The sequence below is a fragment of the Brienomyrus brachyistius genome, chromosome 17 (genome assembly GCF_023856365.1).
Source record: "Brienomyrus brachyistius isolate T26 chromosome 17, BBRACH_0.4, whole genome shotgun sequence".
Taxonomy (NCBI): domain Eukaryota; kingdom Metazoa; phylum Chordata; class Actinopteri; order Osteoglossiformes; family Mormyridae; genus Brienomyrus; species Brienomyrus brachyistius.
Window position 1 is genome coordinate 9,998,959 of NC_064549.1, and position 106,120 is coordinate 10,105,078.

The 106,120-nt window shown below is 44.6% G+C and overlaps 5 protein-coding genes across 6 annotated transcripts; 3 read left to right on the forward strand and 2 right to left on the reverse strand.

Annotated features, from left to right (window-relative positions):
• Positions 1–15,660: 15,660 nt before the first annotated feature.
• Positions 15,661–22,474, reverse strand: rhoub (ras homolog family member Ub). Its single transcript, XM_048981362.1, has 3 exons — positions 22,030–22,474; positions 19,885–19,943; positions 15,661–17,807 (listed from the first exon to the last, which is right to left on the reverse strand). The coding sequence occupies exons 1-3, from the start codon at positions 22,244–22,246 to the stop codon at positions 17,352–17,354; spliced, it is 732 nt and encodes a 243-aa protein (XP_048837319.1). The 5' UTR covers positions 22,247–22,474; the 3' UTR covers positions 15,661–17,351.
• Positions 22,475–26,640: 4,166 nt separating this feature from the next.
• rtn2a (reticulon 2a) lies at positions 26,641–40,766 on the reverse strand. 2 transcript variants are annotated; one of them, XM_048981885.1, is made up of 10 exons: positions 40,595–40,766; positions 39,349–39,402; positions 37,986–38,528; positions 35,540–35,749; positions 32,371–32,578; positions 31,570–31,708; positions 29,747–29,816; positions 29,186–29,232; positions 27,938–27,996; positions 26,641–27,280 (listed from the first exon to the last, which is right to left on the reverse strand). In XM_048981885.1, exons 1-10 carry the CDS (start codon positions 40,623–40,625, stop codon positions 27,199–27,201), a joined length of 1,443 nt encoding a protein of 480 aa, XP_048837842.1. In that variant the 5' UTR covers positions 40,626–40,766; the 3' UTR covers positions 26,641–27,198. The 2 variants fall into 2 exon arrangements, with proteins under 2 accessions (XP_048837842.1, XP_048837843.1); XM_048981886.1 differs by lacking the exons at positions 35,540–35,749; positions 37,986–38,528; positions 39,349–39,402; positions 40,595–40,766 and adding an exon at positions 34,613–34,736.
• A 3,899-nt stretch (positions 40,767–44,665) lies between these two features.
• ppm1na (protein phosphatase, Mg2+/Mn2+ dependent, 1Na (putative)) lies at positions 44,666–50,245 on the forward strand. The gene is made up of 6 exons (XM_048980938.1): positions 44,666–45,281; positions 46,047–46,618; positions 48,908–49,025; positions 49,171–49,285; positions 49,567–49,630; positions 49,868–50,245. The coding sequence occupies exons 1-6, from the start codon at positions 44,882–44,884 to the stop codon at positions 49,895–49,897; spliced, it is 1,299 nt and encodes a 432-aa protein (XP_048836895.1). The 5' UTR covers positions 44,666–44,881; the 3' UTR covers positions 49,898–50,245.
• Positions 50,246–51,959: 1,714 nt separating this feature from the next.
• si:dkey-202g17.3 (4F2 cell-surface antigen heavy chain) lies at positions 51,960–59,465 on the forward strand. The gene is made up of 8 exons (XM_048981590.1): positions 51,960–52,350; positions 54,338–54,502; positions 55,265–55,362; positions 55,805–55,882; positions 56,071–56,126; positions 56,480–56,675; positions 56,847–56,954; positions 57,596–59,465. The coding sequence occupies exons 1-8, from the start codon at positions 51,960–51,962 to the stop codon at positions 57,962–57,964; spliced, it is 1,461 nt and encodes a 486-aa protein (XP_048837547.1). The 3' UTR covers positions 57,965–59,465.
• Positions 59,466–75,630: 16,165 nt separating this feature from the next.
• Positions 75,631–101,120, forward strand: ptgir (prostaglandin I2 receptor). Its single transcript, XM_048980865.1, has 4 exons — positions 75,631–75,912; positions 76,032–76,086; positions 76,242–77,131; positions 97,857–101,120. The coding sequence occupies exons 3-4, from the start codon at positions 76,310–76,312 to the stop codon at positions 98,133–98,135; spliced, it is 1,101 nt and encodes a 366-aa protein (XP_048836822.1). The 5' UTR covers positions 75,631–75,912; positions 76,032–76,086; positions 76,242–76,309; the 3' UTR covers positions 98,136–101,120.
• The last annotated feature ends 5,000 nt before the right edge of the window (positions 101,121–106,120 follow it).

Below are 106,120 nucleotides of genomic sequence, written 5' to 3' on the forward strand. Positions count from 1 at the left end.
GAGGAGGATAGACGGCTAGAAATCTGTGTGTGTGTATGTGTGTGTCAGGTATATATTATATTGTGGAGACCAAATATCCCCACAGTGTGATAAACCCTAACCCTGTTCTTTTCACCTTAAAGGAACTTTTTTTTACTCACCATAAGGGGAAACTCAATTTTATAAAAATCTGTGACTGCAATCAAAAACCTACAAATGCCGAAGGTCTGGAATTTAAGTTGGTTACTTATGGTTAGAGCAGGATAGGGGTTAAGGCTGTCATGGTTAGGATTAGGCTTATGCCCATAGAAATGAATGGACGGTCCCCACAAAGATATGAATATGTGTGTGTGTGTGTGTGTGCGCGCGCGCGTGTGTGTCTTGGCAGCATTGGCTACTAGTTTTTCGCTTGATATTACGTCATTACAAAGGTAAGCAAACTCACTGGCCGCACAGCACTGTGTGAGCCAAGGACATGAGGTCAATGCCCTCGAGTTTACAGGTTCCAGCCTGAACGACGGCCAGAATGTACTTAAGCAACCCTGCTTAATACCCACGTGAGTGAAACAGTACATGCTGTACATTAATTCAATTAATGAAATGCGGTGTGCCGGTCTCTGCTAAACTAATTTCAGCAAATAATAAAAAAAAAAATCTCCTGGTCCAAATGCCAAATGTGTGTATTTTTCATTTCTTCAAAGTATTTATTTCCTGCCGTTTTGCGTCTTACGTGTTTAGACGTGCCTTTTGATTAATTTAAAACACCAGACGGGCGAGCCGAACGGCACAAGCTCATAACTCGCAGCTGTCTTTTGGACACACACACGCTGTATCCTTTACCCTATTAAATCATACGTCTTAGCGAATAAAATCCAGGCTTTGGCCACAGAGGGAGAAAGACGCAGAGGAGCAGATGCTGGGAGAGGAATCTGTTCGTAATAATGCACATGTGTACTGTAAATAGCAAGGCGAATGAATGGAAAGTCAGTGAGGAACTTGTACTTTAGTAAATCACTTTTATTTAATATGGAGAGGCCTCCACCTCTGGCCTTGTGCATGACAGTTTCCACTGCTAAACTATACCTAATGATTTGACATTACAGTGAAACGGTGGTAATGGTTGAAGTGACTGGTTCTGTAAAGCGTTTGATTGTCTTTTAAAATGCTATACAAATGTATTCTTCATTCATTCGTAGTAGGAGTCAGTGGCACAGTGACTTAATTAATATTACATTGTTTACTTCTTCAGTTATTGGCTTTGGTTTGAAGAAACTTCATTCGCACATGATTTAACATTTTTATACATTTACATAAACCTGATAGGGATCTCAAATTTAAATCCCAGGCCTCACCTCTGGATTTGAAACTCGCAACCTTTAGGAAAGCAGAGGGGATCTTTAACTGCCATGCCACCTGCTGGCCATTATGATGAGCGCTTGCTCTGAGGGGGGGGAGTAACAGGTTGACCCTGTGGCAGATGGCATCACAGGGAGTTAAGGGTGTCGGGTATCCTGAGATCACATCTCTCCCATGCCCAAGGTCCCAGTGCCAGCTGTGTCTGCAGCATTTAGTTAAGGGGCATCAATGCAACATGATCATGCAAGGTACTGGACCAGAACCTGAGGGGGCGAGGTGCCCGCAGAGTACTGCTGTACTGCGTCAAGTCCAGTGGGTCAAATGCATTAACCGGAAGGAGAGATGCAGTAATGGTGTTCTGGGCCACCGTGGTACCACCTGTGTCCATTTCTGACCAGCCTCTGACTGATCGGGCACAGGGCGGGATTTAGCGGGGGCTATAAACAATGACGACTCCGGGGGTCAGGTGACATGCGACCAGACGGCCTCAAAGCGAATCGTTTATTTGGCACAGAGGGATTCCGAAAGTGGAGCAGAGGACATATCGACCGGGACAGAAAAGATGGGGGGGGGGGGGGGGGTCATGTTTACAACGGAGGATCACGTTAGACAGCTGGCAGTGTCCTCAAATGAAGAGACTTTGTTATCAGCTCGGTTGCTGGGCTATTCACCAGCAACAGTGCATACGATTTTCTTACTGTCCATATAATGCGCATTTGATTAATTTTTAATTTATTGTATTCACTTTAGTAACCAAATGGAAAGTATGTCGCGGTACACGTAAACTTTTCATTATCTTTTTGAATGCTATATAATGCTGCGCTATTTATAACTATAAAATGTATTGAATTAATCGTTTTAGCTTATATATTAACTTCAACACTGATTCAATCGAGAGCATTGTCCGTTCCCTTTAAGGGAGGGACTTTGCTGTTCAGAGAGGCTTACAGATGACGTTAACCTCACCCAGGCTGGTTCCCAGCCAGGAACAGATTACCTGTACTTTTACCCAGAACACCCCACTGCAGGAGGGACTTGCAGTGCAGCCGTGGACAAGGAAAGCATCCAGTCTGGACAAAGGTGTGAAAATCCTAGAATTTGTGTTTCTGATAAATCTGATATTACGTTTTTTTGGAACACTATAGCAACATTTTCAGAATGGAGGTTAATACTTTCTCCACTTTGCAGTTACTTCATGAAAAGCCCTCCTTTAAGGAGGAGCTCTCTCTGATCTCTAGGTATGATGTTCTGTCAGGTCTGCAGTAACTCTAACCCTAACTTCTTCATGGCATCCCTCCACAAGGATTGTCAATCCAGTATTCCCAATCCAGTATTCCCAATCCAGTATTCCCACACTTGTTGTGGTCTGGAACCATTAACTTGTTGCAGCTTCTGCACCAGGATCATGCACGTTTAGGAACTTCAGAAATCCACACACAGGGGTGGGAATATGTTGGGATATGATTCATAGGTTGTTACGGAATCATCTGTTGAAGACACGTCTAACTCCCCTGCAGGATAATCTTTCCATACCATGGTTATAGAGCTTGCTTGTGGAGTTGTAATCAAAGTTCTGACAGTGCCATAGACCACTGCTCAAGGCGGAGGTGTGCAGTCTCAGAAACACTGGGGCGAGTGCAGAAGGTCCCGGAATGTGACCCAGTCAAAGCTCAGGAGTAGATTAGAGGGAAAGTGGGACCCAGCCAAGGGTGGCACAGTTGATCTCTGGCCTGGGGACCCGCTCGTACAGTATTGCATAAGGTCTCGTCCCGGTCATAGCAGAATAGTAAAAAAAAAACCGACAGATTACAGTGCCATTGAAACTACTCCCCCCCCTCCAACCCCCATACCATGACGTCTACTGAAATTCAGGCGGGGGGCGGAGATTCTCCGCTGCTGCCCTTTGGAATCAGTGGGAAAATCAGTGGGAAAATCTTTTCCTGGAGGTGGAGAGTCACGGAGAGTCAAGGTGCGAGTCAGCAGGTGTGTTGAGGGTAGGAAGAAAAACTCCAAGAAACCAGGAACCCAAACCACAGTGCTACTGCCTTAGACTATTAGGCTGCAGCCTACAGCTCACATCTTACTTTGTCTTCCCAGTTTTTATAAAATTTTCATTATTTTCCAGTGACTTTCATTGTCCTGTGATCTTACAGTTGAGCGAGGCTGGGTTTTCTGCAGAGGGAAAGTACATTTCACAAGTGTAAGGGAACAATTCCACTCTTGGGCTAGAATTATATGACCTCTTTTTTACAAGGTCAGTTGCTTAACCGCTAAACCACGGCCTGCTATGAGTGTTAACGCGTCCCAGTCTGAAAACAGCCTTCGCCTCAAACATGTTTTTCATTTTCCCCTGCGCCTGACCGGCTCTTTGTGTTCTGACACTTGCATAGCGTCAGGCTGTTATTATAAGTCGCTGCCTGTGGAAGACTCTGTTCTCGCATGGGCCCCCCGGGGGGAGCAGGGGGATGGCAGGCTTCTGGGAGCGTCATCTGTCAGCAGCCCCCACCCCACCCCATATCAAATGATGTCACCCTTCAGTCCCCAGCTCCAGCAGCTTGCTGTAAAAACTGAACCACTTGTTGCCCCGTGGGCTTGAACATCACCTGGCCAGAGGAAAGGCAGAGGTGATTACATGGGACACGTTTAACAATCCATTTCCCAGCTTCCTGAAAACAAAGTGATGAGGCGTCTCCTAGATGACTTTGCCTTAGGCAAGGTCGCGGGGGATCCAGAGTGTATTCTGGAAAGGAATAACCCAGGATGGGGCGCCATCCCATAAGAGGGTCACACTCACGCACCATTCAGACGCATTTTCACACCTACAGACAATTTGGTAACTTCAGGTCACCTTAGCATGTTGTTGGCTGCGAAGGGAAACCGGAGAACCTGGAGGTTGTGTGCAAACTCCACACATGCAGATCTGGGGTGGAGACTCGAGCCCCAGTGCCTAGGTGTGAGGCAACCACTCCAGCATGCTGCCCCTTAACGTGTTTTTTTCCAAATATTCTATTGATTAGAGACAAAATGTACATGGACATACAGTTGGCTAATCCTACTATGAACCCACCAAAGGGGCCGATATGATTATGACATTACAATGGCTGCAAGAAAATGATTGGCTGGTTCCATCATCAGCCTCTGAATTGCTCGGTGCATCACTGTGCCGTCGCCCTCTGCCTCGATTCTCTGGATCCGGCTTTTCGCTGTGTCTCCTCTACACATAGAGAATGAGGGCAGATTTTGTAGCACTTTGGTTATTACTGGTAGGATAATGCATAGCATCAGGTAGCTCAGTGGGAAGCATTCTGTCCCTACAGCCCCAATCAACGCCACCCCCCGCTCGGTGTCAGGCTGGATATTCTCATGGGGGATTCCCCTGGGTTCACCCCTTTCTTCCCACAGTCCAAAAAGTGTGAATTGGTGTCGCTAAATTTACTCCAAGTGTGAGTGCTCAGCGATAGACTGTCACCCCATCCGGGGTGTCCCCCTGCCTAGTCTCCTGCCTTCCCAGGAGAGGTTCCAGGTTCGCTGTGACCCAGCACTGGCTAAGCAGCTGTGGAAACTGTAATAATCACGGTAATAAATATCCAGTCTGAGTATGAAGGCTTTAAAGCCTCTCCCCAGGGACCACTGGCAGGGTTTTCCCCGCTCTGACGCAGGACGACGGCGAGCCGAGACAGCCTGCCACCTGTTTGCCGCAGCCGGGTGACAGCGGGCGGCCGGCGCGTGGGAAAGCGGCTCGCAGTTAGCGTCACCGCTAAAACGGCCAACGGCAAACAGCGAAAGCGGCCATTGTGGTGCCCAATGAGTTTCACAGCCTCTGCGTGTTTTTGCAGCACTTATTACGACCCACCATGCACATTTTTAAAGAAAAATGCGCTCATTCACTCGTGAGACTTGAGTCATGGATGAACCTACATGACCCCTTTTTTTAAAGAACATTTTATCAAAATAATGCTATTCCAGGGCATATCAAAATGCTTCTGTTCTTCTCTAGACTATGTCGATCATACGCGCTAGTTTGTCATTCAAAAATTATCTGCCGGTCTTTTCATTCTCAATTTATCCTGAGTTGATTCAAGGTGTTTGTTCTGGAATGTTCCACATCAGCCACATGGTAAATGTACACAGCTGTTGAGGCCCATATCTAGTTAACAGCGAAAAAGAAAACGTCCGGTTAAACACAAAGGACTTGGAAACGTTCCCCACACTGGGCGTGCCGCTTTAGTTAACGTGTAACCGTCCCGGCAGGTATGTCACAAGCGCGAGACGCGTATCAGGACCCCGGCCGTCTTTGAAATGTGCCTGAGCTAACTTGCGGCCTGTTGCCGTGACGATGGAAGAGAATCCTAGCGACGCACGATGGGGGGAGGGGTCCTCACAGAAAGTACAAATGTCTCCTAATTGGAGGAAACAGAGTGTAAGGTGGGGGTTACACCGTCAAAGCCACTTTGCCGTTAAAATCAGCTGTCGGTGGCACAGAGTCGTCATGCTGATGAAGAGCTGGGTATTTATAGATGGAGTCTGAAGGTGGCGCCATCTGGTATCTAAGCACATATCCGTCATCGACATTGAGCCGGGGGCCTCAAAAACGTCACCATGGTACCTCAAATGAGGCTGACAGACCCTCGGGGGGAGGAGGGGGGCAGTAGAAGGACAATTAGAGGACCTCCCCTGAAATATCACCAGACGATTGCGTCTCACGGTGGGAGTGAGGGGCAGGAGGGGGACCAAGCTCGGCCCGGCCAACAATGGGGCCAAAGTTAAAAACCATCTGTTGCGGGGCAGATCGGAGATCGGCGCTCGCTCAGTGGGTCCCCGTGATGTCAGAGCAGGCACTCGGATTTCAATCCGCCACTAATCCATGACCTGGCGACGATGAAAAAAAAAAAACAAAGTATTTTAAACGCTCGAAGGGAGACACCGTTTACGAGCAAGGCTGGAGCGTGGCGTGGCCTCACCGTGGACACCTGAAACCCGACACGGGCCACAAACAGCCCGGGACAAGTTGCTGTTTTAGGCCTGAAACGCGGTAAACAGTCAAGCGGGGAGGAAACTGACGACGGCAGCTGGGCTTTTACGCTTTTGTTTTGTGACCCTGGGGCGGCTCGACTGCAATGAAAAGCTGCACTGCGCGTTGGGGCCGGGGATAAGGGCACACATGCACACCCCCAAGCATACGCAGTTTATATATTCCTGTCTTTGTGGGGACTCTCCATTCATTTCTATGGGTATAACACTAACCCTAAGAATGATAACCCCCACCCAGCCTTAACCTTACTCACTATTAACCAAACGACATACAAAATTATAACATTTTAGTTTTTTGATTGCATTCACAGGTTTTTTAATTGAGTTTTATATTGGTAGGGACTTGAAAAATGCCCCCACATGCTAAAAAGTAACAAGTTCTGTGGGGACGTTTGGTTTCCACAATGTGGTAAAAACAAACCTACATACGCGTTTGTTTGCATATATTTGAAGGGAGGGTCTATGCATTTCTACTGACGAAATCCTAATCTCAACTACGACCGCCTTAACCCCCACCCAGCCCCCGCCATAACCAGATGTAAGACGTTTGACATTTGTAGTTTTTTCATTGCTGTCACAGATTTTTTATAAAAATGAGTTATAAGTGGTCCCCACGACACCGTCGCCGGGATTTAGGCACTGGCCTGGATGGGAGCCAAGGTCACTCAGGTCATGCATACTGGGAGGTCTGTCTCTAATGAGAGCGATTACAAACCTTGGCAGGGGCCCCCCCCCCCCATCTCGCACCACTTCCTCTCTTCCTCCCTGTCAGTTTTGCTTTAGTCTGACCGGCTTCCCCTGCCACATCTTTTGTTCCCTCGGCCTTCTCTACCTTTACCCCCCCGGGCGTTTTGGTTGTTCGCCTTTGTGCCACCTCCCTTTCTCTGCCCCCCCCACCCCCCCCCCCCCCCCCCCCCCCCTTTTGTCGGGGCCCCTTCATGTCCCAGCCGCTGCGCTTCCTGTTGTTCATTTTACCTGCGTGCAGCTTTTTCAGGTGTGCTCACTGTCTCTAACATTCACAAGCCCAGACAGCCCCCCCCAACCCACTTCCCTCCCCTCTTTGGTCTCTCTATCTCTGCACTGTCCAGTTCCCTTCCCTCCATACCTGCTCCTGCTCTCTCTCTTCTCTCACACCCATTTCTCACTCGCATGACCACCGCACCTCCTCCTCTTCTTTCTCTCCGTCTCCAGTGACTACACTCCCCCCCCCCCCCCCCCCCCGTCCTCCCTTGACCCCCCACCACTCCCCAGCCCATAGGTTCGTAGCCCTGAGAAAGTTCTTCACAAAGAGAACAGGAGAAAAGAAAGATATCCATAAAGGGACCTACCTACCGACAGGGCCACTGCCAGCGAATGTATGTATGACATGGTTCATAGTGTAAGGCTGGCACTGCTGTGATACTGTATTGTGAGGTTTATTTTCCCATCATGCATCTGTGACACTTGTTGCAATTGAGTCCGCGTTTACATATAAAAAAACAAAACACTGAAGAAACAACTCAGGAATAACGGCTTTTAGCTTTGGTAGGTGCTCAAATGCCACCCTACACACCTTACCCTGTCTCCTGCATCCTCACTCGCATTCATGACTATAATGCGACTTGTGAGCGTGTTTCTTAACTCACTCTGTGAATTTTAAGTTTGAAGCCCCTTGGATTGCTTCTTGTTTGCAGTCCTGTGCCAATCCGAATCTGCAGTCAGCTGGATTCAAGGAGGATTCAAGATTTTGCTACATGCAACAGACCAGGAGCAAACTGATAGGTGACTTCACCAAATAAAAATACATTATATCAAATAAAAGAATAAAAATTACAACAACAAAAAAAATCATCAGAAGAATGAAGAAGGAAATTAAGATATGAGAACAACAGTTCTTCAAAGGGAGAGAGGGAGGCATTGACGTCATTTTTGTGAAATAATGAGACTGTGCTGTAATGTGGCTTGACTTAAAAAAAAAAAAAACTTTAGTCAAACAAGAGAATGGGGAAAGTTAGCAGTCGGGAAAGGGGGGGGGCAGGGGGGGACTGATATGGGCCCAGGAGTGTGACAAAGGGAATTTGTTCCTATGTATCTTGTTTGAATGAGCGGCTTTATTCAGCAGTGTGTGTGTGAAGAGGTGGAGGTGGGTATGTGTGGCGGCGAGTGTTTGAATGAAACTCTCACATGTTGAATGAATGAACAGAAAGAGACTGGATCTCCTCGGGGTGGCGGCCCAGTACAGATGGGGCACACACTCCCGGGGGCAGGACGCTCACCCATCTGACATCGGCCACCAGGGTCATTCAACTTTTAATCAATGCCTCTGGCGCTCCCCCCGATCTCAACCAAAATCACACATGTCCAAAGGCACAGTTAGGCTCAGGGAGAATGTAGATACCAGCAAGAGTCTGTTAAGCTGTGTTTACAGAGCATGAGACTATGTCGTTTACAAATGACAGATCATGGAGATTCGCCCGGCTGCTCTTGAGATGTATGAAGACATCGGCGAACGTGCATTGGCTGCCATCGTAAGACAAATATTGACTGGGGAAACAGATCTGCAGCAATGTGTAGTTGGGTTTCTTCCACATGCCGTTCTCGCGTGAGTGCAGACGTGAAGTCTGGGTAGAGTTTTGGGTCAATGGCCGGCAACAGAGCTTACAGAAGAGAATCCTGTTGGTGGCTATGTGGGGAGGGGGGTAGCACGCTGTTGTACCCATTCAGCGGGAAGCTGGGGGGTGGGGGGGTCAAAGGTCAACAGCGCGCTCTCCAGTTTCAAGGCAGCAGGGGGAAAGTGAGCTTTTGGATGGCCCTAATTAAGGGGCTGCCATTTCTGCTGTGGCGTTTTCAAGGCGGATCCGCAGTCACACAAATAGCTTCCGCAATTAAAATGAAGTGGAAGTGATTACCTTCTCCATTAAGGGGTAATAAGTGGCAGGACAGTGGTGGCATGGTTCGCATCACAGTGTCTGCTCGCCATGTTCCCGCGGAGCACCAAACACCCAAACACACGCACACCATTATGGAGGACCGAGAACACAGCCAAGTTCTGGAAAGCCAAGTTCTCACTGATTAATTAGTCACAGAAAGGACGTCCATAACTCAGCTCACCCCGTCTGGGGAAGTCATTACCCCAGAGCTTGGGCTGCGCTCCCAGTGTGTCATTTACCACACGAATAAACACGCAGCCCTCTTTTTAGAAGCGTCCCTGTCGGAAATGGGGAAGTTGGATTCGTGTGCATTTTGTGTATGTATGTGTGTATATGTGGGGGGGGAAGCTTCTGGAACTGGAACTTGACCTGGCATGGAGGGTGGGTGTTGTGGGGGTGGAAGCGGAGATAGCAGGAATGTTTAGCAAGGATGATGTTATGTTGGAGCTCAGCGTGATACGTGATGAAACAAGATTGTCTGAGCATGGCGGCAAAAGGGTTGCCCCCCCCCCTGAAGCTGACGCTAATGAGAAACAGAGAACAGCGAGTGACATGGGACATTAACAAGGACAGAATGGTACGGAGTTAACCTGAAAAGGCCAGCTTGTCAAGTCAAGTGACTTAACTTGGGTTTCACATACATGAAAGGAAACTGCGTTTCTGCCAAACATTGAACAGCTAGAACAAAGAACAGCTGACCAATACACTCAAAAGCACTGAACAGCAACAACAATCATACACAAAGGTACACAACAAAGAATGTGCAATTCAACAGTACTAGTAAACTGGTGCAAGAGAGTCCTGATATAGCCTCTCCCCAGTCATGATGGGCTTCGTTCTGATAACCATTTTAAGGTTAAAATATTGTGAGGCGAAGATGCATTTAGTACAGTACACCTACCCTAACAAACCTAGCTTAAACATGCTTAGAACACATAACAGTACCTGCATCTGGGCAAAATCATTAACCACAAATCCTATTGTATATAAAGTGTTGAATATCTCTTGCAATTTATCGAATTATGTATTGAAAGTGAAAAACATTTCCCAGTGCAAAGTCGAAATATTGTACTGCGTGGAGAGTCTGTATATATAGACAGTTAATCAGTGCCGGGAATGAGGCATTCGTCCTTTTAGGCAGGAAAATGAAAGCGACGTTCACCTGTAATGTGAGAAAGTAGAAGGTTAATGGGGATGGAAAGTAAAGGAAACAGCAAAGGAAGAGAGAGAGAAGCAGAAGTAGAGCGGAGATGGGACGGAGAGTATTGTGCGAGCATAGCCGAGAGAAATCAGGTTGGAAAAAAGGGAAACCACCTTGGCTCAACCAATCAAAACAGGCAGTAGGAGGGCAGGGGTAGGGAGGGAGGACACGCAATCAAAGCCTTTCATTGGGCAAAGAGATGCAAACATTTGGGCAGCCGTAATTGGATGCTTTTGGAGGGGGTGAGCTCATGCAGAACAGCTAAGAATGCTGCTGGCCTTCTGGATGCCCCCAAAAACATAACGTTATCAGCCCCCAGCATTTAAAGCGGCCGATCCACGGATCCACAGATCAAAGTGACGAGAAGCATATTACTGGATGCCTCACCGAAGTAATCAAGATAATCTTTCAAGCACATGGATGGAAAAACAATTAGCCTGAGTGCGTTGCGTTTTGTGTGCGAGTGAACGGACTCAGAGGCATGGGATGGAGCTGATAATGTTGACCAGCCCCCAGCACCTACGTCAACGTCTTCATATCTGGCTGTCAGGCCACCCCCTCGGGGCTGCAACAAGTGGGTCGGTGAGGCCTTATTAAGCATATGGAGGGAGATCAAAGGGGTCTGGAGGGGGGCTGGCAGGCAAGGGGGGGTGGGTCCCAATAAAACAAGTCAGCTACCCAATAAAAATTACGTGTGGCGCTGGAGGGCACGGGCAGGGAAATGTGTGAATGGGGGGGAAATCAGTCCACCGATAGGCTCAGTATTTTCATGCGGCCAATCAGATAGAGCCACTCTGGCAGGATGCCCCCATGAACCAATTACAATTAAATTACTCTGGACGTAAAATCACGGCAGTACATGTGAAGCGAAAACAATTACAGAACAATAATACAGATCTAGACGCTTAAACAAAAGGATCTGAGCCAAAATAGTGCTACAGACATATTGCAAACTCCAATACTACCCCATTATCAATGCACAAAGGGAGCAGATTCAGATGGAGTTCAACTGCCCCCCCCCCCCGTAATCAACGCCTTTGAAAGCAACCCACACACTTCATCACAGGTGTTCTCTGCATCCTGTCAGCGCTCACATCGGACTCAAAGGGTCTTAAAACTGAAAATAAAACATCAACAAACTTTGCCTTCAATCACCGCGGAACAATGATTAACTTCGTGAGGAGGGAAAAAAATCCCTCTGGAAAGTCTTCCAGTTACAGGTTGTTATCAGGCTTTAGTCAGGTGTAAGATATGGAGTCACTGACACTTTGTACTTAACGTAACTGCGTCTCGGACACCAGCTTCCTCTAATCGGCCGATAAGCGCCGTGAGTTTGCTTAGCTAGTCAAATCTGCGGGTGCAAAGATACGATTACAGTGTACCTGTGCTCTTTGGGGTTTCTTTAATGAAGTTAAATGGGTTCATTAAATCAGAGCCCCTCCTTTCTCCACCTCCGCGGACATGACCTGAACGATCGGCATGGCTTAGCACATGCGAGCGGCGAGGCATCACGGGTTCAGACGTTCCTGGAACTCCATGACCACGGGGGTATGTGTGACTGAACGCGACTCATTAGAGGAGGGAAGAATAGCCTGCCGACCGGCTTTGGTCAGGCTTAAACTCAGAACAGTTTGGGCTATTACCTGCTGTTAAAGGGATGTTGCTAGGATACATCGACCTCTAATTGCCATAGTGTGTGTGGGCATGTGAGTTTATGTCCCTGAGTGTTCCCTACCGTGTGCCTTATGTTGCTGGCAGAGGTATTAGTTATTGGATGGATGGATGGATGGATGGATGGATGCAGGCCAGTAAGTTTTCACCATTTTTATAAATATTTTTGAAGTGAAGAACGATTTGTATTTTATTTGCCATATAAACAGTGAGGAAAATGGGTGAAAGTAGCATATTATAATAATATGATGGATAGCTGGCATTGGGCTGATAAAATGTACTTTATGAATCTGACTGCACTACTAGCTAATTAGTATGTGAGCGATACAGTCATCCCCTCACCTCCTGCTATACAGTCAACCCCCCCGCTTCCGTGCCCGTCCCCTGCTCTTTCATCTCCACCAGAGCTGCTTTCCTGCTGCTCAAGTTCAACCTGAGTAGCGTCTGCAGGCCAGATGTGCCCGGGAGACTTCAAAGCCGACGCAGACACCTGCCGACCCGTACACATCAAACGAGGCCTGTTTAGCTCTGGTCAAACTCCGACGTAGAACGTGGATGGTGCTCGTGGGCGTTGGGGTCCCGATTCTACCCAATACATATACAAACACGCTCACACCCAAACTCATATTCGCGTTTGTTTGCATTCTGTGTTTTGAGGAACTTCCCGCTGGCTTTTGCTGTGATGCAGCTGGCCCTCGTTCCAGTGAAAGAAAATTAAATAAATGACAATCGGTACAAAACAAAAAGCTGCAGCTTTACTTAGAACGGGCACTTCTTTTGGACGCCCCACATGTGACCAAAAGGACCACAAAATCCAGCCACTCTCACCGAATCAGACAAAAACAGCCACTGACATTCCGGACAGCTCTTGGGGGGGGGGGGGGGGGCGGCTCATGACAGCTTGACGACGAGCCACTGGGGCAGCGTCTTCCCATAGAGCGAAAGAGTGGCCAATCACGTGTCATAACGAGGCATGGGAGGGGCTTATAACGGCTCATTGAACAATCGTCTCCCTTTCTCACAATCAGCAGTAGACAAGTTGTCAGCTCTATGGATTTCTTACAAAGGATCTGGGAGGCAGGGAGCAAGGCCCAGAAAAGCCATTGAACCAAAGTGTGAAATGACTAAACATCCTTTTCATACACTATGTAACAATCGTTTTTATATAACAGAACAATAACAAAAGACTCAAACACGATCGCCAGCCAGAAACGAACAACACATATACACAGTGAAATGCCAACCTTCTTCGCAGTTTTAAATTAAGCTCAGATGTAAAACAAAGCAAGAGATGATACCTTTGCCAAGATCATGTGTGAATTGGGCTATAGGTTCCTCACCAGTTACTTCATGGTACACCGAGTCATGGTTCTCAAATAAACTTACTCAATACTTAGTATGACATACACATAGGTGCACATAACATATACTCACAAATGTCAGTGAATACCAACCCATTAGTCCCTGTGCTGTTCAGAATTCCACAGCCTCAAACTAACCACCAACCACCCGAAGTGGGCGCTTATTTCACCCAGTGTTCCTGGGCACGGCTACGAAATGAAACTTCCCAAATTACTCGCCGCATGCTTGTGTACAGAGTAATTTATGTACATGAGAAGACAGTGAGTAATGAGATTACATGGCCAGCTCATGCTATTTTACTCTAACTAAGATCAAAATACTTCTGAAATATTCATGCTGTGTATATAACACATAATCTCTGTTTCACGCTGACGGTTTATGTCACGTGAATCAAACTACGGCCAACTGGTGTCATCCGGCCTGTGTTTGCGCAGTGTGTATTGTGAAGCTCACAACTGGGGCTTTTTTGCCCTGATAACTCTCCAGCATTTTTAATCAAATCCGTAACTATTAACAGGAGAGTTTGTCTCAGTTCCGTCCCTTTTTTTAGAAGGAAAAAATGAATTGAGGTCGCATTCATTTCTCTCTACGCAGATCCACGTACAAAATGACACTGACTACTTCTAGCCCTTTTCCGGAGATTTCCGTCATGAGAAATTGTTTAACAAATCTGACAAACGGCTTAGGATGATTTAAAAAACAGATCTCTGTGGGGGTCCTGCGGAAGTCTCCCTGTCTCTAAATACCTCAGGTATTTTGAAAGGAGATCGGTATACGATCTCGGCTGTTTTCCTTCCCTGCCTCGGAAGATCATTTATCTTGTGCTAAGGTCTCAATTATTACTCAGATCGCTCATCGTAGAGCCCTTTATAACCGCATTTCTAGCCAAATTATCAAAGACAACAAAGGAAATTTATAAATGAAGTACTTCCCCGCAAAATGCTTTGACTACAAATAGTTTTCTTATCAGTGAGTCTGATCCATAGCAACGGGCAAGCTTGTTGTGTTTTTGAGTTTGAATTTGGTGTAGGCAGGACAGCACCCTGTCTCAGTCTTAAATTTAGCTGCATAAAGGTAAACACTAGTGTTAAGTCACATTACGCACAGAAACTATTATAATCAAAATCTCCTCTATACTTCTATCTCCATTTCTATTATATATAGTCATTGTAACCCTTATTATTAGGAATACAATAGTCTTCCCCTAAATAGCTATTCAGCGAGCATCCTATTTACACATAGCAAAGTCAAAAATACAATTAAATGCAAATGACAAAGTGCAACAGCCAGTAGTGCAAAAGCACAGTGCAGTTACGAAAAGCGGATTAGGGTTCTGTTTTAAGAAATATTCTGAGTCTAGACCACAGTGTCACCGTGGAGTCCATACATGCGGCATGAGACTAGGTTCAGAGATGAGTCTCTGTCTTCAATGAGCTAATTAGCTGATTGTGGCTTGCTTAAACAAATAACATCCGATAATGTTTGATGTTTTTCAACTTGGAGAAAACAGGGGAGCTTGTTTTGAACAATTTTTATGTTCAGGATTTTATGGCTTGGACTTGGTTGCCCATTGCTTCCCAAATTCTCCCGAGGGTGGTATTACTGCCCGTTACTGTTACAAAGGAAAACAACAAAATCAACATAACCCCTGAGTAGAAGCAGAGTATAAGTGCTAATAAGATTTTTATATTTTGCTATTTTACTTTTTGTATTGCTTCAATTCACTCTCAACATTTACCCACAAGCTCATGTCTTGACCTCAGACAGAGATGAAGAACCATAATTGTAATATATATATCAGTACTATTCATATTTCCCAGTCACAGACGTCTTTTTGAGCCCTTGAAACCTGAGCTGATCAAACCAGATGGTCTCCTGAGGATCTTAGCAGACATCTTCAGCCTCCTGTAGTTTCTCTCCTTGACCTTTCCCTATATAGTTGTTAAGAAAACACCTGAAAACTGAAACTGCATTTGTGTTTTTGAGATTAAGTGCTTGATAAGGCAGATAAAATTAATGTCTTATCTCTCTTTTCATTCAAGGCAGCTACGTGAAGCTCACACACTCAGCAGTGGTTCATCCAGAGATATGCGGTCTGTCCACTGTAATGTGTATAAAAAGCTCAGTGTTGTCCCAGGAACAGGAAAGGGATACTGGAGAAGGATTTCACATTTATTTAGAGATCATCATGTCATTCATGTTCTCATCCAGAAAAACGAAATGCGAGGTTTACAAAATGGTGACAAACTCGCTTGTTTTTGATCACACTCTTGAGTTTGAAAACGAGAACAATGGAAGATATTTGTCATCATTATTAAACAAATCTACATTTAATTACCCTGATAGTGATAATGTAGTAAAGAGATCATTGCATGAAATGAAGGATTCAACAAAAACAAATTCCTTGTCAATCTCATCTATTTTTCCATTGATTTGATCAGTGGTTACAGTTTATTGCCTGACAAACATGTGATTAAAACACAAAGAGACATCGCGGCTTCTTAAAAATGAGAAGCAATACATTTTCTATATTATTTTTATAGTCACCCTGGTAGGGCTTTGTTCTTTGCAGGTTATAAAGCATCTGGTATCAGAACGTGACTGTGTTCCAGAAGGGTCCAGCGCTGGTTCGAACAGTAAACTCATTTTCAAAGGGGTAAAGACAGCTGGAAAGCAGTGGTGGTAAAGATCAGTACTGGTCTAGGAGGTAGGACATAACAGTAAGAGGGCGGAGCATGATAATCAAGGGGCGGCGCATGAATCATTGGTAAACATCAATGCCAAAGGAGACTGATAAACTCTGACATGTTTGTGGGGCCACATTGCGCAAACCAGGGGCTGTTTTTGTGCAGCCACAAAGTTTACAGTCACAAAAGTGCAATAGCATTGGGGCCAGGTTGTGCTCCGAGACAGAAGTTGGTGTTTCAGATCAGTCCGAACTCAGTTGTGGCAATACGGTCAAGTAGCTATTTAATTTAGCAAGATGATACCCAGCAGTCTGAAAATTTAACTGTTCGGGGATTATATCTGTAACAGACCCATACATTACGGTGCAAAGTAAGCACAGACTTAGAAGTTTAGTGTGTGTCCCCTGCAGCTGAGGCTATTGACAGCTGAGGCTACAGATACCAAAAAGGTCAGAGGTCGTGAAGGCCGTGGAAAGCAGCCAATCACACACCTCTATCCTGAGCACACAGCTGCGTAAACCTACACTTTGCTGAGCCGTGGTTCTCCTGGTGGGCTGTAAGTGATCACACCGGTATGGTCACAAATTAACCCATTATTAATCCAATGTACTGTCGTCTAAGGTCACTTTGACATCCTTATAATAAAAATGAAAAAAAAAAAAACAAAACATTCAGTGATAGTTTTTTCCCGAGACAAAAAGGATAGGGGGAAATAAATATGTGATATGCAATAGGAGATGAAAACAAAGGACTACCATATCCAGTCATAAGGGCACAAAACAAACAAACAGACAAACTCAGAACCTTCCTCCCCGGCTCCATAAGGATCTGAGAAGCCTCACCATTGTCCAAAGGAGGTCATGATCTGATCACTGTAGCTTTGAATGTAGTTAGACGTTACACCACATGGTAACCTTCAGTCCCAAGTCCTGTGAGTAGGTTCCACTTGGCAAACACTCACTGGTCAAGCTCTTGGGGGGGGGGGGGGGGGGAGTGCTCAGGAAGAAGTTAGATCATCAGGTTTTGCTTCCATCTGCTATTGGGTTTCATGACCTGAGCACTCGATTTGGGGATGACTCGACCCAAGAGGTTCAGAAGTAGACATGTCATGGTGTGAGTCACTTGCAGCCATTGCTCCAGAGGGCTGGAACCACATCACTGTACACAGACATATTTCTTCCACCAAGACTTGGACAGGGTCTTCATCTTGTCCGCCGTGCTCCTCACCTTCCGCTCCCGCCGGGCACGGCGGTCGGCTTGCCGCAAGCCAGCCGCTATGGCGGCATCGAAAACCTCCTTCAGGTTCTTCTGCGTCAGCGCTGAGCACTCCACGTAGGCTACCGCGCCCACCTTCTCGGCGAGAACACGCGCGTCCTCCTCGGCCACCGGGCACTCACGCCGCTTGGCCAGCTCGATCAGCACCTTGACGTCCTGCCGTAGGTCACACTGCGTGCCCACCAGCAGCACAGGGACCGCGGGGCAGCGGCGCCTGATCTCGGGCACCCACTTCTCCCACACGTTCTGGAAGGAGGCTGGGCTCACCACGCTGAAGCAGAGCAGAAGAGCGTCTGTGCGGGGGTAGCAGAAGTGTCGCAGTTTGTCGAACTCATCCTGGGGAGGGAAATATGCGTGTGAGCCAGAGACAAATGACAGAAAAACTTCTCCAAATGAATGGTGAATGCCCAAGTCCACAGTTCACAGACGATCAATCTGAGGGCAGATAAAATATCCAAACGACCGCTGAGTCCCTCTGCTAAGTGGATTAGATCAATAAAACCTTCCTCTCTAACAAATGAAGACAAGCAGTTTATGGATATGACCCATTTGCAGCAAATCGTAAATCAAGAGGCACGGCAGCAAACCAGCTCCTGTGGCATATGCACAGATGCATTTCCCCTAACATGCCAGTGCAGGTATACAGTAGGGTGTTACTAGTGAACAAAATACGCCCCCCCCGCCCCCACCCAACATTTCCACGAAATGGCGAAATTAGCTTTTATCCCATGCGCTCCACCTCCCCCCCTCCTGCTGGGCTGCTGTTCCTGGGGCACGTCTGACCAAACTGGAGATGCTGACACAGAGTCACACAATTCTGAATACAGGACCTCACTAATCCTTCAGAATCGCAGATTAAGTCGGGCAAGATCTCAAGACAAAATCACCCCCCCCCACCTCTCACATACCGTTAAATCTGCAGAAACCTCCCTGAACCTGGCAAAGAAGGGTTCTCAGCACAGACATGTTTCTAGACTGTGACCGTGGTCTTCACCTCTCCTACGCGCTATTAGTGTGTGATGCACATCCTATCTCGGTGGTGCTGGGGGATGTGTAGGAGCTCGTATCTTCTCGTGTTTGTTGTAGCTTGTCTGACAAAGGAGCGAGCGCTTATCCCTATGTACCGACAAGGCGGAGCCTCGTCGTTGTCATGTTAACGGTGATAAAGGGTCGCGACGACTTGCATTTCGGGCCCAACCACAGCCACGTAGCACGTCTCTCCTGAGACAAAACAACCCCCCTTCCACACCTCCTCCTGGGGGCCCTTCCAGGCTTTTAATCGCGTCGAGTCGCCTTGCCAACTCGACCGGAGCCTTGCACGAACAGCAGTTGCCAAACTGTTCTCCTCCTGAATGAATGCGACGACGCAACCGACAAGGAGAAGGAGCTAGAATTTACACTCGAGGGCACATCTTGCGGTTTCTCATGCGAGACAGCAAGAACTGACTGTTCCCGGGTCTCTTTACTTGTCCCTCCCTTGCCATCGGCGCAAATCCTGCGCCGAGGTCAACTGATCTTGGTACATGGTATCTAAGCAGCTCCCAAGTCTGCTCTCTTCTTTCCCCTTTCTGTTCCAAAGAGCTGTGGCAATTGATAGTGCTTGTCTCTACTCCAAAAAAACAAAAAAAATTGTGGCGCCTGCAAGCAACACTTAGTGATGTCAGAGCCCTAAGGCATGCAGGAACTGCTCAGATGCAAGACAATCCAGGAGGGCCCGGCATCAGCCTGAGAATGTTATGATTCAAGCAGTTTTAAGAAGCGTCCTCCATACTCAGTGGATTATTACAGCAGGTTCATAGAGACACATACATCTGTGACAATTAATAGGGCCTTAAGTCGTTAAAGAACATTATCAGCGTGAAAACATTTCAGATAAGGAAATGTGGGATCTCATTTAACTTTTGTCTCTGACCAAAATCTGTTCTCATTACCCATAACGAAGGAGTAGATAGTAGGCTTTACCCCATCCCAGATGTTTAGCATTAATTTAGCTCTAAATGTATCTTCAAAGATTTAATCACAAGGATATTAGAGATACATGCACATACAGAGCACGCAAATCTCATCTCATTGCCTGCACTTACAGCTTTTTGCAGTATTGTTGTGCACTTAATAAACTTCAATTTGTAAAAACATGGTTCTAGATAAGAGACATGATAGTGAAGACAACTACAATCTTCAGGAGTATGGCATCAAAAACACCCAGTGTCCATCTCCAGTAGTCTTTTTCACAAAGCAGGATTTCTTACTTAGCTGGATAACTTGTTGGATTTAAGGTAGTCTGGGCTAAATGTAAGTGAACAAAGATAAATTGTATTCAGCCCAGACTACCTTAAATCCGACAAGTTACACGGCCACGCAAGACATCATGCTTTGTGAAACAGGCCCCCAGTCGGCTTTTCCCGGCACCCACCTGGCCAGCGGTGTCACAGAGCTGCAGCCTCACTGGGTTCCCATCCACCTGCACCACGGCTGTAAGAGAGAGAGGGGGGGGGGTCATAATGTCAGAACCAGACAGCTCAGGGGTTGTCAGTCTACCCACTTTCCCCAATACCAGCCATGACCGTCTGCAAACACAATGGCCTATAGTTTCCCCAAGGTCAGACCAGGCTTGCGGGTTCTAAATCCACTTTGCCGTACAGCACGCGAACGGATGTCATTGCGGCCAGAAACCGAGTCAGCCCGCTCAGGAATGAAGGCCGTTGACGCAACCGGGCTAGTCCCACTAAAACCCAAATCCCTCAATGACCCCTATATAGCAAGGAGCGCATAAATGGTGCCCTTGTCCCCTCCCTGCATGTTCTCCTTCTCTCCCTCTCTTTGTACAAGGCCACAGTCATCCGCAGTGGGGGCTTCTGCCTCCACCTCTTTCTGCCAGAGGTGTTTATAAGGATGGTCAGGATGTAACTCACACAGTAGGAGGAAGGGGAAAAAAATCTGCCCATGTCCCTCCTACAGTCTGCCAGGCCCCTCAGTCTCAGCTGAGGCCATAGGAAAGCAGACTAGGGTATACAGAAGGAACGCGAGAGGAACCAATCGCGACTCCCTCTCGCACCTGGCGGTGGGGGAAAAAAAAGAAAAAGATTTGCTTTCAAAATGCAGAAATGCAAATCCTTCTGTCTGGCCTGGTCTCACACACGCAGAGCCATGACATCACGGGGCTGAGCGCAGCCCACTGTGTAATAGATATTCTGTCACGGTCCCCGAAAAAAGAATCCATCGGAAATGATTCCCCGACAGATGCTGCGATTCAGCGCCCTGTCGGCTTATCGCAAAAAAAAAAAAAAAAAAAAAAAAAAAGTTCAAAACCCTTATCGATTCTTTTTGGTAAAAAAAAGTCTGTTTCTCATTTAGGATTCAAGAATCTACTTTGTGGGAAAATACCGGATGATTGTGACCCCAGCCAGAGATAAGGAGACCACAGGCGGTTGTGCACGCGGTCACCCAGATCAAAATCACCAGCGTGTCTACTTCCAGGGGAACTTTCAACCTGATTTAAAGAGGAGAAAAAAAATATTCTGCGAGGACTGATCATTTGTGTCTCACCCCCACCCACCCCCAACCTACTATATTATTGTACATCAACATTTTAATCAGCGTTATAATCAATAAAGGACCGCCGGGAATTCCAAAGTGAAACAGTTTCTCCTTGTTGGAAACATCTATCTAGGACGATATTCCAGAAAAAAAACACCTAAGAGGAAAACTCGGAAAGGACATCTGCATTCTGACTTGGCAACATGGACAGCAGGCTTTACAGTTGGCCTGTTTCCCGGCCGTGACTCTGCAGCTGTACAGAGAGACAGCGGAAGACCACAGTACGGCGGGTGGCCCCCGGATCAAAGGGCTGCGCGAGATGCAATTGTCCTCTGGGCTGTTATTTACATTATTACTTTGTCCTGCAGCTGCTTTTAACAGGAAAGTAGGTGACACACACAAACAGGTGGACAATGCACTTAACTACCCTGTCGCGGGGTGGGGGGTGGGGAGGGACTCCAACGCCCCTAAGAGGACCCGTACCTGTAAACTCTCTCAAAAATCGAGTCTCTCAACCATTACGTCTTATCTGCAGCCACATTACCTTCCCTGACATCGCTTTTCATGATTCAGTCAAATTCTTCCCAATATTTAACAAGCTAAAAAATACATTAATATATTAAATGTATAAAAATATTAATATAAAAGGTATTATTATTATTTTTAGTTTTATGTTATGCCACAGGTATTACACAACTTTTATGAAGAATTTTGCAGATGTCACCTGTATTGCGCCGCGTGTACAGAACTTTGACCTCAGTATGCAATACAAACTGTAACATCTCAACATAGGTCAGTACTCCACAATCAGGATATATATTTTTTAAAAAGTAAGCAAGTATCTAAGTTTACCCGCAGACTTTACCTAAATTCCCTATTAATAAGCGCTCAAGTTTTGATAAGGCGATAAAGTATAAATAAATAAATAAATAAATAAATAAATAAATAAATAAATAAATAAATAAATAGAAAATTCAACTAAGCAATAAAATGACTGATTCTTGGTCGGAGGAGAAATTACCTGAGAAGTCATCGAAAGCCGTGGGCACGTACTTGGTGGGGTAGCCGTTGGTGGTGTAGCTGACCACCAGGCTGGTCTTACCCACCGCGCCGTCGCCCAGCAGCACACACTTCAGCAGCCGCTCGCTGGCTTCCGCGGGACGGGCCGCTTTGGGTTTGTGCGGCGGCACCGGAGGTGCCATCAATTTGCTGTAATCCACCGAGTTCGGAGACGGCATTGCTGATTTTTCACGCCCTTTTCCTCACCCGAGAAAAAAAAAATATATTTTTTACCATCAAAAAATCTATTAGGCGATAAAACTGCTTTATCGTCCCTCTTTAATTACATGCGAATTGTTTCAATACAGCTTATAATATAAACCATGCAAAAAAATTAAAGCTGTTATTTTCACTGTCTAACTTCCAAGGTTTAGTAGTCAGTCCTCCAGGTTCTCAAACTGGTTTTTGCCAAGGTTTTGCTATTTAAACCCTGGCTTGATTTGCCTATTCCCTCCCCTTCTGCCTCCTTGTTTGATTCGAAGCGTGCGCACACCGGCCCGGCTTAAGTTCAAATGTTCGAAATATCATTGATAAAAAACTATGAATTATATATTCCGAGAGCCTTAAGAGACTGTTAAGTCCACTCATGCGCTGCTAAACCTTTAACCATCTGAAATAATATATATGCGCGTACTACATAAAAACATCGTGGCTATGTGTAACCTATTAAGTAATATATAGTATATTGTTTTGAAGGAATTTTTTTGTCACTCAGAATTTGATGCCTGAAAACATTTTTCAAAAATAGCACCACAAAAGGTCAATTTAAAATTAATATATTAGATCTAACATTTAATTTATGTTATAAAAACGAAACTTTGTTTTAAATAACCAATTAAACACACTAATAGATCGGGGCAAATGCGAATATCACTGGCAAACGCAGGTAAAAAAGAATGAAAAACTATCATCCGTAATTAACCCACTATTTTAAGGAATCGCTGCCTAGCGATACTGGGTAAATATAATCCCCCGTAAAAGGCGAGATTCTTTAGAAAATAATAGATGGGACCTTTCCAAGAATACCGCAAGCCTTAAGGTCAGTGAAAAAAATATATATAAATAACCCTAGTAACAATAATCTAAAATATCTGTTTAAAATTATTGACACATTAATAAAACATAAACTAGAAAGTACGAACTGGTCCAGTTGACGTAGGCTTAATCTATATATAAAATAATACAGTAGTTATTTTAAAATCATGACCGGACTTGCCTGCCACCCTGCAAGGGGCTGTTTCTTACCCCGTCTTGTTTGTTCTTGCGTTCACTGCGCGTTTTGTATAGACGTTTTCTCAGGCAACTCTAACGCTGTTGTTTATAATTATGAAACAAAAGTTTTGCCATTCAAGTAATCACAAATGGAGGACTGGCGACTGCATTAGTTATTCATCTGCACGCTTTATTTGATATTGTTCATTCACTTGTCTACTTTACTACAAACAAGAGTAGCCGTTAATAAGAGTATGATGTATTGGCATTGCAACCGAGATGGTTCATATCCCACAAGGGACACGGCAGTTGTACCTTGAAACGTATTAATCTGTTTTTATATTTATAGTTTATCGATGTTATATTTTTAAGCAAACCACAAGTCCTGGTGTTTTCATTATGGATTTGTTTTCCTCGCTATTTACTTACCTACAGCAAAAGCACGAAGATCAAAATCAGATTTCAACGATTTTACTGAACAGCCCATTTTGATTCAATAATAGTAAATTGTCTAGCTGTACAATTTGAAAAGTAAATACACGTGAATGTAAAACAATATTTAAAAATATTATGACACTTGACACCAGCATTGATTTTCGTAAAACCTAATATAGAAATGTGAGTAATACGTCATTTTTGGCAGGCAGAGTTTGCCGGAGTTTTGTCAGCCATGTTATGCACTGTCAACGAGCGCCATCTTTCGGTGAAATTTAATGCAGCTATACCACCTCTGCACGAAATATTAAATGTGTCCCCGGGCAAGAGTTGTTTATTTAAGTTAGATATGCTCGGTACTGGGAGAGAATTGCTAGGATCAGTCCTTGTCCTGTCCTGTCCTGTCCTGTCCTGTCTGTCATTTACCTGCTTGGCCAGCAGGTGGCGCTGGTCATCCCTTTTCTAGCGTTTGAAAATTTCACCTGTTTCTTGTGTAATCCCAGTTACCTGTGTGTAATGCTCTTGCCCTTGTTCCAAAGTTGGTCATTGCGGAGTTCGTTTGTGTTACCCGTCAGCAGTTCAGTGTTGTACGTGGCTTGCTTGCGTTTCCCATGTACGATGAGCCCTTGTTGTCCATTTTACTTCATGATCTGTTTCATTAATGTACCTGTTGGTTGTAAGCTGCAATGTTTACGTCCCTTCACCATAAGAAGGCTGAAATACACTAATTAGAAATTAAAATGGCATACACAAGCACCCAGGTGAGCTCCTCTTAATATTGCTTAGTGTAATCCATGTGTTATCAGCCATTCCTGCTAAAACAACAATGGATGGTGCATCACAAAAAGATGTTTTCATCCATAGAATTTTTCATCTCTTTATTGCAAGAATCAATTATATTATTTGTATGTAATTACAAAATGAAATCCTAAACAGATTATCCATAAATTCATCACAGTACAGCAAGGTTTCTTAGATCATACTTGTTTTTTTTTCAGTCAAGTCAAAGTCTCTTATATGTTCACGTACCTTTCGTCGATCACCATTGATAGGGCTACAGTAGATAATTTCCGCACCACTAGGGGTGCTTACATTTTGGGCATAATTTTTACAAAATACTTTCGGTTATAATCGAAATTTTCGTCTCGTTAGTCTACATCCTGGTAGTCGCACTTTTCTTAAAGAACCTTAGTGCGGTGGGATGTTTTAAGTTTATATCGGAACCACAGTTCTGTTCTGATCAAGGAGGAATTCAGTCGCTCCCAGCCTCAGGTAAAAGTGACTGTATCTGGATGAGATACCACTGTCGCTGGATATCTGAGCGCACGAGGAAAGTGCAAGGACACTGTCGCGTGGCAAAAACTGGAGTGACCCTTCTTTTTCTACTGACCCATTCATTTCGCAAAGGCACACACAAAAGTGCCTTTTTGCACAAATGTACATGCATACATACATCTGAGCATACACACGGAACCAGATTTTTTTTAAAAGTTTTCTATAAAGCAAATGAAAAAGATACGAACATTAAGGCAAGCGAAAAATCAACCGACCTCTAAATGACATTCTCCAGCATAGCTCCAGTAAACTTTCATCGTGTATTACCAGTTCGTAATGTAATACATGCACAAGACAGACCACTGGACGCACGCGCCCGTTAAAGAGGTTCCAGGAGACTCCGTTCCTTTGGGTGTAGCTCTGTGGTGAGTCTTTAGTCTACCTAAAGACTAACTAAATACATTTGATACAATTTTAAATATTATTTGATTTATGTATGCTTTATTTATCAATTGCTTTTTATATATTTCTAAGAATTTTAAGTGCCAGATATTTATGCAGTGTTTGGGAAATATTAAAATGAGATTTAGCATTCATTATCACTAAATTTTAATAACAACTTTATATACTTGTCCATTGCAGTCTTAAAATATTCAAAAGGTACTTCTAACATTATAGTAGACTATCATATATAAATTCCTAAAACCACTGTTCGATTAGTCTTGAAGCTACTTACTGACGAGTATCTATAATGTTCTGCACCCACTAACTACACTCCCTGGACATATATTTGTGCAGCTCTTAAAACTTTGCTACTGATTCTTTTGTTCCTCACACTGAACGTCCCCACGTCAGCCTGACAATAGTTAATAAATGCACTTTGACGATGGGCTAGAGTCTAATCCTGAAATGGGGTAAGATTAGCACTCGTGGGTTTGGGCCTCCCTGATAAGTAGAGCTGTGAAGTCGGCTTTGAACTCGACATATTTTCATACAGTCGAAGCTAAAGTTGAAAAGATCCAGATCAATGGAGCCGCGGGATCGCCGCAGCTTATGGACCCAGGCTGTGTGTCACCTCGTGATTGAGAGCCACGGTCGAGTGGTAGTGACATCATTTTACCACTAGGGGGTAGTGTTTAAGCTGGCCAGCTGCTGGCTGCATAAGCAAGCGGTAGAGGGCGAGCTCTCTACCTTAGAGGCACGATGGGTGACACTGCACACAGCCAGATCTGATAAAAGAAGCAGCACTCAACTAAAAAAAAAAAAAAAACACCAAGAGGAAGAATAAGGGGTGTTGCTATGACTGAGTTTTCCATATTTTGCGTGATGAACCCATCCAATTGGAATCTGAACAATAATTGATATGGCCAATAGGACACATACAGAGGGGAATCCAACCAAGTAAATGATGTAAGCTGATATATCTGTGTAATCCCTGTTTGTGTGCTCTGCTATGTCTGCTTCCCGTTCCCACTGATTTCCTCCATAATTCAGTTAAAGTCTGTATTCATGTTCATGAGCCGAGTCTGTTTTCCAACCCCCCGGAAACAAGGCTATGAATCCAAACTCATTTCAGCCAAACCGGGAGTGTGAGTCATTCCAAGATCCTCACACGCCTGACTGTCTCCAGGAAAAGGAAGTGGAAACGTAGTAAAAGGAGACTATTATGTATTTTAATTGCACTCTTGGGTGACAGACTAAGAGAGCAGCAGGTTCCCACTTGACATCAGGCCAACGCACCAAGCTTCACACTGGAATCCATCACCTCTGTGCTCGGAAGCCTGATGGTTCGCCTGCTTATCGGTCCCTCTTCCCGGCCATGAGCCGACTCCAGTCTTGCGTTGGCTCAGGGAGTTTCCCAGCTAACCGCCGAATGATGTCATAATGCTGTGGCTTCTCTGATTGGATGAAGGTCCCTTGCAGGCCTGCCTGTGTTCTGACCTTCCGCCAAGGACTGGAGCTGCCTTTTTCATAGAGCAGCAGTGATTCTTTGTCTCACTGGTTCAGTGAAACTTCTTACTCCCACTGGATCCCACCAGAAACTCCAGGACCAAAGATTCCAACACCCCCCCCCCCCAACCATCTATTTCTATGAGGCTCATCCTTTCCCCCCTCCCTCCCTCCGACATGTACTCCTCCCCCAGGCCATGCGGACACAGGCTGCTGGTTAAGACATCTGAGTGACAGCCTGTGGCTTCACCTCGCCTCCCTATTTTATTTTGGGCTTGGCTCCACCGGGGGTGGGGTCGTGGTCCAACCCAGGACTCCCACCTTGACACAACCTGTGAAAACTGTCAGAGGAGAATACAGAAAATGGAAATACAGCTTTAGTCGTATTATTTAACGTTTCGGTGAAATTATATCAGGGGTCATTCAGAAACTTAGTCAGTTAATTGATTGGAGCAACTGGCTTTATAAAAGGCGTAAGTCAAATGAGTTTTTTTTTGCAATCTGCTACATATTTTTCAAGTAACATACTTTTAATAATGCAATTATGGTAACACTTTACTTAGAGCAGTCATATAACTGCATTATAGATACCCTCATAATGCATTGTAATACATTCATAAAGTATTATAAACACGGCTATAAATAGTTATAAAAAGGTATAATATAGCCATGATTAGTATGTATTATTAAGGTATTTATAGTGCTTTATAGATGAGAGCATTCATAATGCAAAATAAACATGTCTATGATGTAGTATACCTTTCTATAAATAGTTATAGCTGTGTTTATAATACTTTATGAATGTGTTATAATGCATTATGAAGGTATCCTTAATGCCGTTATGCAGTATGACTGCTTTAAGTAAAGTGTTACCAGAATGATTTTTATATTCCAGTCTCCTTGCATGAAAGTAACTATAAGATAGACAAGAGTAATTTTTCAGACTCTTATTATCAGGTTTGTTTCAATATTGTCCCACATACGAGTATTATACTCACATATCTTTGACATTATCTATATTCGCCATGGCCGCTGCCAGAAAATTGTCAATCTGTGCCTGTTGTTATAAAGAGAAGATTGTGTGAGTCACAAATATCAATCCAGTGCAGCTGTGAATTTTTAATCCAATCCAAAACTTAATATTAAATTCCAGTAAGGCCCTTCCCAGTACATGGGCAGGACAGGAAGCCAGTCTTTGACAGGAGGGAGGAAAACAGAGAATATGCTGATGCCAAACATAGAGAACCAGGATGGGCGTCGAACCCACAGGCCATGCGGCGTGAGCCACCCATAAGCCACGGTGTCACCTATTCATTGCCGTTTTCCGTATTCAGCGGCAGTTCTGGTATCTGAAATCCAACCCAGCTGCTCAGATGGGCAGTAGTGCGGGCGCCCCTTGAACAATGCTAGCCTGGGCAACTGCCCATTTCGCCTTTGCCATGACCCGCCCATGCCCGTGATTTAGGTAAGGCTATGGCCAATGCACGTGTCCCATCTCTCAGTAATGTTTTCAGAGTGGTATTTTGTCAGTGGGTAGTAATTGTTAGTGGTCTGTTTGCATGGTGTGTCCAACAGTAACAGCCCGTGCCAACAAAAATTTCTGGCTGTCTTCGTCATGTGACAAAAAAGATTTTGAATAATTTGATAATAGAGCTGGGTTTTTGAAACCCTAACCTATCTCCAAAGGTTACCCAGTGCTTCCGAACCCAGTCCTCCTGGACTCCCAGACAGTCCACATTTTTGCTCCCTCTGAGCCTCCAGCCAATCATAAACTCAGAATGTCTAATATGGGCGTGTTGGGAGCTGGATGGTAACAAAAAAATATGGACCGTCTGGGAGTCCCTGAGGACTGGGTTGGACAATAGTGGGCTAAACATCTACATCCTCTTTCCATTTGGAGTGTGTGGTTTAGTTCAGTCAATGTCTCCCAAGTATTGACTTAGCAGCAGTCCAGGAACTGACTGTGGGGGTTATTTTAGATTTAGTAAACAGTTAATTTTAAAATATCATTTTTTTAATGCTTGAAAAACAACTGCAATATGGGCAAAAGGTGGATTTGTCACTCCTGACCAAAGCAAAGTCATGAAAACATACATAAATAACAGCATAGACCTACTGTGAAACAAAATATGCAATAAGAAACAATATGCAGCACATATGTCACACTCTGACATTTGTTCCGCCCATCAACAGTCATTAATAAGTCATAAACACATGTTTTTGCGCGAGCCTAGGGAGGGTCATACCTTGCGTTGTCTGTAGAACAGCGGGACTGAGAACACAGAGATGACCCCTGAGGTGGCAACAGACGGACAAAAGATGTAGGAGGTGATGCACAGTTTGCCTGTTTATACTTCAGGGAACACAGATTTGAAAATACCCACTCTTCTGATTTTTCCACTGTGTTTTTTTTTTACAAGCACTTCTCACACTGTGAATCTGTAGGTGGCTCGAGTGAGACGAATTTGGGGAAAACAATTGAACAGGCTGTTAAGTTCGCAAGAAAAATAACATGGTGGTGTGCAAAAGGACTCAGGGCCTTTAGTAGGAGAAGAGTATGAGTATTAGTAGAGTATTAGTAGAAAAAAATATAGTAGCGAAATAAGTAAGTTTAAAGGTAACGGTAAATTAAAATAACCTAATTTTGCCACAGTGAGAGTGAGTATAGTGACAGATATAGCCAGAGTGACTCTGTGTGTTTTTTTTATTTTTATCGGGAGTGGAGTGAGAGCGATGTGCGAGGAAAGACGAGGAGAGAGATCATAGCAACAGCTGCCATAGGACACACCCATCAGAAAGGGCCTTACCGATGATCATGATGGTTAGTCCGTTGACGATGGCTCCCACGTACGTCAGCAGGTATGCCAGCACCAGGAACTAATAAAAGCAAAAACACGAACTGCATCACACTGCTACAGTGCTTATGGCTCAGCGTAAAAGGTAACTGGACAGTTTACTCAGATAGAAAGCAGTTTTTTCCCAGTGTAAATCGATTTTAATTGAGAGGAAAATTAACAACAGGGCAGCGCCTATGGACAGGAGTTAAATGTTTAGCTATTTATCTGTGTAGTAAATAAATATTTACTCAGAAAAAAACACTTAACGTCAGAATACATGCGAATGAACAATAACACAAAAAAATAACAAGAACTTCTCTGCTCTAAAAGTCACCGATATCTTGTCGGATGGCTGGATGGACGCCGCTGCAGTTCCCAGATCTTTAATTGGGCACCGTAGCCATTCCATGTATTAGTCAAATTTTACCACCAGCTCACTTAATTAATTAACTTAACCAATTAAATAATTTGATGCAGTATTGATGTTGTGCTAGTAGTCGAGTCAATTTCATGGGAGTTTCGGACAGTTGCTGCAGATACTGGCTTGACGAGAGGTTCTGAACTCGCTTTGAATGACTGTGACTTTTGTACAGTCCTGTATCGCCTCACTGACAGTTTGATAAAAAGTAGTACAGCACTGCAGAGGTTTATTTGGCAATTGCTCAGGTTTCCTCTGTATAGTGTCACAGTCCCCCTGCCTTTCTGCTGAACTCCCTCTCACCCCCTTAAAGGTCTTGTGCCTCTCATGTCACATAACTGTCAGGTCAGAGTTCAGCATCGTAGCTGATATCGAATGACTGGATCAAATACCCAGGCAATAAGAACACTACTGTGGCACATATGTTAGTATGTTACATCATTGAAATGGCACCTCGATGCTACTGAACGGAGCAGCAGATGCATTTTATTGAAAAGATAAGGGTCCTTGTCAGGGGCCCAGGTGTGACCTGATTACTCTACTGAGGGACCCGAACCGACGACCTTCTATACGGAAGTTCAAGTCCCTATCCAGCTAAGCCAGCACACAATCCCCGCTAATCCTACTTAGTGGGGATGATTATCACACATTTAGCCAGCTAGTCATGGAAAGAAATAGAACCTGAAAAAATGTATGTACTTGTTCTCTTTGCACTCTAAATTAGTACTGAGAGAAACAGGAAAAAACGACAAAAGAAGGAGGAGGATTAAAGAAAGGATGTGACAGAGAAATAGCAGAGACACACCGATGGAGAGAGGATGAAAGGACACAAATTGCACTTTGTAATCTCTTGACATTGACAGTCCAGCTTTCGTCAGACCTGGCCTCTTTCCCGACAAGCGCGTGCAATTACTACAATTATCCTTACGAAAGCCATCATTTTCAGCTGGGCTGCAATCAGCGTGACATCTCCATGACCGGGTCGCTTCTCGCTAATGCGCTATGCCGGTTAGCGTGGCCACGAGCCAGATGACGCCAGTGCGGCCAGCCAGCATGCTCAGCCAATCAGTTAATGAGCTACCCCCTGATGAGTGGGCAAGCCCGGAAAGGGGGAGGGGCTAGGCTGAGCTGAGGGGTGGGGCTGTGCATCGGTGCACCGTGTGCCCAACAATGAAAACACGGGCAGACAGAGGGACAGAGACGAGCAGCTACTCAATGAGAAGCACAAAAGACAGTGGAAAGCAGAGCAGAGTAATAAGTACTTACATGGGGATAGGCAAAAAGGCTATGGCTGTCTACGTCACACTAGGCCTTGTTTGACTATTGGCAAATTTCCACACACCGGATTTTTGGCGGATAAATATCAGCGACATACCTTCAAAGAGTTGATCAGGTTGGCGACGAAGAGGAGCCTCTTCATCTCCGCGAACGTGGAGAAGGTCAGGACGATGGTGTGCCGCATGTAATGGTCTGCCTTTTCCCCAGTCAGGCTAATGTCATAGTCCAGATACCACCTGAAGAGAGAGAGACGGTCTGGGAGGAACAGCAGAGAGCCCCCACTCCATGCTGCGGCTCCGTGTTCCATTCCAAACACCCCTCATGTGTTCCACTATACTGACGCATAATGAACCTTTAGCTTTCAACCTGGGGGGGCGGGGGGGTAATTATCCAACATTACATGAAATTCAGTTAAGCAGCTGGACCCAAAAGGGCTGAAAGTTACAGGTAGGCCTGCTTTTTAACCCTTTCAAAAATCTATTTGCTAAGTTAATACCATCCGATATATTTTTGGTGGTAACCAAAGGTTTGGAATTGATGGTGGGTATTAAATGCAAATCATCCCTATGTAGGGTCCATAGGGAAAAATATTCTTAGTCGAGTAATATCCATCCATCCATCCATCCATCCATCCATCCATCCATCCATCCATCCATCCACTATTGCAGGAAACACAGGACTGATGGGATGCCAGTGGTAAAACATACATATTTGTACATACATTTAGTAACAAAGTATTAAGCTGCAGACTTTCCAAAGTATCATAAAAATATCAGAAGAACCAGCATTATGAAGCATACTCAGAGACCCACCCCCCACCACCACCCCCCAGAGCATGTGACCCACATGTGGCTTGCCCGCCCCAGAGTTAGGTGCCCCAAAAAGGTAGCCCACTCACTGGAAGGGGTGCACGCCGTCGCCCCACTGCAGCGCGTGCAGCACGTGGTAGTAGATGCGGACAGAGATGGTGAAGCACATGGTGACCAGGCACAGGGTGGACACCACGGTGATGATGCTGAGCTGGAAGAGGGAGAGCAGGCCCACCACCAGCCCCGTGAAGAGCACGCCTGTGCGCTCCATGTCCTTCCAGTAGATCAGGTCCAGGACTGGTAGGGGGTGGGAGGACATGGGAGAGGACACCAAAAAAGGGATGGGGACAGGGAGAACAAAGATGGAGGGATGTGTTATGAAACAGGAGTGGAGATAATTTATCTGAAATCGGCAGATAAAGTGTAAGTGACCCAGAGAGGCTAACAGTAAAGCAAAAAAATAACAGAGGCAGAATAGGAGAGAGACGTCCTCTGGCAGAGCGAGGCCTTTTAGCACAGAAGCCATTTTTAAAAGGGGAGATATGATTACACTAAAGCTGTCAAAGAGGAATCAGGCGAACGTGGGATATTACCCACAATTCCCATCACCTCATTCCTGCCCAGTAATTACAGCAACCCCTCAGTGGGATGCTTTGTATTGTGGAGGAGCACCTTCTTTGCTTTTAAGCTATTGAAGCACGGGTTGTAGGATATTGTGGCGGGGTCTCTCTGGCCCCCACTCGCCTTGGAAATGTGGAAGGCCCTCGGCCTGCTGGGGGGGCACGATGGGAGCGTTTCAGAATTCCGGCTTGGCTAAATATAGAGAGCGCAGGAAGGGAATAGCTGGTCAGGGTGGGGGGGGCTGGGGGGACTTGGTGAAAGACCCAGAAATTGAATGCAGCCACTAAAAGCACCTGCTGACAGCCCTCAATCCCCACCCCCCCAGTCTGGCTCTCCCACACCCCCCATGCACAGCAGGAGCTGCCACTGGCTCTGGGCAGCCCCCGCTGGGACAGCTGTAACAGTAGATACAGCGGGAGCGGTTATCCTTCTGCCCTCCCCCATCCCATCTCCCCCCCCCCCCCCCGCCCCCATATCAAAGCTTTCCCCACACAATGCAAACGCAGCCTCGGGTTTCACTGTAACATAGATTATTTTTTTGCTGCCGTTCACCTGAAATATTTGCAGATGATATCATTTCAGCTTTCAGCCACGGGCAACTTTACTTATTTCCTGGAAGAACGGAGGACCGAGCGCTCAATGCAAATGAAGGCAATTTGCCTGCATTGGGCTAATTTTCAAGCATAACCATTAGCCCAGTCCTCATATTGCTCACAGCGTATTCGGTCACTGCTGAGTTCTTTTGTGAAGCTGCCGGCTCTCGGACAGAAGGGCAGCGGAGGCCACATTGACGGCGGAGATGTTCCCTTAGCACCTGGTGCCCATAGGCATAACAAAGGATAGACCAACTGCAGCGCTATTCATAAAACATGACACCTGTCCCTCGAACAGATGGATGCAGAGTCCTCCACTCCTCCACATGCAAGAGCTGTCACGCTCAAAGCCAGAACCACGTTATCATCGCGCCAAAAAAAAAATATATATATATCATAGAGTACTGCTTATATACACTACTGATATTTGTTCATCTAGAATGTTTTAATAATTGGATTTAAAACCTTGTAGTGTGATCGACAAGCTATTTTTGGCCCTTCAGCAGTGACTCTCAGGTCTTAAATAATTCTGAATGGGTGAATTTTAAGTACAACGATTGTAGGCAGACACTCAAACACGCAGCCACACGCGATCTGACAGAAGCTGCCCTCCACCCACTGAAAGTCACAGCCTCTTGTTAAAATCACAGCAACTTGTGACCTACAAATCCAAGAGCAGCTTATTAAAAAGAAATGCGAACAGATAGCTCATGTTTGCCAAGTCGAAATAATGGATAGACCCATCTGATCTGACGTGGCATGTTCCAAATTCACGACTCACTCAACTACTGACTAAGTACCGCTGACACCTGTCGTACAACTTCAATAAATATCACCCACAGAGTCATTCTGTTTCTTGCTGAGGATCCAAAAGATCTCATTAATATCGGTGTCTCTGCAAGAAAGATTTGTCGTCCCATCAAGGACTGATTCATGACTCATCCTCAAATGTGTAGAAGAAGATCACTGCTCCACAGGCAGAAGTACACAAACGCTTCTCATTGTCGGCCCTCGCTAAAGCCCCCTTCCTGGCTTAGATGCCAACCAAATGGCCCCCGGACTCCCATCTCTTTGTGGTTCCGGCATTAATCTCGTTTTCCGGGCTTCTCTCCCTCACCTTTGTCCGTCATTTTGGCCGCTTGGTCTTGCTGATCCCTCTTGTTGCAGACCCCTCGACTGGCTAAGGCCCTCGGGGCTGTTTTTGGCCACTCCAGCCCAGTCAGCAGTCCTGCTGGCCTAATTATATCCGGCCAATTGTACACACCCCACCTCACCCCCCCAGGAGTCACCGGACACACACACACACACAGACAAACGCAGACACACGCAGGTTTGTAATTATATATTTGTAGGGACTCTCAATTCATTACTATGGGGAAAACTCTAATCCCAACACAATGACCGTAACCATAAGTAACCTAATTAAATATGAGACTTTTGGCATTTTTACTTTTGATTGCATCCCCAGATCTTTGTGGGGGCCTGAAAAATGGTCCCCACAACATGAAAAAAACTGTATTTTATTACATTGTGGGGGACATTATTTACAGACTCACCTCATATCATCCCTCAAACCTCTCAAATCTCGAAATATCATAGATACCAAAATAACAAATTGCCTATTTAAAAGTGCAGTGCTGTGAGAGCAGTGAGCGATTCAGCAATGAGTCACACTTTTCTGAAAGGTAACAGATACGTGAACTGATGCTCACTGCTTCACTGTAATAAAACTGAAAGAAAGGCCTTGTGTTATAAACTGGCTAATTTGTCCACATCCTCTTGATACTACAGGTATACAAATGCAAATGCCTATGAGCAAATGCCCTTTATTAGCTTGCTGGATATTTTGAGAACTGCAGTTCAAGGAAATTCACAGTGTACTGTTTACAGCCACCACTGATACTGTGAAGTTGTGGGGAGCTAACATTATATGCTATAATAATGTTATTGTTTTACACATTAGGACACAAGTCATTATGAGGAGAACACACAAATTCAGACAGCCTAGAAAGGAATCAAAGAGGTAGATACAGTGGCCTTCTACCTTCTGTCTGCGTCCACTGTGTTGTGTCCTCTGATAGGCTTAACTCTGAGTATAAGCGCTCACTCCCCGGGTCTTCCTGAGTGCTTTGGCCAATAGAAGAAGACGAAGTAGATGATGTCACATCAGTGATCCCACCTCCTGGTTGCTCAGCTACAAGGAGTGTGTCTATGGTTTCCATGGCAGCAGGAGAGCTTTCTCCGGCATGTAAAACTGCAGAGCGGAACACATAGCATAACAAACTCTCAACAAAAGTGCAACATACAGAAACTCTTCATAAAACGTACACAAAAGCGAGTATGTCATTGCTCTGAGCAAGAGCAATATTTAAATGCATGTACTGAACAAACTTTATGGATGAATGTGTTACAATAATTACGTTTTCATTTTAGCTATTTAGGCAAGGGTGTAGATTTGGGTAAGGATGGTACAGATATAACCCTACCAATATTGTGGGAGTACTGTGTGTGTTTAGGGGGGGCGTGGGGCTGATATGGTCCCTACTGAAGTTGAAACCAAACCCATGCCCTTATATTTAGGAATTTAAGAAACTATTATGAATGCTTATTGTGAGTGTGATGATCATTTTAAAAACCAATGAAACAATAAATGTAAACACAGGTCTATGCACCTATATGTTTCAAATCCAAATCAATCTGTACAATGTCCTTGTAAACTTGTCAAAATTTTAACGAGGAATTTCCAATCCCTCCAGAAGCACACGTGTTCCACACAAGGCACAAAGTAACCATTAAGTAATTATTCAGTCATACTATAAATTACTTAAGAACATAGTATTTCTTAAACCCAACAAACCATCAACACAGAGCACTACAGCAATCATCTGAAAGGACATATTTTCCATAAGTTCTTTTTACTGAGAATTGACTGACTTACAAACCCATAATACTTGGTACTCTTGGTGCCAAACAAGCACCACCATTCCGGATTACACCATCTACCTGTCTGCATATCACACTTCATGAACTGCCGAGTCGTGAGCATTCGTGGTTTTCAGCTACAACACAGCTTCACACCTGATTCACAACTACGAGCTCGAAGACTGCTGTGCTCACGCATACAGCTATTTATTAAATGAAGCATTCAGAAGGGTTTCATTTGAATTGCTTTAGCTAACATGCTGTGGCTGCTCACTCTCAGGGGCTCAGTATGTGAATGTACTTAAAGTAAGGAGAAACAGGCTCCGGTACTCCTCTTGTTATTCAGTACTAGGTGCCGGTACTCCCTTTGATATTCAATACCAGATAACGGTACTCCCCTTGTTATTCAGTACTAGGTGCCGGTACTCCCCTTGTTATTCAGTACCAGGCTCCGGTACTCCCCTTGTTATTCAGGACCAGGCGCCGGTACTCCCCTTGTTATTCAGTACCTGGTGCCAGTACTCCCCTTGATATTCAATACCAGGTGCCGGTACTCCCCTTGTTTTTCAGTACCAGGCGCCAGTACTCCCCTTGTTATTCAGTACCAGGCACCGGTACTCCCCTTGTTATTCAGTACCAGGTGCCAGTACTCCCTTTGATGTTCAGTACCAGGTGCCAGTACTCCCCTTGTTATTCAGTACTAGGTGCCAGTAGTCCCTTTGATATTCAGTACTAGGTGCCAGTACTCCCTTGGATATTCAATACCAGGTGCCGGTACTCCCCTTGTTATTCAGTACTAGGTGCTGGTACTCTCTGGGGCAAGGTGACATTTTGTCAGGTAGCTTAGCATTTTTAGCTATAAACCTTACTCACTCTGGTCACTATATCATCTGACATTACTGACATTATCTTTTTCAAGTTAAATCCACGCAAATGCAAAACAAGAGCTCATTCCTTAGTTACAGCCTCACAGAGGTCCGTCATTGGTGTGCGGCAAAGCGTTGCTCCAAACCATGATTAAACGTAGAGATACATCCATCCATCCATCCATTTTCCAAACCACTTATCCTACTGGGTCCAGAGCCTATCCCAGAAGCAATGGGCACGAGGCAGGGAACAACCCAGGATGGGGGGCCAGCCCATCGCAGGGCACACTCACACACCATTCACTCACACATGCTCTCCTACGGGCAATTTAGCAAGTCCAATTAGCCTCAGCATGTTTTTAGACTGTGGGGGGAAACCGGAGTACCCGGAGGAAACCCCACAATGACATGGGGAGAACATGCAAACTCCACACACATGTAACCCAGGCGGAGACTCAAACCTGGGTCCCAGAGGTGTGATGCAACAGTGCTAACCACTGCACCACCATGCCGCCCCCTACATGGAGATACAGTATTATAGAAATGTTGAGTTGCTAATGGAGGCAGTGGAAAATGCTGACTGGCCTAGTCCAAAACTCCTGCTGTGATCTCTCACGAGCAGCGTGGTTCCTGGCAGCAGTATGGTTCTGTACAGTGTGTTTAAGTTCTTTTATAGTGTAACATTGTTCTGAAGCTCCTTACCTTGGAGTCCGTCTGAGAGGTCAAGTTGCTGGGATTGTGAGGACTGTTCCTGCTCCCTGTCCTCTTCTGCAGGCTCCTCATCCTGAAGGTCCATCGGAGGAGGAGGTGAAAGTGGAGGCTGCAGTGTCAGTTCCAGGCTTGAGGACGGGCCAGGCTCCTCCCCAGCTGTGCCCTCTGCCTCATCCTCCATCTCTGCCTCCATCTCCATTTCCTCAGGTAGAAAAGAGTCAGGCATCCATTCCTCTTGAGGTGAATCGAGAGGGGGGAGTGTCTCTGAGGTATCTGCACGCGCCAGGGCCGTCCGGCCTCCCCGGCCCCACGCCCTACGCCGACCCCCCCCCACCGAGTCCCATCGAGAAGCCCCGCCCAAGTCCGGCTCTGAGAAGGCTATGTATGAGAAAGTGAGCTCGAAAGAGTTCTGTCGGGGCGTCCCCCACACCGATGGGCTGCTGGCCCCGCCTTCTTCGTCATCGATACCGTCGTCTTCATCAGACCACTCCCGTGCTGTCTGCAACTCTGGGAAATCCGACTCTTCATTGCCACCTGAAATCAATGAGAAACATGTTACTGTGGCTGTTCATCCATCTGTCCATCCATCCATCCATCCATCCATCCATCCATACATCCATCCATACATCCATACACTTTTCTTCCATACTGAATAGCAAGTACAGGGTACAACGAGGACATGGAGTTATGCAGATATTATAAAATGTTTCATTCATACATGACATATTACATTATTATCTGTCCATCCATCCATCCATCCATCCATCCATTTTTCTTGAGAAAATTTGAATAGAGAAATTGAGAAAAGAACTTTTCAGATATTATAAAACATTTCAAAATATATTACATGTGCTACATCTTAGATTACACTTGTATCATTCTGTCCATCCATCCATCCATCCATCCATCCATCCATCCATCCATTTTCCATAACCACTTATCCATCACGGGGTACACTGAGCCTGGAGCCCATCCCAGGAAGCAGAAGGCAGGAGACATCACACCATCACATCACTGTGATTTAAAATATTCCTGATAGTAACACCTAGACTTATATTAAGCCTTAGGAAAGCAGCAGTATTAACTAAGAAATGGCTTTATTGTTTCAGCAGAAGGCAAAATTACAGATTAAATTGGGGTATTATTTAGTTATTTCAGGAAAAAGAACGAGAGGAAAGAGAAACTGATTAAAATCATAGAACAAGTTTTTTTTTCCACAGAACATTTTTGACTGTCTGCCTGCTTCCAACAGAAAACAGCGCTAATCTCTGTGCTAAAAGCTGGAGTCCTGAGGAAAGGCCAGCTCACTGATTCCCGAAGCTGAAAGACAAAGCCGGAGCGGATGGATCCTCACCATCAGTGCAGGGAGGTGTGGAGTCAGGTGTCGAAGAGACAGAACCAAATTCCTCTGGAACGAGAGTCAGAAGCAGAGAGGATCAGCACCGTCTTCACTCCTCATTCTCTACAGCAGTGCTCCCCCAGCCAGGCCATGTTTTTGCTCCCTCCCAAATCCCTACAAATGTGGGCAGGAAGCTGGGAGGTAGCAAAAACGTGGACTGGATGAGGGGGTCCCAAGGACCGGGTTTAGGAGCACTGCCCTACAGTTCCTATGGCAAGACATAGACTCCAATGCTAACAGAGATGACAGAGATGGTCGCAGAAACAGCATTAGCCGAACGTAGCATTTTGGATCGTAACCCACACAGGCAGATGCTAGTTTTCCTGTGACTGTTCTTAGGTGAGCTCCAGCCTGCATGGAGCAGAGCAGGTAAACAAGTCACTCATTAATCAGCAAGCTGCAATAGTGCGCTGCAGCGTAACAGAACACCATCGCAGCACGGATTCCCAGCTATGCGCTTAAACTGCATGCAAAACATTTTACGAGCCGGGGAACAAGAAACAAAATGGTTGCCTCTCTAAAGCCGCCGAATCAAACTGTAAAAGTATGATAAAATAAGAGAACAGAGTGCATTAATGTATAAACATTATTTATCACTTAGACTCCCCAGATTCTATCGACACCTTCAGTTTTGGTCGCTGGAGGAGGGTCAGTGAACCATTTTGTCATGTGGGACATTAACTGTAATTAACGCCAACTCTGGCTTGGACTCCCAAAACTCTGGACTTCTTGCGGCAGTTGAAGGAGACCCGGAAAGTAATCGACCGGCTAAGTGACCCCCGGAAACGGCACTTGGGCGAACCCCAGAGCTTCTGGACAAGATCCAGCTGACTGTGATGCATTCGGATGGGATGGTTCCGCTGGGGGGTCACAGCAGCGGCGGTGCAGCATCGCAGGAAACCATGCGAGCGACATGTCCACATGCAAGCGTCAACCTCCACCCCCTTCTACGCTCCTCTGATGAGCGAGGGGCTCGTTCTGTCAAATGCACCGGTGCGACAGGCTTTCTGGCGCATCTAGATGGGGAAGGCGGGACCCCAGCACCCTGTCATCCACCCCGATGTGTTTACTGCAAGCCATGCTCCCGTCGAGATGATGGGGGGGGGGGGGAGGAGACGAGTAGACCATCAACAGTAGCACGGATGCACCAAGAGCTACACCAACAGGCAGGAAGATGGCAATAAAGACAAAAGATACGCACTGCAGTGGGAGAATCCCAGCGCCTGGCCCATGCTCCATTAAGACTCTCCGGGGCCCCTTCAGACTGGCGCTTGCCTCGCTGCCGGCCGGTCGCTCCTCTCTGTGGACCTCTCTCCCCCGACTCCCTCTTCTGTCCCCCTCTCTCCTTTCCTTTCTTCTTCCCTAGATGCACTGCCGTCGCCCAGGCTCGCTCTTGCTCGCTCGCTCCCACACCCTCCCTCTCCCTCTCTCTCTCTCCCCCACCCCCCCCAGGTCCCTCCCTCTCTCTATCCCTCCCTCTTGCTCTGTGTATTGTATGCAGGGGAGAGGCGCAGGAGAGAGGGAGGGGGGGGGAGTGTGTTTGTGCCTCTGCGGACATGTGCTCCTCCGCCCTGTACATTCAAGGACGATTGTCGGTGTGTATTGATATGTGACACCTCTTATTCTGGACATATGCGTGTGACGCCTGACAGTTTGTCTGTATATGTGTGCATGCTCTCTGCCTCGTATGAATTTTAATTATGTGACCATTTTACTCCAGTTTCATTGTCCCAGGACTCACCGTAAACAAAGGGAGCCCTGGTTCATTATAGTAAATGCTATTCCAACCTGCTAAGAAATAGGCAAGCAAATCGAATACTACCCAAATACTAAGTAATATTTATCCTAAAATCAATTCCCTTTTAATCAACACAATTCTGAAAAGCTGGGAAAATAACACACATGTGATCATGAGTCAACAGGCAGCTGCACCAGAGTCATAGTGCTTTTCTTATAATTAAAAGTGGTCACATGGTCTGTCAGCTGATCCACATGTCACTACAGAGGCTGACATGGGCCAAAAATGAACCAATGACTGATATCCTGTAAATCAAATGAGCATTACTCCTGATGCAACATCATTCTGATTTAAGGTTTTTTTTTGATCAAACGTTTTGTGAAATCTTGACCAAAAACAGGATAATGGAAAAACTGTATAACAAGGACTCATGAAGGAACTAAATAACAATTATAAACACAATTACAAATGGATTGTATATCCGGTTGATTGTCAATTAACAGTTTGCATTACTTATAAAGTAGGTGTGACAATCAGCACTTATATATGTGAGTTTTCAACATGAGATAACCGAGTCACAAAGAGGTCAAACAGCCGGAACCTGAAATACATATAAGACCACATAAAATAAGATACTCCATTGATCCCATGGGAAAATTTAAAAATAGTCTTTGAAACCATCATGCATAAAGAAATACAGGCAAACTGCAGCAGCAAAGATGCACCACTGGTCGTACGTCAAAGCTCAGCAACCGAGATAGACAAGACAAGTCAGACTTAATAGTGGCTCTGGGTTTCAGTCTTGGAAAAAAGCTGCATGTCGTGACCTACACCGAGCTGGACTTTATGGCTCGGCTGGCATCTGAAAATTGCCTGCATCCAGGCCAAAGCACAATGAGGCGTAACATTGTGGATGGAGCATAAATGCAGCCCCTGATCTGTGGAATAAGGCAATATGGTCTGATGAGATATATATGCAACCTTATTTTCTTACATCTGTGTGGGTTTAACCAAAGGATTCATACTGTGAAGTAATATATTCATTGTGTCACTTTTATGTAATTGTATATTTATTTATTTTATTTTTTAAGATGAGTGAGAGACATGCTGTATTTACACATGTAGACAGACAGGCAGACAGACAGACAGACAGGGCAGCAGCCAGACAGACAGACAGACAGGCAGACAGACAGGGCAGCAGCCAGACAGACAGACAGGCAGACAGACAGAGACAGACAGACAGACAGGGCAGCAGCCAGACAGACAGACAGACAGGCAGGGCAACAGACAGACAGACAGGCAGACAGACAGAGACAGACAGGCAGACAGACAGACAGGGCAGCAGACAGGCAGACAGACAGACAGACAGGCAGGCAGACATACAGGCAGACAGGCAGACATACAGGCAGACAGGCAGACTTACTTTATTGATTCCTTTGTTTGTTGATTGGGTTAATATTCAGAAATGAGCATCTACCAGATCAAATACCCTTGATTCAAAATGAACTAAAAGTTAGCCTACAACATAACACGCCTCTCCATCAAGAAGATAACTCACAGTTTCATGCCATTCAATTATTTTTGATATAAAGTAACAAAGAGTACCAGCCATTCACGTAACACTGTGACAGGTCCGACATCCATCCATCTTCCATAAGTGCCGATGCAGGGTGGTGGGTCTGCAACCTCTTCCAGGACTTAAGTGAACAAGACAAGTGATACGGCGGATGCAAGCTGTCGGTCTATTACAGGGCAAACAAAATCACAAAGACACCCCATAGACACTTAGGTGTAGGTTGGAGTATAGCCCAGTGGGTTAAAGCCCTTGTCTAGAAGGTTGCGGGTTCAAGTAATTGCCCCCTGCTGGGCCATTAAAGCACATTGGCTTACCTTGCCTAGTGCCCAAGCCTTCTGCACGTGTATAGTGCTGTGAACAAAATGTGCTCTTAAGGAAATAAACATTACTGTGATTTGTAATCTGAGTTATATAAACTTCATCCACACCAGTTTTGGAGAATCGATAGAACATGAGTATTTGATCAAATTCATTAGTTTTTATAGTTTTTTGAACTATAAATGAATTGAAATGATGCTTCATTTGCCATTTGCACTCGCAGAAATACAGATACATCAGAATGCATCTATTTAGATTATCCCATCTTGCTCTCTTTTGACACACTTATATATGCAGTCAAAAGTTTGGACACGCCGAGCTGCCTATGACGGAGAGTGATCGTGTCACATGACCTGGTCACCTGACCTAAACACAGTAGAAATGGTTTTGGAGGAGTCTGACCAGAGAATGAAGGCTCAGCATATGTGGGTCCTCCTTCAGGACAGCTGGGAGACCATCCCAGGAGGCCACCTCAGGGAACTGGTGTAGAGGAGACAGTAGGGTCACCCAGTCCCTGGACCATTTGGGGTTAAGGGCCTTTCTCAGGGGCCCAATGGTGAGATCGCACTGCCGACCATGGGATTTGAACCAGCAACCTTCTGAGTCCCAACCCATAGAGCTGCCCCCCAACAAATAATAATTTGTTTAATACTTTTTTGGCCAGTGCATAACCCATATTTTTTATTTCATAGTTTTTATGTCTTTATAATTGTTATAAAATGTAGAGAATAGTACAAACAAATCTTTCTATGGGTAGATGTGTCCAAACTTTTGACTGGTACGGTACAGGTGAGTGCAGAGCTCGGGGTCTAGTCGCAGGGTCAGGGCTTTCATCTGGTGCCCTGGGAGCATTTCTGGATTTAGTTCTCTGGACATCATAAGCTCATGGCTAACTGCTCTGATAAAGTGGTCTACTCTGCTTCTTTGAGATCTAACTGTCAGCACCTAGTGCACAGGCGGTCTGGAGAGGTCGCAGAGAACCGGGAAATACTAGAAAAAGATTTTAAAAAATCAAGCCATTGCGTGATCGGGGAGAGAAACAAAAAAAAAGAGAGAGAGAGACAGAGAGAGAGAGCTCACAGACCTCAGTCAGGGATCAGGAATGGTAAGCAGAAGAATAGACATTGTGGTAGCACTTGATCAGAGAGGGACAGGAAAAGAGTGAAAGAGTTAGGATAACAGTGGTGAGATCGATGCTTTGGCCTGTGCTTACATCAAGAACGCACTCCATGCTGTTTAAAGATGAACCCAATGAGGCAGAATTAGTAGATATTCCCTGTCTTAATAAGGAACTTTGTTTCCTCCCTGTCGCAGCATTGATGATACGTGTATCACGTCGCCCTCTTCTGTTCAGGTGGACCTATAACAATTTGCATGAAATAGTAGCAGTCAGTAGTTACTCCTATATATGTGTTTATTATTCCTAAATGTACTAAAGTTTTAAACACATTCTTTGCTGTGTCATTGAAAGAAATATTTTAATTGCTACTTATTCAGAAGAGAAAGTCAGTGACATGAATGCAGTGGTGCAGTGAGAGCTCAGGTGTATTACGGTTCACTGTGTCCCGGCAGTGCTGAGTAGTGCTGACCAATAGCTGAGTCACCTCTCCTGTCTTATCTAACACAATATATTGCTTTCATGCCAGGTCGCTGGGTGGTTATGGAACAGCAGCCATCGGAGCGCCGTGCATTATCCAGCTCATTAAAGAAGGCGGAGATTAGAAAGAGGGGAGGGGACGCTGTGTAGGGATAAAAGCACAGGAATAGATGGATTAATCGCGGCTTGGAAAGTCATGGACGGTGCCTGAGCGAGGGCGATACTTCGAGGCTGAAGAAAGCGAGACTCTACGGCAGCCATGAGGACGAGTCGCAGGGCGAGCAACGCGGAGGTGCCCTCCTTCCTGCGGCAGATCGTCAAGGAGACAGAGAGGATGGTCGCATTTTTCTTCAAGGGGACCCGGGGGCAAGATGGGGATGAGGAAGAGGAGGAGGAAGATGACGAAGAGTCCGGTGCCTATCTGGAGCGACCTGTCCTGGAGAAGCACCTGGCGGAGGGGAGTGACAGGTGCGGCATCAGCTATGCGGTGGGCAGCATGCAGGGCTGGAGGTCACGCATGGAGGACGCGCACACCTGCATCCCCGAGATGGCCGCAGACATGTCCGGCTGGGGTTACTACGCCGTGTACGACGGGCATGCCGGCAGCACGGTAGCCGAATACTGCTCCAGACACCTGCTGGATCACATACTGGCTACAGGTTAAACCGCCTCTGTTTGCTGCTTTTGGTCTACAGCGAATGCCATACAGACTGCCATACAGTGTATTATATTAAAAATTGGGTGTAATACAGTGGTTCGTAATTCGTTCCTGGTTTGTGAACTCGAGGTACAGCACAGCATGGTATATAGTTACGTATATTATTTATATACTATGGTATATACTATATTATATATATATATTATATACTATTTATATACTACGTATATTATTTCTGCATAGTAATTATTATATTATAGTATAATTATTATTATAGTAGCAATTATGACTGCTAATCGAATCGAATGTTAAAACAAAGTCCCTTCCTTACTGTCAATGGTCAGATACACTGAAACAGCAGAAATTGAAATCAGCTATTTATTTACTCTGTAAAAAATGTCTTAAAATTTGCATTGTGAAAAATGTTGAGTTTTCTATGAAAACCATTTATAAAAATGAGAAGTATGTAGGCCTAGATTACCTGGTAATATTTGTTTGATATTTTTTTATTTGAACAATGTTAGTTGAATTATGCCTAAAACAAGGTGCAATAGTATAGTGACCCAGGGACCAAATCAGCCCCTAAACCACCACCACTCTGAATACTCATGGTACTTGCACTATATTGCCATGGACATGCCCCTACCATCCATAGCCAAATCTACAGCCTTGGCTCAGTGGATGGTTCCGTTACCTCACTCCTCTAAGGTTTGGGTTTTCATCATTCTGATATGCAAATTCTTTATGCAGTGTTCTCCCCCTACAGGCAGAATTAAAGCGGAAGATGACCCAGCGGAGGTTAAAGAAGGGATCCGAGAGGGTTTCCTGAACATCGACAGGCACATGCACGGTCTGGCCCGCAGTGCATGCTGGGATCGCAGCGGTTCCACCGCCGCTGCCGTCATGCTCTCACCGCACCGCATCTACCTCATCAACTGCGGCGACTCGCGGGTGCTGCTGTGCCGCGACGGCCTCGTCTGCTTCTACACCGAGGACCACAAGCCGTGCAACCCGCGCGAGAAGGCGCGCATCCAGAACGCCGGCGGCCGCGTCACCCTGCAGCGTGTCAACGGCTCGCTGGCCGTCTCCCGGGCCCTGGGCGACTTCGACTTCAAAGAGGTGGCCTGGCGGCCTCAGACGGAGCAGCTGGTCTCGCCCGAGCCGGAGGTGTTCCAGCTGGAGCGCTCATCCACAGACGAGTTCCTCGTGGTGGCTTGCGACGGCGTGTGGGATGCCATGGACAATGAGGAACTTTGTGCTTTTGTGCACGACCGGATGCAGGTCACTGATGACCCGTGTGAGGTTTGCGCTCAAGTCATAGACCTCTGCCTCTACAAGGTCAGTGACGGGTTACGACTCTCTACAAACACCCATAATGCCTTGAGAAGGAAATGCATGTCGACATCCATTTGACACTTCCTTGAGTACCTGGTCTCATCTCAAGGCGATATACATTTTCATTTATTTAGCAGACACATTTGTTCAAAGCGTACACTTAATTATTTTGTGGGGAGGCAAGGTCAGACAGTACATAGAGTAACTTGAGGTCTAGGTCAAGGACTCAATGATGAAATCACTCCGCTGACCATGAAAATTGAACCTTCCAATCACAGGGAATAGTTCCCTAATCCACTAAGCCTTACCTCTGCCCAGGGACATCAGAGGGGCAAGGAAGCTCTGGCAGATACAGAAGCCTCTACATATTATAGGGTGGAACGCACCGATAAAGTGCTAATCCAAACCGGGGGGGCAGAGGAAACATCATATCAGGGGGAGCAGAATTAATAATATATCCAAAATATAGTATCCATGTGCAGGAAAAAACATTTTAAAATCACTCCCGTCCCCACAATCCATTTCAGGGATGTTAGTGTGTGACTTCAGGAAGTAGGTACTTGGAGATACTTGCTGTAGGGAACATTGCCCAGAAAAAGCCGAACCCTGCATCCCGTGTGAGATTTGCTGGCATGCTGTTGTGTCCATAAGCCCTTTTAACTAAGTGAAGGTTGATCTTCTGTCCTCTAACTAGTAGGATTAGCAAACAAGTGCAGGCTATGCAGTTGAAGGATTAGGGGAGAATTTGTGACCAAATGCGAGCCAAAGCCGCTTTGATAGGGGTGACTGCTTGCCTTCTTCAGGGAGCGACCCGGTTTATCAGTGAAACGGCCCCTACTTTAGGGAGAATAACCCCCCCCTCCCCCCATCATACCGCCCCATCCATCCTGCATCCTCCAAGCATCCCTAGCCCCTACGATTGGCTTGTTGGTCTTGTTTTTCCCAAGCCAGTCCTCAGGCATCCCCAGGTCATCCACATTTTTGCTCCTTCCTAGAGTAGCTCCAAGCAGGTAGCAAAAATGTGGGCTGTTTAGCAGTGAGGCATCTCGAGGTATGATTCTTGCTTCGGATGTGAGAGGTCCTGGGTTCTAATCCCCAGTGAGCCGTTGTGTCTGCAGTCCCCATCAGGATTACTAAAGTATCTGTCTCTACCCTTCTGCTTTGTACCATTGTTAGTTTACTTACTCAGGTATTACTGTCTGCAAGCTGAAACACAACAATAAAAATGCATGCTAGCATTGTCAAGAGCTTAAGATGATCTCATCCTCCTTCTCAGTCCAGAGCCTGAACATTTAGTACCACGACATACAAGACTAACAGAGTCCTTGCGGGAATCTTAAATTAACCAATTACAAATTGGTCTCTGAACTTGACTGAAGTGCTGTCCAGGCCCACAGCAGCCCCACTCAAATCAAACGAAGCTACGAACTCATGCCAAGCTGTAAATAAACCCGCTGATTGCAGCTGCCTGCCGACTCCATGCGCACATTAGCAGAACAGGAGCCCCTTCCGTCGTGTTTTTTTCAGTCTCACACCTTGTCCTTGGGTAGGTGCCCCTGGTATTTGGCAAAAGCGGAGGTGTGGTCCAGAATGTTCCCTTTGTTCAGTCACCATAACAACATCCGTGCTCCTGGGAAGCTCGAGGACCTGCATAAAACACAGGATTTTCTGGAGGATTTTGGTAGCCAAGGGTCGACAATGACTTGACGGTCCCCAATAATATTAAAATAGCGATTAATCATTCCAGTTATTATTTTCATTTTAATCATCACTACAGTGGAGGTTTTAGACCATTTCAAGTTGGGGGGCCAGACTGGGACCAGTTGTTCTGTTGGGGGGGGGGGGGGGTCAGATGCATTTGACATTAATGTCCTCCAAGTACTGCTTACACTGGATTGGCAGCATTAAGAAGCAAAAGACAATTTTGAAAACCAATAAGTTAAATAAGCCCTGTTTTGCAGTTTCATTTTACCGTTTTTAGAGACATGTAACTCTCTCTGATTTCTTGTTTAGACTGTCTTGCTTCCACAAGCTTGATTATTTTTCCCGTCGTTGACTTCGCTTTTCACCAACTGAAGTGACTCGACTACCCACTGCAACTACTTTAAGATTCCGTCAAGAAAATGTGCTTACATTTGTGTGTCGCCTGTTCCCAGCGCAAAACATTTAAGCACACATATACAATGTAAATAATAATAATAATAATAATAATAATAATATAGCCCCTATAGTAAATTTCCTACAAGAACCTCAAGCGCATAGTAACAAGGATCATGTCTCTCCTCCACACAGGGCAGTTTGGACAATATCAGCATTATCATCATCCGCTTTCCTGGCGCCCCCAAGGTGTCACCGGAGGTACTGCAACGGGAAGCTGCCCTGGAACAGCTTATTGAGAGCAAAGTAGCAGGTAGAGACGGTCGGCACTAGATAAATGGTGAAGATAATAATTATGATATGAGTTGTATTGTGTGTGACCCAATGTTTATTGTGAACCCATGTACAGTGTAGAACATTTGGCTTCCACATAAGGAAACATTGCTCTGGTTCCGCAGACATCTACCAAGAGCTGAGATCAGAAGACCGGGACCCTGACCTGCTGAAGGTGATGAAGCGCCTGACCTCGGAGAACATACCCGGACTACCACCAGGTGGCGGCATAACCAGCAAGTGAGAGAGCACAGGGCGATGAAGGGGGAGGGGGGTGAGAGATTCATAAGATTCATGTTCCACTTGAATGGATGTTCCATTCAATTGAGCAGAGACAGAAAATTAGAATACTAGAAGTGGCAGTGATTAAATGTCAATTATATGTGATGTTAAAATTGTTACATATTACTGAAACAAATCAGTCAAGCGTTCTGCTTATTAACAGCATAACGTGAGGCTCCTTGCCTACACGGCTCCCCGTTTTCTTGCTTGATTCCTTGATCTTTTTTTTTTTTTTGCAGGCGAGACTGCATCATAGTCTCCTATCAGAAACAGGTGCTAAAATGCCAGGCGCAGAAATTCGCGGTAAGGGAACCGAAGTGAAAGTTGCTGCACATATTTCTCTTAACTCTCGTGCAGGTTAATGAGAAATAAACATGTTACGATAAGCAGAAAAGCACTGCTTCTGAATTTAAAACTCATATTTGTAATTATTTGTAACAGCAAAATCGTTATTCTAAAATTGCGTCAGTAAAGTAACTAAATAAAGGTCCCACTCAGAGAATCCTGGAGTGGCAACCGCTGACCCACCTGTCATTCCAGGACATCGGCGGTTCTGAAGACTCGTGCTAGATGCGGTTCCCATGGAAACAAAATCATCAGCCCTGCATCTCCCTAGCAACAGCTCTGACCTTGCTAAAAAGAGGGACCCTAAGTCTCAGAGGATGACCCACCGTCAGCTACAAAGACGGATTTCCTGTATGCGACCTCCTGAACAACGGGTAGCCCTACCAGAGGGGAGCGTCCAAAATGGATGTGCGAGATGTTAAGTGTTAATTGTGCCATCTGAGTATTACAGGTGCTCCAGGAGTCTGACTCTGTAAAGCTCAGTAAGCAGAAAACCATCTCCACATATTAATCTCTCTTAATGTGTCTAAACTGATAAATGCAGGCAGAGCGAAAATAAAAATTTTGCTAACTTTTTGACAAAAACTATATTGAAAATATATGTGTCTGTCATTTACCATACGGTTTTCTGATAATCAATCATACTGAATTTCATAGCGTCAGACCCACAATGTTTTACCAGGGAGCCCTCTAGCTACAACATCCATTCATCCATTTTCCAAACCGCTTATCCTACTGTGTCGCGGGGGGTCTGGAGCCTATCCCGGGGGACAACCGCAAGGAACAACCCAGGACGGGGGGGGGGAGGGGGCAGCTCATCGCAGGGCACACTCACACATACACACCTACGGGCAATTTAGCCACTCCAATTAGCCTCAGCACATCTTTGGACTGTGGGGGTAAACCGGAGTACCCGGAGGAAACCCCACGAGGACATGAGGAAAACGTGCAAACTCCGCTCACACGTGACCCAGGCGGAGACTCGCTACAACATGTTATAAAATAAATCCAGAATTAACACAGCACCTTGACATCTTCAATAATAATGACAATAATTTACTCCTTAGTATAATTTGATATGCAAAAATTAAATAGAACCTTGCATCCGGCATATACTGCCGAAGGCAAGTCAGGTGCACGATCTTCCCAGAAGTCCAAGCGGACTTAGTTGGTCCTTTTCTCGACATGTTTGAATTTTCTTTCATACTCCTATAGTGTATATTACATGTATTAGGTGGGGTGTGCAGTAAAAGAATTACTGTGTGAGTATTAATTGCAGGAAAAAATAAACCAATGAAACCACTGTCGAATTCTGTCACTTCATTCATTCAATAGTAATTAGTTGTTTGGCCATCATACATGAATACCATACCGCATATGACAGTTTTAACGTTAGCGTGCCGCTGATGCCCCATTCCGGTTATGGCTCGCCCGGAACCGCGATCAGGCAGCATGAAGCTGGGCCAGCGCACGGTCCGCAGAATGTCTTAGCGAAGTGTGGCGGCCGCTGACACGTCCGTGCTAACTCTCATGTTTGATATAAAGGGCAAATGCAAGCCCACGGTGATCACAAAAGAGTAAGACAAGGGTGGGATCAGAGAGCGCAAAACAACAGGGAAAACCAGAAGATAAGCCAGATTCTGCAGAAAACCAGGTACTGAGTAATTACCGTAAAGTTTATAGATAAGTGGCCCTAATTCATACCCTGTTTTGTACTACTGGGATTTTTGTGTCTCTATGAATTATTACGTAAGGAATAAAATGTCACGGAATAAAATCAATCTGCGGTAGAAAAATTAGAATAAAGAGTGATCAGAAATTTTAACTAAATGAAAAGATAGTGGACAGTTGCGATCTGTACTTTGCTAGTGGATAAAAACGCGTACCTTTGCATATATTCACTATGTTAAAGAAACAATGCATTGTTTTTCATTCATATGAATGAAATTCATTTAATAAAAATCTAAATTCTGATCATGTAGTGTATGGATACTACGTTCCGTAATAAGAAACACAAAATCATACTGCAATAAAAGTCTGTAAAGAAAGTTAAAATGTATTTACGAGTTTCAGTTTCTGGTTAAATGCTTATTAAAAATCAAATATTGAAATTGACCTGCAGGCAAGTCACTGTTGTGTTTCTAATTGAAACAGATATTAATAACAATCAATCAAATTATGAATGATAATTATTAATTATGAGTAATTAATATCCCTCATGGAGTATTTGATTTTAACACACTTTTACTGCCTTTGGCTCCCTTCTTCCCAGCTTCACTCAGAGAAAATGTCACTGGGGGTAGAAGGTGACCCCAGCTCTGGCAGCATGGCAGCCAGGAGAGTCACAGGTTCGACCCCGTGCGATCCGGGGGGGTCTGAGACGGTCCCCCTCCTAATATCAGGCATCGCATTGAATTCCCGGCTTCACGCGGCACCCATGAATAAAAAGGAGCTGCTGTTGGCGGTGGGGAGCCCTGGATGGAGGAGGCTGCACGCCCTCGTCGGGTCGCTCTTCTGGGTCGGCTGGTTGGCCATGGTAGGCGTGGCCATTGTCGTCATCGCACAGAGCCCCAACCCCGTGGTGCCACGTCTACGCTGGTGGCAGAGGACGCCCTTCTGCCGGCTACAGGTAGCCCTGTTCTTAGACTCTGGGCATACAGGCGCGAGGGCGATTAACGGTGAGTAACTAGCATTGTGTGTTGGGGGGGGGATGAGTATAGCACACACTATATGCCAGACAGCAAACATGGATTTTTTCCCTGCTTTACTCTACTGTCACTGGGGTGCCTCAAAACCCCATTTAAAAAAAAACTCAGATGTCTAAGAAAATGACAAAAACTGGTACCTATCAGCAGAGGCACATTAACGCGGTCAGAGGTGCCTGGGATATTTATGTTGCGGCCCCCCCTGCTAATTTGGTGAGGGCAGGGGTGCTGCGAAAAATCTTGAGCCACATAAAAACATTATATTGGCCCTCCCAACCCAGGCCAATCTAATTAAGCTCCAAATCTTTTAGGGCCCCTCAGGGACCCCTAACTCTACCCCCCTTTACAGCGCTCCTGGGAGATGGAAAAAAATGTTGACCTGATGGGTGGGGGGAGGTGGCAATGGTAAAAACAAGCCCCCTTTATGAGACCCATTTTAGCACAGGCCTACCTGGCAAAAGGACAGAAAGTTCTACGGTGAAAAGGAATTAACTTTAATTCACTGAACAATAGCAGAGAGGTAAGAGAGTTCAGGGAGAACTTTGTACTGGCATCACTCCAGGTCGCTCTTTCGAGACCAACTGCAAAATCCAGGAAGTAACACAGCAGATATAGGCAGCGTTACGTAAAGAGAGGCCACTCGTCACTGGCATATTAATGGACTCTGTACATCAAGAGAATCGCATCACTTCACCAGCTAATAAACTGCTTCTAACAGACAGATTTAGAAGAACCGTAATGACATTTAAGCCTGTGGCTACACAGTATAGAATTGCAAGCAAAATGACAGGCTGGTTACGCCAGTGAAATGTGGTCCAGAAGACTAAAATGAATCCTCCCCATGTGTCTTTGCAAACTGCCATTTCTTACTATGAAACACATCTGATTTAATTTATTGGGATATGGGAAAGTAGGTTACGCCGAGAGTGTCTGAGGAGGCCTGGGGTGGATATCTAGGATATGTGCTATTTGAAACTCCAGGAAACACTCCAGCTAACACAGAAGTGGGGATTTCCTTGCCTGGTGACGTTTTTGCTCTCACACCTTCTCAGACCATGTAATCCCCCAGAATTCCCTCGAAAACACCAAGGATCCCCCTCTCCTGAGTAATAATGGACTATTCCTGTCCGTAATGACATGCACTCGTGCCATGTTCCCCGTAACTACTTAAACCCCCTGGTTACTCTCCTTGTTGTGAGGTCTTGTGTCACTTTTTTGAGTTGCGGTCTGAGTGTTAGTCTTGGTGTTCCCTGGTGTTCCCTCTTGATTTATTCGTAATTTTCTCCTTCTGCGATTATCCCTCATTTTCAGTTTGCACCTGATCTAACTGTGGCCCAGACTTACTTGGGTGATGCTTTGGCGTTTCTTTTGACTTTCGATGTTCAGCACTGTAGCTGTTGCAAATGACAGGTCTACAGGAACCATGGACTGCAATGTATGGCTTTGCTGGAGATGATTATGTTCCACATTTCACACACTATGTTCTCGGTCACCAATGAAATGAACTGCAGTGACACTAAAGGCATTAGTCCTATAATATATATAAGGTTTGTAATCAACTAAAAAGCTAACATGTACATCTGTCGTCAAACCGGTTCGGACTGGTTCTCTAGCTGGCTCTTGTCAGCTGTATGGTTGTAATGTATTACTCGTACATCACTTTGGACAAAAATGTCTGCCAAATTATAAAAAGTAAATGCAGAGTGAAAGGATGGAATAACTTACAAAATTGTTTTATAGAAATTTCCCTTTAAAAAGGTATCACAGTTTGGGTCCTAGTACACATATACAAACCTTGGTTAATTCCTCGTTCAAATGACAGGAAACCTCTGCAAGAATCTTTTTGCACAATACAACATATTACATGCTTGTCACATGAACATAAACACGTGTGCAGTAATCGAAACTGGCTTTTGGATTATTAAGCACCTCGTGCGTAAATGTCGTGCTGTTTTGGCAGAGGTGCGTGACCGCCTGCCTTACCTGCGCAACCTGGGTGTGGGAGCCCTGATACTCGAAGGCCTCTTTCCCAGGGGGCTCCCTGCTCCTGCCATCATGAAGCTCAACGCGTCCCTGGGCACACTTCCCCAGTTCCAGCAACTGCTTGCTGAGGGCCATAAATCAGGTGAGTGATAGATGCTTGGACAGGCATTGCATTTTGGGAATTAAAATAGCCCATTGGGCCACTACCGGCTTAAGGATATAAATAAAAAGTGACAGTATATTCTGTGTACATGTGAGTATGTATATACATTTTACTCTTTCAAATGGTCAGAGTGGCACACTTGAACTCAAAATCCAGACATCAGGTGAACAGGAATAAAACATTCTGGACGGACGTTTTAGGTGTCGGAATGGGGTTGCCAGTGGCTGAACCAAAACCTGGACACATATTTATTTTGTGGGCAACGAGAGGCATGTAACTGATTCATGTTAGGACATTCTGCCCTTGAAGAAAGTAAAATATAAACACCTTTCATTTTTAATACTATACTGAGTTTTATTTACTTGTGGGAGTTGTATTTACACCAAAAATATTCTGAGTACAGAAGGAAAAAAACGATTGGTTCAGAGAGATAACCAATCAGATTGTAGAAGAGGTGGATCTAAGCAACGGGAGAGGCAGGACTAAGACACCTGATTGGTTGGTCCTGCCTTGGATCAACCTCCTCTACAATCAGACTGGTTATCTCTCTGAATCAGTCATTCTTCCTTCTGCCCTCAGAACATTTTTGTGTAAGTGAAACTCCCATCAATGTTTTATTTAATTTCAAAATAACTCATTGTAGTTACAGTCCATGGAAAGTCCCATTAGACAGTGGTGCAAATATGTTTGTGCATTTCAATTTCGAGAGAACCCCATAGTGGTGTCCATCTTCTCACTCAGATATGAGAATCTTGTTGGACCTCTGTGATTTGGACTTTAGAGACTCAAGCACCCTCAACTCAAGTGACCAGACAGAAGAGAGCACAAACCCAGTACTGGTAACTGCAAAATTGTCAGGAGATCTGTAATAAACATTACAATGTTTAGCAATCACTTTTAATACTTTTTCTGCACAAATAAAGTCTAGCTTTTTTTGTTTGAGATTTGAAGGTGGATTGCTGCACAAGCTAGGTTTCCATAAACAGGCCTGAGTGTGGTGTGGGTGTTTTTTTTGTGGTGGGGGGGGGGGGGGAGGCACCAGTAAGACGCAGGGAGAATGGTTCATAATGTTTACAAATGTTTACAATACTTGAATCAGCAACTTGGATTATTGGATGCCTGTTTCTTCTTCAATAAAGTGTTGAAACATAGCGATTCTTGTAGCGAATCTTTGGCAGGGCTCACCGGCAGCTTTTGCCGGCACATGTAGCATGTTTACACGAACCTAGCACAACATATTCCACAATAACCGTGTTAATCGTTCATCGGTTTCGTTCACAGCCTGGCCTGCGGTTTTGGTTGGAACAAGGCGTCGGAGGATTCAGCATCTGTGACACAGACGCAGCGTATTCAGTGCATGTGGGTCTACGGGGGGGAGCAGCACAGCGCCAAGCGTCTGTCACGCATCAGCTGCAGCAGCAAAAACTAGAAACTTCAGTGCCTCCGAAATCAAGTTCGCTTCGAACGTCCAGAAGCAGTATGAGGGTCTTTTCTGTGTAGTTCAGGTTTTCTGTGTGTGTCCCCCCCCCCCCCCCCCCCACACACAGACGCTGTTGGAATGGAGAGGGCTCATGCGGAACTTAAGTCAAGAGGAAAATGAGAGGTACTCGTTCACAATGACCTTTTAATTCGGGAGTGTATTTATTGACTTGGAAGCCCTGCAGTTTAAAATGTGGGCACTTTTGAATGTGTTTAATGAAAACAAATACAGGGTGTGACTGATGCCAAGGAAATGCGAGAAGAGAGAGAGAGAAAAGAAATACCGCCTGAAATCTTTCTTGGTTTGCAGAATCATTTTACATTTACATTTATATCTGGCGGATGTTTGTCCAAAGCAGCGTGCAGGTAAGGAGGACAGAGAGATGGCGTTCAGTAGGTTGGTGCTGCCGCTGTTCCGCTACTTAGAGCATCCTCACCTTCAGCTGTCCACATCCCTCCGTTTTTTGCCACGTTCAGGATTCTTGTGGTGAGCAAGGCAGAAGAGACCAGCCCACGGCACAACGTCTCTGATCCTGTGGGCAACCATTCGCTGGTGGACATGATCACAAGATCCTTCCTTCCCTCGTCGCCTCGGCCGCTTTCCTCGCAGGATGTCGCGGTTGCCATGGAGACGCTCCTGCTAAGACCCCAGCGAGAATGGCCTAGCTGGACGGTGGGGAGATTTAAGAAACTCTTTACTGTTTTGACTCCTGCATGGTCCGCTTCAGAAAAACGATGTCTGCTTTTTAATAGGTGGATATAGGAATTGCGTAAGCAGTTATGGATGAATGGAATAAGCAGGTAATGGGTACGGACTGTCAGTGAGGTCACATTATGGCCGTAGGTCGGGGGGGTGCTGCCTGGAGAGCTGCAAAATGTCCTCATGGTGCTTCTGATGACTCTGCCTGGGACTCCGGTGATCAGCTATGGGATCGACATCAGCCCGTCGCAGGTCTGTGGTTCTGTCACTGTCTGCCTTTTATTTATAGATGTACAGATTTGTGTGTCATTTAATGGACCCACCCACTCAGTTCGAACTGGCCCTATGAGGACAGTGCTGCCAGATTCACACCCTATGAGGAGGATGGGTCTTAGTGTTGGGGGTTTGAGGCCTAAGGAAAGTCTGGTAAAGACAGAAGAACACACAGGCAGGTTCTCGGCTGAGGAATGTCTCCGTTGAGTCCATATCTGGAATTCTTCCTTAGCCTACAGAGTGGTCATATCAACTTCGGGCCCTTGAGCTTGGACCCTTAACCCCAATAGCGCCACGGTTACTGGGCGCTGGCTACTCGGCCACTGGCGCCCCCTATCTGAAGCAAAGTGAATTTGACTGGCGAGTCCGTGCCCCCTCAGATATTCGCACCCTAGGCGGCCGCCTATGTCCTCTATAGGATTGACCGGCCCAGGCTCAGACCACAAAACTTGCTCTCACCAACATATATATCTGTGTCTATGTCTTTCATAGAGAGCAGGATGGGAAATGGAAAAGCCGCCCAGGTTCCCATGGGGATGAATGTAATACTTCTGTTCGAGTTTGTCTTTTATGCTGACGGTGCCCATCTGTGAGTCTCAGACCTTCTCGGCTTCCCACAGGTCCGCAGAAGACCTGCACACACAGACTCAGCACTCTTTCGCTCCCTCAGCCAATTACGCTTCAGAGAGGAGGCTCTGCTCCTTGGGAACCTCACCTTCCTCTCCCTCAGTAACTCATCCCAAACCGGCGCCGGCTCTGCCCCTCCCCCGTCGCCCCCCATCCTGGCTTTCCTGAGCTCGTGGAGCTGCACGCGCATCTTGGTGCTGCTCAACCTGAGCCCGGACATCCAGGGCCTGGATCCCAGCGGGGTCCACAGCCTCCCCGCCGACGGAGTTTTCCTGGTCAGCACAGGACTGGGTCGCCTGGGCTCCTGTGTCCTTGAAAGACTCCAGCTTCAACCTTGGGAGGCAGTGGTAATTAAATTTTAGTTTGGATGCTTCACCTAAGCTGCATCATTCGTTAAAGAAGCATACTTACCCGAGCCTTACATTTTAAAGCTGCGTATTTGCATTTTTCCTGTTTTGCTGAAAGTTTGATTCCTCAAATGACCACAAGAGGGCAGCACTTACCCATGACATATCGTTTATTTGTGCCACTGTGCGATGAGGGTGACAAAAGCAGATTTGTCACATGATTGCATCCAGGCAGATATTTATAAGATACGCTGACTGATGACACATAACTTCTAAATGGATATAACATCATCCCAGCTAAATGCATTGGGGTGCTCTGTGGTTCAAATGCTTAGGATGCTGTTGCTGTGATTAAGTGGTTGTTGGTTCAGATCCCAGCATCAGCAGACCGATTGTTCCATTGGGCCCTTGGGCCAAGCCTTTGGCTGACTCATTGTTCTCAAACATGTACTTTGGATATAAGTGTTCTACTAAACTAAGTAAATGTAAAAAGCAAATATGTAAGACATGGTACCTGAAGTATTGGGGATGGGATCATGCAGACCTACAGATAAATTACTGAAAACTCTGATCCCTAAAACTGTGTGTTATCAGCAGCTTATTTGTTTGCTGTGTAAATGGGACATTTATTGATACATATTTATGTCATTTTCAGTATTAATTCAGTGCATACATATATTTTTACTTAGTACTGTGTCTTTGACTAACTTCAGAGAGCCAGGCAGTTTAACATTTTATCCAAACCTAAGCCCATTGCTATACTTTAATTTTATTTGGCATATAACCTTCCAAATGAGCATGTTCTTTTTTGAAGAAAATCATTTACCTAAATGTTTATTTAATTGTCTGCTGGACATGCAGCAAACAGCTTACATTAAATCTCTTACTCCTTACATCACATAAACTAGCCATCGGCGCTGTTTCTATGAAATAATAAAGCTGGTACTAACCGAAGGTTATTTATTCAAGAATTGCCATTAACTTATTTAGAGTTTTCATTAATTGTCTTTAGACCCAGTGACTTGGGGCTTCTCAGCGTGTTTTGTTAAAGGAACAAAGGAAGGATGAAGGAAAAAAAAGAGGGGAAAATAGGAAAAAAGAGGACAAAACAGCAGTGACTCAAAGGTATTTGATCCACAACAAGATGCTCATCAGCTCTGATATTACGTTTGTTTAGCAGACGTCTTCATCCAAAGCAGGGTGAGACAGTCCCTGGAGGAATTGGGGTTAAGGGTTTTGCTTCAGGACAATGGTGACCCAACTCTGCCTACCCTGGGATCTGAACCAAGGACCATCTGGCCACTGGCACTGCATTCTTTTCTAGGGCCTTGCACATGTCACATCTGGCTGTGAGGCATGTTGGCCGTCCTGCATGTCAATGTTCAGCTACTATCAACTTCTAAGTCGGCTTCCGTTTTATTTGAATTCTTAGGGGTTGTATGTTTGTCTGATACGATAGAAAATCAATCGAAAACAATCAAATCAAAGTTGTTTACTAAATTATATATTGTATGTGGAGATTTTATGAATTTTAGACAGATTAACCAATTAAAAATAAAAACATGCAGTTGTAAATCATATCTGGGCTACTTATTCTCACCTCCATCAGCATTATAACTAGGTCATTTTTATCAGTGTATGTTCAATGCAATTCACTGTATTGTTGTAAAAGTATATTTATGCAATTCATATTTTTAGTCGACGTGAACACTGTAATCGTTACACATTAAGCATATAGATCGATTCCTAACATCGGTCTAATGAAGCCATGGCAACTGATCCAAGATGCAGATCAAATGCTCAAGTACTGATCGACGACAGAGTAATATTCAGTTAATTAAAATTTGCGTAGATGCAGCAAAATGCATCTGGTCCTGACCATCGCCTTTTAAGATGCTACGATGTTAAAATAACCCTGCATCATCCTCTTGTGCCTGGAAATTTCCTAGTCTGTCACAGGTCTACAAAATAACCCTGGAGACGAAATCAAATTCCTACATGTTTCTTATGGCAAATGCACAGCTACGGATTCAGAAACCAGACACATAGATAGTGATCGATAACAAGCCTAATGGGGACTAGGCCATTAAACTTAAATCAAACAACAGAAAAAATAACGACATCACGTCATTCAGCGTGTCTCTCAGCCCCAGAGCTGCAGGTGCCTGTTTATAACATAATTCTTGCCTCTATGCTGCTTGTAATTTGTTTTGGGAAACTGACAGCGAAAATGATTTTAGTCAAGAGATGAATGTGAGTGTACCTCTTTAGTGAAATGGCAAAATCACATGGCAAACAGCCAGAGGATGTGGAACACCTGTCAAACACTGTAAGAGCACCAGACAGTTCCAGTAATTTCTGACAAGTTTGGAAGTCACCCAGGAGCCACATCATCATCACATGCGGTTAAAACACTCATGTCTCTTCAAATACTGTATGATGTTTCGCTCCCTTACTCAGATATTAAGCAACATCCATCCATGTTGCATCACAAAAACACAAGACCAACACAGCCAAGCAAACTATCACTTGTGTTCTGCCATCATCCTACCCCAAGTATCCAGTTTAGGGGCAGGTTGCATAGGCTCCAGGATCATTGCAGTCCTGTTCTTCATAAGTAGCTGTGGAAAATGGATGGATGGACGAACAGATGGATATTGACTATTCAATAATAATAAGAGTATTGTTCAAATATGAAAAAATAACGCTTGAGACATTAGTGCATATAATAGTCAATAAAACAGTCACTGATTCCTTAAGATATTTTCAGATCATGATATCAGAAAAACAGACCACCATAACTGGTGCTGACAGTGTTTATCTAGTCACCATTTTCCTGGGAAGGGATGAAATGAAGACCGCAGGCCCTAAATCCGGAATTGACCAGTAATGGGATGAGGGATTATGTGATGGGATGAGGGATTATGTAATGGGATGAGGGAATACGTAATGGGATGAGGGATTATATGATGGGATGAGGGATTACGTAATGGGATGAGGGATTATGTGAAGAGATGAGGGAGGGTGTGACAGGATGCGAGGGTGATGTCATGAAAACAACAGTGTTATGAAATTTCAAATTATGGGTAAAAATCTGGCTCATTGAACGCATTTTTTTGGACATTGTAAGTCAGGCAGAAACACCCATCGTCTTACAGCAGGACTATAAATCAAAGCTTCTGACTTCGGAGGAATTGTCTACCGAGGGGATCTTTAGCAGCAGTGCTGTAACGCGGAGGCGGGAGATGGGGTGTGCGTGTGTCGGGAAACCACCAAGACAAGACGTTAAGCGATGAACCACAACTCAGCAGTTTCAAGTCCGTTTTGCAACCAGCATCTTGTTGTACATTTCTAATGTGAAATAGATAGGGGAAAGGAAATGGGTTTTTACTGTGTTTATTCAAAGACGGCCGCAATAAGCTTTAGAATGCTGAGTACTTCTTTCATGACCTGCTTTCCACGTCTCACCCCTGCTTGTGCTGGTTTCTCTCTCTCTAGTGATCTGGATTCGGCTATTTGCCCGGTCCTCCCCATATTGACTGCTGCTTATGTTTGGGGCTCATATTTAATCCATGACTTGGATCTTGGTTCTGGAAATGAGCTGAACTACAGCATATGTTCATTAAATGTAATATGTAATATGTAAGATGTAATACAGGCAGAAATTCATGTATTAAATTCGCGGGTTTAAATTTCGCCCAAACTTTTTTTGCTTGTGACCAAACGCGATAATGAGCCGAAGGCAGTCAAAGGAAATGGTGTCTGGGCAGTAGGTGAGTATTTGCTCCAGAAAATAAAAACACAATAATTCAATGAAACCTAAGAATAATGTTTTCCATTTGTCCAAAACTGATATCTTGGACCTTGGATGACCGGGATAGCAAAGGTTCGGATCCCAAAGCCCTTCTTGGTGGTGCACGAAAATTTCTCATTTAATTAACTTAATGAGTTATTTAACTTAATGAGGTATTGATTAGCCGAACAAGCTATGCTGGTGGTCAAGGTTACACATACACATAAACAGGCAAATTAGATGATTGAATTTGGGGGGTTGGACAGCATGGTGCTGTACAGTATGTCCTTCGGTTTGCGCTCATGCAGTTGAAATTCCTTTCGCTCGCCTCCCTTTTGTACAGAAGAATTCATGGTTTTAATCAAAATGTAGCTGCCAAGAACAAAAACAAACAAAAAAATAACTTTTTTTTGGCCATAAATAAAAATATTGGCCATATTTTCCTAGAATATGATTTTCACTGCTTTCACTTTTTTTTAAAAAAAAAAAATGTTTTTGGGGACAGGAAGTTCCTTGCATTGGTTATTAATTAGCTTAATTACTTTTTGTGTCCCATTTACTGCTCTGTTACAGCGGTTCTATTTATATATGAAAAAGAACCAGAACTGTGTCCTAGACAGAAGAATTCTGAGCGGGTCTATTTTTTTTTTCAAAACAAATTTGAGTAAAAGAAAAACAGATGCGGCTGTTTACATCCGTGCCAGATCTGGTCTGGAAGGAAATTTGTGATTAATGAGCTTAGTTTGGGAAAGATGTCAGTTGCCAGATTATCCATAAAGTATATAATGCAATGATGTTATGGGACATATTTTCATCCAAGAACAGCATCAATTCCAGTGAACTGACATCTGTAAACTGCGCCAGTTTACAGTGTGTGTGTGTGTGCTCTGTAAGGGACTGGCTTCCCATTCAAGGTGACTCCCGTTCTTGTGTCTGTCCTGTGCTTCTTGGGACGCCAAACTCACTGCAGCCCTATCATGGAGAAGCGATTATGGAAAATGGGTAGATACACAAGATCAGTCATCACTTTAAATCCACCTGCCTAATACTGCGTTGTGCCACTAAAACAGCTCAGACCCATGGAGGTCTGGACTCTAGAGGTGTCCTGTGGTATCCGGTGCCAAGACATTGGAAGTAGATCCTTTGAGTCCTGTAAGTGCACCTTGAGAGGTGGGGTCTCCAGGGATCTGGATTCTTCCAGCTTATCTCGCAGACGCACGATCGGATTGAGGTCTGGGGAACTGGGAGGCCAAGTCAACACCTTGACTCTTTGTTTCCATGGGCCTCAAACCATCCCCGAACAATTTTTGCAGTGTGTCGTGGCACATTGTCCAGCTGAAAGAGGCCACTGCCTTCAGAGAATACAACTTGGTCCGCAACACATCAGTCTATGACACTGCCCTACTGATGGAAGGCGGGCATTGGACGTGGGACTGCACCCTCATTACTGTTGGTTTTCCACTGCATCTCTCTCCCATCTAGAGTAAATAAACACTTGAATGGGCCCTTTTAGGTACTATGGGAACCGGAGACAGGGGGGACAAGCAGACGGGAAATTTTCAGCCATATTTCAGTTTAATAGCTGAATAATTGTCGGCTGACAACTAAATTTTTTTTTGCCTTCTTTAATTAAACAAAAGAATAATCTGATTAATGAATCTGTCCACTTTCTGAGAGAAAGACTAGCTAGCGCGAGGGTGTCCTCTAACTCTGTCAGCCTTTGTCCTCCCTGCTATGCTGCTATTCTAAAACATGCCCTTGCTTCAAGGCACAAGACTTTGGGTCACTGCTCCCGATCTCATTCACACACAGAATTAAGTTACATTATACAACTATAAATGGAAAACAACTGATTTTGTATTCCTACCTCACCCATCTCACCCAAATCGTCCACCGGGGACTTTAGTTAGGGCTTAAATACATACATGTCAACTGAGCTGCAGTGGATAGAGTAAGACTGGTTATAAAAACATTTATATTCACAATTTATCTGTAATTCATTGTGCATAAATATATTTTATTTGCACCGGGTTAAACAATGACTGCATTTTATTGGCTCTTTATCTTCACTCTGCACAAAAACAATAAAGATGAATCTAATCTAATACTGAAAAAAATATGATGCACGGCAACCTGTCACATTTACATCTCACAGATGGCAAAGTCAGAATCTGTGATACCTACGTAGATATCAGAATAGCTGTTCCTGCGAGGAAGCGGAAGCCAAAGGACATGTTGGGTCTGTGGGAGTGTAGTGAGATCCGGGCTGGTGGGGCAGGGAGGCCCACTATCATGGAGTAAATGAGAGGACTGTCACCTGACTGCACCCTGCCCTGGAACATATCGCTGTCATCCTAGACGTGCTTTAAATTGTTGACCCTTAAGATATTTGCTCTTACGTGACCTAGCCAGACTCGATGGACATGTTTTAGAGGCTTTTAGAGCGGGTGATGCGATTGATACATACCTGATTATCCAAGTTATGGGTATGAAGCTGGACCACCAGGCCATTGAGCTGGTACCAGGTCCTTCAAGGTCCTTCAAGGTCTGTCGATTACATAGTTTCAGGAGAAGGGAGGGGAACCACCCCCCCCGCGCGCATCACTCCTCGTCACCCTCTGCCTCTCACCTCTGAGCGCCTGCCAGGCCCGGATAGTGTGTCACAGTTCTCTGTGGCAGCGAATTTGTGTGACACACACCCCTGTCTTACTGCGGCACGGAACACGTCAGTCAGAATTGTCTCAGTGAACGCAGCTGTGCCACATTAGGCAGTCATGCTTATTCGCGCTGATTTATATTGAGATGAAGCATCTAAACACGATGATCAATTCCGTTCGTTTTACACAGCGTCTCTCACAACACAGCTGGCTGGCACTTAAAAGAAAGTGTGCAAATACAGTAATACGTTTTTTTTTCTGATTTTATAGTGTGTTTTTCCCGAAACCTTTTATCCTTTTCTCAAAAGAGTAAACAGAAAACTCAGTTTTCAAACTACATTCGCAAAACCTTTGACTCATCTTACAAAACCAACAATCCACTCGAAACGACTCTATCCTTGCTTTCAGATGCCACACAAACCCAATCAATACATAGACACTGCTGAGCAGTCATTACACATTAAGCGGAACAATGAAAACAATGGCAGTCAAAGCGGTGGCTGGCATGTAGGGAAACATGTTCGCTGTGGATACGGTCTTTTACGTTGCATCGCAAGCATCAATAAGCATCGATAAACACCACTGCTTTCATCGATGTTAACCCAGAAAGCTCCAGCCGTTCAAGAACTTTATTGTCATTCTGTGACACAACGAAGCTACACACAAAATTATGCCATAATTCTGGATGCTCCACGCCAACAATTGAGTATTTTTTTGGGTGTGACATCCCGAGAGGCGGAATAGAACTATGGGACAAGTAATCAAGCATTCAAGCAACTTCTCTTGAGTTTCAGTAATATTATATCGAAAAATATCTAGGACATGCAGAGAACACACAGCAGTATTCCTTAGAATTTCCGAAAAAATAAACGTTTCACAAATGTCATAAAATAACTAGGGCCCCACACTGAACCACTCCAGGAAGGAAGGGAGAATAAGACGATATTAAAAACACTGCAGCTGCCGCCTACTGATGTATGGACATCAGGACGAGGCAGGACTCCTCTCATCTGCCACAGACCATTCAGCCCATCTGGGACTGAGCGGAATGAGTCTGCTGGAGTTAAACCATTTCAGCATGAAGTCATTGCGTCAAAACACACTAACAATATTTGTGCTGCTGGATTTATTGGTTTCATCTAGTACCCAGGCTTGCTAGCTAAACCTGTGCGCTAGAAACAAGGAATAGAAATAATCATGGCTAAATTTTGCCTTCTTTGCGAGTCTGGTCATAAGACTACATCCACATCACATGCGGTGTTTCCTTGAAGTAGGTAACATGGGAAGGATCACTTGGAGGGCCGTATCCAAGCCTGACTTGACCCCTGGTTGATCTCCACATGACTCCTTCATTGCCTGTAACAGGCGTATACGAGTACATTGGTGGGACTGGTCATCATACACCCTCCAATGCTATCACTCTGATGGACTGTCACTTTGGTTTCATCAGTTATTGTCGTCCTAACGCCGCTTCCTTTTCCCTGTACGATTAAAAAAACACATTAATCGTTTGTCTTACAACTTACCTCTCGTTGCTGCTCTTGTGTTTCTCAATCCAGCTGCCTCTTGTTTGCTCTCTCATGCATTCATGTATAAATGTGCTCTAGTCACGTCATTGACATCAAGTCCATTTGTATGCCTGAGTCCTACCACATGCCCGCACACCTCACCTACACTGATAAACATGCATGAACACACGCTTATACACACCCCTGCAAACGCACACACACAATTTTGTATGTTTGTATATCTATTTTTTTCTTTATTCTTTATTTTTGTTTGCGTTTATGTATTTATCCATTTTTGCGTTTCTTTCAGCTGCTGTTGATCTTTTGCCTTTTTCTCTCTCCTTTACAGATGCAGCCATTGGCTGCCTGTTATGTGCTTCCTACTTCGCTCCTATCTTTCTTAGCTTATCTCTCTCACATTCTCCTCCTTTTCTTTTTTTTTCTCTCTTTTTCCCTCCATCTGTCTCTCCTCTTCGGTCAGCTCAGCCACTGCAATATTTTACATGTGCTAAAAATAAAATTTATAAATAACATAAAAAGAAATCGATCGACATGAGGGGCCTATACAGAGTTTATTGAGCCCCCCATGGTAAAGCAAACACGTTTGGCACAGCAGTGCATTCAGACCATGATTCTGCTTCCTAAAGCTGCCGGACAGGACACAAAAAAATGTTATAAAATTACACACTGAGTGTAACGCAAAGAATGCGCATTCAGTTTGCACAATTGGTAAATGTGTTGCCTACAGGTGTTACAGTTTTTCTGAATATCTAAAACACTATTTCCTCACTCCTGGAACAAAACTGCAAATTGCCAAAACTAATTTTTTGAATCAGTTACTCATTTGGCGAAACTTTAAACAGTGCTCACCTACTTAGGCACAAATCGCAGACCTGAGTCGCCCTTTTCGCAAAACTTTAAACAGATTCTCAATCATCAAAGCACATTTTGCACCATGGTGGACATGGTGATGTTAAGCACAGCCAGTGCACAGTATTAATCACTTAAAGACAATGACTGAAAACTGTTGACACATGTTGCTAAACATGAGTAGAAGCCAAAGAGTGACTTGAACATAGAATACGTGCCGGATGAGAGTGTAAGTGCCACAGGTGAGTTGAATTTCAACGTCAAGGTTCAAACGGTTCCCGCATCACCCAGCAAGGGAGAACATTTCCTGTGATGTAGACAAAGTTCTCTGTTCTGATCCAGCCCTGAGACATGGTGATGAGGCTAAATGAACATTTTTCCTTGACTCTGACTTGGCAGTTGCACAACATTTTACTGTAATATCCCTCTCATCTGGATTTTCTACTTTGTCCTTTACAGTAACTTTTTGGAGGGCCGAATACTTTACATATCAGTTTAGTATAATTGTATACAAATTGTATGCAATTTTTGGTACAGAACGATTTTTTTTTTACTATAGTCTTACTATAGTCTTTTGGTTCCCAAAACAGCTCAGCATGCAAAAGACCACATCTTCAGTAAATATTTCTCTACATGCCAGCAACATGACTGCCCAGTAGCGTTTATGTACCGACCGGCTTGATGTATGACCTGAAAGCAGTGTTTGCTTTTGAGCAAAGATAATATAGTTTTGAGAAGATTGTTTGATTTTGCACGACGAGTCAAAGGTTTTGTGAGTGTAGCTTGAATTTTAGGGGTTGTGCTTAGTGCTTTGAGAAAAGGAGAGGAAATTTTAGGAAATGTGTTTTAGCGATTCAGAAAAGCTGTAAATTAAGCTGTTAGTGTTTTGTGGCATTTCGAAAAAAAAACTATAAAGATATTGTGCAGAGTGTAGAATGCACTTTTGGTAACCTAGTGGTTACAGTACAGTGCAGTTAGTTTTGGCCATGAACATCACAAGACTGGAGGTCAATGGTTTGATTCCATCTGCTGCAACCTTCCTGTGAAGTTTTATATATATCAGTTCCGTGCCTCTTTGCTGAAAATGTCATGTTCCAAATTGAAAAGTACTGGCAGAAGAGTGCTAAGAAAAAAATCTGTAATGTTTGTCCTGTGGGGCTCTGTTATTTCACTGCTTTTCAGCTGTAAACATTTTCTATCTTAGCATCAGCAGAAGATTATACTGTAAGAGAGTTTATCAAGAGCATTTGTCACAGAGGTTAAGCACTGTGTCATGTGTTTTGCACAGTGTGTTTTAGGGATTTGTAAGGTGTGTAAACTGTAGCAAATGTATTTAGAGTCTTGTTCCACTGGCTTAGAAAAAAGACAACTGTGTTTAGAGTGTTGAGAAATGTGTGGCAATATGCAGAAACATGGTGTAAGCACCTGAAACAACTGTATTGCAAAGGGTTCACTGATTATTAAATGCATAGCAATTATTTCACCGAGTTCTACGTTCTTTATCAGTTATTTAGTTTTACAGTACATTTACCTTTTCACTCAGTTTCAGTCTATTTTACTACAGCTCTGGATGTGTTACTTGTTCATCGGCAAATGTTAATGGACCCTGCAGTCAGAGTCACGTATTTTATAACATGCATTGCTGGAAGATGAATATATATCGTTGCTGAAATTCCTAGGAAAAATAAGTGGATCTTTCACATCAGGAAATATGCATACATGCAATTTCTGAGATGAGGCAATGCGCTAACCATTGCGACACCACATCACGCTTCAGGAAACATTTAAAACATTTTCTACTCATAACTAATATTTATATTTGTCAGCATCCTTTACGCCCATCACCCAGAAGGATAAGCGGTTTGGAATATGGATGGATGGAGCATCCTTTATATTTATGACCAGTCCAGTATTTGGCTCTGAAAATATGTTTCCTGAGTTTTACATTCAGATATTGCTCTTTTTCAAATCCACATCCATTTATCTAATATAGCAAGAACATAGTGCATATGTCACGGCGGTGGAGTACTGTCATCTGTCTCCTTGCAGAGATTCACTTTACCAAATTCTATTTTGTACCACACTTAAAATCTGTTTTGGGGAAATGAGTTAGAGAGTGAGAGAGACAGGTGTGATTTGGCAGGAGGTGGTGGCGTACCATGGCTGGATTTAGTTAATCCAATGTTACCGTGGCAAATGACAATCCGTGTTTATGCCTAAACAATGAAACACAGCTTATCGTAATTAGACTTATCACCCAGGGTTAAATACAGTCAGCAAGGTGTGTTCAGCTTTGGGGAGTTAGAAGCAGGCTGGCTGCATAACGTCTGGCAGCCATTGGTGTGTTAGGATCATATTTCTTAGTCTATAAGAGGTTTCCTGTGTAGGGATTTTTGGCAGGGATGCATTAAAGGGGCCTAGTGGCTGTTTGGGCAGAAGGGTTTGCTTTTATTTTCCAAACTCTCCAGATACCCAGCAACAAACTACGATGGGAAGTGAACAGGAAAGTTTTGATTTACATGAGAAATACGATTGAGTGTTTTTTTCAGGACCAAGAGTAAATATGCATTTTCATTCCATTCATCCATCCATTTTCTGTAATCGCTTGTCCTATACAGGGTTGCGGGGTAATATGTGTTTTTGCGTTTTTGCTAGCAAATCCTCACGCTCCTCTAATTTTATGACAAAGGACATGCGCTAAAGACACTTGGTATGCAAAGTAGGGGTGTAACAGTATACAAAAATTACGGTAAATTCCTACCGGACAATGTTCAGTATGAACACGTTTACCGTTACACTCCTAATACAAAGGTTATGTGTGACTTAAAAAAAACATGATGCTAATGAAAATCCAATTGCGGAAAGAGAAAAGGCTTATTCCAAAATAGGCTACAGGCGGTATATCGTACAATAGACTAATGTGACACTAAGAAAACTGAATCTAAGTCCAAATTGTAATCTGTAATCAAATCAAAGGTGAGTTAATGTACCAGCGTGGTGCAGCAGAGTCAGGCTGCATGAACGATACTGTGGGGGTCTGTGCCCTGCAATGGACTAGCATCCCTGTGACCTTCTACAATATAACTGGTTATGGATGAGGAATTGGTTATGAAACAAATGGCAAGTTAAGTTATCAGTCCTTTAAATTTGCTACAAATTAACCATGACACCAAGACTTGAATCCTCGCCAAGTTTAATTCAGGACTATTTAAAAAATAAACATGCAGCTTTGTTTAAAGTATGCTTTTCGCAGTTTTTCATTTTGAGGTTCAGTACTTTTGTAATGTTCGGTGACTCCAGTTATAAGAGTCTCTGGAGAACCACTATTTCTCAAGATTAGACTAAATCTGCAGATGATTAATAAGAGTTTTTCTTTATGTGTTTTTTTTTCCAAAAAAACACTGACGGGAAGGACAGGATAGTTTTTCAACAAGGGCCTACAGTTGCCAGCACCAAACTTTGCCCCCCTAATAATCTGCTATAAAGACAAGAGCTTCTTATTGCATTTGCTTGTCTCCGAGGTGGTGACTTGTTCCCTGAAGAAGATCAGAAGCATGAAGGTGATCGACTTCAATCGACTGCGTTCTGGTTGTTCAATAAAGACGTTTTAAATTACTCTGGAAGAGGCCTTTGGTGGTCTGCAGTTAAGCTGTTAGAAGTCACCCTACAGTGCATATTTTGTTGACTTTTTGTACAACAGAATAGTGCCACAATTTCCCCATCTTTATGTTTTTGTGTGAGCATAACTGTAGATTAAATGCTATTACTCATTTGTCCCAGTGTTGAAGTATTATAAATGTACTAGAATGAGACACTTATTAAAAAAAGAATTATGAAAATGTTGTAGATTAGTTCAAATCCCATGATGAAAGAAGAACTATTTTTGCATATTTGAGCTGGTGTCACGACCTGTCTGGGCTATACTCCCATATGGCCAGTGGGGGGGGGGGGCAGACCGGACAGCTGTCACCTGAATGCATCCTTATAAAAGTAATTTCTACAAACGCCCGCCCATAACTTATTCTTCTAAAATTAAATATCACTCCAGCAGTATTTTCCCAAATACTTCAACAATGTATCATACCTCCTTGGCCGTTTACTGAAAAAGAAGGGTTCATAAATTCTAAACTCCCCATGCCTTGTTCTTGTCAGCTACTCCTATCATAGTTTTTACTGTTATTTTTAATATAAAAAATATAAACACTCCCTTAAATGTCTGCATTCTTTACGCATCGAGCCATTTTTTGGTTTTTAACACTTTAAATGTGCAGGACTAACCCGCAGAGTGCAGAACCCTAGTCAATACACCCGGTCACTGCATATCGCTGTATTACTGTCAGTCGTTTTTAAATGCCTCTAAAGTTTGGACAATATTAATTGTTACTATATTATTGTTTGTACACTAACAATTGCAACATTTATTGCTAAATGGACTGCATTTATATGGCGCTTTTCTACTCCTACGAGTACTCAAGGCGCTTTACATTTTATGCCTCACATTCACCCATCCACACACTCATTCACAAACCGGGGGTGGAGGCTGCCATGCAAGGTGCCAACCTGCACATCGGGAGCAATTCGGGGTTCAGTGTCTTGCTCAAGGACACTTTGATGGGGTCAGGAAGAGCCAGGACTCAAACCAGCAACCCTCCAGTAGCTGAACGATAGCGCTACCTCCTGCGCCACCATCTTCCCCACCAACTTTTTCCCTTGCTCCTTGTACACAAGTGTTTCTCTCACTATCAAAGTGATGTGGCAAACAGGGTGGTTTGATTTGGAAAGACCTGATATCGATTTATTCTCTTGTTTTCCAAATAGAATTATCAAGCGTAGCTGTGATTACAGCAAGTATGAGTGCGCGATTGCACCCAGAAAGCAGCCTGGCTGTTACTTACGTTCCGATTCCGGGCCCCTCTCCGCTTCGGAATCCTGAGTATTCAGACGGTCCTGATTAACATTAAATGAATATTTTATTTATTGCCGTATTCTGTTTCTGTTGTTTCTCACGGAACTTACACATGTGTAATCTCCCAAGATAATAAATCAAATAGCTGCTTTGCTTAGTTTCCTGCAGTTAAATGATTTCATGTTTTGGAATGACCAACATGGACGGTCTGGTATGGTGGATTTTGTTATTAGGGTTAATCTTCGAGTTATTCTTTTTTTTAAATGCTTGCCGTATTTTTCTATTATTATTGTTATTAATATTATAATTGTTGTATTTGTTCTTGCTATCATTATTGTTATTGTTGTTATTATTAATAATTGTCGTATTGTTAAGATTGTTTGCTGTTGTTATTAGGTGCTGCCAAGACAGTTCCTGGCGACAAGACAGACAGCATTCCCCCAAAATGTTCTACTTTCCGTCTGCGTCTTCAGGCTCCTCCATGAGGAGTGAGGATTGAACCCATGCAGGCCACTCGATTCCTCTTTTTGTACCGTTATAGTGAGTTCGATAGGGTGAATAGAACAAGCCCAGTGTTAGCTATATGCTTCACGAGGCTGGCGTCGCGCAACTCAGACATACATTATTTATTCAATAAAAGGCCTACAGATCGATATCTTATTGAACGAGTTTACGTTAAGTAACTTGCTCAAAAGAAAGCTAACCTCATAAAAGTAATTTGTCTGACGTGGTTCCGTTAGGCTGGAAAAAGAAAACGCAATTTAGTGTCAGACTGGCATAAAAATCGCCTGTAATTTCCCACACTTTTTAAGAATAGGTTACATTCCCGCACATGCGCAGTTGTATTACATTTCACTAATCTGGCACTGGGCCAGTCAATAGGAATTAAAAACGCAGTACTAATTAGGAGAGAAAAAAATTAAAATAATCTAACAATTCTGCCGCCAAATCAGAAAAAAATATATTTTTTATGTAGCCCATCTAGCCAAACCGTTCTGCTATTAAAATCACTACCTTACAGCCACGTCTGTAATTTGAGCAATTTACGATCAAAATGCGTCGTAATATCCTTGTTATTTGTGCGCATCTGGTAAATTACAATGCTATAACAAAATTATGTGCAACTGTTAATAACAAAAGTGTATATATTGAAATGTTTGATTTTGATTTAAAAACCGGTTTTCTGCTTATGTGCTTAAACGGTTCTTTAGCAGTTATTTACAGTAGATCTGCTCATGTTAAAATACTTTTCGCACACTTCATTCAGACTAAACATACAAATAAATAACCCTTTAGTGCTGTTCCCGGGTACTTTATCCGGTCCAAACTTTTTTTCCGGTTGGAGTAGAACTTGTGAATCTTGTAAACATACTATTACACTGCCCCCCCCCCCCCCCCCCCCCCCCCCACACACACACACACACACACACAACCACCTGTATTTTCTTTAATGACTACTAAGTATTAAAAATTTACTTAAAAACATAAAAGTATTAAATATTTAATGCTTTCTGTCTTGTTTGACTTGGAGCGAAACGTCAAGTCAAATTCCTTTTAAGTGTCACCTTACTTGGCCTCTAAAACAGATTATAATATTTTGTTCTTAATCTCGATTTGGCATCAGTAAACAAGTTGCGAGAGACTCAACTGTGGCATCTTAGCCACTCCAGTAGGGGGCGAAAAGGCCAAATAAGGTGAGACGGTTGGTAACTTGATCATTATCATTAAATGAATTTAGGATTATTATCACACTATACACCCACAGACTTTCTCTTCCATGCATGGGGTACCTATAACACCAACGGCGACCTAATTCGGCCTCAAGCATTTTTCGCTCTTGTTTAAACTGTCAATTTTCACCCTGCGTTTTTTTATCCTTTGACAATTCCTGAATACTGGTGACAATAAAACAAATAGGTCTGCATGTAACTGTAAAAGCTTCTGGGACAAATAATCCCCATGCAGACGGTCCGACGTTGCTCCTTTTACGCAGCAGCAGAAAATGCATATACTGTATATGTATCGAATTACCATGTTGGCCTGCAGCAATTAACACTTTAAATAAATACTTTAGCTGATCACTTATCGGCAGTGGATCTTCGTTTTTTTTGCATTTGTCTTTGATTTCAATAGCTCTCTTGTTAGGTTAGCGCAATGCTTTGTAACTTGTATAGTTCTTACTGTAATTTCCGGAGGCGAAGGCACAGGACAAGCAAGGCAGGCAACTGCCTGATGCCCCCCAGTGGGGCTGATTACATGGGACAATGCAAGGACACATCTGCTTTATTTGTGTGTTCTGTTTTTCCCACTGTAAAGTGGAAATAACGTAATTGTGTTTATCAAATCTACTACGTAGATGTTGTTAATTTAGTTTTTACGCTAAAATAATGGAAATAAGCGTTACCGTGTTTGGAGAGAGTGTGTTGGAGGGCTCTTAATGTCCATAGAATCAGCTCTGCCAATACTAGCTTGCATTTGTTCCTGGTAACTCACTGGAAGGTCAGCCTAGATGAACATACGCCTACCTCGCTGCTTGAAAGGTGAAGTTTGTGGCGTTTCCGCCTTACTTCTTTCCCTGGACTAAATCTGCGCCACCCCCCTTCAGCGATGCCGCTCTGAGCAACTGGTCGTCTTGCCCTTGCCAGAACGCGCCCATGTATCTAGGTACTGGCCTCGTGCTTTGGAAAAGAGTGTCTTTTCGCGCCTTAACAGTGTTCTGCACTGATTTTCTATTGTCCTACAAACATTTATAACTCTATGAGCACAAACAGTCCTTTAACTAAGAAGGGAGCCGTTTTCCTGTGGTTATTTATGCATCCCCGAACGTTTACTGTAATTCAATTAGCATGTATTTGTTTTTTTATATATATACAAAATATAATTGAATAACATTATAAAGAAATCGAATCATTATAAAGAGTTTTGAAAACAGAATCAATGAAAAGTTTCTCAACTTCCTCAACAAAGAATTGTATTTGTTTGCACGAAATAATGAAGTGTAAAATAGAAGTGAAACGCTCATCACTTAATATCGTATATTCAAAGTCAAAATATAATTTATTGTCAGCTTCAGGTTTATGATGTCTGAGTCGTACATCTTTCTCGTTGGTCAAAGCTCAAATGACCAACAGAATGACAATTCTCAGACACAAACATAATATAAACACGACGTTTTAGCACGAGTATTCTTTCTTACGGCTTTGCCACTCTGAAACATGTTCTCCGTTGATAACACCAAATAAATGCAAAGTCAAGCTTTTCTTTGCAGGAATTGTTTACTTGATCCACTTCAGAGACTTGGTTTAATGCAAGAACGCACGTCCCCTTTACAGTCAATTAACAACGTATATAAGCGCCATAAAAATAACTGCAGTTCATTACATGATGGCAAAATCGCCCTTTCCCACGAAGTACGTCGCGTCTTGTGACTGAAAATGAATGTTTTCAAGCTTTAGTGAAAGTACTGGCGAATTGTGTTTGTAATGATTTATAACTTGACTGTAACAACCTAATTAAATTTACCTAGTAAGTTGTTACTCCACTGAAAAAGAAGCCAATATAGATGAAAATGCCTTTATAATTTGTATTGTAAATATTAATTGATTTTGTTAATAATCACGTAATTTTATTATTTCCCTGCTTATCCATATTTTTGACATGTTGGTCATCCATCGCGCATTGAGAAGAGTAACAATGAAACAGCTAATTCTCCGTAGCGTAGACTCCTTTTGTTACAACATGGAACAGATGCACGCTATAAACAAATTGTGCAAGATCGCATGTTTATATATAATTGTTTTGTCCAAATGTCCACCTTTGAGAGAACAAAAACAGAAAGCAAGCTGAACAATTAACAGCCGCCGAAATAGACGCCCTCCCTTCACACAGCAGTCTTATACAGCGGAGCGCCCGCCCACAGCGCTCCGCACTTCATTTAAAAGCTGGTGCGCTCATTTTTCCGGGAGCGTGTGAAGCCGCGGACAGCGGAGGAGGCAGCGGCGTGAGACCTGGCGGACCTGCTTCGCTGACCGGCCATTTCAAGTTACGACGGTCAGTGGAGACGCGAAGAGACCAAAAGCCATGTGAAAGATAGAAGTTATTTTATGCTGTCATGTGCGTCGGCTTTAATTACGATTGCCCGAAACTGGAGGACTGCACGAAAGTCAGAAGCGTGCTTGGAACAAGTCCATACTTAGCTTTTCTGATCGTTGGAAACTGACCCAAGGCTGGTGAGTATTTTTTTTTTAAGTTTTATGGTGAGGAGTGGTGGACAAGGAAGTATTTCATTCCATGTTAGTTTAACAAGTATGTAACGTGTATGATTCATTTATCTATGTATAATTTTCAGCTTTCCTATAAGAAAAAACTGCCGAGACATCTTCTTCAGGTGTGGACCGTGTGAGGTAGGTCACAGTAACAGTAATGATCATCTACTAAATGGCTACATTTTACGCGATGGTAGCATTTTAATGTCAAAATTATTTGCCTATTCTAGTATTTTCAAAGTTCCTTTCCCTGCAGATGTTCATGTACTTTTTGGGTTACTGTCTCTTTGCAGGAGCGCTCCATTAAATGTGACTGATCAGTCTCTTGGACATTCCCCAATCCCCCACGCCCCTTCGCAAGATGCTGGAGAACAAGACGTGCGAGAACATTACGGAGATCAACCCAGAGGGGACCCCGGTGGTGAGCACGCTGATGTTCGTGGGGGGCGTGGTGGGCAACCTGCTGGCCCTGGGAATCCTGTGCTGGCACCAGCACAAACACCGTGCCAAGACCTCGGTCTTCTGGATCCTGGTGACGGGGCTGGCCGTCACTGATCTGCTGGGGACCTGCTTCCTCAGTCCATTGGTGTTCGCTTGCTACAAGCAGCAGACCTCCCTTCTCGGCCTGACGGGCAACCCCGGACTCTGCCACTTCTTCGGCTTCGTCATGACCTTCTTCATCCTGGCCTCCATGCTCATCCTCTGTGCCATGGCTGTTGAGCGCTGCCTGGCCATCAGCCACCCCTATTTCTACTCGAAGCGCGTCCATCGGAGCTTTGCCAAGGTGGTCCTGCCGCTCATCTACCTCTTCACCTTCGCCTTCTGCTCGTTGCCCTTCCTAGGCTACGGCCAATATAAACAGTTCTGCCCCGGCACGTGGTGCTTCATCAAGATGGAGGCCGGTACCAACGGGGAGGACGAGGGCTACGTCTTGGCCTTCTCGCTGTCCTACGCCTCCCTCATGGCGCTCTTGATCGTCGTGGTCTTCGTCTGCAACGGCTCGGTCATCATGAGCCTCTGCCGCATGCACAGGAACCAGATGTCACGCCGAGGCTCCGTGGTGTCCACGGGACGCAAGAAGAAGATGACGGACTGGTACAGAGAAGGCGAGGAGGAAGTGGACCACCTGGTACTCCTGGCCTCCATGACTGTCATCTTCGTCATCTGTTCTCTGCCCCTTACCGTGAGTGCTTGACCTTTTCTCGCATACCCCCCCTGCCGGTCTCACATCCCACTGTTTATACACGTGCAACTCAAGACGGTTTCCAGCTCCTTGAGACTGACTTGAAAGTGGCCAGATAGTTGTTACTCGCAGTATGGGCTGGGCATTGCCAGAGTATTGTTGGTTCAAGTTCAAGGATGGGCTGGACCGTCTGCTTGCACAAGATGTTTTGGTCTGAAATACTCCACTAATTATTCACCCTGATAATAATATTAAGTCACTTAGGAAATAATCATTCTTCCAGCAAGTAAGCAATACCTTATGTGCACATATTATTACTATATTTGGCTTCAGATACCCAGTTCTTTCGCAATTTTCTGTTCCTCTTTCCCATTTAGTATTAGATAACACAAATATTGGGCGGCACATACTTTTGTACCATATTCTAAATACGGGGGTAGCTTTTGTTCTCAGCTTTTTAATCTTATTTTTATTGCCTAAAGTTCAGCACGGACTGTTTGCTGTCATGAGCTCAGACTTGCTCGTTTTCTCCTAGACCTTGGTGTACGGCTTATAATGCAGAAGTGCTGCTTGGTTTTGCAACCTCAAGCTTGACATTATGTGGGGTGAACGCTCTCGCTTTGGACGGCGGTCATTTCTGACGAATCTCGGAGAGAAGTGGTGGTGGGTTCCTCTGAAGCGAAAGTGCACGTTTACATTGACGAGGTCAGGTGAAATAGTTATGTGTACTTAGTAGATGGTAGATAGGTCACTTGCTTTTTCCAGTAGCTTCTTTTTTGGTGCTTTGTCAAAACCTGGACCAGAAGTAAAACCTGGAGTTCTCTGCTCTCCAGTGTAATGGTAACTCACTTCGGCATGTTGCAGGAAAATGAACTATAAATATGAAGTTTTCACCAGAGTAACATAGCACCAGATTAGATTCTATTCTGGCCTTGGTGCAGCGTGTTAGCCCTCAAGACTGACAGTTGATTGCTCTGGTAGGAGCAGGATCTACTGGAAAATCCTGCTCTGTAAAAGGTGTGTCGTGTGAGCTGTCTTCAATTAGACATTATTGTTATTTTTAATGCGTCCCATTCCAGCAGAACACGCTCGGTAGAACAAACACGGCACTGTGAGGATCTCGGCGGTCTTATTTTCGTAGGCGCTGAGTTGGATGTAGGTTAAGCTTCTATCTGTTATTACGCAATGCCTTTTCACCTTAGAAGTATAACAAGGATCATTGTTATTGCTGTATTAAGTCTCTGTGAATGATGTTCTGTGAAGGCCCCATTATATGATGAGATGGGTGATATTTGTCTGTTTGTAGTTCGATTATATTTAATATGATCCGTGGCCTCTCATTATTCCCTTAAGTAGAGCAGCCTGTAATCAAAGGTGTGCAGGCTGAGACTCTGGCCCCATGAGTTGCTCAGGGGTGGGCGGGGGGATCTGTCTCCTGAGGGTATACAATATTGTATTGCTTCCAGCCCCCTCCCCCAGCCTTTCAGATTAACCTCTGTAAATCTCAAGGGGGAGAGAGACAAAGCAAGGAAAAGTCAAGACTAAAATGATTAGAATGGAGACAATGGGGCACGATGACATGTGAGGGTCAGACTTGGGTTCCTCTAGGTGGACCGAAAAGGGGGGTAATTATGGCACCGGTGAAGCACCTAATTCTTCGTGCGTTCTACGCACGCACACTCAACAAAGTGAACAGCCCCAGTGACAGCGGATCTCGCCGTCACAGGGAACCGTCCACGCGCAACAGACTGCTCACATAACAGAGTCCCCCGCTCCACAATGCAGACTCAAACAAAGGTCTCCTCAGGCAACCTATTTTTAGTTATGCCGGTTCTGTGTTTACTGTGGGCTCTGCCTGCTATAATGTCTGACAGGGACGATGGGTCCATTGCCTGATATGATTCTGCATCCCGAGTGTCACAGGGCTTCCTGTTAATGTTTACTCTTCTATAGTGTCCGTAAACCACTAACAGTCAGAGACTAACTTACCTTTGGGGACAGCGTGTGGCCCTGTAGGTTGGCAGGCTGCACCTGTGGTCAAATCTTAGAAGTGACGAAGTGTTTTCACCTTTGAAACTCCTGATCAAGGCTGTAAATCTTATCCCTTTGGATAAAAGTGTTTGCTAAATAATGCAGATGGCTTATTTTTTTTTTTGTCTCTTCCCTTCTCGCATAAAAGTTTTCCTCAGCGAAGCTGGAAATGTGAAATGCAGTGTAATGCTTGGTTTAATGCCACCCAGTGTTGGGGCCACTGTAATTACCAGTGACAGAACCTTGATGCTTCTCACGAGATCTTGTTTACGTGCCCAATGTTAGCATTATCATCCTCTTCAGCCAGTCGTTAAAGTCCCTTTGGCTTTCTCTTTGAGTGCGCTCCTACTTACACAATGTTTCCCTGCAGGGAATGAACAGTTAGCCGTCTAAGAAAAGCGTTTTTTTAAGAAAAAAGATAGAGTGAAACAAATTTCCAATCTGCTCGAATTTAGCCGCAAATTTAACGATCCATACGTTTTTGGAAATGTCTCGGGTCATTGCAGCACACCCTGCTTATTGATGTATCCCATATCCGGGGGGAAAAAATACGAATGAGCGTAAAAACGATGCAGGATTTTGCAGCAAATTTTGGCCACAGGTCAGCAAGATTTACTGGTTTCTCCCTGCTAGGTCATCGCCCAATGGGCGGGCAAATCCTACCTCGGGCGATGCTGTTAGCGTGTCACGTTATCCACTCTCGACTAAAAATAACACGAATGTGTTGCTCTGTCTGAACATGTCAGCTAGCTGCCGCAACATCCAAGGGCCAAGCTCCTTGATCTATGGTTTTACGTATTTTTTAGCATCTGAACACATTTGGATGTTTTTCATATCGTTAGACAACAAAGCTTTGCATGCTCTTGGATTCAAACTATGTTTAATTGGTAGTTTAAGTAGCTGGTTTGGGAATGAGCTTTGTTGTTTGCACTTATTTGGTGTTTAACACCAGATGTTTTTAGTATAAATAATTGTGTAACTGAAGCTTTGTGTGAGGGATATGGTGCTAAGTATGAATGCGAAGTATTTCACCGGAATCACAGAGAGATGAAACCTTGGAATTAAATCCACTTCTGCCCCGTCATTGCCACCCATGAACGAATTCTTTTTTTTGGGCAACGTTGCCGTTTCTAAATGAAGTTAGAGCTTTTAAAGAGTAGATATATGATGTTCTCTCAGCCCCCATTGGCTGCTGGCCTGGTTGCTTTAGGCCAGGCTAATGGGTGGAATCGCTGACTCAAAAATCTGAAAGCCATGTCACCAATGCAGGAAGTTCTCGATCTGTTGATAAGGGATGGAGGTGGTTTGGTATAGGACAGTCCCTCAACAGTAGCCAGCGAGCTTCAAACTCCATAAGTTCCCCGTTGCCATGGTTGCAGGAATCCATCGCATCATCCTCTCTGACTGTGGCGGAGGATGGCCGGTCACCGGAAGTCTGTTATCAGATGGCACTTGGGTTATTTTGTGTGATTCAGAAACGGGTGCCTTTCGGCAGCCTACCCTGAAGCTGCCGTCTGCCGGCATAGGGTCAGCAATCAATACCGAAATCAATTTTGAGGAGAATTTCCTACAGGGTCGGTTAATTATGTTAGCTCTGCAAAGGCACTTTGAAGAATGACTGGGGCTTCGGGAAGACCTGCACGAGAAGAACCTGCCTCAGGATGTAATGATGTGAAGGTCCTAATGTCCATGACCTCACACAGTAGGACTGGTGTCCATACCATGTGGCAGGCAGCACTAGGCAAGGATGTAGATTTGGATGACAGAAACATCTCCCTACTAATATCGTGGGAGTACTGCGTGTGTTAAGGGGGGGGGGGGGGTTGGTCCCTGCCAATATTGAAACCAAACCTAATCCCTTGGCACTAGAGGAGATTAAAAAGTTAACCGTGAAAAGAATTAAAATAATTTTATGCATCTATGTTGTCATTTTTTTGTCAAGCTACATAAATTCCACATAAATTTAGTTTCTCAGCCTCACCATTTTAGCACCATACTGAGTTCAGGAGTGAGACAGTTGGTGAGAGAGAAGCACCCATGTGAATGGAAAAGCTTCTGCTATTTTATTATAGATCGTTGTCAGTGCTCTTTGTTGACTCAACTGTATAGCACGAGATATGAGGGAGTGGAACGAGTGTAGCTAGAATAGTAGGGATTACCCTTTGTTAGACACTCCTGATGAAATGGCCGCAGTTAACTAAGCAAATCTGTTTTTTATCCAATCGGGATGCAAATCTGCTCCACACAGGCCAACCAGTTCTCTGATTTCCCCCTTTTCACTTGGTCATGCTTGGGATATTGCCACATAGCTCTATTTTTGAAACTGCACTTTTAACTGTACTTTTGTGTCCCGTTACGATCCGGCTCAAGGCAGCGACAAAACTAAAAAACATAGTCAGAGGCCGTAAGTAATGTTAAACTGTCAGGAGGAATTAGTCAGTAGGATCAGTAGTATTTGGAGCATGTTTGTATGAGCGAGGAATAAGGCGCTGTGCTGCGTGGAAAACCACCCAACCAACTAACTAAGACTGAGGAGTACAGCTGTCTGTCTCCACGCTGGTTCAAGTGCGACAGATTTTTAAGAAGTCAACCTGGGTGAGGTAAACTTAAGGTAACAAGCTGGGAGATACAAAATTAACTAGAGAATAGAAAGAGAGACAGATGAGCCATTGGATAATCCAAGTTGGTGTCTCGGTGTGTCACGTTTATGTCTTATGTAATTACATTCTGTTTATTAGGGTTTTTTTCCATTAAGACCAACAAATTTCATGTAGTGCATGACACATGCATCGCATATATAATGTGTGTGTGTGTGTGCTGTGGCTTATAACTGCTACCGAGAACGTCGTCTTCAGAAGTGCATCATAGGTCAGGGGTCATAGGTCAGTCAGAAGTCGTAGGAAATGTTGTGGTTTTCAAAGACGTCCTGCTACTGTTTCCGCCTAAATGTGTATGGGAGCTTAGAAGGAAAATCTGGGTTTCATGTTGAATGTTAAGGAAGACTTTCCTGAACCGATAACTGTCCGTAGTGGGTGGTTGTATGTTTCCGTCCTTCGACTGGCATTACCAGCAAGTTGTACCCCTGCCTTGTGCACTGTGCTTCCTGGCATAGGCTCCCAGACGCTGCGCGAATTGTTATGCTGTAGCTGGCCTTATTACTGCAAGAATTTTTACGGTCCACATGTCTTTCAGACAGTCGGAATTAGTGTTGCATCTTTCAAATTGAAAAAATAAGGGATTACTCCCACCACTATTAAATCTTGAGGAAATACGGGAGAAATTGCATCCTGTGTTGGTCTAATACGGGACACATCATATACTGGACGGTTGGGAACTTTAGTCGAATGCACATCTGTTATTGGGACCGGCGAACGTCGCAGGACAGCTGCGGAGCATGACTCCGTGCGCCGACTCACTGCTAGCCCGCAAGCCAGCGTGCCTTGAGTCAGAGACGGCCTCGGGGGAGTGAGTGGGAGGTTTCAACGTGGTCTTCGACAGCCAGACGGCAGACACTCTCGCCTTTGCTTGTTTCCTAAAGTGTGTCACAGGCGGGAGATGTGTGCTCACTTCATATCTATGTGTGGTTGCTGTACGGGAACAGTTTTTTGAAACGATGAGGTAGTTCAGTTGCAGCCGATGGAAGTTAACCGTTAAGATTGTTCCGGGCACTTAAGTTTGTCAAATGCAGACAGAGACGATTAAAAGTTATTAGGCTGACTCAATATTCTGAAAAAAAAATACTTTGTTCAATCTAAATTTATAAAATCTAATTAAATTTTACTCTGTCAAATCCTGAATCTATTAACATATCATTCTATTTTTAAACTGTACATATTTTTCTAGACATCCGTTTATTATTTTTGCCCTATTTAACTTGAGACAGATATCATCACGCTGTATTTCAGTATCGCTGTAAGCCAGAATACGATGACATTAAATATTTGTAACAATCTAAAAAAATCTGCAGCCCCAAATTGTATTTTTTAATAATAATAACAAGCTGAAGCTGCCTGTGGCATTTTAAAGGGGATTTTTTTTCTGAAGCTGAGAGCAATAAATTGTCTCAGAATGATTCACTGACTCCCTGCACAAAGATCCTTGCAACACAGTAGCTCATCTGCATTTAAAATGCCATTTAATGCTTTTCAAACGTGAAAATCTGTTTGTTATTGACAAAGCTGTGTGAAATTATTCAGCCTCATAGTGGATAAACCTTTGTGAAAGATGGATAGATGGATGGATGGACGGATGGATGTGTATAGAATATCCATCCATCCATTTTTCAAACCACTTATCCCACTGGGTCGCGGGGGGGGGGGGGGGGGGGGGGGGGGTCCGGAGCCTATCCCGGAAGCATTGGGCACGAGGCAGAGAACAACCCAGGTTGGGGGGCCAGCCCATCGCAGGGCACACTCAAACACCATTCACTCACACATACACACCTACGGGCAATTTAGTAACTCCAATTAGCCTCAGCATGTCTTTGGACTGTGGGGGGAAACCGGAGTACCTGGAGGAAACCCCACGACGACATGGGGAGAACATGCAACGGTGCTAACCACTGCACCACCATGCCGCCCGTGTGTGGAATATATTTGTACATATTCACATTGCTTTAATGGCATCTGATATTTGTGATGTGCTGCCTATATTTTTAGTTACAAAATTATCATTATTTGTGATAATGACCAACAATGAGAGAGACCTTGACCAGTTGCAGAGGGTGCCAGCCAGTCAGATGGTAAAGAGAGTCTGGACTGGAAGCACAAGTGGGTCAGGTTAGGAATGGTGGGGGGGGGGGGGGGGGTTTGTTTTCAGGAAACAGAAATACGTAGGTCATGCAGAAGCAGAATGTAGGTATTAATGGGTGCAAGTCTCTCGTTGTTGTGCTGCGAGTTGCCGTAAATGCTCCCGGCACAGATGAGTCTTGCAGTCACGCCTGTCGTAGGTGCCAGCATGCGTCCTTTAGTTTGCTCGTTGGCCCCGCCCCTTCCCTCACTCCAGGTGAGTGTATGTCACGTCTCTTAAAGGCGCAGGGTCCCGCACTCCTCTGAGCTGAACTGCACACAACGGATGTGTTGGTTTGTGTTCCGGCAGCTGATCCTCTGTTACCTTTAACCGTCCCGTGCTTATTTGAGGTCCCTCCTCTGTCATTACTCCCTTTGAAAAACTCTAGGCTTCAAAACAGAATGATCAGTCACACCTTTGCATTTTCTTTTTGTGTGGGATTAATGTTAGCATGTTAGCTGAGGGGGAGGTTGATGGTTTCCAGTTCCACGAGTTCCGCCGTTGCCCTGATACCGTCCCGGAGCCTGTCAGTGAGTGAACGGATGGACTTCATTATATTTGCCGATGTGTGGAAAGTCATACTACTGAGTAATATTTGTGGGTTTTAAAAATTTTTTTTTAGCATTTGCCCATTTGCAGGAGATGTTATGAATCTGTTGTTGGGGTTGCCGGGGGGTGGGAGGGGGGGGGTGCTATTGAAGAGCGTGATTAATGGGTGCTGTTCACAAGGGGGTTTCATCACGAGCCTTACTTTTTGAAAACATAGGTTCCTACAACAAGAAAGAAGACGTTTTTTAAAAAAACTTAATATTAATATTCTCTGCCTTGGCACATTTGTGGCGCAGATTTGTGGTGAGTGTGACCTCATTCCACATATCCGTCAGACATTTAGAAAAGGCTGCAGTGGGGAGCCGTCGCTGTCATCGCTGCACATCGCGGATTAGCGATGGTGAGCTGTCAGGGATGTCCGACTCATTGCTAGACGAATGCTGGCAAACGCTCCGCTTCCCCCCAGGTGTGCAGCACTGAGAACAATGAGCAACATGTCAGCGTGAGCAGAGGAAATATTTACTATTGCCAACACAACTTCCTCTGCCCAGTCCTGACTCTCCAGCACCCATCTCCAACTTCCCAGAGCGGTTCTGTTACAGCGCCCTCTGTGGACTGGGTAGGAGAGGTTGGCACTGCCTTTCTTGACCACAGCGTACAGTGGAAACATGGGCTGTGACCAACATTCCGACCAAGTCGTGTGCACTTTAAAGAGCCCATGACGTCTGTACCTTATTCATCCTTACCAGAGCGTCTAAGTCCATCTCGGATATACCCCGTTTCTTTCTGTTAGTCATGCAGAAGAACAGTGGATGGGAGGCTGGCTGGTTTCCACAGTCACAATTATCTCCACATCTTTCCCTCTTAAACTGAAGCTGTATCTTAGAGACACGTGGCTAGATGAAGAGGTCGGCTTGGAGAGCTTCTGCTCTCAGTTGGCTCTCCTGGGTCATTTCGGGAGCTCCCTAAGCTGTGGTGACTGGAGGTCTTCACAGTCATCAGGTATGTAGGAAGAAGGACCCATTATTGCAGGAAGGGTGAATGGGGGGAGGCAGAGCAAACTGAAGAAGTGATTTTTTTTATAGGGCAAAGAGAACTTTACTCCTAAAGTTCTGGTTACTGTTTGCAGTCATGAACCTTAGACCTGCTGTTCAGTTATATTTTGCAGATGATTTTGACCAAAGCAACCAATGTGAACATCAGCCAATATCCCTGAAGCAATTGGGGTTAAGGGCCTTGTTCAAGGGCTCAAAAGTGTTGTTATGTTTCCTGGCCATGGGTTTTCAGCCCACAACCTTCCAGATATGGGCATAGATTCTTAACCCACCTGCTGGAATCCAGAAGAAAAGCTCAGCTGTCCTCGAGAGGCACTCAGTCGCTGCTCGGCCCGCAAGAAGTTCCAGGCACCCATGACATTTCCCTGACAGCACAAAATCACCTCTCCCATATTTGTTTGAGCTGAAACCTTAACTGCTATTAATAAATCAGCGAGGCAAAAGCAAGCGAATTAAGTGGAGCCCTTTTTTGTTAAGTTTATTTGGTAACTGATCCAGTTAAGCCAGTCAGGCTAGCATTAGCAGTTGCATTCATCTGCTTGGGGCTGTACCCAGGCAGCGATATGTCGGGAAGCATGGCATGCAGGAGAATGAAGCAAATTAAATACCACAATCTGAGGTGTTACCATATACTTTACCTGATTCGAGGCCAAAGATATTCAGTCACCCACACTGTTATTTTATTTTTGTTTTATTAAAGCTTTGTAGTTTAACCCAAATATAACAGGATGTCAGACCATGGCACTGACCTACAAAGGCAAAACTATGCTAACACTAAGACTTACTAAAATTACCTCAATTTTCTTCACAATCGAGCTGAGCTAAGATATTTTGTCACGAGATAAAACAGCCCGAGAGACAGATTTTGGCCAGTTTTGATAAACATGCAGTTTTGTTTTTTCAGTACATTACATGCAGTTATTGCCTGCAGTCGTAGCATCCCCAACGCGATGCAAGCAGATTCACATATCAGGAGGAGCGGACGCCCTGAGGTTTTCGGGGTCGAGCCTGTTTACTGGTCTGCGCTCGCTGGAGTCTCGGAAAGTTCCTGACAGTTGCCGCACATGTCACGACTCACGCTGAGCTAATGTCAACAAATCCGTCTTTAATGATACACAGGCGCTGTGCGGAAAGAGCCGAAGACACTGCCCTTCTGTCAGCGGCACGTGCCGTCCGGCCGCACGCAGATGTGACCTGCCAGGGACGGAAACGCCCGATTGGTCACATTTGCTCATTTATCCGATGCTTTGGACTTAGAGTAAAGGGAAGCCTTGCAATCTATGCACGCTCCCTGGCATTTGGGTCCACGGCATTAGTGTCATTAGCACGATGCTGTATTTGTTGAGCTACAGGAGAAAAGGTGGGAAAAAAACAGAGCTGCGTGGATGAGATTCCACGATGGCATGGACCAGATGGGGAACAGGCAAAGGCACTGAAGCTGTGCCAGTCGCCGGTTCGAGCCCAGGCCTTAGCGGAATAGTTACATGTACGTGGGCTCATGACCCCCCCAGCTCCGGGGATGCTGCACGCTGGCTGACCCTATGATGTCACTGCCAAGCTGTGGAGAGAAAGATGGGGTTTTTTGTTAAAAAACAAATATTGTGTTTTTAGTGACACTTGCATCAGGTGCTCGTGTCGAATGGCCTAAGGCAGGGGTGAGCAAGCCTGATCCTGCAGTGCTGGTATCTACTGGTTTTCTATCCTGCCTGGTCTCTGATCAGCCACTACTGATCTCAGGTAGATAGTAACTCCATCATGTAGGATGGAAAAGCTGCCCTGGATCAGGGTTGCCTACTCCTGGCCTTTGGCTGCTATCTGAACCATATTCTTTTTCTCGGCCTTCTCTTGTTCACCATGGAAACGGTGTTGGGCGGCCCTGAGTCGTTTTGGGTTCCCACAAATCTTTGGGGCTCCAGATGTCCACACAGGTATAGATTTTAGTGCTTTTGGAGCAGAATGAGCGATTGAAGGAGCAAAGGGCACCCGGGCCACAGCCGTTACCCATTCCTCCGTCTGACTTTGTTAGTGTTCACTTTCACTTCCTCTTTCTCCTATTTTCTGTATTAATCTGCATTAATTTTTCATCAATGAGTTTTCAAGTCTCTGCACTGTTCACTGATTGTTTTAAATGTCCGTGTCTATTTCAGCTTTTTATGTTTTTTTTTTTTTTTTTTGTAGGAGTCTGTTGTTTATTTGGTGTAATAGCCACTTTTGGCGTGTTTACTTAGTAAAAAAACAACAATTTCCACACTTGTCCACACTTATGCATAAATGAAAACATTCTTTTCTTCTGAGGTTGTGTTGTGGTCAGTGTCTCCGTCCTGCTCTGGAGCAAAGTGATAATCGAAGTGGAATTTCTTCACGCAAGCCATGGAAATAGACGTCACTTTGGATACGAAAATGCAGAGCAAATTTATTAAATAAAATGCTTTAATAATAGGTTTCCCATCGCTTAGGTTCGGTTGCAATGCATTTGTGCAGAGAGGAACAGCATCCAAACCAGACAGAAAAGGGGAAGTGAAGTAATACAGGTGTAGTTAATAATAAACATGCAAGGAATGATTAAGAAAAATAATGATAATGAATACCGCAGAAACCTTCCCCATCTGGGACTCTGGAAAATGAGCAAACCTGGAATGTTGAGTATTGCAACAGAGTCCACAAATTCTTTTGAACTGCTGTGAGCAGGAGGAAGTTATTGAGTGTTTCAGGGGGTGGCTTGTGGCTCAGCGGAGCAGGATGTCGGTCTGGGATCAGAAGGTCACATCTTGTACATAAATAAAGTGCAAGTGAGTCTGATGTGTTTGGCTGGTTGTAGAAGAGGGTCCACAGTAGCGACGTTACAGTTCTGAAACCGAAACCATGAAACAAACGTTTACAGTCTTGTGTCTTGACCCTAGAAGATGAAACTGCGATATCCGCCCCATCTAACCAAACCCAACTTACTGCAGGTGAGCTTTCTTCAGCTCTCAACCACGTAACTATGACATCACAAAATTAACAATTAACACTGCAACACATGTAAATCACAAAATCATTATTCAATTTAAACTTAGGGGAAGCTGTTTATATTGTAAATTTTACTCATTATGACTATTTAATTGCCATCCATCTGTGTCACGTGACTAGTTTTGGCCAATCATGATTGAGTAAAAGCTAGGCTAGTTTCATTAGCTCAAGGCAGATAATAACTCCAAGTCCCCAGATACATTCAAGTTAACGTTGTGAGAACGTATTGGTCATCCAGTACAGTGTAATATTTTATTAATTTTTTTATTTAGTTTTGTTTACATACATTTTAGTTGGTTTAAGAGACTTTAAGTTAATCTGACATGTTCTTTAGTGTTCTTCTGTTTAGTGTTTCAAATTGTCGGTGATTAATAAAACCCATAAATTTTTCCTGGTTTTTTTCTTGTTCAGGTTCAGGATCAGGTTCAGGTTCAGGTTCAGGTTCAGGTTACTTTATTTGTTTCCCGCAGGTGGATTTGGTTTGCAGTGAATAGTCCTCATCCATAGACACACGTCACACCAGACACTTGTCACACGTGATTCATAGACAATACAAGACAATAACCATAAAATGATAACACAGGAAATACAGTTGAAATACAATAACATAAGACAAATGAAAAAAAGAGTAAATAAAATAAAATAAAATAATGTTTTATTGTAACTGAAACCTCACCCCCCCCCCCCCCCTACGAAGTATGAACCGAACTCAAAAATGGGGTCTGAACCAAACACCGTCCACAGTTCTGCTTTTTCATCTCAGAGGTTCTTTTTGCTCTTTTACAGTTGTGTCCGCTGAAGGGACCTTGTCCAATTTCACATTCGGGTCTTTCAAATAAAGTCTGGTTAAGCCGCCATCCAGAGCTTTAGTCCCACCAGTGTCGCAGACCTCTGCCCTGCAAGCAATTACCCTTCTGATGCAACGCTCCTCTTTATCTGCTGAGTCATCGCATAGCCTTCCCCGTGTGTATTCTGGTTCTGCCAGCCGATGATAACAGGGTTGAAAACGGTGAGAAAAATCACAAGGGAAGCTGATGAAAAGTGTCGAAAATGAGGAGGGAGGAAAAACAGCGGTTCTGAAAACTGTAAAGTGGAGGATGTGTACAACAAGGCCCCCCGACCGAGCCACTAATAGAACAAATGCCTACGATGCGTCTAGTTTCTACATTCCGTCATTCTCTCCATTGTGGAATTTAAGAGTCAGCCCTGGGTTAACGATGTAATTGATGTGAAAAAGTATGAGCCAATAATTAACATCTGGTCGTGCGAGGCATCGTTAGAGCTTCCCTAATGAGTGCAAATCAACAAAACAAAAATCAATTTCCCCACATGAGTCTGCTTACATGACAATTATCTATAAGAACATGCGTTAAATACAGTTAAAATGTCTTTGTGGTGAGCTTAAAATCTGGCAACCTTGCTGTTACTTTCAGTTGAAAGGAATCAACATGAGAGGATATCCTGCGTACCAGACTTTAAATAGGCGTGGTAATTTTGTCCTGAATAATCCATCAGTGATGATGCAGGGTTTGAGTAAATCGATTAGTCCAACGGTCTCCATCTCAGGCAGCCCTGCAATCTCCCTCCTGTGACTCCTGCAGTGTTGAGTATCTAGATGATTCAATACAGAACCTTTTTAAGGGAATTTTACTTGGGTTAGCCGTAGATCATCCTGAAGACTTTGTGGGAGAGGTTCAGTTCTTACTGCAGTCGTTCCGGAGGCTTTTCCCTAGCAGGCCTGACCAGATGAAGCCATATTCAACCAGATGATCGGTTTGCGTTTTTAGTTTTTGCTCTACAACAGAGGTGGGGGACCTGCTCCTTGGAGAGCCACTGTGGGCGTGAGTGTTTGGGATGACCTCTCAATCAGCCAATGACAGTGGGTCCCCAGCACTTGAGTTGAGAACCCCTGCTTTTTTATTGGCTGACTGAGAGGTCATTCCAAAAACCGGCACCCAGATTGGCTCCCCCCCCCCCCTTGCCATATCAGTAGTAGCAAGGGTGAGCATCAGAGCTGTGTGGAGACTTTTGCAGGGGCGGGTGCTTGACCGGGGGGAGTCACCCTCTGTAAAATGGAGGTCTGTAAGTCACTCTGGCTTAGCGAACCAGAAAAAATTCTATCGGTGGCGGTTTGCGAAGTCGGTGATGGTCGTTGAATGAAAATGGACACTTTAAATCGCTTTGGGAAAAGAGCCAGAACCTCAGACACTTCCAGCCCCCCCCGGCATGTTCCTGGTGAGCACTTCACCTCACCCCAGTGCTGACAGTTCAAATTCCCAGGTATTTCACCACTATATGAGACACAAGTTCCGATCTCTGTAAGCCTTTACTTGAGAAGCGGCGCACGATGGCTGGATCGATGCACCATTGTTAATTTCACAGTGAATTAACCTTGGGTCATTATCAAATATTTAATGGTTTCAAATCAATATTTATTGCATATGCTCAGTATTCACATAACATACAAGGAATGTATTCAAGATTCTCTTTTGCTTTGAAATAATCTTTCATTACGGAATTATATTATGTATTATATATACTATAATGTACGCCCTGGTGAACTAACTGGTTGCTCGATACCGATGGGTTCTGTGTCAGTAGTTGCCCCATTGCTAATAACATTTCAGTTTTTAGTGGGATTAAGTGCAGGCAAACAAAGGAGAATTCATTCCACCTTAGTGTAGGCTACTTGGCTATCTAGGCTGCCATGCACGTCTAACAAAGGCTCTATTTTTGCAACGCTGACTATGACCTCAGTCTGAGCTTAAAAGCAGCAGCACCAAAAAGCGGAATAAATCACAGGGAAAGGTAGCCGTGCACCTGGTCCAGAAATTTCAACTGTGTTTCTGTATAAGTGGATTCAGTGCATCCACACTCCCCCCCCCATTTTCCCACACATACTGTAGGCCTGTCATGGAGCATGCATTGACTCCTTCCCTGGTTCCTGGCCTTTTTCATTCTCTTGGGGGTCTAAACCACCCCACCCCCCTCCCCGGAGGTTCCCACCGCCGTCTCCCTCAGCTGAGCGTCCCCATACTCAGCACACCCGCAGACGTGCTGAATCATCTCAGTTTCGCAATGCCTGGGTGGGGGGGCCACGGAGAGGAGAGGTGGGACGGGATTTCGAGAAAACGACCGGCAGGAAGTGAAACTCCGAGGTGTGAACGAGACGAGAATGACAGAGAACAGATACAGGAAGAGGAGGAACGGAGAGGATGTCACAACCAAATTTGGCTAATCTGCATTTTGGAGAAGTCGATGCAGAGAGATGAACGGGCAGGATGGCGGACATCGATAAGAGGGGTTGTGCATTAGCACTGAGAACCACTGAAGTCCTCCTGGAATCTGGCAGCCCACCTGTGTCCTGGACAGCTCACCCCCATGAGCAAAGCTCCAGGAATTCTGTAACCGCATGTATCGATTTTTGAAGTCTCTGTCCCTTTTAGACCAGAATGCTTCCAGTGTTACACAGTCATTTGTCAAAATTTTTGGTCATACGATACCAGGATGTACAAATTAAGAAGTTTTGTTCACAGTGATTCTTAATAATAAACAAATGAGTGATTCATTGGTCAGCTGAGGAATAGTGGCATGTTAGACTCTATTGCTGGCTGAGAGTGTGTCAGCTTTGGCCGTCTTTGCAGCAGAAGATGGGCGGACGGGGGGGGGGGGGGGGTAATCATTAATGAGCGTGTGCTGAAAGAGGATCTGGGGACATTCCTGCAGGACCCTCAGTAATGGTCCTTGGTAGCTCTCCATTACGGCACTGGTTTCCTGGGTTTGGAGTCATCATCATGCCCTGGTGGGTCTTTAATATCTCTGGGTTGTCAGAGCTCCAGGCAGGAAGAGAGTGAGCACACTGCTTCCTGGCCCAGGGCTCTGCGATGTGACTCATTCTTGCCAAGTCACGTATCCTTATATACTGTGCTTGACATCTAATGTTTATTGATCACAGAATAGAGATGCTCATTTTTGCTTACCTCATCTTACTATCCATGAGGCACACATGCAGGGGAGAGCAAGCTTGGGGGGGGGGGTCATAAAGCAGGGTCAGGCAGCACCCCTAGAGATGGCACTTAATCAGCCTGCTAGCCCCAGGATTCGAACCAACGACCTTCTGATCACAGACCCAAGTCCCAACCTGCTGAGTCTTCCACTGTCACGTACCTGTCACCAGTAGAAACGTTCTTTTCAATTGTCAGTGTTACATTTAGGCTTGGCGTATTTATTTTGGCATGTAGGGTATGCCGTTTTGAGCTTGTCATATTTCACAACCGTCATCCTGGATATCCGTAGCCCCAGTCCGTTTCCCATGCAATCCGTTCAGTGCACCTGCAGGATCTTTCCTTTGGCATGGAGAGAAGTCGGAGTTTAAAGTGTGGAATTATACGCAGATCTATCAATCAATAAATATTTGTATCAGGCCCACAGCCATGTCTTTTCATGGCTGGCCAGATGTGACAGGGGTGGTGTTTAGGAAAATTGCCGAGACATGCGGAGGCTGGAGGTGTTTGTGGGGAGTTTGCTTTGACGACGTGCAACTCGGAGATGAAAACCTGTTTGTCCGACAATAAATCTCAGAAGACAGCGTGACACCAGCTGAGAAGGAGCCGAGCTCTGAGAAGGAGCGAGCCTGGTGTTCATTTCCGCCATCTTAGAACACCGCCGTTGCATTCAGCTAATAGAAACACTGCAGAAAAATGAGTGCGACCCAGTGAGCTGCGGTGGTAGCTGAAGCTGTTTTCCTTGTCAATCAAAGCTATTTTTTTTCCTCCTCGATGCAGCACCACAGAGCTGTGATTGAAGTTCCCAACCTCTCAGCTTAGCAGTGATCTGTGACCAGCATAACTTCACGCTGAATCACAAATTCAAATTCAGATTCAGATTACTTTATATGTCCCCATGGGTAAATTTTTGTGTTGCCGTGGCCATTTACATAAATGACAGAAACATACAGACACGAGATGGGCATAAGGGTAGGTGTAACACCAAATTACAAATGACAAAAATATGTATGTACAAATACTGTAAATGTACAAATACACAAAAATACCATCAGTATGCAAATTACATGTAAATGTGCATTGTCCATTGTGTATTGCCTCAGAGGAGGAAAGTTGTCTTCCACCACAGCGAGGAATTGTTATAGATGGTAATTTCCATGGGCAGGAATGACCTCCAGTAACAATCTTTACTGCAGAGGACCTGAAGGAGTGTCTGACTGAAAACACTCTGTTGTCTGGCCAGTAGGTTGTGGAGGGGGTGTAGAGTATTATCTCTGTGGAAGGGGTGTGTAGTATTCTCCGAATTCTTGAACGTTACAAAACAGTTTGAGGTGAGAGTGCCCCCAACTCGAGGAATGAGGAAACACTCTTCAAATTCGGTATCGCCCCAAATCAATCAGCCGTTGACAGTCTAAGAGGCGAACCTGGTGACAGACAGCCTTCAGTCATACTACTGATTCGTCGCCCGTGCCCCCGTTCTCACACAGACATGGACAGGCCTGTTACAATCAATTAACTTCAATTTGGTTTGTGTAGTATTACTTCCTGCCCAGTGACTTGGTGGTTAAAACCCTTGCACACACGCACCAAGACACATCAGCTGCTAAATGTCGTCTGTGTATGTATAGGCATGCAGGCAGAGCGTTGGACTGTGCAGTGACACTTTCTCATAGGGTCCTAATCAGTGCCTTTTAAAACCCCTTCAGCAGGGTAGCATAAACATGCTCTCTCTATCTGATAGGGGTGATGTGACTGCTGACTAAGTGCTTCTGTTGCCTCTTAACTCCAGTTTGCCCCCAGCTCTGTGTGCGGGCAGTAAGAACAGGTTTTATGGCCCCTGGTTCATTCCCATGGTGCAGCAAAACATGCAGGTGAATAAGCATCTCCAAATTGCACATAGTGTGTAAGATCATGCACTGCGATGGACTTGCAGACCATTCTGGGCGGCTGTATTGGATAATCACATGGAAGATGGATAGACGGGTGATAGATGGATGGATAATCATATCACATCCAGGCCTTCTTGTACGTCACATGCTCCGGTTTTCTCTTCTCCATTCCAGCTGCACTATATTTTTGTTCTTTGGCATTTTTATTGCAGAGCCGCTGAACGTAATGAGACGATATTCATCTGTGTCAAGGGGGTGGAGCATCTGTCACAGAGGGTCGGAACTTCAACTAAAGCACAGAGCCCTCTGTCCTACTGTTATGAAATAAACATTAACCGGTGTAAATTTTGACTTCTGCAAAGGTATACAACTGCTAGTCAGAACAGCCTATAAAAAAGTTATTAAATGAGAAATTACGATTGGATTGCTACAGCGCCCTTTGATAGCCTTGATTTAAGAGGGGAGTTTTCTGGTGAGAGTAGGGTGGTCGTCAAATCAAAATCGCACATACGGCTTGCATTTAACATCACCTACTTCAAAGTTTCACTTTCAAACTGTGTACATATGCAAATATGTGTGAGAAATTTAAACCAAGCTGGTTTGCTCAGATAATTTAGTTAGGCCCTGTGACACAAGAAGATCGACCCTAAGCTGACCTTGCCAAAAGACAGTAATGTAGCAACATCATTCGCTGCCACGTAGGTCACATGACCCTGCTGGATTCGTAACGATTCCAGATTCCATCTGGCTGAGATCTTCGAAAAGTTTGGAAAAGACGTTCGCTTTAATTGCTTTTTAGAGGATGATGTACTGGTCAAATTTGCAGCAAGCCAAAGCATTCAGTGAACTGAGACAGCTTGCTTGTAAACCAAAAAAAGCACAGAATAAAAAAAAAACATTAAAAGATTATTCCCTAGGGAAAGCCGCTTTCACTGGCTTGCTGGCTGATGTGGTTGAACTTTTATCAGATTAAGATTAAAAAAAGCAGTGAGATAAGCGGCAGAACATTGGCAGATAAATGCCTGTCCTGATGTCTGACTGTTACAGCACTTACTGTTTGTGATGCATTTTTCTGTATGAATGTTTGCAATCTGCTTTTGCTGGTGGGGGAGGCAGCATAGTGTGATGTTAATTAATAAATAGAAATCCATCTGTCTGCCAACCACTTATCCAGTACTGCGGGGGTGTGAAGCCTTTCCAAGAAGCGTAGACGTTTGAAAGTCTGGGTGGGGATGTCAGTGTGACCATTTTTGGGAATTTCTTCTTCTACTGTAATAATGGGAGGATGTGAATGTTTCAGGTTGTTTAACCTTTTTTCGTTCATCTTTTTTTTTCTGTTCGCTTTTAGCTACTATACTTTTTCCTCCCTGTCATGCTATTGCTGCCTTATTCTTGTTTACATGCAAACGTGTTTTTCTCTGTCCTATGTTTTGCATTTTAAGATGACGTGACCTATATAGTCCATGGTCAGAGAGGAGACTTTGAGCTAGGACAGGCTAAACTACTATTTTCTTTAAAAGGGCCGGGATTTCACTTGCTGTGTGCTGATTGGTCAGTCTCCTGTAATCATGCACATGTCACTAATGTTATTGTAAAACAGCTGAATGAGTCTTTCAATCAAGGAAACAAACCAGTCAGAGCACAAGAAGAACTGAACTATTCAGAGAAGCACAGGAGTCTTTCGGTTTTCAAGGTGTTTGCAAAACCTGAAGCAACTCGAAATGTCCTCCCTGGCATGGATTATCTGGTGACCCTAATAATAATAATAATCCATCCATCCAGGCAGGGAACATCCCAGGATGGAGGGCCAGCCCATCGCAGGGCACACTCACACACCATTCACTCACACACGCACACCTACGGGCAATTTAGCAAGTCCAATTAGCCTCAGCATGTTTTTGGACTGCGGGGGGAAACCGGAGTACCCGGAGGAAACCCCACGACGACATGGGGAGAACATGCAAACTCCACACACATGTGACCCAGGTGGAGACTCGAACCCGGGTCCCAGAGGTGTGAGGCAACAGTGCTAACCACTGCACCACCATGCCGCCCCAATAATAATAATAATAATAATAATAATAATAATAATAATAATAATAATAATAATAATAATAATAATAATAATAATAATTAATAATAATAATAATAGATACTTTATTAATCCCCGTGGGGAAATTGTCTTTACACCTCCCTCAATTTAGTCTTTGTAGAGTAAGCTGAAGGACAGCTGCAAAAGCGCCGTGACCAGCCTCCCTCATCAGTCCTGCTCTATGTCGCACTGTGACCCACACAAAGCTATTTCTTACCACTGTATACCTATATACGTATGACTATGCCGATAAAGCCCACCTACCTTTAGCTTTTTTGATTTGTATTAGTGACATAAAGCTAATGTTTGTTCGAATAGAGAACGGTAGAAGCGGTCTGGCTCGGATGGCTTTAGCATTTGTGTTTGCTTCAGCCTTCTCAGATTGTTCCATACGTGTTAAAATCACCTACTTGCATCTTACAGTCTCTAAGTCCTTTATTCTGTTCACTGTCAGGAAAGAAGGTTGTTCACTTCTACGCTGTACGTTTTTCTAAAACTGTATGAGTCTATATTTCCGTTTCTACACTTCACAGAAATGAAAACGAGGGAGAGCTTAGAACAGGAAAAGAAAGCGGCTTCAGTGCATTAGTGTCGTGGTATTTCTGAAACCAAACCTGCGTTCTTGCAGTTCACAGGCTGAAAATTGCTCTCAGGAGTGTTTTAGTCTGTAACCTGAAGCACACTTCCTGCCTCTGGGCTAATTACTCTTTGTAAATGTTGATTGGCGATGATGTAGAGGTTTTCTTTTCCATTTTGTAATGGAGGCTAATGCACCAAAACGGCGAAATCCAGGAGTGAGGTGAAAATGCCTCGAGCGCCGCACGGAAAGTGTCCTGGCCGATCCGCGTCTCCTCCCCCAGTTCCATCCATTGGTTACTACATTACTTTTCAGAGCAGGCCATAGCAACATGTAAACATTTACACGCGCTATAATAACATTCAACCAACAAAGATAATTCATTAAGGGACCATTTGGATAAAACGCAAGAATGAGTTTGTGCACATAGTCCTAGAGATGAGAGCTTTGTACCAGCTGGCCAACGACCTAGAACTTACAGGCCGATTACCATTTCAGAAATCTTGGTCTTTCGTTTTTCTGTTTATTTCTCATTTGTCTTTGGGCCTTAATTAAACAGTCACTGCTTGCCATTTGCTGTGTTCCTTTCCCATGTGAACGTTCTAGATGGATTAAAGGTTTGTCATGGTTCTACTCCTGTACTTAATGCCTTGTTTGGTAGAAGCTCAGTCTGAAGTCTAGGTTTTTCCTTCTCGCTTTTGCTGATGCTTCTCCCCGTAACTCTTCTGCAGATCAGCGGCTTCATCAGCGCCGTGTCTCCGGGCGGCAACGACCAGCAGAACCTGACGGCGTTCCGCTTCTCTGCCTTCAACCCCATCGTGGACCCCTGGGTCTTCATCATCTGCCGCAAGGCTGTGTTCCGACAACTGCGCTCACTGCTGCGCTGCCGAGTCCCACGGGGGGCGCTCAAGAGCACTGCCCACAACACCCTCAACAGCCCCGCACAGGTCAGGCCACTGCAGCCTTCTGGCATGCTCCCACTGCAGGCCTTTCCCAGCGTGCCCATGTGAACTCAGACTGACTGATTGGACCCAGACCAGGAAGGGACAGTGACCACGGGCGGCTGTGGATCAGCAAAATAAAACGGAGGCAGACCGCCCAAGATTCGGAGGAAAGCCAGCATGGAGACTGCCTGTCAGTCCTCAGGGATGTCAGATGTCGTGGAGCTGAAAGCCTAGATTTCAAGACGTGAGGGATCGCGGACCATCCCGCTGAAGATATGGGACCGAGAAAGGAGGCTGGAGTGGGATCAGACATGAGAAAGCTAGCTGAGCAATGGGCCGACCAATCGCAAATAAAAACAAGTCAGAATCCCATATCCTGGGATAGTGTGTTGCATCTTTATTGGCTGAGGAGAAGTGATACACTGCATCTTTATTGGTTGAGGAGAAGTAATACACTGCATCTTTATTGGCTGAGGAGAAGTGGTACACTGCATCTTTATTGGCTGAGGAGAAATGGTGCACTGCATCTTTATTGGCTGAGGAGAAGTGGTACACTGCATCTTTATTGGCTGAGGAGAAGTGACTCACCTGGCTTGCAATGTTACCCTTTTACAGTTTTTAGCCATAAGGGGGCAGTCACAGAAGCAGTATGGAACTGCACAAGGACCAAATGTGAGCCCACTGGGCAGAGGGGTGCCTGTTGTTTCCAGACATCCCTAAAGCACTGTCTGGATGTCACTAGCAGAGAAAAACACAATTGCAAAATACTGTAACAGCCTTGCTTACAGTGTCCTCTGGAAGCAGGGAATGGAACATCAGGCACATCAGGTGGCTCCCTCACCGTCTGTGCCGTCTGTGTCTAATGACACCTGGACAGAGCTTCGCAAGTTTGGTGAGCTGTATTTTTCGGAGATGGCCTGAGATGAGCAGGCAGTGTATTGAATGTCATGCAGTTTTACTGAGAACCCAAGTTGTGTCTGAGACGCGCCCCTTTCTGTAGCCGACCTGGAATTATAACATAAGAAAGATTTGTTGTGTTAGTGCGGCTGTATTTTTTAACGATAGGACCCTGAAATTCTCACTTTATGACCTATAAAGTAACCTTTATTAACAGTTTGCACACTATTTGGGTTCCTCCAGTTTAAAAGACAGGCCGAGCAACCAAAACAATAATCAATTGCCACAGAAAATGCAGATTGAGCCATTTTCTGAATTCCTGTTGGGTTCTCGAGGATTGTACTCCCTTAATCATTCCTAGCTGCCTATTGTCGTAACATCACCAGGCAACGTTTAGATGTGGCTATGAAGGGGAGACATGGGCACAGCCTGAGGAAGTCTTTACCTCTGCTCAGTCCCATAACCCTTGGCATTCCAGACACTCTCAACAGGCCTGGTCCGCCCTTAGAGGTAACATAGGCAGCTGCCTAGGGCGCCATCTTCTGAGGGGGCGCTGAAGTGAAGCTTGTCTCTGGCACTGTGTGAGCTGCCTCCCGCCGCTGTTCCTCAGTTAACTCAACCGCGCTACCTGTACGTCAACAAGGGATTGTTCATCATCAGCGTCTGAAACAGGATACTTCAGAAAACCTCCAAACGTTATATTTCATAGCATTATGCCAGTCTTCTGGTTGATCTAGATTTTTAAATAGTAGTATGAGTGGAAAGCCCTGTTTAGTACTAAGCATCTACATAATGATTTTCCAGTGAATTTCCTAACTCAGTATCTGAATGACAAGCCTCCTGTTTAAGGTAAAAGCTTTAATGTCACACGAATAGAACTTAAAGACTTTGTGAGAGACAGATGCCTGGTGAACATAAATAATGCATGGTGACTTTCAGCAGAGAGAGAATAATTGAGTTTGGAGAATAATTAGAGAATTGTTTAGTTTAGCTGATGACAAAACGTGTTGTTAAAGATGTTAGAAGATCATTTGTGTTACCCTGGATAATACATTCCTCCAGTCTGTAACTTCATGGTTGCTCTGTTTCTTCAACAATGTAAACATTTCATTCCCTACAAATCAAAGTGTCACATCTCTCATTCTGTATTTTACATGGCAGAAGATACGCACCTGAAATCAATTGACGGAGTTGTCAGTGTCTGTTTTGTTGTTATTGCAGAATGGAGTGTGAAGGTCGTATAACACTGCGGTTGACCAGCACAAGTCTGTCTGTATTCTGATACATTTCACGTACCATGATTCTGTGTTCTGCTCAATTTTTATGGACAAAAAACATGAATTGGAATCCTTCCTTTCAAATGCATCAGTATGAAGTCCATATCTCGTGGAGGATTTTGCCTTTTCCTGCCCTTCCTAGCTCTTCTGTGATGAAGGTGGCCTGTGTGACCATCGGCTCTGTGTGGGGGAGGATGCTTTGAACCACGGCGGAAACATGAACCTACCCTTCGCACGACTGACTAATGCATCAGAGAGAGAGAGAACGGCGTTCCCTTACAAGTTGCCATTCGTTAACCTCCTGAAATGTGATCATTTGCTTACAAGCTCTCACTGTCTTCCTAGGGTGGTTTGGTGGGTGGCATGGAGTCTCAGAGCTTATGCAGGCTTCCATGGGTGCTCCAGTTTCCTCCTGCTGTTAATCGTCGTTTTTTAAACTGCCCGTAATGTGAGATGAAGTGTGTTCTCTGAGAGGCTCCGAACTCAATGTAACCCTGTGTTGGGTAAGTAGTTTTGGAAGCTAAATGCATCCTGTTTCAGGCATGCTCACAGGTATAGTGCTTCAGTGTCGGGCAAATTAGGGTAGAGTTTGAGTCTCTCCGTCTGAGTTTCCTCCCTGACACTATAGGGTACCTGTGTCTGATCAGAAGCCACAACATTGCTCGTGCATGGATGCCTCTGTGTGTATATTTCTTGTCATGCCCAGCCATTGTAACCTCCTCATGGGCTCGTGTCTGTGACAGTGATTACAGGTGATCGCTATCTCAACTAATGCTTCATATAGGATTGTGAATAATAATGGATTTCCACAGTATTGGCATGAACTGTATCGAATGTGTATACAGGTGTAAAATGTTAATAAATACTGTGAAACGTATGGCTGGAGAGTCTGGGTGTAGTCATGCACATCGAGCTATCGAGAAGTTAATTCCTGCCTGCCTGGACCAAGCAGTGCGAAGGACCTCGTTGAGATATGAGATGAGGTGGCGTGATGTATGGTGCCAGTAAATAGTCTGGAAACACCTACTGAACATGATTTGCTTTTCAGCAGGATAAGACTGCCGAGTAGACTATGAGGATATGTAGCAAGCATTTTCTTGCGAACAAGGATAGAGATGGAGCGATGACGTGACCCCTACAATCCCCCGACCGAGACCCTACAGAGCTGGTTTGGGATGAGTTGGATCAAAAAGTAAGAGCAGAGTAGTCAACTTGTGCCCACAGCTTGTGGAGACCCCCTTTCAGGACTGTTGGAGAAGCATCCCGGGTGGCTACATCAGGAGGCTGGTTGACAGAATGCCAAGAGTCTGCAATATTGTCATCAAAGCAAAAAAAAATGGCTATTTAGAATAGCCTAAAATTTGAGAAAGTGTTGAGATATTGAATCAATTCTCTTGGTCATTGTAATATTTGATATGTATTACTTCACTGAAAACGGAAACAAATGCATTATAACAATTTCAAGAAGGTTCCGTAGCACTTTATGCTTTGGACCCTTAAAAAGCAGGCAGGTCCAGACTATTGACTGGAACTGTATGTGAATAAATGATGCAAAACATATACAAGCACATATAAACTCAGTGAAATCTTTGAACATATTTTGTAATGCCATGTGAGCAAAGGAAGACAATTTTTCTGTCACATGAACACGTTTTAGTAAATCCCATGTTAATGTAGGCGTGGTATACCTGCCCCTGAGAGCAAAGTGTCAGTAGAAGGGTGATGGATTACAAAATGGGCAAGGAAGGACTGATACATCAACAATTGCTGGGGAAGCTCTGTTATTGGTGAACACCGCTATGAATCATGGGATACAGGCGGCAGCACAATACGACCACTGCTGCGATCTAGAGAAAATCATGAGTGCATCACTTTCAGTCATAAAATGAACATGCATCCTTTTTCAAGGTCAACGGGAGGTTAAACTAGCAAATAAAAAAAATATCTCATACTAGAACAGGCAGGTCTTCTGGCATTCAGTCGCTCCCGTTAAATACAGCTTTCTCATTTCCAGTTTGCTTCTTAAACCCACATGGAACGTGAAGCCTTTCGCCTTCTCTCACTTCTTTCTGGGCAGAGCTGGCGTAGCTAAGGAAAGAGGCTGTTGAGAGTCACACTGAAGCGTAGCACTGCTTTGATGCTGAAGCAGATAAACTGAAGAAAAAGTCACTCTACTGAGAAAACAGGAAGTGAGATGTCTGATGCCGCTGCCTGATATCTGTCAGCAATCTGGAATTGAGGCCCAGTCGAACTCGAGCAGCTATCCACTTTATCTGCTAAACTAAATATTACCAAAACTTTCTTTATTGTAGTGCCACTTCTGTAGATAATAGGCAGAGATTCAGAGGCAAATTGATCGCTCTTATCTTTATTGGGCATGAGATGATTTTGTGAAGGCCACCTGCACCTCTGCAGGAAAGAGGAAATAGTGGCAGATTAGGGGGGGCAGCTTCAGGAACAAATCAATTTGTGGCCCAACTTTCCTGGGAAACCATCTGAGGCAATCAGGAAGGTTCTGTCCAGCAAATATTGACATGATTAAGGGCTTTTTTTCCAGATCCGGTGCCCATCTCCTTGACATTTCAGTGCTTGTAAAAAAGTGTGTGTGGGGGGGGCATCAACGCCATCAATCAGGCCAGCTTCATCAGAACCTTCTTGCTGGTGCGGCCCTTGTCAGGTATGGGGAGGGTCTTGCACATGGGAAAGGGTCTCACGCCACATCCGCGTGCACCGCGCAGACTGTGTGGCCAGACTGGGCTTCTGTATTCGGCCATTAATAAGGGAAAACGTCCAAGTCTCCCAAATATCCATAAAAATTAAGTAAATAAAGATAATCAGGGCAGAGATTTCCATGCATTGTTCTTGGTGACCAGATAATCCAAGAGGGAATTGTTTCTTTTTAATCAGTATTTGTTTATGTGTGCATTTATTGTGACATAAGTGCAATATAAAGAGGTGATTTTGAGTAGAACTTCTGTGTTCCTCTCATGTTGCTGCAGTTTCCTCCTGCAGTGTGAAATGCATGCGGTTCTCTCTCAGTCGGTGTCTCTTGCCTTGTGCCCCTGTCTTGTCTGGGAGAAGCTCCAGGCTTAGTGCAGCCTAATACTGGATAAGTGGCCCTGGACGATGGATGGACGTCTGTGTTCACTGGGACAAACTGGTCATAAGACTGCAAGAACATTGACCAAATTATGATCCTACAAAGGATAGTGTTTGCACCCTTCAAGCTAAAAAAAAACAACGTGGCAAGAGGAGTCTTATCTCATCTACAAACCACACTGCTGATTTAAAAGCAAAACATAGTTAAGTTAAAGACATGGATAGTTGTTTCGGTTCAGTGCCTAATAAATCAATTGCTTATTCTTTAGCTAGGCTACATTACTCAGAAGGCGCCGTTCAGCCATATCCTAATCCATCATACGATTAATGTATTTTTAATGTCAGAGAGCACAGATGTTCTTGGTGAGGTGAATAAGCAAGAAAACAGGCTACGTCAAACAACGCAATAAAAACACCCCCAACGGCATGTGAGGGTGAATGATTCTGCACCGTCTTTGTATCAAAACACATTCACTACCATACAGATATTCGAGTAAAGTTCCTATATATAATGGTGGTCCGCCTTTGAATGTGAAACATTGAGGCTTCACTTCAAAATATCACGAGACTGTATCTGTTCATTTTGGCAATGCTACTCCGAACGACTCCCTTCCCTTTCTCGTCACCGAAGTGTTTGGAAAAGGTCAGAGACCCTCATTTATTCCGGAGTGGCAGAAACCTGTGCGTCCTTCCTGAGAAGTTATTTAAGTGTCCATGGGCGGGCTAGAGTCTGCAGGGACCCAAAATATATCTGTGGGCGAGCGAGGGACCTGCGTTATGTTAAACGTGACTGCCGGGATTAAAACAGCCTTTCTTTTTGATCGACTGTTTATGCGATTGTCAAAGCTGCATCTTTGCCTCACGGGCACCAGGGATGACGTCAGGAGTCCTTTCACCGGTGCTTTTGCAGTAACGCTATGTTGGTTTCCCAGAAGTTCACGACTCTTTGTGTACAGTTTCTTTCCAGTCATTTGCAGCATTGCTTCTTTGCTCCATGTCTCTCTCTCTTTCTCTCTCAATTAAATGTCATTATAAATTATAAATACGGAACAAGATGTACAGAAGCATGCAATGCAGTAATGTTCAGTGTGCTGATCTCGGACGGAGACAACCAATCCAGTGGTCGATATGGAAGCTTCAGATACTTTAGGTGTAACATGACGGCAATAAAGTTGCTGCAGTTAATCTTAGTTTTGTCCCTGCATGGACAAGACCTCCTCAAGCTGCCCCTGTAACTGCCTGATCACAGATCCTTAAGCTGCCCCTGTAACTGCCTGATGACTGATCCTCAAGCTGCCCCTGTAACTGCCTGATGACTGATCCTCAAGCTGCCCCTGTAACTGCCTGATCACTGATCCTTAAGCTACCCCTGTAACTGCCTGATCACTGATCCTTAAGCTGCCCCTGTAACTGTCTGATGACTGATCCTCAAGCTGCCCCTGTAACTGCCTGATCACTGATCCTTAAGCTGCCCCTGTAACTGCCTGATTACTAATCCTTAAGCTGCCCCTGTAACTGCCTGATGACTGATCCTCAAGCTGCCCCTGTAACTGCCTGATGACTGATCCTCAAGCTGCCCCTGTAACTTCCTGATGACTGATCCTCAAGCTGCCCCTGTAACTGCCTGATGACTGATCCTCAAGCTGCCCCTGTAACTGCCTGATCACTGATCCTCAAGATGCCCCTGTAACTGCCTGATGACTGATCCTCAAGCTGCCCCTGTAACTGCCTGATGACTGATCCTCAAGCTGCCCCTGTAACTGCCTGATCACTGATCCTTAAGCTGCCCCTGTAACTGCCTGATCACTGATCCTCAAGCTGCCCCTGTAACTGCCTGATGACTGATCCTCAAGCTGCCCCTGTAACTGCCTGATCACTGATCCTTAAGCTGCCCCTGTAACTGCCTGATGACTGCTCCTCAAGCTGCCCCTGTAACTGCCTGATCACTGATCCTCAAGTTGCCCCTGTAACTGCCTGATCACTGATCCTTAAGATGCCCCTGTAACTGCCTGATCACTGATCCTTAAGCTGCCCCTGTAACTGCCTGATGACTGATCCTCAAGCTGCCCCTGTAACTGCCTGATGACTGATCCTTAAGCTGCCCCTGTAACTGCCTGATGACTGATCCTTAAGCTGCCCCTGTAACTGCCTGATGACTGATCCTCAAGCTGCCCCTGTAACTGCCTGACGACTGATCCTCAAGCTGCCCCTGTAACTGCCTGATGACTGATCCTCAAGCTGCCCCTGTAACTGCCTGATGACTGATCCTCAAGCTGCCCCTGTAACTGCCTGATGACTGATCCTCAAGCTGCCCCTGTAACTGCCTGATCACTGATCCTTTCAGAAACCAGGTTGCCAGATTGAGCACTGTATTCTAGGGATACTGTAATATAGCCCTACTGGTGCCTGAATTGGCAACCCGTGTCTTTGTTCTGCTTTGTTCCCTCCACACAGCACCATCCAACCCATAGCTGAAATTGTCTTGCCCTTGTTTGCGATTCCACCGCTCGCAATGAAAGCGAGCGTCACCAAACCACACGTCCAAGCCTCTCTGAGGCAGGTCTCGCACTTTGCTAACGTCGCTCTGCTCTGCAAACCGCACAGTCATGTCATATTCTAGGTCAGCGTGAAAGATGGAAAAACAGCACACCGGGGTCGCGCGACCCTGTGGGCTTGCTTATGGGACCCTAATGGTACCCCCAAAGGAGGTTTGAGAAGAGAACACTGAGTAAATATCTGCCAGAGGCAGAGATTAAGGATGAGGAAGGGGGACGTGGG

Excerpts from the sequence above, each read along its gene's own strand:
- rtn2a (XM_048981885.1), bottom strand. The coding sequence starts at position 40,625 with ATGGGCCAGGCGCTGGGATTCTCCCACTGCA. Across the intron at positions 35,750-37,985 it reads CCTCTCAGACGGACTCCAAG|TTTTACATGCCGGAGAAAGC; the intron begins GTAAGGAGCTTC and ends TCCGCTCTGCAG. Across the intron at positions 32,579-35,539 it reads ACAGTGGACGCAGACAGAAG|TCCTGGACCTGATCTACTGG; the intron begins GTAGAAGGCCAC and ends ACCCCCTACCAG.
- ppm1na (XM_048980938.1), top strand. The coding sequence starts at position 44,882 with ATGAGGACGAGTCGCAGGGCGAGCAACGCGGAGGTGCCCTCCTTCCTG. Across the intron at positions 49,026-49,170 it reads TATTGAGAGCAAAGTAGCAG|ACATCTACCAAGAGCTGAGA; the intron begins GTAGAGACGGTC and ends CTGGTTCCGCAG. Across the intron at positions 49,631-49,867 it reads GCCAGGCGCAGAAATTCGCG|GACATCGGCGGTTCTGAAGA; the intron begins GTAAGGGAACCG and ends CTGTCATTCCAG.
- si:dkey-202g17.3 (XM_048981590.1), top strand. The coding sequence starts at position 51,960 with ATGTCACTGGGGGTAGAAGGTGACCCCAGCTCTGGCAGCATGGCAGCC. Across the intron at positions 55,883-56,070 it reads ACGCAGCGTATTCAGTGCAT|ACGCTGTTGGAATGGAGAGG; the intron begins GTGGGTCTACGG and ends CCCCACACACAG. Across the intron at positions 56,955-57,595 it reads TCGACATCAGCCCGTCGCAG|GTCCGCAGAAGACCTGCACA; the intron begins GTCTGTGGTTCT and ends GGCTTCCCACAG.
- rhoub (XM_048981362.1), bottom strand. The coding sequence starts at position 22,246 with ATGCCGTCTCCGAACTCGGTGGATTACAGCAAATTGATGGCACCTCCG. Across the intron at positions 19,944-22,029 it reads GGCTTTCGATGACTTCTCAG|CCGTGGTGCAGGTGGATGGG; the intron begins GTAATTTCTCCT and ends TCTCTCTTACAG. Across the intron at positions 17,808-19,884 it reads TCTGTGACACCGCTGGCCAG|GATGAGTTCGACAAACTGCG; the intron begins GTGGGTGCCGGG and ends TTCCCTCCCCAG.
- ptgir (XM_048980865.1), top strand. The coding sequence starts at position 76,310 with ATGCTGGAGAACAAGACGTGCGAGAACATTACGGAGATCAACCCAGAG. Across the intron at positions 77,132-97,856 it reads TCTGTTCTCTGCCCCTTACC|ATCAGCGGCTTCATCAGCGC; the intron begins GTGAGTGCTTGA and ends ACTCTTCTGCAG.